The sequence below is a fragment of the Neoarius graeffei genome, chromosome 5, assembly GCF_027579695.1.
Source record: "Neoarius graeffei isolate fNeoGra1 chromosome 5, fNeoGra1.pri, whole genome shotgun sequence".
Taxonomy (NCBI): Eukaryota; Metazoa; Chordata; class Actinopteri; order Siluriformes; family Ariidae; genus Neoarius; species Neoarius graeffei.
In genome coordinates this window covers 16,237,344-16,362,093 of record NC_083573.1, presented here as the reverse complement: position 1 = coordinate 16,362,093, position 124,750 = coordinate 16,237,344, and the positions used below count along the sequence as shown (strand labels likewise).

The window sequence follows — 124,750 nt, the reverse complement described above, 5'->3', positions numbered from 1 at the left end:
ATGGACTGGTTTGAGTATTTCAGAAACTGCTGATCTCCTGGGGTTTTCACACACACCAGTCTCTAGAGTTTACACAGAATGGTGCGAAAAACAAAAAATATTCACTGAGTGAGTGACAGTTCTGTGGGTGGAAATGCCTTGTTGATAAGAGAGGTCAGAGGAAAATGGCCAGATTGGTTAGAGCTGTTTTTGCCAGGAAGGATATAGCAACTCATAGGAACTCTTTACAACCATGGTGAGCAGAAAAGCATCTCAGCATGCAACAGCAGATGATCACATTGGGTTCCACTCCTGCAGCCAAGAACAGGAATCTTCGAATCAAGAACAAGTTCCTTTTAAAGTGGCCGGTGAGTGTAGGTATGCAAGCATACATGGATGTCTTCTGTGGGCAGATGTATCATAGAAAAGTTACTATGTAAAGCACAGGGATGTTTATAATTCAGCAATTTGGCTAATTAGCTGCTAATGTTAGCAGTGCAAGACCTTAAACTCATACAGTTTTTGGATGACTCATGTCTTAGAACACCACCACTTAAAAGTATCTGATTTCATAGAAACCAGATACTTGAAACCAGATTGTGTGTGCTACAGATACTAGAATTGCTTGTTGGTATCCAGCCGTCTATTCAAAGCTACAACCCATCAACTGAACAACATGGCCCTAATTTCAAATTGGACATCCTGACATTAAACAAAGTTCTCAGTCACAGAAATACAGGCACATAGTGTATGGTTCTTCACTACCGTTTTGAATGTTTACCACCAACCTTACTGTTACATGTTCTAGGAACAACTTACTGTGCCTATGAATATTGAATATGCAGAGCAGAGGGTAATAGGACAATGAAGTCTTGTGTTCAACATCACCAACACATTTGAATTAAATTAAGGATATTAAAATTGCAATCGGTAAATAAAACATTTGAGAATCAAGATCTGGATCATCCCCCATCCCAGGTACTTAAGTCAACTTAACTGCAGATTTCAGGTACAGAACTTGTTCAGTGGATAGTGGCATAGAGATAAAGAATAGGAATCACAGGGCACTGAACAGACCGGCGGCCCAAAGGGACCCTACAGAACAAAACTTGTCAAGGATGGAGAACTAAAAATTCCCACTGGTGCAGCAGATGGGAGCCATTTCAGGCTTGCTTTTCAAAACTGGGACGAAGTAAAAGAAATTTGTACGCAGGATAAGAAAATTTTTTCTACTTTCATGTCACATTTTTTGGGGGGTTCAGTTTCATATACAGTACGTGTATAAAGACAGAAAGACAATTAAACATACTTAATTGATTTGATATGGTGAAATGACCATGTAGTGTGTAGGTGGAGTATACTATATAAACACCAGCCTAATGAAAGACGTGAATCCATTCTATTTTACTGTACGATCTTTGACTTATCTTCAAAATGTTGTGGAAGGACCTGAAGCAAGCAGTTCATGTGAGGAAAGCCACCAACATCTCAGAGTTGAAGCTGTTCTGTACGGAAGAACAGGCTAAAATTCCTCCAAGCCAGTGTGCAGGACTGATCAACAGTTACCGGAAATGTTTAGTTGCAGTTATTGCTGCACAAGGGGGTCACACCAGATACTGAAAGCAAAGGTTCACATACTTTTGCCACTCACAGATATGTAATATTGGATCATTTTCCTCAAATAAATGACCAGGTATAATATGTTTGTCTCATTTCTTTAACTGGGTTCTTTTTTATCTACTTTTAGGACTTGTGTGAAAATCTGATGATGTTTCAGGTCATATTTATGCAGAAATATAGAAAATTCTAAAGGGTTCACAAACTTTCAAGCATCACTGTATAGTTGCCATGCTAATATAACTATGTATTTCAAAGGTGCAAGTCCATGTTAACTACATTGATAATGTTTTAATTAAACAGAAAAACACTCCCTGTAGTTCTCTCTTCACCCTTAGGCTATTAAGTGTCTACTTGGAATATAGAGAAGCAGACACTTAATATATATAGAGTATATAGAGAAGTTTTCACATGGAAATCGACAGATGCATGTTAAAAACAGTACTGAATAAATGTTTGACCTTAACAGATATTATACCTTGTCTGTGTCTATTAAATGACCCTGTCACAATTTCAATATCACAATCATATTTGTTGACAACATGGTGACAGACGTACAAGCCCATTTCCAAAAAGTTTGGGACGCCGTGTAAAACATAAATAAAAGCAGAATGTGATGGTCTGCAAATCATGGAAACCCTGTATTTTGTTGAGAATAGTACAAGCACAACATATCAAATGTTGGAGCTAAGAAAGTTTATTGTATTTTGTAAATTATATGCTCATTTTTAATTTAATGCCAGAAACACGTTTCAAAATTTGGGACATGGGCAGGTTTATCACTGTGTTGTATCACCTCTACTTTTAACAACACTCTGTAAACGTTTGGGAACTGAGGAGACCAATTGCTGTAGTTTTGAAAGAGAAATGTCGTCCTGATATACAATTTCAGTTGCTCAACAGTTCAGGGTCTCTTTTGTCATATTTTACGTTTCATAATGCGCCAAATGAAACAGGTCTGGACTGCAGGCAGGCCAGTTTAGCACCTGGACTCTCTTACTACAGAACCATGCAGTTGTAATATATGCAGAATGCAGTTTGGCATTGTCTTGCTGAAAGAAGGAAGGCCTTCCCTGAAAAAGTCGTCATCTAAATGGCAGCATCTTGCTTCAAAACTTGTATACATCATTCAGCATTAATGATGCCTTCCCAGATATACAAGCTACCCATGCCATGTGCACTAATGCACCCTCATACCATCACAGATGCTGGCTTTTGAACTGTGCACTGATAAGCCGGATGGTCCCTCTCCTCTTTAGTCTGGAGGACGTGGTGTCCATGATTTCTAAAAAGAATTTCTACTTTTGATTCGTCAGACCTCGGGACAATTTTCCACTTCACCTTAGTCCATCATAAAAGAGCTCGGGCCCAGAGAAGGTGGTGTTGTTTCTGGATATTGTTTATATCTGGTTTTAACTTGCATTTGTGGATGCAGTAATGAACTGTTTTCACAGGCGATGGTTTTCTGAAGTGTTCCTGAGCCCATACAATGATTTCCACTACAGACATATGTCTGCTTTTAATGCAGTGTCGCATGAGCGCCTGAAGATCACAGGCATCCAATGTCAGTTTTCAGCCTTGTCTCTTGCATACAGAGATTTCTCCAGATTCTCTTAATATTTTAATGATACTATGTACCATAGATGATGTGATCCCCAAATTCTTTCAATTTTACATTGAGGAATGTTATTCTTAGATTGTTGCACTGTTTGCAACACTGTTTGCACTGTCTTTTACAGAGTGGTGAAACCCTCCCCATCTTTACTTCTGAGAGACTCTGCCTCTCTGGGGTGCTCTTTTTATACCCAATCATGTTACTGACCTGTTGCCTCTTAATCCATTTTTTTTTTAGCATTACACATCTTTTCCAGCCTTTCATTGTCCCTGTCCCAACGTTTTTGAAACATGTTGCTGACACCAAATGCAAAATTTTTCAAAAAACAAAAATATTTCTCCATTCACCATTTGATATGTTTTCCTTGTATTATTTTTAATTAAATATGGGGTTTCCATGATTTGCATATTATAGCATTTTGTTTTTAATTTAATGTTTTACACAACATCCAAACCTTTTTGGAAATAGGGTTGTACATATTTGATACATTTAAGCATATGACCTCAGGAAATATTTTACACAATGAAACATGTTTACACCAGATGATGTGTAAGGTATTTAATATAGCAGATAACGATGTCATTTAATATATATGTTCCTCTTAAACATTACTTCAATGTTTAAAATACAGTATATTGCTCTAAGGGATAAGCTACTTAATTAGCCAACATTCCCTTTTATCCATGTTTATATCCAGACATGTCTTGTCAGTAAAGATTTTTCTTATTTACATGATGGGGCTATAAATATACAAAATATATTCACCAATCTATTGAATCTACATTGCACTGCATGCAGAGAATATAGTAGAGAATGAAGTGGTTATTCATTTCATTTAAAATAGTTCCTTTTAAACTAATAGTGCACTCTTTATAGAGCATTTAATTCATCATCAAACAGTACAAATATCCTTCAGCATCAGACATTCACATCTTGTCTGTGGAAAAAGCTACTTACTGGGTTCGTCAACCAAACAACCATTAAAAGTTGTTTAACGTGTCAATTATTAAATGAACACAAGCTCGAATGAATAAAGGCAGGAAGTGGTGAATGAAATGAAATAACCTGCTACCTAAAAACATGTCAGAAGATATAATGGCATCAGGGTTATTCCATGTCAAATAACCTGCAGAAAAAGAGGTCTGGGTACAGCTCTCAGTCACATTATAATGGACAAAAAGTGTTGTCAACATTCTGTATAGTCCTTCGTGAAAATATTCCTTGGATGGAAATAATCTTCAAGGGTGGACATCAACTAATTTAAGTGTAGACAAAACAAGAAACAAAATCTTCAAGTAAAATCCTAGAATTTTATATATATAAAAATATAAAACACTTGCCACTTTATTAGGAACACCTATCCACCTGCTGTTTTATGCGATTCTCTAATCAGCCAGGCCCTTGACAGCAGCACAATGCATAAAATCATGCAGATACAAATCAAGAGCTTCAGTTAAAGTTCACGTCAAACATCAGAATGAGAAAAATTGTGATCTCAAAGCGTGACTTTCACTGTGGCATGGGTCTTAGTGCCAGATGGACTGGTTTGAGTATTTCAGAAACTGATGATCTCCTGGGGTGTTCCACACACACACCAGTCTCTAGAGTTTACACAGAATGGTGTGAAAAACAAAAAAATATTCATCAAGTGAGTGACAGTTCTGTGGGTGGAAACGTCTTGTTGATATGAGAGCTCAGAGGAAAATGGCCAGATTGGTTCGAGCTGCCAGGAAGGATATAGTAACTCATATCACTCTACAACCGTGGTGAGCAGAAAAGCACCTGCTGTTGTTACATCTCAGTATGCAACAACAGCAGAAGACTACATTGGGTTCCACTCCTGCAGCCAAGAACAGGAATCTTAGAATCAAGAAGAGGTTCCTATTAAAGTGGCCAGTGAGTGAGTGAATGAATGAGTGAGTGTGTGTATTGTTTGTATATATATAAAAAAAAATGCAATACTGTGGAATTGGAACATGGAAATATGGCCCTCTGAACGGTTTTCTTTAAATTATTAAAAGGGACACGTCATGACTAGAAGATGGTTAAATACATTGTCCTTCTTGCACGTTCATCCTTATGAAGACTGTGCGAGTCTATGAATATGTAATGTAAAACTGTAAATGCTCCTGTGTCTTTCTGCCATCCCAACTGCACTGTTTCTCCTCACTACCAGCACACCATTTACAGCGATTACAAAATGGCAATAGGCAACATATAACCCAACATGTTTTATACACTTTAGACTCAAGGAATAGATCAAAAGCTGTTCTCCAAAATCTGGAAACTGCTGGCAGAGAATTCACGGACTGCGTTTACTGCCATCGCTTGAAGGCCAAACGGACAAGGATAGATTGATTTTCAAAATGCCTGAAGAAAAAAAAAAAAAGGCCTCTACTTTCCTTCTAAACAATCCACAACTAAACAAGACTTAAGCTTTGAACATCATTTTTAAAATCTTAGTAATGATGCTGCATGTACATATTTTCATAGGTTGGACCAAACTAAAAATTCCAGCCAACCACATTCCAAACCTTTAGCTCATGCTGATTTTCATCATACTCAAGTGAATATGCTGATGAATGCTAAATCACCTGGAAACAGTGAAAAGCAGAAAAAAAAGTATGTTCATGACACAGATGATTGGCCTATTGGAACACACACAAGTCCTTAAAAGGCAAGGGATTTTCATGAATAACAAATGAGGCTCATTGTTTATAACAAACAAGCATTATTACAAAATATACATTTTCAACAGCTTCTTAGGTTTGTTGCTAATGCTAGTGACGTGGCTTGCCAATGACATTGAGCATACTAGCCAAGTCATGAGCTGATGCACATTATGATTCAGTAAAACAGACTTCAAATCTACAGTTTATTCCTATGACTTGATTATAATGCTAAATAATACTCCACTCCACTATAAATAAGCAATTTTTAAAATGGTGTTTTTCTAAAGAAATACGTTTCACCCCCATAACACCTTTTCCTGTGAATACACCAACATCAGCCATAACCAGCCCCACAGAGGCAAAACAAATGACCACCAGTAACAGGCAGCAGGAGGTGGCGAATTAAGCAACAAATATTGCAAGGAGACATTTACAGTGAATAAATTTACAATGTCTTAAACTGCATTTTCATACTCTAATAACTAAATACAGGTTTACACAATGTCCACTTTATTGGGAACACTGGTACAACAGCACATTCCTGTAGTTATCTAATCAGCCAATCATGTGGTAGCAGCACAGTGCATAAAATCATTCAGATACAGGTCAAGGGCTTCAGTTAAATGTTCATATCAAACACCAGAATGAAGAAAATGTGTGATCTCTGTGACTTTGATCGCGGCATGGTTGTTGGCACCAGCTGAGCTGCTTTGAGTATTTCAGAAATTGCTGAATTTCACACACAGGCTGTTTCACAATCACTGTATACTTTTCAGGGCCACAACAGTCCAAAAATCAAACCTCAGATTTGTGTGTTTCTCTTCTGCCAAAAATGACCTTTAGAGATGGAAATGAACTGTGTAGAATTTCAGAGCTTCAGCTCATACACTGGGCGTGTTACTGTGGTGTGAAGATGGCATATAGTCCATTTCTAAAACTGACCACCTTTCTTATAGTTCACAAGAGTAAGGCATACAAGCAAAGTGGAAAACTGTTCAAATGGATGTGATTTTAAGTACAAATTTTCAGGCACTGTGCAGTGATGTTTGTACACGGTGGTAACTGTAATAACAACTGAAGTGGTGATGATCCTTGTGGTTTTCCGGAGAAGACTCTTTTTGACGGATTCACATTTCAACCACATGTGAAGCTCTGCTGCAAATGTGTCTCATGCGTTTCAAGTCCTGTTTTTAACTGTGCAACAAACAACAGAGTACGTATTCTGCTTCAAAAGACACATATTTTCTTAAAAATCATTTACAGCCTCATCATATAGCGAGTATCTTCCAGAGAGGACATTTTTGACAGACAAAGGATACTGTCGGAGGCACTTAGTTTACAAACAAAGTAACTTCCACTTAATAGCTTTCTATTGTGAATGAAAGTACTTTATACATCCCAAAGTAAAACCTAGTTAGTACTAAAAAATGCAATTCTGAATTTAACCAGTACAACTTAAGTGTAATAATTAAAGTAGAAATCAATGAAATGACCACAAGGTCAAAACTGAGCCTGGATTTGACTCTTATAAACAGATTTATAAGAACTTTTACAGTAAGAGACATTAGTGCTGGAGGTAAAGCTGGCGTCTTCCTGTAAAATAAGGTATAAGAAACTCCAGCGCGCGCGCGCACACACACAGGACCTAGTTGCAGGGAGTTAGTTGGTGTTATTCAAAAAGACAACCATGATTATGAAACAGCCCACACAGTATTCTCTAGTGTTTACAAAGAATACTGCGGAAAAAGAAAAAAGAAAGGAAAAAAAAAACCTTGAGTGAGTGAGTGAGCGATAGTTCTGTGGGTGGAAACGTCTTGTTGATAAGAGAGCTAAGAGGAAAATGGCCAGATTGGTTTGAGCTGCCAGGAAGGATATAGTAACTCATATAATCACTCTTTACAACCATGGTGAGCAGAAAAGCATCTCAGCATGCACAACACATCGAACCTTGAGTTAGGTGAGCCACAACAGCAGAAGACACCACTGGTTTCCACTCTTGTCAGCCAAGAACAGGAATCTGAGGCCATCATGAACAAAGACTCCCCCAAACTGGACAGCTAAAGATTAGAAGGGGGAAGAAAAGAAAAAAAAAACACCTGGTCTGTTTCCAGTCTTCAACCGTCCAGTTTAAGTGAAGTTATGCCCATGATGAGCTCGGATGTTTTCACTTGGCTGACAGGAGTGGACTCTGATGTGGTGTTCTGCTGTTATAGCCGATCAACCTCAAGGTTTAACATGCTGTACGTTCCGAGATGCTTTTCTGTTCACCACCGTTGTAAAAAAGTGCTTATTTGAGTTACTATACAAGACTTCCTGTCAGATCAGAGCAGTCTAGTCATTCTCCTCAGATCTCTTTCATCAGCAAGTTGTTTCAGCCTGCAGATCCTCCGCTCACAGGATGTTTTTGTGCCATTCTGTATAAACTCTAGAGACTTATTGTGTGTTAAAATCCCAGGAGATCAGCAGGTTCTGAAATACTCAATCCGGCCCATCTCATACCAATATCTATGCCATAGTTAAAGTCAGAGAGATCACATTTTGCCCTTTCTGATATTTGATGTGAACATTAAAGCTAGACGGCCTTTCGATTTCATAAAATCTGTGAAATTTACACTACCGTTCAAAAGTTTGGGGTCACCCAGACAATTTTGTGTTTTCCATGAAAAGTCACACTTTTATTTACCACCATAAGTTGTAAAATGAATAGAAAATAGTCAAGACAGGTTTCTGGCCATTTTGAGCATTTAATCGACCCCACAAATGTGATGCTCCAGAAACTCAATCTGCTCAAAGGAAGGTCAGTTTTATAGCTTCTCTAAAGAGCTAAACTGTTTTCAGCTGTGCTAACATGATTGTACAAGGGTTTTCTAATCATCCATTAGCCTTCTGAGGCAATGAGCAAACACATTGTACCATTAGAACACTGGAGTGATAGTTGCTGGAAATGGGCTTCTATACACCTATGTAGATATTGCACCAAAAACCAGACATTTGCAGCTAGAATAGTCATTTACCACATTAGCAATGTATAGAGTGGATTTCTGATTAGTTTAAAGTGATCTTCATTGAAAAGAACAGTGCTTTTCTTTCAAAAATAAGGAAATTTCAAAGTGACCCCAAACTTTTGAATGGTAGTGTAGTTCCCTCTGAAATGTGGTCATTGTGATGCACGTTTATTTCTGTAATATCTAAAACCAGGCCATTCTGTGGCTGGGAAGTTATTTAATTTGAGGGGATTCCCTAGCAAATAATGTGCATGAAATCGCTCGCTTTGCGCAGTCAAGCAGACAGAGGAAGTCCGTGTGCGCATGCACAGGTTTACCTTCTTTTTCTTCTTCTTTTGGGTTTTACGGCAGCTGGCATCCAGTGTTGCATTACTGCCATCTACAGGTTTACCTGTGACCATGCACTGACAGTTACATCATTCTGTTGCTAAACGAACAGCTGATCACACCGAGGTGCTCGCTGGCTGCTGATATTTATTAGTTTGGTCCTGCATTTCCTTTCCTTCACAACACAATGTCTTTTCTTCTCGCTTTCCGTTACCATAGTCAGTTTTTCATGTTTCATTCGCACGCTACGTGATGCTTGATGTAGTATCTTGAATTGGGTCATGGTGAAGCAGGAAAAAACAGTGGAGAATTTAGGGCCACATGGTCCTAAATTCATTAATTGTTCCACTTTAAAAAAAAAAAAAAACTAATAAAACTGGAAGTCTGTGATTCGAATTCAGTAGCTTTCGATCCACTAAACAAAAATAACTAGGTGTCAGGGAAAATTCTTTTTATGACCTACACTTGAAAAATCTGAAAGGCAGTCAGTCTACCTTTAACTGAAGCTCTTGACGTGTATCTACCTGACTTTAAGCCCTGTGTTGTTGCCACATGATTGGCTGATTAGATGACTACACGAATGTGCAGGTGTACAGGTTTTCCGAAAATAATAAAAATGGACAACAACTGTCTATAATAGGTGACCATCCTACAAAAATAAAAACCCTCAACCAAGTCAAGTTTGCAAACCTGGTCCGGGACCACCTTCTGTCCAAATTTTAGCATTTGCCCTGCTCTACACACAAGCACACTTCACCTCAGAAAGAGGTGTGAATTAGCAGATTGGTGAGCAGCAAAAACACTACAATCTGCAGGACAGGGGTACTCCCGGACCAGGGTTGCGAATATGTGCTCCATCGTGGGGATTTTTATCTGGAAAAACAACTCTGACCTCTAGGCAACATCATATCCGTCACCAAAATGGATTTCTTCTCGTAAATCAATATTCCATGCTGTGCAGTGTAAACAAATTGTCCTAACGTCTACAGCCATTTAACACAGAATAACCCATTAATATCAACTGTATCATCTTTTTCTGTAATTTAATAGCATCATTTTTGCAACAGGCAAAATGTATTTTTTACATGGCACAACCTGTAATTCAAATGCACATCTTCATATAAAACCTTTATAGAAATAAACAGTATTTCTGGATAATGTACATATCTAATGCCTACGCTTCCGTCTGTGGTCTCCTGGTCTACCTCGACATGGCCTCTGGGCATTTGTCTCAGTTGCTGATTCAGGCTGGGAAGTGCCATCTAAAATATCCGGGGGTAGGGGTACAGAAGTAGCAGCTGTTGATATTTGTTCATTTGCATTTTGAGGAAGTTGTTGCTCAAGCTCTTGGGATAAAATTTGCTGGGGCAGATCTTCTTGTTGTTGTCTGTGCTGCAAATGTTCTTGAGACAATCGTTGTGGAAGCTGATGTGGAATTTGGTGCTGCGGAGGCTGCGTTTGCTGCTGCTGCATTTCAAGAAGACCCAAAAGTCTCTGCAAGAGCACATTATTTTGCTGTAAGCTGATTGTCAGAGCCTCTTGTGAAGCTACGAGTGTCCGCATGTCACGCCTGAAACCTTCGCCAAACTCCCTTAGGTTCTGCTCGAGGCGATCTCCAAGCTGCACAGCCGCTTCCCCGAGTCCCCGAAGTTCGTCCTCCAGCCAGGAAGCGCGTGAAGGCGGAGGCTCAATCGGACCCTGATGAGCACCGAGTGATGGTTCCGGACTTGGCTGAGGTGTACCATTCAGGAAGGGGGCACTATAGAGTGGTGAAGGAGGAAGCCAGCGCTCGGATGTTGGGGCTGGTACTATTCCTAACCCAAGGCCTAATCCCAGTTTGTCTTCCATGCTGTTATCTACACCTTCATAATTGGTTCCTTCTTCACCTTCCTGCTCATGAGACTCATCCTCCTTTTCAAAGCCATCTCTTTCGGAACCATCCCCTCCTGTAACTGAAACAGAAAGAAACTCTGTTACAAATTTTTTTTCCCCTCAAGATCATAAATGCTCCCTATATTAGAACACCATGCGACATGGCAATACACTTGAACAGAAACACCGGTAGTGAGTCACATTTAAAACAGAAATGCAAAATGAGGTTTTAAAGTGGCCAATTTTCAAGGAAAAAAAATGGACTAAGTCAATAGATTATAAAATTTGTTCATGTAGAAAGGGGGTGGCATGATGGCACAGTGGGTAGCATTTCCCCATCAGTTGTCGCTGCTACTGGAGATGAATAAATGAATGAAATTACTTTACAAATCAAGTGCATCAAGTGTCCATTTGTTATTCTTTGTATTAAAAAAAGGTTCTATATTAATTTTTAGTATAAATACACAGGTGATTATAGAAAATTGCTCGCGCTGATTGGTCGAGAAATTCGGACTATTTCTCGATCACCACCTCGAGCGACTCGACAAAATGTCGGCCAATTGCTTCATGTCACAGTGAAATACAGTATCACTTCTTTTAGGTCTGTCAAAGCTTTAAATATAGCAGTTGACTATTTGTGTAGTTAAGAATAATGTCACAAAATGATCATGGGCTGGAATATCTAAAACATCCAGGTTGAAATAATAGTTCAGATACAGTAGCTGTTCAAAACTGCTGTATGTTTTTGGTTTGGAAATACAGAAGACGTCCATTTTAACACGGTGGTACAGTATTAAGGTTGCTCCATACTCAGAAGTGGTTTTTATTTTGTATAATCATGTTTTGTATGAGTTTTTTTTATTTAATATATCTGTACCTTTTATACCTAAAATGTATTTTATCTGTAGTGCACGCTTTAAAAATAATCCAATAAAGCTTCATGAACGAAGGAGATAAGTAGGATTTGATTGAAATTCAGGAGGTGGAGACAATAATATACCATGTACTTTAAGGTAAATAGAAGCATTGTGTGTTTGTTTATTTAATCATCTCAGGACCTAAAATCTCCATAGATTATTAGAAACGATGAAAAGAATTCAGCTCGGCTAAAAAGTACTTGTTAAATCTTCCTCTTCAAAAGTCCAGCTGCACCGCTTGGTTAGAAAACACACCACTGATCATAAAGTCTTGGGGAACACCTTGAAACAGGATCCACAGGGAGTGTATGGCAGGGACTGACCTTTATATTTGTGTGTGTGTGTGTGTGTGAGAGATATAAGTGGCTATAGGGCTAAGTACAATTTCATTTGAAATAGCTCTCTTTAGTATAAATACGCAGGCGATTATAGGAAATCACGCGCACTGATTGTCCAGAAATAGTCCAAATTTCTCGACCAATCACCTCGAGCAACTCTGCAAAATGGCAGCCAAGTGCTTCGTCACCATAAGTGAGAAAGAATTACAAATTTAGGAATAGCGTTTTCTTTCTGAAAGCACTAAAGATGCTACGAAGTTTGGTCAAAAACTATTCAAAGGTAAAGTGGAATTGTGATTTATTTTATCTGTTTCAAAACAAAGTCTTTTATGTGACTCGGCGTAGATAAGTGACAAGTCTGCGCCGTGCCTTTATTACATTTGCATGCTGCTTTTAAAGCTCGAAATAATTGATTTTTTAATATGATTTAAAAAAAATTTTAAATAATCACCTGTGTATTTATACTAAAACAATTATGTCCGTCAGGCTCAGTGAATATCGGTGAAAAATATCTGAGATGAAGTCAAGGTTATTATTCACCTTCGGCGAATAATTGTTAAATATAACATGAATCATATATTAATGTGTCCAATAGGGAAACATTTCCAAAAGGTACACTTATATTCATATTATTACACCAGGAATAGAAAAGACACATTCAAACATACAAAATACTGTACTGGAAAAGGAAAGGCAAAAAACTGAAGAATGCAAATCTAATTTTCATGCAAGTGGTTAACCTTCCTCACCTGGATCAGTGTCAGAGAAACAGGAGAAACTGGCCTTCCCCCTTGTACTCAATTTTTGTCGGGCTTGGTGAAACCTGGGGCTCAACTGGCTAGGCCCTCCCAGAACTGCACTCCCTCTACTGGATGGAAGCCATGAACGGAACCTTGCATCTGCCAGTTTTCCACCGTTGCGTCTCTTCAGGTCGTCCCAACGTTTCTTTACTTCCCGAAGAGTGCGTGGGACTCGGGATACAGCGTTCACACGCTCCAAGATTCCAGCCCATATTCGCTCTCTCTCACGCCGCCTGAGTCTGCCAGCCGGGCCAAACAATTCCCCTTCGCACCGGGTTACTTCTGAGACCAGCACCTCCAATTCAGCACCGCTAAACCTACTCTTCCTTTTACCTGCACCCCCTGAAGCCAACGCTGCTGAAACACCTCTGTCTGATGGTGAAAGGCAAATCTATTAATCATGTTGCTGTAGACCGGAAGTATTTCTACAAAGCAGGCCATAAGTGAGCTGAGAGTTAAGTTAGCATAACAGTTGCTCAGTTTACCAGGGTGGAAAATATTCACTGATTCCTTACATGTGAAAATTTGGCATGAGTGCTGGGCTTTTACTGTTTATAAAAATAACCAAATTAGCAATGGTGATTCAGTCAAATGTTTTTATTGCCATACTAATTAGTATGGCAATAAAAATCAAGATCACAATTTAAAAAAAAATATATATATATCAATAAAGGCAAGCAATACATTTTTGCATTGGCAAATACTACATTTATAGTTAGCCAATAGGAATGAAAACCATAGAAAAATAATAATAAATATTAGTAATTAGTTATGAATTATAAAACAAACATGCACACCATTAAAGACCATGACAAATAAATGTCCATGGCAAATAAAAGACCTCGTGGTAGCCTCATCTGACCCCAGTCTTTAAAGCTGCCAGTAGTATTTTTGTCCATCAGGATAAAAATTTAACATGGTTTTATATTTTATATACAGTTGTGGTCAGAAGTTTACATACAGTGACATGAATGCCATCTTGGATATGAATGTCATGGCAATATTTGGGCTTTCAGTCATTTCTTTGAACTGTTCTTTCAAGAAGGTCCGGGTTCGAGCCCCGTGGCCGGCGAAGGCCTTTTTGTGCGGCGTTTGCATGTTCTCCCCGTGTCTGCGTGGGTTTCCTCCGGGTGCTCCGGTTTCCCCCACAGTCCAAAGACATGCAGGTTAGGTTAACTGGTGACTCTAAATTGACCGTAGGTGTGAATGTGAGTGTGAATGGTTGTCTGTGTCTATGTGTCAGCCCTGTGATGACCTGGCGACTTGTCCAGGGTATACCCCGCCTTTTGCCCGTAGTCAGCTGGGATAGGCTCCAGCTTGCCTGTGACCCTGTAGAACAGGATAAAGCGGCTAGAGATGATGAGATGAGACTCAAATTTGGTGCACAAGTTTTAATTTTCTTTGGATTTTCTGAAATCAACACAGGGTCAAAATCATTCATTCATACATACATACATGATCAAAAATTTACATAAGCTCACTTAGATTATGAATTCAGAGGTGCTGAAACTTACGAAATTTATTTTATCTTGTCAAGGCTGAGAGCTCTTAACTTCCTGTTCATGATCATGCTTGACTACAGCTGGTAGCTTCTCTGTGCCTTCATAAAAAGGGTTTGTTTACAGTACTCATTGGATTGAACATTACACAATACAATGGGAAAGTCCAAGGAGCTCAGTGCAGATCTGAGAATGAGAATCGCAGACATACACAACTCCGGAATGTCTCTTGGGGCCATTTCTAAACAAATGCAAATTCCAAGATCAGTTCAAACAGTTGTATGCAAGTTATTGTGAGGTGTAGTCACTTTGCCAAGCCACTTTGCTTCAAGAAAACCCAAACCGTCACCCTCAACTGAAAGGAAATTGGTTTGGATGGTCAGGAACAACCTGGGAACCACTATGGCACAGCCCTGCCATGAACTGGAAACTGATGGATCACTGTCTACAGTTCAGTGAGTTTTACATCACAATGGACTAAGGCGCTGCTATCCAAGGAATAACCCCCTGCTCCAAAATTGACACCTTCAAGCTTAACTAAAATTTGAAGCTGACCACACAGACAAAGAAAAAGCCTTCTGGAGGATAGCTGTATGGTCAGATGAGAAAGATTGAGTTGTCTGGCCACAATGACCACCATGTACAGAGGAAAACCATACCAGCTGGTGGTGGTGGTAGGATCATCATGCTCTGGGGCTGTTTTGCTGCCAGTGGAACTGGTTCATTGCACAAAGTGGATGGCATAATGAAGGAGGAGGACTACCTCAGAATTCTTCAGCAGAAACCATCAGAAACTTGAACACGACTTGGGAGTTACAACAGGACAATGAACCCAAACACTCATCAGAGCTGGTTGTGGAGGATAAAGCAGGCTAACAAAGCTTAAAACAAGTCCTGACTTCAACCCTATTGAAAATATATGGAATGTGTTTATAAGTCGAGTCCATGCCAAGAAAAAAAAAACAAAATTGAATTGAACTCTACCAATTCTACCATGAAGAGTTGTGAAATATCCAACCAGAATTCTGCCAGAAGCTTGTTCATGGTAAACAAAAATGTTTGGTCAATGTGAATCTTGCAAAGAGACATTTTACCCAAATATTAGGTGTGCTGTATGTATATTTTTGACCCTGTGTTGATTTCAGAAAACCCAAAGAAAATTAAAACTTGTGCACCAAATTTGTGGTGGTGTTTTTTTTTAAAGATGTATGCTGTACAATCAATCATTATGCCATAGAAAAAGAACAGTTCAAAGAAATTAATGAAAGCCCAAATATTGCCATGACATTCATATCCAAGATGACATTCATGTCACTGTACGTAAACTTCTGACCACAACTGTATATGCGCGCAACACTCACTACGTTTACATGCACATAGAGAGAATCGAATTTCTGCCGTTGCTCGACTGAAATCGAAGTTCAAAATGCCATGTATACACCTTAATTCGGCTGAAATTGAACCGAACTTGATTTCTCGGAATCGAGCTACACGACCTAGTTTATGCGATTTCTGCCGAGCTACTTTGTGCATGTATATCCTATCGAGCTAGTTGTCGAGCTACTTCCGGAAGTGACGAGTGACGAGACCACAAGCGGGAAACACAACAGCCTCGGTCGGCATGACAACAGTAGTAGCGAGCAGCAGAAGAGGTCAGGAGGAACAAACGAAGAAGAGAAAATGGCGATGTAGAGCTCTCTGAAGTGTGGGTGGAGCACAGAGGACGGCAGGACAAAGCTTCTGGTACTAATAGGCTTTTTATTGTCAGACTTTTCAGTTTAACAGCCTACTTTTATTCTTGAGAGAAAAACACACACGCGCGCTGTGTTCTAGTCCCGGGATGAGCTCTCCCCTCTGCCTCCTTAAATAGGGCGCGGTTACTGGGAAGCCACACAAACACAGGTTAATTACCGTCAGGTGTAGTTATTCTGCCACTCACCTTCCCTGGCTCCGCCCTCCTGTCACAGACCGGCGCTTGACCACGCCCCCACTGCCACAGGCAAGCAGAAACGTGCACTTCTGGAGCAATGAGGAGACAGAGTTCATGCTCATTCAGCTTAAGGAGTTGAATATATTAAAATTCATGGACGGGAAAAAAACGCGCAATGGAGAACACGGAACTGATAACTTTGTTTACACTCTTGAATAGCTCTTCTTCATGACGACAACCGGAAGTGTACCAACACGATGGGGCGTGTTGCGCCACCTGTGGCTCGAGTGCACAATGCACCTCACACAATAGCCTGATTTCATTTGTGTGCATGTAGGATTGGATTTCTCTGGCACCCTGCTGGGACCTTCAACTCGATTACCGACAGCAGCTCGATTTGGATGTGCATGTAAACGTAGTCATTGTTTAACTAAAGCAAGACCCATATACCTATGAGACAAGCCATGAAACAGCTCAGCCATCACAATGACATCACACTAATGTTTTACTGTATTCATCGTGCTGTTTCAGCTCTGTGACAAACGTTCCCCACAATCATTTGGCATTTTAGGAATTAACCAAGTAACAAGATTGATATCATGCTTGCTGAATGGACTATATCTGATATACCATGAAATAAAGACAGCCAATATTATTATTATACATACACATTCCTTTTGGGTGTTCAACATGTCTCTTTCAAAATTCTCTCTAAATCTTTCATATTTAACGAAGCAAACCTGACGACCATGTTCATTTACAAATTGTCCCTAGTGCAGAAGTTTTACGTCTCTGACGTGTGACATCATGCTGTCTTGACAACCATGCAATATTGTAAACCATATTCAATGCTCATTCTCCATTGAGTAGAGTGACAATACAAGGAGGATAAGCGATATGCTAACAATATTGCATGCTATCAAACCAAATGAAGGGAATACAACACGTGTTTTTATTCCATCGAAAAAGTGTCCTGTATATTTAATAATTCCTGATATTTCACTCCGATGACATCACTCCCAGTGTTTTCCTGCTGACTAGATGCGTGTTGTCAAAATGGCGAACCAGTTCAAAATTAAAATTCTTTTGACTAACTTGCAGAGTTTTTTTGGGATGTGTCCATATAATATAAATAACATTACATGGTGGCTCAAAGATATGAAGTTTATCTTCTTGTGTTGAAAAATATTTCACTCGTTCGCTTCGCTCACTCGTGAATATATTCATCACTCGAAGATAAACAACCGTGTAGTATCCTCTAAATATATTCTCTAAACATGATGAAAAAATGTAATTAAGTCCCTGCACCAACAGACCACAGCATGTGAGACTGAAGGACTGTGTCAAGACACCATTCTCTGCAGTACAGGGGCTCCACAGGGGACAGTCCTGGCCCCATTTCTGTTCACACTTTACACTGCGGACTTTAGATACAACTACCTGTCATCTACAGAAGTTCTCTGATGACTCTGCTATTGTGGGCTATATCTCAGATGGCGATGATAGCAAGTACAGAGAACCGACAAAGAACTTTGTGGACTGGTGCCAACAGAACTCCCTCCAGATCAATACAAGTAAAACCAAGGAACTGGTGGTGGATTTCTGCAGGATGAGGTTCTCTTCACCTACCCCAGTGAACATTCAGGGAAAGGACATTGAGATCGTTAGGAGCTACAAGTACCTGGGTGTTCATCTGAGCAATAAACTGGATTGGACTGCTCACACACACGCCCTGTACAAGAAAGGCCAGAGCAGACTCCACCTGCTGAGGAGGCTCAGGGCCTTTGGAGTACAGGGTCCACTTCTGAACTCTTTTTATGACTCTGCAGTGGCATCAGCCATATTCTATGGTGTTGTCTGTTGGGGAAGCAGTATCACAACAGCAGAGAGGGAAAAAAAATTAATAAGCTGATTAGGAAGGCAGGATCTGTCCTGGGCTGTGCACTGGACTCAGTGGACGTAGTGAGGGAGAGGAGGATGTTGGCCAAGTTGTCATCCTTAATGAACAACAGCTCCCATCCACTGCAGGAGACAGTAGCAGCACTGGGCAGCTCCTTCAGTGACCAGCTCCTCCATCTGCGGTGTGCTAAGGAGAGATATAGCAGCTCCTTCCTCCCTACTGCTGTGAGACTGTATAACTGGCACCTCACCAAGCACAGCACCAGACACTCCTCACAATAATGAACAATACTGTCCAGATCGCTTCTACATCCATAGACAGGGTTTTCATTAGTAACCGATTGCCGATCGAAATCAGTTGTAATGACGTCTGAATCGGTTGTTTTTCAGCCAAATGCAATTTTCCTGTAATTGTTGGACTTATTTGAAAAGGAACACCGTTACTTGCGCACCGTTTGGTTGCTGAGGCTGTGTACATGTGACTAGTTAAAAAGGTGGGAACCGATTGGCTAATCCTTTTTATATCATCCAATCATTTAGCGCGTATTAAATTATAGCATATCATGTGGTTCCCACATGGTAAGATGGCGACCCTATCCTGTATGGTATAGCATGATGGCAACCATGAAAAAATGAAAGCAAACGCTGTTCAATTTCGGTTTCACAGAAAAAACTGGTAAGTCTCGCAGAAAATGCCCAGCAGTGTTCTCCATGGGCACTTCACGTTATAATTCTGGCCTGCCACCCTTCCCTTGGCCAAAAAAAAGAAAAAGTAATTTCATCAGTATACAACAAATAAATCATAAAAAGTATTCGTTTTATTATAATTTTGTAACTATTTAACACGCAGGAGACCATTAAACGAATGCATACAGGGCTACCTGAAGTGCCCACATGATTGCAATAGAAAGCCAGACTGAGGTCCATCCCTGCATTACACTACACTGCACCACATTACACTATACTGACACATAATGCTGGAAGCTACAAGCTGCAGCTAGCCAGCAGCTAAATAACTTTGCAGGTGTTTGTAGCGTTATTGTGCAACGGTTACGCTTATCTATCGTCTTTTCTGACCATACACAGTTACAGTAATTATATAACAGCACACACACACACACACACACACACACTAGTTAAGTTCAGGTCTTTTATTTTATGCATCTGTGATCGTGTAGGCAAGAGCTGCATTTTCCCGTTGCTTCAGTGTTTGTTTACTGCAGGACTTCCGGGTTCCTGGGTCAAAGGACCTGAACTACGGAGGTCAGGGTGGCTTTGTAGTGCCAGTCTCGGGCACGTGCACCAGCTTGTGCACTGATTGGAGTGGTTTCACCCAATTAACATTATGTGTATTGTAAAAAATGTATGCATTTATTGTAATTGGGTATTTTGTTTATGCATGGAAGATCATTTATTTTTCACAAACAGAAAAAAATATAATTAATTCAGGGATGCGCAACAGGCGCATCAGTCTCAACTGAAATGGCAAATTAGTCTCACATTGACAGTAAAGATATGTACAGTAAGAATGTGTTAATTTTTTTGTAAAATGATTTTAACAATGATTTAGCATTTCCTATCAATTTATTGGCCAGTTTCACTGTCAAAAAAGCCCAAAGTCCGTCAGTTTCAGGGGCACTTCGTTCCCCTCACCCCCACCGGGGCTTCGCCCCCACCGGTTAGACACCGATTCAACAGACTCTGAATTCTAATCAGCAAAGGTTTGTAAGGTTAAGAAAATACTTGATGTGTAATTTGTTATATAGATTTTTCTATTAATATATTTCAGATGGACCATGGAGAGCTAATGATTGGCTGTTAGAAACTGCAAAATTCGTTTTTGGCCAGGGGGTTCCCCCCCGGTCCCCCTGCGAGGGTGCTGCCCTGGACCCACATGGGGGCCTAGGCGGCCCCCGGCCGAATCTGTTACTTTTCACATTTCATCTGTTGTTTTCCATACTAATGAAAACTCTGCATAGAGAACCCTCTGAATGTATACTGTGTTCACTGACTATCAGCATCAGTACGTTATAATGAACTGCTAGCTACACACTTAAAATGGTTCCTGTGCAATATACCTACTTAATTGTGCAATACTACCTGTGTAATACTGGTAATACTACCTGTGCAATATACTTGTTAACTGTATATCTGCAAACCTGTTAATTTATGCAAATTAGTTAATTTTCATCTTTAAATTTGTAGTTTATATATATATTTTTTTTTATATATGGGCAGCACAGTGGTGTAGTGGTTAGCACTGTCGCCTCACAGCAAGAAGGTCCGGGTTCGAGCCCTGTGGCCGACGAGGGCCTTTCTGTGCGGAGTTTGCATGTTCTCCCCGTGTCCGCGTGTGTTTCCTCCGGGTGCTCCGGTTTCCCCCACAGTCCAAAGACATGCAGGTTAGGTTAACTGGTGACTCTAAATTGACCATAGGTGTGAATGATTGTCTGTGTCTATGTATCAGCCCTGTGATGACCTGGCGACTTGTCCAGGGTGTACCCCACCTTTCGCCCGTAGTCAGCTGGGATAGGCTCCAGCTTGCCTGCGACCCTGTAGAACAGAATAAAGCGGCTAGAGATAATGGAGATTTATATATATATATATATATATATATATATATATATATATATATATATATATACACACACACACACATACATACACACACACATACATACACACACCTTTTTTTTGTATACTTAGTACTTTCCTCACTGCCTTATCTTTTTTTTCCTTTCTATATTTTGCTGCTTTTTTGGTGCTGTAACAATGTAAATTTCCCCTTGTGGGATAATAAAAGGCTATCATATCGCTCAGTCCACAGATCAAAGCCTTTGACTACTGACCGACAAACTTGTAAATCATAAGATTTAGTTAATTAGTAAAGAATGGGGAATTATTTATTTACATACAAATGGATAACAGATTTAAACCTACAGGATGCAAGATTTTGGAAGCACATAGGTTACGCTTAGATAGACAGTGCCTTGAAAAAGTATTCATACCCCTTGAACTTTTTCACATTTTTCCACCTTACAACCAAGAACTTAAAAGTTTTTTTATTGAGATTTTATGTGATAGACCAACACAGAGTAGCACATAATTGTGAAGTGAAACGAAAATGATAAATGGTCTTCAAAATTTTAAACAAATAAAAATCTGAAAAATGTGGTGTGCATTAGTATTCAGCCCCCTGTCCTCTGATACCTCTAAATACAATGCAATCAATTACCTTCAGAAGTCATCTAATTACAACCCCGATTCCAAAAAAGTTGGGACAAAGTACAAATTGTAAATAAAAATGGAATGCAATAATTTACAAATCTCAAAAACTGATATTGTATTCACAATAGAACATAGACAACATATCAAATGTCGAAAGTGAGACATTTTGAAATTTCATGCCAAATATTGGCTCATTTGAAATTTCATGACAGCAACACATCTCAAAAAAGTTGGGACAGGGGCAATAAGAGGCTGGAAAAGTTAAAGGTACAAAAAAGGAACAGCTGGAGGACCAAATTGCAACTCATTAGGTCAATTGGCAATAGGTCATTAACATGACTGGGTATAAAAAGAGCATCTTGGAGTGGCAGCGGCTCTCAGAAGTAAAGATGGGAAGAGGATCACCAATCCGCCTAATTCTGCACCGACAAATAGTGGAGCAATATCAGAAAGGAGTTCGACAGTGTAAAATTGCCAAGAGTTTGAACATATCATCATCTACAGTGCATAATATCATCAAAAGATTCAGAGAATCTGGAAGGATCTCTGTGCGTAAGGGTCAAGGCCGGAAAGCCATACTGGGTGCCCGTGATCTTCGGGCCCTTAGACGGCACTGCATCACATACAGGCATGCTTCTGTATTGGAAATCACAAAATGGGCTCAGGAATATTTCCAGAGAACATTATCTGTGAACACAGTTCACCGTGCCATCCGCCGTTGCCAGCTAAAACTCTATAGTTCAAAGAAGAAGCCGTATCTAAACATGATCCAGAAGCGCAGACGTCTTCTCTGGGCTAAGGCTCATTTAAAATGGACTGTGTCAAAGTGGAAAACTGTTCTGTGGTCAGATGAATCAAAATTTGAAGTTCTTGATGGAAATCAGGGACGCCGTGTCATTCGGACTAAAGAGGAGAAGGATGACCCAAGTTGTTATCAGCACTCAGTTCAGAAGCCTGCATCTCTGATGGTATGGGGTTGCATTAGTGTGTGGCATGGGCAGCTTACACATCTGGAAAGACACCATTGATGCTGAAAGGTATATCCAGGTTCTAGAGCAACATATGCTCCCATCCAGACGACGTCTCTTTCAGGGAAGACCTTGCATTTTCCAACATGACAATGCCAAACCACATACTGCATCAATTACAGCATCATGGCTGCGTAGAAGAAGGGTCCGGGTACTGAACTGGCCAGCCTGCAGTCCAGATCTTTCACCCACAGAAAACATTTGGCGCATCATAAAACGGAAGATACGACAAAAAAAGACCTAAGACAGTTGAGCAACTAGAATCTTACATTAGACAAGAATGGGTTAACATTCCTATCCCTAAACTTGAGCAACTCGTCTCCTCAGTCCCCAGACGTTTACAGACTGTTGTAAAGAGAAAAGGGGATGTCTCACAGTGGTAAACATGGCCTTGTCCCAACTTTTTTGAGATGTGTTGTCATGAAATTTAAAATCACCTAATTTTTCTCTTTAAATGATACATTTTCTCAGCTTAAACAGTTGATATGTCATCTATGTTCTATTCTGAATAAAATATGGAATTTTGAAACTTCCACATCATTGCATTCCGTTTTTATTTACAATTTGTACTTTGTCCCAACTTTTTTGGAATCGGGGTTGTAGTTAATAGAGTCCTACTGTGTGTAATTTACTCTCAGCATAAATGCACTTGTTCTGTGAAGGCCTCAGTGGTTTGTTAGAGAACGCTGAAGAACAAACAGCATCATGAAGACCAAAGAACTCACCAGACAGGTCACGGATAAAGTTCTGGAGAAGTTTAAAGCAGGGTTAGGTTATAAAAAAAATATCCCAAGCTCTGAACATCTCAAGAAGCACTGTTCAATCCATCATTCAAAAATGGAAAACGTATGTTACAACTGCAAACCTACCAAGACATGGTCATCCACCTAAACTGACAGAGCGAGCAAGGAGAGCACTGGTCAGAGAAGCAGCCAAGAGGCCCATGATCACTCTGGAGGAGCTGCAGAAATCCACAGCTCAGGTGGGAGAATCTGTGCACAGGACAACTATAAGTCGTACACTCCACAAATCTGGCCTTTTTGGAAGAGTGGCAAGAAGAAAGCCATTGTTGAAAGACAGGCATAAGAAGTCCCGTTTGCAGTTTGCCAGAAGCCATGTAGGGGACACAGCAAACATGTGGAAGAAGGTGCTTTGGTCAGATGAGACCAAAGTTGAACTTTTTGGCTTAAATGCAAAGCGCTATGTGTGGCGGAAAACTAACACTGCTCATCACCCTGCACACACCATCCCCACTGTGAAACATGGTGGTGGCAGCATCATGCTATGGGGATGCTTTTCTTCAGCAGGGACAGGGAAGCTGGTCAGAGTTGATGGGAAGATGGATGGAGCTAAATACAGGGCAATCCTGGAAGAAAACCTGTTGGAGGCTGCGAAAGACTTGAGACTGGGAAGGAGATTCACCTTCCAGCAAGACAATGACCCTAAACATACAGCTAGAGCTACAATGGAATGGTTTAGACCAAAGAATATTCATGTGTTAGAATTGCCCAGTCAAAGTCCAGACCTAAATCCCATTGAGCATCTGTGGCAAGACTTGAAAATTGCTGTTCACAGACGCTCTCCATCCAATCTGGCTGAGCTTGCGCTATTTTGCAAAGAAGAATGATCAAAAATTTCAGTGTCTAGATGTGCAAAGCTGGTAGAGACATACCACAAAAGACTTGCAGCTGTAATTGCAGCAAAAGGTGGTTCTACAAAGTATTGATGCAGGGGGGCTGAATACTAATGCACATCACATTTTTCAGATTTTTATTTATTTAAAATTTTGAAGACCATTTATCATTTTCGTTTCACTTCACAATTATGTGCTACTCTGTGTTGGTCCATCACATAAAATCTCAATAAAAAACTTTTAAGTTCGTGGTTGTAAGGTGGAAAAATGTGAAAAAGTTCAAGGGGTATGAATACTTTTTCAAGGCACTGTATGTTTCCGTCTTTTGAAGGAGTCACTAAAGTGAACGAATCAGTGTTGTTTATGCACTTTTTGTCATCATTCGGGGCATTCATTGACTGACGACTAACTGAGTCATGTATGAGTAACTTAGCAAAATCCCTGATATAGCAGGATTATCAAACAGATTTTACATAGGATTATATAGGTGTCCCAGTGTCTTTTTAAACCTTCAAGAATTGTTGCTTACCCTATGTTTGCTTCTTGAGACAATAAATCTTTTGGTCATAACAGAGATTCAGTCCTCTGTTGTTCAGCATCTAAGTTGAGTCCATGAGTCTCTAATGAGTCTCTTTTGGGTTAATTTGGTCCTGGTGGACATTTCCAGCAATTCAATACATGAAATTATAGTTTATATTGGGTTGGGTGTGAAAATGAGTCTTTTTCCAAGCACATACATAGAATTTTATAACACAACCCAAAATAGCAACAATCAGTAACCATTTTTACATTGTTCAATCTGGTTTTGTCTGCTTTATTCTTAGCATGATCCGGGTCTACAGCTGGGCAAACAAACACATTGAACAAATCTGAACTAATGACGTAACAGAATGGACTCAAATGACTCCAGTTGTAATTTGCTCTCTTTTTCCACAAGTGCCAATTCAACAGACATTTTTTTTTAACCTCTTTTCCACCAACAGGGAACGGGTTCCGTTTTGGTTTGCGCACCATATTTTGAAATGATCAGAGCATTTTGACCAAAAATAAATTGGTTCAGAACCTGAAAAGTTGGTTCTAACTGGAACTGAAACATAGCAGATTTTTCCAACGCAAACCCTGATGACATCAGTGGGTGTGTCATGAGTTTGGAGAGGAAACGGAGCCCAGCAATGGACAACACAACAGAAAAGGATACATCTTCAGAAAAAAATGCAAGAGGACTAACTTTCTAAACTGGCTAATAAAAGGTACATTCCACAGTCTGACCTACTGACCCTCGTAACACAGAGCCTGGCACAAAGATAACCGTAGCCACAGAAACAGAAATCCTAACACATTCTGAAGCTCTGAACAGCAATTCTGAGGTAAAAAAAAAAAAAAATCCTACACATGCTGCTAAGGTGGAGTCTGAGGACTCTGGGGGAAGCTTCACCCATATCTCTGTCAGAGGTCACTGAGGCGGTCAAGAAGCTCCTTGGTGGCAAGGTGCCAGGGGTGGATGAGATTCGCCTTGAGATGCTGAAGGCTCTGGACATTGTTGGACTGTCTTGGCTGACACACCTCTTCAGTGTTGCATGAAGGCCAGGTACAGTGCCTGTGGAGTGGCAGACTGAGGTGGTGGTTCCTCTTTTCAAAAAGGGAGCCTGGAGGGTGTGCTCCAATTATAGGGGTATCAAACTGCTCAGCCTTCCCGCGAATGTTTATCCCAGGGTGCTGGAAAGGAGGCTCCAACCGATTGTCGAACCTCAGATCCAGGAGGAACAATGCAGATTCCATCCTGGCCATGGAACGGTGGACCAGCTCTGGCAGGGTTTGGGGGGGGGGGGGGGGGGCTTGTTCATGGGAGTATGACCAGCCAGTCTATGTGTTTTGTAAATTTGGAAAAGGCTTACAACCATATCCCCTGGGGGCTCTTGTGGGAGGCACTGTGGGAGTATGGGGTATCAGGGTTGTTGCTACGAGCCATCGGGTCCTTGTACAACCAAAGTGAGAGTTGTGTCCATATTCTCAGCACAAAGTCAAACTCGTTTCCAGTGGACGTTGGACTCCGCCAAGGCTGCCCCTTGTCGCTGATCCTATTTGTGATATTCATGGATGGGATCTCAAGGCGCAGCTGGGTGAGGAGGGTGTCCAGTTTGGGAAACTCAGAATTGCATCTCTGCTCTTTGCAGATGAAAATGGTGGAGTGCTCCCTCCAGGATGGGAGTGAGTTGCTGCCTCAAGTGAAGGAGTTCAAGTATCTCATGGTCTTGTTCACGAGTGATGGTAAAATGGAGCATGAGATGGACAGGCGGATTGGGGTGGCATCAGCAGTAATGTGGGCATTACTGTCATGGTGAAGAGGGAGCTGAGCCGGAAGGCAAAGCTTTCAATTTACCAGTCAATCTATGGTCCAACCATCACCTATGGTCATGAGCTTTGGGTAGTGACCGAAAAGATGAGATCATGGATGCAAGTGGCTGAAATGACCTTTCTCTGTAGGGTGGCTGGGCTCACCCTTAGAGATAGGGTGAGGAGCTCAGACATCCGGAGGGATCTAGGAGTAGAGCCGCTGCTCCTTCATGTCGAAAGGAGTCAGCTGAGGTGGTTTCAGGCATCTGATTCGGATGCCTCCTGGGCGCCTTCCTTTGGAGGTTTTCTGAGTATGTCCAACTAGGAGGAGACCTCAGGGTAGACCCAGAACACGCTGGAGAGATTATATACCTCATCTAGCCTGGGAGCACCTTGGGATCCCCCAAGAGGAACTGGAAAGCGTTGCTGGGGAAAGGGATGCCTGGAAACCCTGCTGCCACTGCGACCCGACTTTGGATAAGTGGATAAAAATGGATGGATGCATCTTTTCTAGAAATTCCTCCACAAATCCCTCCATTTGCCAAAACCCAACCTCAGTGAAGAGATGGCGGGAAACCAGAGCGTGAACAATGAGCATGTGCTTCTGACAAATAAAAATCCACTCCACATAATGACCAAATGACCGCCAAGCTTTTGAACAATTGCAGTGCATCTTAACAAAAACAAAAACAACCCCCCCCCCACACACACCAAGGTGAAAGTGCTGTCAGCCGGCAAGCGGCTGGAGGGAGCTCCGTTTCGGACAGCGTGGCATGTTGAGCCCCTGTGGTGAACGCTGTGGCGTTGTTAGGCCCCATCACTCAGGCTATGGACCCATCCCACGTGACGTCACGACAAATGCGGCTGCCATTTTGGACACGAACTACCAGTAGTCTACCACAGCCAACAACGAGGAACGATGGCGAAGCATCGAAAGGAACATAGCCATCAAAGAAAGTTTTTACTTTCAGCAAGACTTCCATCATGCCATTATATTGTTGTGCACCTAGATGTAGTAACCATCAACACACAAGGCAAGCTTTATCATTTTATCGGATCCCGACAAATGCTGACCGACGGAGAAGATGGATGGTCTCTAAAATATTGGCAAAATGATGTTTATTGACATAGCAATCGTGTGTAATGGGAAGCATCTGCATATCTGAAGTGTTGTGTTTACATCAAAGATAAAATAAACCGATATGACAACGACTGCTGCTGCCAGGTTGGGGACACAAACTAGTAGAAAGGAAGTGTGCCAACAGTGCCAACACAATTCCTTTGTGGTCGATTCTGCTTTAAGGTAAGATGCATTTAATTATTCGTCTGCTGTGGGTTTGGAATCGGTAGCCTGACCAATTCGTTCATGTTTGTGGTGCCATTTGTTTGTTGACGCATGTTGAAATGGAAGATTGGTTGTTGATATGATTTCCAGTGATGCTTTGGTGCTGCTGTGGATCAGATCTGTTGAGTAGCCTGACTGTTTTTTTTTTCTTGCGTGTGGTATCATTGTTGACGCGAGGTTGTTTTTTGAACATGCCAATGCGGACACGATTTCCCCTGATGAGTTATGACTTCAGACACGATGCGTGTGTGGAGGTGTGGAGTCCGCGTGATATGTGCGTAAGATAGGCTTCTCATGTGTTTGGAGAGCCGCGCTCTGAGACAAGCGCAAGCACCCCCCCCAAGGAACCCCCCGAAAATATCGGCATAGTTCGAACACTGGGTTGGAGAAAGTAATGGCAAATAGTGAGTGCACAAACCATAGAAGGTAAACTGTACACAGCGCCAGGGCAGTGTGATGGTATGTCTACTTTTAGATTGTGTTAGCTTATCAATGAACACACTCGTCACTCGACGAGTTTCACGTCTTTACGACGGATACTTAAATGTGTGTTAGGTATTATTGTTGCAGTCTAAGCAGTCATTGTAGCAGCTAGATGAGCGAGAACCGAAAGGGTCTGTGCCATAAACTGTTATTTCTTCATGTCCAAAATGGCGGTCGCGTTTACAAAGGTCACGTGAGTGGGAAGGGTCCATAGCTCCCGGGTATTTTCACCCTCAAAATAAGTAAGAGATGAATAGAAAATAACTGACTTGGATGTCATTTGGGATTTTGAATGTTGTAATATAATTTAGCTTAGAATTGGTATCTTTACGGTCCTAAAGGAGAAATACGAGAGTGAGAAATGATATTTTTATTAAACTGATGATTAATTTTACTAATGATAATGCAAGTCAATTGATACAAGCCTCTGTTTCACATTATGGGTGTTAGTAATAATAATAATAAAAAATGAGACAGAAACTGAAGTACATAAATTTAAAAAGAGCAGTGCAAAAATCACTAATTCGCCTCTTTCACATATCCCACAATCCACTACACGGTTGGGAACTTCTGGTGGCCAGGCCCTGGCTGCTGAGAACAGTACAAAAACCAATATTGGGCTATATAATCAGTTTTGATGTTGAAATATTGGATGTTCAAACATTGTTACAGGTTTACATGGTCTCTCAGATTTTTTTTCAAGATTAAAACTGCTCGAAATGATTGCATATTTACAATGTCAATGTAAAAAGCACTACCTGAGAAACCATCATGCTGCTCTGACAAATGTAGTCACATGGGCTCAGGAGTACTTTGGAAAACTGTCGTCACTTAACAGAGTCCGCCGCTGCATCCAGAAATGCAACCTGAAACTGTATTACGCAAGGAGGAAGCCATTCATCAATTCTATGCAGAAATGCCGCTGATTTCTCTGGGCCCATACTCATCTCATATGGACTGAAAGACAATAGAAGTGTGTGCTGTGGTCAGATGAGTCCACATTTCAGCTTGTTTTTGGTAAAACCGGACATCAAGTTCTCAGTGCCAAAGGTGAACACGAGCATCCAGTGTGTTATCAGAGAAAAAAGGTGCAAAAGCCAGCATCTGTGATGGTATGGGGTGCGTCAGTGCCCACAGGGCGAGTTACGTGTGTGAAGGTACCATTGATGCAGAGGTGTATATTGGGATTTTAGAGACATATTTTGTCATCAAGGCGACGTCTCTTCCTGGAAAGTCCATGCTTATTTAAGCAGGACAATGCCAGGCCTCATTCTGCACAGGCTACAACAGCATGGCTTTGTAGACACAGAGCACATGTGCTTGACTGGCCTGCTGCCAGTCCAGATCTGCCTCCTACAGAGAATGCATCACGCATCATGAAGAGGAGAATCAGACAGCAGCGACCATGGACTTTTGAGCAGCTGAAGTCTTGTTTCAAGCAAGAATGGACAAAAAGTCCAATTGCAAAACTATGACAATTAGTATCCTCAGATCCCACATGATTAGATAGTGTTATTAAAAGGAAAGGTGATGTAACACAATGGTAATAATACCTCTGTCCCAACTTTTTTTTTTTGAGTGTGTTGCAAGCATCAAATTCTAACTTCATTTATACTTACAAAATACAATTAAGTTGGTCAGTAAAACTATTGAAAATTTTTTTTGTACTTTTGTCAGTTAAATAAAGGTTCACACAAATTAACAAATCACAGATTTTTGTTTTTATTGCATTTTGGAAAATATCCCAACTATTCTGGAAATGGGGTTTGTACATCAATTCAGCAACATTATTATTATTATTATTATTATTATTATTATTATTATTATACCCCCGCTCCGAAAGGGGGGTGGGGTAATACTGGTTTACCAATGCCCGTCCGTATCTCTGTATTTCCGTCCGTCCGAAACACCCTTTTTCTCAGCAACCACAAATCAAAGCCACTTGGTACCACACTTCAGCTTGGGGTTCTATACCGTGTATACCATTTTCAGGTCTGTCGCACATCAATTTCCTGTTTACTCACTAGTGGTGTGCGGTATTATCGGTATACAGATATATCGCAGTGCAGCTTGAAAAAGATGCGTATCGTGGTACGATTTTGACATATCGGTTCAGTTGGGTTCACTCGGGAATCTTCATAAGTTTCTGTAAATAGCTCGTCTAATCATGGAAATGTTGAAAATATTTGATCAACTGCTTTCTTTTTTTTATTTCAATGTATAAATCTCGAATAATATAATAATTCACTAGCGTATTTATTGTTTTTGAGACGATAAATAAATAGAAGGTTCCAGAATCCCTTGCTCGAATGCGAAAAATAGTTGCTTGGTCACGCTTTCAAAATGACGGCCTCCGTCGGCGCCAATGACTACAAGTTCAACATTGTGAAAAATCCTAAGGGAAAGACTGCTGTTTGGCAGCACTTCGGCTTAATTATTTGGAAGGGGGAAAGCAGGAGCGGAGAAAACGTTGCTGAGTGCAAAATTTCTAAAGCTATAGTTAAGTGTAGTGGGGGAACAACTAATCTAACAACACATTTGAGATGCCATCATCCAAGTGTTTCGGCTGTTTCGTCATGCAGCGCTGTTAATAGCAAAACCCCCATGGAATTACAACAGACCGTGCAACAGACGAGCACTCTACATATTTCACATTCTGCACCAAAACAACAAACTATAAATAATGCATTTTCTAGTACCAAGAAATACCAGAGTACATCTGAAAAAAGCGCAACGAATCACTTCTAAAATAGCAAGATTCATCGTGAAAGACATGAGGCCATACAGCATGGTGGAATCCAAGGAGTTCAGGGAAATGCTGGCTGAATGTGAGCCCCGGTATCAAGTGCCATCTAGAAAAACTTTCTCAGAGGTCGTCATTCCCAAAACGTATTCCCAAGTTTATGAAGTTAAAAGCAGCTTACAACATGCTGAATTGGTAAGGAATTTGTTTTACTGCAAGCACAATCTGTTAATCACAGTAACACATGTATGCATAAATTACTTATTTTATTTGATTCTGATTTATTTTCTTGAATTAATTTGACCGTCAACAGGTAACTGGAATAAAACTTAAAACAAGTTGTTTTAAACAGCACAACATTGCATTATGTGGTAGAATATCTCATCTCATCATCTCTAGCCGCTTTATCCTGTTCTACAGGGTCGCAGGTAAGCTGGAGCCTATCCCAGCTGACTACGGGCGAAAGGCGGGGTACACCCTGGATAAGTCGCCAGGTCATCACAGGGCTGACACATAGACAACCATTCACACTCACATTCACACCTACGGTCAATTTAGAGTCACCAGTTAACCTAACCTGCATGTCTTTGGACTGTGGGGGAAACCGGAGCACCCGGAGGAAACCCACATGGACACGAAGAGAACATGCAAACTCCGCACAGAAAGGCCACGGGGCTCGAACCCGGACCTTCTTGCTGTGAGGCGACAGCGCTAACCACTACACCACCGTGCCACCCGTGGTAGAATATATAAATCATAATAAAATCAGTAACTTAATTATGCTGAAGCCCAGTATGAAGTTGACTTTATCTAGGGTAGGACATTATTGATGTTAGACAATCTTATATCTGGCTGGAAGTGACAGCCTTTTATTCATGTTTTTCCATTCTTTACAAAAAGCTGCCAGATGTGTTGTGATTTTTTTCCCCCTCTATGCTCAAACATTACAGTGTTTGTCTAACATTATTTTGTATTATTCAAATTTGTGTAGATTGACTACATTGCAATTTCTTTTACACACAGGCTATTTAGCAAACTACTAGTTCATGTAACTAGTTAAATAGTTAATAAATCACATTAGTTTAATAATGATTACATTTGTTTCCTTACATAATTGTTTTGCTCAAAGAAATGCCATTCTTACACTAAAATATCATGATATGTATCACGATACGCTGATCATTCTCGTGATACCCATCCCTATAACCAACTTAATGTATTTACGAAACATATAGCATGGATTTACAAATTTTTGTAACATTTTTCTCAGCAACTACAAATCACACCTGCTTGATATTTGGTACAGAGCTTCAGCTTGGGGTTCTATACCGTGTATACTGTTTTCAGGTCTGTCGCACATCAACTTCCTGTTTACAGACTGAATGTATTTATGAAACATATAGGGTGGATTTTGACGCTATTTCAAGAAGCAAAATGCTATTTCAAAATGACAGTTTACCAGGATGCTATTTGAAATACCTGGGGAGAACACTGCTCTTTACTTACTTGTTTCAGGGTTAATTATTTGTTGAAGTCAACATTCATAATAAAGTGTCCTATTCCTTCGGTTGCTTGCATTCTGATATAAGCAAGAGTGGGGGTATACGTAAGTGAGCAGTAGCATACAGTTGATCTTATCAAAGGTTACTTTTTATTAAAAAAAAAAACTAACAGCAGCTTTATGGAGGAAAAACAACAACATAAAATGTATTATGAAGGTGCTGGGTCACAATGAGTCAATAACTTCAATGTGCCTTAGCACAGAGTCTCCAAGTGTCTGGAACTGGACTGGAGGTACGGAAGACCATTCTTCCACAGGATATTATCTCAGCTGTCATCATCGTATGATGAAAGTGATGAGTCAGAGTACCTTTGCATACTCTTTCCTCTAAGGGTACAAATGGACCCAAGCCATGCCATCACACTGTCTCCCATAGCACAACACAACATTTTGACCTTTAATTTGTCAACCATCTCTACTTACTACTACAGTAAATCTAGTAACAATTTGTGGTGCCTCAGTAAAATGTTTTCAGTTATACAACGGTCAGTTCTCGTCCACTAATTTGATTGGATAAGCAGAGTTCCAAGAGTGCTGATATTTAGTACAACAGTGCTGGGACATTTCACTGTTTGTATTACTCTTCTTGTCCATTTTAAAACTCCAATTCTACCAATAGTTTATTACACTGAAACTGTTACAACATGTATGGGCCGTCAGTCTTTGTGTTGCATGGTAGCACAGAGCACTCTATCCAGCTGTGACTTCTTTAGGAACTATTCGGCCAGACGGTGTCTAAAATGTCAGTTCCTCTTAATTTCTTGTTCATAGAACTGCTGCATAAAAACATCATCACACTCACAATTGTGCTGCTGCATGGACAATTCACAGCAGTGCTGATATTCAGTACAACAGCAGTATTGCTTTGGCAATATTGCTTAATTATTTCAGTTATTATTTGAATTATGTTTTAAGATGATCGCAATTAAAACTTGGCTAAATTCTAATAGAAACTGTGTGATCATGTGTTTTCTGTGTCTCCAAGCACTGTTATACCTATACAGGTACAGTGGGGCAAAAATGTATTTAGTCAGCCACCAATTGTGCAAGTTCTCCTGCTTAAAAAGATGAGAGAGGCCTGTAATTTTCATCATAGGTATACCTCAACTATGAGAGACAGAATGGGGGGAAAGAATCCAGGAAATCACACTGTAGGATTTTTAGTGAATTAATTGGTAAATTCCTCGGTAAAATAAGTATTTGGTCACCTACAAACAAGCAAGATTTCTGGCTCTCACAGACCTGTAACAACTGCTTTAAGAGGCTCCTCTGTCCTCCACTCATTGCCTGTACTAATGGCACCTGTTTGAACTTGTTATCAGTATAAAAGACACCTGTCCACAACCTCAAACAGTCACACTCCAAACTCCACTATGGCCAAGACCAAAGAGCTGTCAAAGGACACCAGAAACAAAATTGTAGACCTGCACCAGGCTGGGAAGACTGAATCTGCAATAGGTAAGCAGCTTGGTGTGAAGAAATCAACTGTGGGAGCAATTATTAGAAAGTGGAAGACATACAAGACCACTGATAATCTCCCTCGATCTGGGGCTCCACGCAAGATCTCACCCCGTGGGGTCAAAATGATCACAAGAACGGTGAGCAAAAATCCCAGAACCACACGGGGGGACCTAGTGAATGACCTGCAGAGAGCTGGGACCAAAGTAACAAAGGCTACCATCAGTAACACACTACGCCACCAGGGACTCAAATCCTGCAGTGCCAGACGTATCTCCCTGCTTAAGCCAGTACATGTCCAGGCCCGTCTGAAGTTTGCTAGAGAGCATTTGGATGATCCAGAAGAGGATTGGGAGAATGTCATATGGTCAGATGAAACCAAAATAGAACTTTTTGGTAAAAACTCAACTTGTTGTGTTTGGAGGAGAAAGAATGCGGAGTTGCATCCAAAGAACACCATACCATACCTACTGTGAAGCATGGGGTTGGAAACATCATGCTTTGGGGCTGTTTTTCTGCAAAGGGACCAGGACGACTGATCCGTGTAAAGGAAAGAATGAATGGGGGCATGTATCGTGAGATTTTGAGTGAAAACCTCCTTCCATCAGCAAGGGCATTGAAGATGAAATGTGGCTGGGTCTTTCAGCATGACAATGATCCCAAACACACCGCCCGGGCAACGAAGGAGTGGCTTCGTAAGAAGCATTTCAAGGTCCTGGAGTGGCCTAGCCAGTCTCCAGATCTCAACCCCATAGAAAATCTTTGGAGGGAGTTGAAAGTCCGTGTTGCCCAGCGACAGCCCCAAAACATCACTGCTCTAGAGGAGATCTGCATGGAGGAATGGGCCAAAATACCAGCAAGTGTGTGAAAACCTTGTGAAGACTTACAGAAAATGTTTGACCTCTGTCATTGCCAAAAAAGGGTATATAACAAAGTATTGAGATGAACTTTTGTTATTGACCAAATACTTATTTTCCACCATAATTTGCAAATAAATTCTTTAAAAATCAGACAATGTGATTTTCTGGATTTTTTTTCTCATTTTGTCTCTCATAGTTGAGGTATACCTATGATGAAAATTACAGGCCTCTCATCTTTTTAAGTGGGAGAACTTGCACAATTGGTGACTGACTAAATACTTTTTTTCCCCGCTGTATATAGGCAAAGTAAAAACAGAACGTGAGGATTTGAAAATCATGCAAACCCTACATTTCATCGAAAATAGTACAAGGACAACATATCAAATGTTCAAATTGATAAATTTCATTGTTTGAAAAATATATGCTCATTTTGAATTTGATGCCAGCAACACGTTTCAAAAAAGTTGGGACAGGGGCATGTTTACCACTGTGTTGCATCACCTCTACTTTCAACACCACACTGTCAATGATAGACCAACTGCTGTAGTTTTGAAAGAGAAATGTCCCATTCTTGCCTGATATACAATTTCAGTTGCTCAAGAATTCAGGGTCTCCTTTGTCATGTTTTACGCTTCATAATGCGCCAAATGTTTTAAATGGGAGATAGGTCTGGACTGGGCAGCACGGTGGTGTAGTGGTTAGCGCTGTCGCCTCACAGCAAGAAGGTCCTGGGTTCGAGCCCCGGGGCCGGCGAGGGCCTTTCTGTGTGGAGTTTGCATGTTCTCCCCGTGTCCGTGTGGGTTTCCTCCGGGTGCTCCGGTTTCCCCCACAGTCCAAAGACATGCAGGTTAGGTTAACTGGTGACTCTAAATTGACCGTAGGTGTGAATGTGAGTGTGAATGGTTGTCTGTGTCTATGTGTCAGCCCTGTGATGACCTGGCGACTTGTCCAGGGTGTACCCCGCCTTTCACCCGTAGTCAGCTGGGATAGGCTCCAGCTTGCCTGCGACCCTGTAGAAGGATAAAGCGGCTAGAGATAATGAGATGAGATGAGGTCTGGACTGCAGGCAGGCCAGTTTAGCACCTGGACTCTTTTAGTATAGTCATATGTACCATAGATGCTGTGATCCCCAAATTCTTTGCAATTTTACACTGAGGAATGTTATTCTTAAATCACTGCACTATTTTCTCACAGTCTTTCACAGACCGGTGAACCCCTTCCCATCTTTACTTCTGAAAGACTCAGCCTCTCTGGGGTGCTCTTTTTATACCCAATCATGTGACTGACCTGTTGCAAATTAACCCAATTAGTTGCAAGATGTTCGACCAGGTGTTTGCTTGTTTTTAACATTACAGAACTTTTTCCAGTCTTTTGTTGCCCCTGTCCCAACATTTTTAAAACATGTTGCTGGCATTAAATGGGCAGCACAGTGGTGTAGTGGTTAGCACTGTTGCCTCACAGCAAGAAGGTTCCGGGTTCGAGCCCAGTGGCTGACGGGGGCCTTTCTGTGTGGAGTTTGCATGTTCTCCCTGTGTCTGGGTGGGTTTCCCCCACTGTCTAAAGATATGCAGGTTAGGTTAATTGGTGGTTCTAAATTGACTGGAGGTGTGAGTGTGATTTGTTGTTTGTCTCTATGTGTCAGCCTTGTGATGATCTGGTGACTTGTCCAGGGTGTACCTCACCTCTCGCCTGTGACCCCGCACAGGATAAGTGGTTACGGATATACGCATATACTTCTCAAAAACACTATACAATTTCTCAGTTTGAACATTTGAGATGTTATTTTCAATTAAATATAGCATTTCCAATGATTTGCAAATCACTGTTTTTATTGAAATTTTACACAGCATCCAAACTTTTTTTCTGAAACAGGGTTATATTAATATTAGCAATTCCTTTAAATTACCTTTTGCTCAGACATGAACATTTCATTTCATGTTTCAAGTCTTCCTGTGGTGTTCTCCTATGGCAGTGTCGGGAATAAAGTAATTTCTTTGTAAACTTTGTTGTCGATTTGGTGCCCTTGGTTACAGTGGCACTAAATCGACTGCTGGTAATCACATTATGCACTGTAATACCAATCAATATCAAGTCATGACCAAAGAAGTCTTTTACGGTGTGCCGTAAGTCTTTTTGTCAGTGACCGCAAAATCAGGCCAAAAATTGAGTCAGACCAATGTATTCTTTATTACAATACGATTATGGTTCTAGGGTCAATCCATGTGAAATCACCAGAGGCCTCGCCACTGACCATCTCAGATTTGCTTCATACTTTCTGGAAATATTGCCAGTGTGCATAATAAATAGTGTACAAAATGTTAGGCTTGTACCTTCATTAGTTTCTGAGATATAGGGGCTTAAAAAAAGGGGCGTGGCCCCAATTTCACTTAAAACGCGTGCTACAGAAAACGGACCCAACTTCCATAAGTCATTACTTTTAAACTATTCATGCAAGATACAGTACATGAAATTTTCAAGGATTGTTCTTCAATGCCAAACGCCCTTAAATACTATAATAGAAAGTTCACAGTTCAATATTTGCCAAGTTATGGCTTGCTGAAAATCATAAAAAAAATGTTTTCTATCGTGCTTTGAAGCAACTTTGACCCCCCCCATATCTCCACATTAAAGCACACCAGATCTTTCAAATTTTCTTATTTATTACTCATGTTATAGTACTCTTTAGGCAACTAGGTATGTGTTCAAAAGAAATCAAACTTTCTGATTTATTAGGCTTTAAAAATTAAAAAAAAAATTTTGCACCTATAATTCAAATGCATATTGCAAATGTATGACACGGTCTACCATAAAAACAATTATAGCACTGGAAAGAGCTTGTTCTGATTAGCAAATACACTAAATATTTACCTAAACCAAACTATAAATATTAAGGTATCAAGTACAGCATGTTTTACGATAGACGGAAATGCTGTTTTAAGGCATATTACAATACAATTACAAATCTACAGTGTAGGAAAAATAACAACCTTAAAAATACTTTATTTGAAGAGCTTAAACAGTGGATTGATTTGCTTTTCCACATCAGATGGAAGTTTATACTGCCTGCCAGTTGATGCAAGTATGGCATCAATGATTTTCATGACATGCACCAGAGGGACCCAACAGTTATCCTCTCTCCTGGGCCAGCTGCAAGTCTGAGAGGGACCATGAGGATGCATAAATGTTACTTGTACATCTTGTTCCTCCTCTGAAAATGCACGAATGTTGCCTATCCACCACTGTCTGTCATATAAACATACAACATATTTACCAGGAATTGTATCTGACTGCTGATTTAACAGGGGTATTATGCATTACTTGTGGCCGATTCCCACTTATATCCACAATGAAGCTAGGACCACCTGACACCCTGCTGACCTGCAGTTGATTGGACATGATTGGAACGAATGAGTGGTTGTCTCTTGTTCCAGGAATAGTAGCTGACCTTGAAAATCTTGTCTCCAATGCTTTTCCACTCTCCATAACTTCCCCTGTACCAACCCAGATGAAATGGATGTTCTTGATATGTTTTTCTGCCCACAAATACAGATCAGATGGGGTTAGTATGTGATCACTTGTGACTGCCTGGAAGCTAGCTCGAGCTGCTGACCGCTTTACAGTGCCTCCAATACCATCACAGGGTGATTTACCATGAGAAGTGGCAAAGGAATGCCATTCTGCCAAAAGTCCAAAATCGTCTGCATGCTTTATTAGATTTGTGAAATTTGTATAGTTTTTGTATTGGGCTGCTGATCCGTCACTGAAGTAAATGACCTTTTTCAGCTGGGGATGTATCTGGCTGGCAAATGGAAGCTCAAATGTGTGCTTCGAAGGGATAGTGATAAAAATCCTCATGAATTTTGTGGTTTTTCAGTTTTTATGCATCTCTGGATGCATCCAAGTAGATTATATGCCTTAAAACAGCATTTCCATCTATCGTAAAACATGCTGTACTTGATACCTTAATATTTATAGTTTGTTTTAGGATACCAACTTCATATTTTGTGCATTTGCTAATCAAAACAAGCTCTTTCCAGTAGTATAATTGTTTTTATGGTAGACCTTGTCATACATTTGTAATATGCATTTGAATTATAGGCGCAAAATGTTTTTTTAATTTTTAAAGCCTAATAAATCAGAAAGTTTGATTTCTTTTGAACACATACCTAGTTGCCTAAAGAGTACTATAACATGAGTAATAAATAAGAAAATTTGAAAGATCTGGTGTGCTTTAATGTGGAGATATGGGGCGTCAAAGTTGCTCCAAAGCATGATAGAAGACAGTTTATGATTTTCAGCAAGTCTTAACTTGGCAAATATTGAACTATGAACTTTCTATTTTAGTATTTAAAGGCGTCTGGCATTGAAGAACAATCCTTGAAAATTTCATGTATCTTACATGAATAGTTTAAAAGTAATGACTTATGGAAGTTAGGTCCATTTTCTGTAGCACGCATTTCAACAGTGAAATTGGGGCCACGCCCCTTTTTTTAAAGCCCCTACGTCTCAGAAACTAATGAAGGTACAAGCCTAAAATTTTGTACACTATTTATTGGGCACACTGGCAATATTTCCAGAAAGTATGAAGCAAATCTGAGATGGTCAGTGGCGAACATTTTTCTAAATCTGGTGATTTGGGGTGGAATTACCCTCTATTATAAAGGTAGTATGAAGTTAACAGAAAAGACTTCAAAAACTCATCAATTGTCAAATAGGTGAAAGATCGATTATGCTTGCCTGTCTTAAAAGTATCACTGTGTAGATGTGTGTATTTTATTGTAACTGTCTTGTGTTGACTAGCTTTAAACAAATAACACTTTTTCAAGTATCCAGTAAACATTTCGTGCATGAATCATTGTGAATGACCTCTGCTTGAATTTGAAATACTTGCATGCCTTCGACTCGTCACCTATCTGATGGAGAAAACCTACTGGCAGCCTCAAAGTGCTTACATTACTGGATAGGTGCAGCTTACTTTGTTGAATGGGTATCAGTTCATCAGAAGCCACTCCAGGAGCGACAATGTTGGGATGTACGACCACGACGTTGAAGGGCAGGCCAGCGTGATCGCAGCTGCCTTCGGAGTCATCGTCTTCACGGGGGAAGCCGTCTTCCGAGACACGACCTCCGAAGGCACCTTCAGGCGACTCCACTTTAATGTGCATGGGAGGCGAGCGCTCATACAGCAACCCGCCCTCTTCATAATATTCACTCATGGGTCACAGCCAATGCAGTGCCATTCACAAAGGTGCCATCACACTCAGCCATGACTAGTGTTCACCGAGTGTGCACATTGCATGATGTGCCTCAACTGAAGTCATATTCCAGCTCCAAAATGATACCTAAAGGTGACTGAAGAATGAAGCTAGGAAAGTGCAAATGAAAGGAAAACCATTTCCTGATACAAAAGGACAAAGACTGTCTTTCAACAGAAGTGGCTTTGGACCAATTTGAGAAAAATAAATGGACTAAAATTCAATGTGAGACAGTGTCTCAGTACTCACAAATTTAAATGTATCATTTAAATGTGAAGAAAAGAAATTATGCTTAAAAATAGACATATAAAAGGGTGTTTTTGAGCAGGAGGCAGAGCCAATACTGAGCAATCGAGTTCATCTCATGGAAGTCGGATCTGAAAACAAGGGGTAAAATCTGAGCCAATAAAACCGAATAACTATATTAAAACAATTCAAAATCATTAAGCACCACAAAGAAACCAGAGTAACACACCCAAAAAGGTGAACTGAACCAGTGTCTGTATTTAATCTGTCGCATCAGTGCTCTTTTATTCTGCACCACATCCGCAATGGATAGCATCCGGCATAAATTAGCTAAACAACTGCTAGCTAGCCACCGTAGCCACAGCCTGGAACTGGCAAATGAACACTGCTGACTGACTAAAACCGTGTTCACCGAAACTGTCACAAACAGTGTTGTTGAACAAACGAGGTCGTTTCTCACCTTTGCGCCGATGCTTTATAACTCACAAGAAAGAATTTTTAAAAATCTGCCTTAAAAGCGTAAAATCTATGTTGAAAATCTTTTGTGGCTACATGTAGACAGTCGGAGAGCTGTCGCAGAAATGTGACGTCATGTCGGCCCTGACATCTGTTCATCACAATGAGCTTGATACATTTTTTTTTTAAAAGTCGACAACAGCAAGAACGATTAGTGTTCTGTCATTAATTTAATTATTATTATGGTAAAAATATTTTATTCGTAAATGTGAATAGCCCTGTCTAGGCATGCTTTGAAACTGAAGCCAAACAATATACTCTATTCAAACTTCTACAAAAAAAAAAAAATAGTAGTTTAGATTTACTCTATCTTTTTTCAGTATTAGTGCTGGGTTAAACTTTTAATAATGAATTTCTTTAATGAATGTTTCTATGTTATATAGTCTTGGTTTTTTTTTTGCGAATAAAAAAATTTCAAAGAATCTGTTAACTACAAGGGCGGCATGGTGGTGTCCCCGATAGCAGAGGGTCGTTGAAACGACGTAGAGTTTTGGTCAGAATGGTCGGTTTCCGTCGTACGTCAGAAAATCAACGTTGAAACGGCGCCGTGAAAAGTCGATTTCTCCGCCGTCTGAGAGGGTCGATTTATCACCGTTGAATCAACGTGGGTAAAGGTTGATCTGTCGACCGTCAGAGAAGGTTGAATATACGACGTTGAACCATCGTCACTTTTGCCGGCCAGTTTTCAACATTGGCTACCATGTCGACCGTCAGAGAAGGTTGAATATACGACGCTGAACCATCGTCACTTTTGCCGGCCAGTTTTCAACATTGGCTACCAATGTTGAAAACTGGCCGGCAAAAGTGACGATGGTTCAACGTCGTATATTCAACCTTCTCTGACGGTCGACAGATCAACCTTTACCCACGTTGATTCAACGGTGATAAATTGACCCTCTCAGACGGCGGAGAAATCGACGTTTCACGGCGCCGTTTCAACGTTGATTTTCTGACGTACGACGGAAACTGACCATTCTGACCAAAACTCTACGTCGTTTCAACGACCCTCTGCTATGCATTCCCCACAACTGAATGAATAAAGTAGTGGTAGCGCTGTTGCCTCACAGCAAGAAGGTCCGGGTTCGAGCCCCGTGGCCGGCGAGGGCCTTTGTGTGTGGAGTTTGCGTGTTGTCCACGTGGGTTTCCTCCGGGTGCTCCGGTTTCCCCCACAGTCCAAAGACATGCAGGTTAGGTTAACTGGTGACTCTAAATTGACCATAGGTGTGAATGGTTGTCTGTGTCTATGTGTCAGCCCAGTGATGACCTGGCGACTTGTCCAGGGTGTACCCCGCCTTTCACTCGTAGTCAGCTGGGATAGGCTCCAGCTTGCCTGCGACCCTGTAGAACAGGATAAAGCAGCTAGAGATAATGAGATGTTAACTACAAATGGGTGGTATGGTGGTGTAGTAGTTAGCACTGTTGCCTCACAGCAAGAAGGTTCTGGGTTTGAGCCTAGTGGCTGACAGGGGCCTTTCTATGTGGTATTTGTGTGGGTGCTCTGGTTTCCCCCACAGTCCAAAGACATGCAGGTTAGGTTAATTGTTGGCTCTAAATTGACCGTAGGTGTGAATGGTTGTTTGTCTCTATGTGTCAGCCCTGTGATGATCTGGCGACTTGTCCAAGGTGTACCAGAGAGTCAGTTGGGATAGGCTCCAGCTTGCCCATGACCCTGCACAGGATAAGAGGTGATGGATGTTAACAAATCTCTTTAATAAACTAGAATAAGAATTCATTTTATATAGATCTACTACACCATAGAAAGCAATAATTTAACTACTTATATAAATCACAAGTACATTTTTCATAAGAATGGACTTGTAGATAACCAATCCTAAAAATTTCTTGTTCCATATCGACAGGTGTTGGTTCCCACAGAGTCCACGTTTCAGAGGAATTTTCAGTATGAGAATGTGATAAGCCTTGGTTGTTTGACCTTGCAACTAAATAGTAAATAGATAAGTAAATCTATTTAAAAAAAGGAAAATAAAAAATATTTACTCATATGGAGAAGCTATTGCCTAATGGTTAGAGAAGCATCGTTGGGACCAAAAGGTTGTTGATTCGAATCCCTGGATTTACATTTTCAGAACCCCAATTCCAAAAAACCTGGAACACTGTAAAACAAAAAAACAATGTGAAGCTTTGCAAATCACGGAAACCCTATATTACATGGAAAAATAGTACAAAGCCAACATATCACATACTGAAACTGAGAAATGTTATTGTTTTATGAAAAACATATGCTCTTTTGAATTTGATGCCAGCAACACTTTTCAAAATGATGCAGTCTTTCACAGAGCAGTGAACCCCTCCCCATCTTTACTTCTGAGAGATTCAGCCTCTCTGGGATGCTCTTTTTATACCCAATCATGTTACTGACCTGTTGCCAATTAATCTAAATTAGATTTTTTTTTTTAACATTACACAAATTTTCCAGTCTTTTGTTGCCCCTGTCGCAGCTTTTTTGCAACATGTTGCTGGCACTAAATTCAAAATGAACATATATTTAAAAACAAGCAAAAAAAAAAAAAAAACCCAAAACAATACAATTTCTCAGTTTCAATGTTGTCTTTGTACTATTTTCAACAAAATATAAGGTTTCAGGGCAGCATGGTGGTGTAGTGGTTAGCGGTGTCGCCTCACAGCAAGAAGGTTCTGGGTTCGAGCCCAGTGGCTGACTGGGGCTTTTCTGTGTGGAGTTTGCATGTTCTCCCTGTGTCTGCATGGGTTTCCAGGATGGTCTGGTTTCCCCCACAGTCCAAAGACATACAGGTTAGGCTGATTGGTGGGTCTAAATTGACCGTAGGTGTAAGTGTGAATAGTTGTTTGCCTCTATTATCAGCCCTATGATGATCTGGTGACTTGTCCAGGGTGTACCCTGCCTCTCACCCATAGTTAGCTGGGATAGGCGCCAGTGTGCCCACGACACTGCACAGGATAAGTGGTTACAGATAATGGATGGATATAGGGTTTCCATGATTTTCTAATTACTGCATTCTGTTTTTATTTACATTTTACACACCGTCCCAACTTTTTTGAAATATATATATTTTTTTAATTCATAAAAATAAAGAAAAACCATTGAATTAGAAAGTGTGTCCAAACTTCTGACTGGTCCTGTATTATTACGTTATTACATTAAGAACTATGGTTTTCCATCCAAACTTCACAGAATTAAAATGTAGTATTGTCCACTAAACTACTTAATTGAAATTATTCATAAGCCCACAACCACACCCTTGAGGAAATAAAATCAGGTGTGTTAAAGCAAGTAATATCTTATTCAAATCTAATATAGATTAACTGACTGCTTTAGAGCAGGGAACCCTTTAAATTAAGACTTACTATACCAAAAACACTTGCAGAAGAGCTACTTCATGGGCCCAACACATATTTTACGCACACACACACATATGATGTTGTTTCTCTTTACTTAGTTGAGCAGTTCTTGACATAAAATGGATTACGACAGTTGTGGAATAAGGCTATTTACTATATTATTATTGTTATTATTTACTATTTGATTTCAAACACATGAAGGCAAGAAATTGCACTAATTAACTTTTGACGAGGCATAGCTGTGAATTGAAAAGCATTCCAGGTGACCACCTCATGAAGCTGGTTAAGATAATGCCAATAGTGTGCAAAGTGTCATCAAGGTAAACGCTGGCTACTTTGAGGAATCTAAAACATGAAGCATATTTTGGGGTTTTTTTTAAACACTTTTTTTGTTTACCACATCATTCCATATGTTATTTCATAGTTTTGATGTCTTCAGCATTGTTCTATGATGTAGAAAATAGTCAACCTACAGAACAAATTATGAGTAGAGGTGCACAAACATTTGATGGTACTCTATGTTTTGCAGTGGTTGTATTAGACTATGCTTCATTAAAAATAAAAGATTGAGTTAAAATGAAAAGAATAATGATTTCATGAAATAGTTGATATCAACTAAATATAGCTGTAAATTTGTTATCTTTGCATGGCAATAGTTGACCATCTGTGTACTCCCAAGCAGGCTAATCATTAATTTGTGGATTTAAATAACTCTGAGTTAAGAGAAAAATATAAAGGCTAAGTTTTCCACACAACTTCCTGCTGCTCATCACTGACTCAAATTATGAAGTGGATCATTTTAAATCTCTCTGTTTGCAGTGGCATGTACGTTCCCATTTCTGTATATTTCTGTTTTGCTTATTAATAGAATTTGTTGATATTTATTCTGTTCCATATTCTGGTTTATATACACCGCATTATCCTGCTGAAAGAGGCCATTGCCTTTTGGGAATACTGTTGCCATGAAAGGGTGTATTTAGTCTGCAGCAATGTTTAGGTAGGTGGTACATGTCAAAGTAACATCCATATGAATGCCAAGACCCAAGGTTTTCCAGTAGAGCATTGCACAGAGCATCACACTGCCTCCACCAGCTTGCCTTTTTTCCCCCCAGAGTCCATCCTGGTGCCATTTCATCCCCAAGTAAATGACGCGGATACACTCAGCCATCCACATGATGTAAAAGAAAATGCGATTCATCAGACCAGGCCAACTTCTTCCATTGCTCCATGGTCCAGTTGTGATGCTCACATGTCCATTGTAGGCGCTTTCTGCAATGGACAGGGGTTAGTATGGGTACTCTGACCGATCTGCAGCTACATATGCAATGAGCTGTGATGCATTGTGTGTTCTGACACCCTTCTATCATCGACAGCATTAAGTTTTTCAGCAATTTGTACTACAGTAGCTCTTTTGTGGAATCGAACCAGACAAGCTAACCTTCACTCCCTATGTGTATCAGTGGACCTTGGGTGCCCATGACCCTGTTGCTGGTTCACCAGTTATCCTTCCTTGGACCACTTTTGGTAGGTACTAACCACTGCGTACTGGGAACACCCCACAAGATGTGCCATTTTGGAGATGCTCTGAACCAGACATCTAGCCATCACAATTTGGCCCTTGTCAAAGTTGCTCAGCTCCTTATACTTGCCCATTTTTCCTGCTTCCAACATATCAACTTCAAGAACTGACTGTTCTCTTGCTACCCAATACTGTATATCCCATCCCTTGAGAGGTGTCATTGTAATGAGATAATCAATGTTATTCACTTCACTTGTCAGTGGTTTTAAGGATTTGGCAAACCAGTGTACATATTTAAGGCATATGTGTATGTTGTAATGATATTTCTAATATATAATCTGCAATTATTATCTATCTTTCTTCCCTCCACTAAAAAGTCACTTTCCCTGTTGATGATAAGATTGTTGGAGGGTATGAGTGCAGACAGAATGGCGTACCATATCAGGTGTCTCTGAATGTCAGAGGCTCTCTGATTAGCAATCTGTGACTCCTGTCAGCCGCTCATTGCTATAATTCATAAGTAAAGTCTTTTTCGATCTCTCTCACTCACTCTCTGTAACCTGGTCAGGGATGCAGTGGATCCTAAGCCTATCCCGGGAACTCGTTCTCATGCTCAGGTATCCTGCTGATGTCTGATGTATGTACATGTGTAAGTACAAATGACAGATAGGAGAAATGTGAAGGTGACTGTGGCAGCGGGGGCATGGCCAAGCATCGGTCTGTGAATGGAAGGTGGAGTCAGGGAAGGTAAGTGGTGGAATCATTGCACCTGATGGGAATTAACCTGTGTTTGTATGTCTTGCCCAGTGACGGCGCCCTTTAAAAGGAGAGGAGAGCAGAGAAAGGGAGCTCTCCCCAACTAGAACACTTGTGTGTGTGTGTGTGTGTGTGTGTGTGTGTGTGTGTGCGCGCGCGCGCGCGTGCGTGGCTGGGAATTGGAGAAAGGCTGAAAAGCTAAAAAAAATAGAGAGTTCGTTGAGAACTCAGTTCTGGCCTGCCGTGCTTCTGTGCCCAACCCACCTGGTCGAATACTACAGTGGTGCCGAAACCCAGGAAAGTGCAGAAGGGAATGGCCACATGGAGTCCTTCCCCTTCAAGGAACTGGTCCATGCCCTCGCCACGGCCCAACAGAGCCAGCACCAGGTGCTGATCGCCCTCTGGAAGGAGCAAGAACAACGCTTCGAAGCCCTGGTGCTGGCACAACAGGAAGATCGCCAGGCGTTCCGGCACCTGCTCGCGTCAGCGGGGGCCCCGATCACCACCGCCGTGGACCCTCCCCACCTCACTCTAACAAAGACAGGTCCACAGGACGACCCCGAAGCCTTCCTCGCTCTTTTTGAGCAGGCAGCCGAAGCGTGGGGTTGGCTGGTGGAACAGCGTGCGGCGTGCCTTCTCCCCCTGCTAACGGGCGAGGTGCAGCTGGCCGCGCTACAGCTCCTCACCGACAGCTGGCTGGCCTACGCGGACCTCTACAGGGCTGTCCTCCAGTGCGTGGGTCGTACCCCGGAGCAACAGCGGCAGCGCTTCCATGCGTGCTGCACCTGGAGGAGGTCAGCTGGCTGTTTGCGTTTGGCCAGCAACTCCGGGACACCTGCCGGCAGTGGCTGAGGGCCAACAACCGTGATGCCGAGGGAATCGTCGATCTGGTGGCGCTGGAGCAATTCGTCGCCCGACTTCCAGAAGGAACCGTGGAGTGGGTCCAGTGCCATCGCCCAGCGTCGCTGGATCAGGTCATCGAGCTGGCGGAGGACTATATGGCGGCTGTTCTGACGGCAGGACAGCGTGTCTCCCCTCCTCCCCTCTCTCTCCCCCCCTTCTGTTCCTCATCCTCGCTCCATTCCCCCACCGCGGAGGCGGGTGCCGGCTCCACCCCAGCCGGCCCGCCGCACCCGCGGTGTCCTACCATTTCCTACTTCCATGTCTGTGTCTTTCTCCCCTCAGTTGAGTGATCTCCGGAACACTGGTGCAGAGACAGAGCCTGGGCCGGTATGCTGGCGCTGCGGGGAACCGGGGCACCTCCAGCATCAGTGCTCGGCGATAGAGGTGGGCGTGGTGGTCCGGATCCCCGACGCGCTGGAGACCACCCTCAATCGGGCCGGAGCGTATCGCATACCGGTGAGTATCCAAGGGGATACGTATCAGGCTTTGGTGGACTCCGGCTGTAATCAGACCTCAATCCACCAAAGCCTGGTGCAAGATGAGGCATTGGGAAGAGCACAGTTGAAGGTGTTGTGCGCGTGCACAAGGATGTTCACAACTACCCTTTAGTGTCAGTCCACATTCTATTTCGAGGGGAGAAATTTAGAGTAAAGGCAGCGGTTCATCCTCGCCTTACCCACTCGATAATTTTGGGGACTAATTGGCCAGGATTTCGGGAATTAATGACGCACTTAGTGAAGAGTGGGGCCTGCCATAGTTCAGCGGGGGGAGGTCCTGGAGTGGCATTGGCGGGAGCAGCTGTCACAGAGCCATCTATGTCATCACCGCGTCAGAATGAGGAGCAGCGGGCTCCTCCTCCCTCTCTCAGGGATTCCCTCGTGGATTTCCCGTTAGAGCAGTCGTGAGATGAGACTCTGCGGCACGCATTTGACCAAGTGAGAGTAATCGATGGTCAAACGCTCCAGCCAAACGCCACCCCATCCTTCCTCCATTTTTCCATTATTAAGGATAGATTATACAGAGTGACGCAGGACACTCAGACTAAGGAACAAATAACCCAGCTTTTAATCCCAAAGAGCCACTGGGAATTTATATTCCAGGCAGCTCACTTTAATCCCATGGCCGGACACTTGGGGCAGGACAAGACACTAGCCCGAATAATGGCTCGGTTCTATTGGCCAGGGATTCGCAGCGATGTCCGTAGGTGATGTACGGCGTGCCGCAAATGCCAGTTAGTAAATCCCACGGCCATCCCAAAAGCGCCTTTGCGCCCTCTGCCATTAATTGAGACCTCATTCGAAAGAATTGGGATGGATCTCATTGGGCCATTAGATCGGTCAACATGAGGATATTGCTTTATTTTAGTTCTGCTGGACTATGCAACGCGATATCCGGAAGCAGTGCCTCTTCGCAATATCTCAGCACGTAGTATTGCTGAAGCACTCTTCCGCGTCATCTCCCGAGTTGGAATCCCCAAAGAGATTCTGACTGATCAAGGCACTACGTTTGTCACGTACACTGCGCGAACTGTATGGGTTACTGGGAATTAAGCCTACCTGCACCAGCGTTTATCACCCACAAATGGATGGCTTTGTCGAACGGTTTAATCACACCCTCAAAAACATAATTAGAAAATTTGTAAGCGAGGACGCACACAACTGAGATAAATGGCTCGAGCCCCTGTTATTCGCAGTGCGAGAGGTCTCACAAACCTCCAGAGGGTTCTCCCTGTTCGAATTACTATACGGACGTAAGCCACGTGGCATTCTGGATGTGCTATGGGAAAATTGGGAGGAGGGACCTTCAACCAGTAAAAACGAAATTCAATACATTATTGACCTGCGCGCCAAACTCCACACACTCATGCACCTAACCCTGGAGAATTTGCGGCAAGCCCAAGAACGCCAAGTCCGTCTGTACGACAGGGGCACGCGCCTTAGGGAATTCACACCGGGAGATAAAGTACTTGTGTTGTTGCCCACGTCGAGCTCTAAATTGATCGCCAAGTGGCAAGGACCCTTTGAGGTCACACAGCGAGTCGGGGACGTCGACTATGAGGTGAGGCAAACGGACAGGGGTGGGGCGTTACAGATATACCACCTCAACCTACTAAAACTTTGGAATGAGGAGGTCCCCGTGGCGTTGGTGTCAGTGGTTCCAGAGAAGGCGGAGCTGGGGCCGGAGGTTCAAAAAGGGAAATTGACGTCGCCCACCACTCCGATCCCCTGTGGAGACCACCTCTCCCCGACCCAGCTCACGGAGGTCACCCAGTTGCAAACAGAATTTTCTGATGCGTTCTCGCCCTTGCCCGGCCGCACCCACCTCATAGAACACCACATTAAGATGCCCCTGGGGGTAGTAGTGCACAGCCACCCTTACAGACTGCCCAAACACAAAAAAAGGTGGTTCGGGAAGAGCTCAAGGCCATGCTCGAAATGGGCATCGTCGAGGAGTCCCACAGTGACTGGAGCAGCCCGGTGGTCTTGGTTCCCAAGGCCAACGGGTCGGTCCGGTTCTGCGTGGACTATAGGAAAGTTAACACGGTGTCCAAGTTTGACGCATATCCAATGCCTCGTATTGACGAGTTGCTCGATCAACTATGCACGGCTCGTTTTTATTCGACACTAGATTTGACAAAGGGATATTGGCAGATCCCCTTGACTCTGCTATCCCGAGAGAAAACAGCCTTTTCCACACCGTTTGGCTTACACCAGTTTGTCACACTTCCTTTTGGGCTGTTTGGGGTGCCCACTACATTCCAGCGGCTTATGGATAGGGTCCTCTGCCCCCATGCCACCTACGCGGCCGCCTACTTGGACAATATTATTATTTATAGTAATGACTGGCCGTGGCATGTGGAACACCTGAGGGCCGTCCTTAGGTCGCTGAGGCGAGCGCGTCTCACAGCCAACCTGAAGAAGTGTGCGATTGGGTGGGTGGAAGCATGGTATCTGGGTTTCCACTTGAGCAATGGGCAGGTGCGTCCCCAAATTAATAAGACAGCAGCGATTGTTGCCTGCCCGAGGCCCAAGACCAAAAAAGGGGGTGAGACAGTTCCTAGGGCTGGCTGGCTACTATCGTAGGTTTATACGTAATTATTCAGACGTCACCAGCCCGCTGACTGATCTCACTAAAAAGGGAGCACCAGATCCGGTCCAGTGGACGGAGCAATACCAGTGGGCTTTCTCGGAGGTAAAGGCTGCACTGTGTGGGGGGGCCACTGTTACACTCCCCTGACTTTTCTCTCCCCTTTATTTTGCAGACAGACGCGTCGGACAGAGGGCTGGGGGCTGTTCTGTTCCAGGAGGTGGGGGGTGGAGGACCACCCAGTGCTGTACATCAGCCGGACGCTGTCGGTCCGTGAGGGCAGGTACAGCACGATCAAAAAGGAGTGCCTCGCCATCAAATGGGCGGTCCTCGCCCTCCGCTACTACCTGCTGGGGCGCCCTTTCACCCTCTGTTCAGACCACACACCCCTGCAGTGGCTCCACCGCATGAAGGATGCCAATGCGCGGATCACCCGTTGGTATCTGGCACTCCAGCCGTTTAAGTTCAAGGTGGTCCACAGGCCGGGGGCGCAGATGGTCATGGCGGATTTACTCGCCCGTCGGGGGGGGGGGGGGGGGGGGGTCGGCTACAGGCCGGACGGCTCCCCGGCCTGAGTCGGGCGGTGGGGGTATGTGGCAGCGGGGGCGAGGCCAAGCGTTGGTTTGTGAATGGAGGGCGGAGTCAGGGGAGGTAAGTGGTGGAATCATTGCACCTGACGGGAATTAACCTGCGTTTGTGTCTCTTCCCCAGTGACCACGCCCTTTAAAAGGAGAGGAGAGCAAAGAAAGGGAGCTCTCCCCAACCAGAACATGTGTGTGCGCGCGCGCGTGTGTGCGCGTGGCTGGGAATTGGAGAAAGGCTGAAAAGCTAAAAAATAAAGAGTTTGTTGAGAACTCAGTTCTGGCCTGCCGTGCTTCTGTGCTCCACCCACCTGGTCGAATACTACAGTGACAATCACAATTTTTTATATTTATACAATGTATGTGATGTACATATCATTAAAAAATGTTCAATAGAGAAACTGAATCCAGTGCATGAGGCTCAATCTGCCAGTAGGTGGAAAATAGTCCAATTTAATAATTTGCAGCCGTTGTAGTATTGTTCCACCTACAACAATTTGGAACTAAAACAGCAGGTTAATGCTTTTTCTGCTGAAGTATAAAGCATTTTCATCCTATTCCCAACAGAGACAGTACGTACAGGATTACTAAAACTCGTGTCTTTTTAATTAGGTGTGTTGAGGTACGGTTGGGTGAGCACAACATTGAGGTCAATGAAGGAACAGAGCAGTTCATTAGGTCAGCGAAAGTCATCAGGCACCGCAGTTACAATGACAACACTCTCGACAATAATATCCTGCTCATCAAGCTTAGCCGAGCCGCCAGCCTAAATAGCTACCGTACGTGTCAATTGTGGCTTTGCCCTCTGGCTGAGCTTCTTGGGGTACAAAGTGTACAAGCAGTGGCAGTAAGTGCTCACTTATATATTCCTTAGGATGACACAGCACTTCTTATATAATAATAATAATGATAAATCTGAACACATGATACAGAAAGCAATGCAGTTGTAATAACTGTAACTACAACAGGCTTCCATGTTTCTCTTAAGCAAGCTACCCTTCCTGTCAGAGGTGCTTGGATGCCCCAGTCCTGAGTGACACCACTTGCAGAAATTCTTACCCTGGTCAGATCACTTCCAACATGTTCTGCGCTGGCGTCATTGATGGAGGCAAAGATTCTTGCCAGGTAATGAATCTATTCAATGATCGACATATTCTATCAGTGAAAGTCATTTTCACTTAAAAATACAAAAGACAAACAAATATACATTGTGTTAAAGTCGACATAATTGTAAATTACATTACGATAAATGATCATCATCATTCTCTACATTCACAAGTGAAAACCCAAGGGAAAAAAAAATTGTGCAACTTCCTTTAAGCTCTCATTAATCAATTCTCCATTCCTTTCCTACCCTACCCTCTCCCCCTCTCTCCATTTTCAGGGAGATTCTGGTGGCCCAGTTGTGTGTAACAATCAGCTGCAGGATATTGTGTCTTGGGGTTATGGCTGCACTCTTAAGAATAAACCTAGTGTCTACACCAAAGTCTGCAATTACAATGCCTGGATTAGGGACACCATGAGCTGCTATTAGTTCCTTCAGTTGTTGCATTTTGTGACATTATAGAGACTCAATACATCATCAATAGCTAATACATCTGAATAAATGAACCGAATAACCTTTACCTGCACATGGGTGATTTATTTGAATCTCAGCCAAGTGCTCCATGGGAGATCAAATGAAAATATGATCATATGATCAACACATGGCAGAGTAGAGGTTAAGCCTAATCCATCCCAACACAAGTAAATTTAAACACTTTTAAAAAAACTAAACATAATTTCTTGCCTTCTTTCTCTAGCCATACTAAAATGGTGCTTTCAACTGTGAAAAACAAACAGCTCATCAAAACAATCAATTCCCAGTGATGGAACATGGATTTAAAAGGTTTTAGCGAGCACTGCATAGTTTCATATAATAAAATAGTTTGTCATCACTTCAGTGTTATTTCATATTGTGGAAAAGAACACAAAAGAAAACCAGATTTTAAGCATCTAAAAGAAAACACATAGGCTCACAGCAGAGGCCTTACATTTTTTTTTAAAAATAACTGATGGAGTTCTTTGAGAAACTTGTCCTGCTTATTTATTTATTTTTAAACATTATTCCATTAGTAGGTGGCACGGTGGTGTAGTGGTTAGCACTGTCGCCCCACAGCAAGAAGGTTCTGGGTTTGAGCCCAGTGGCCGATGGGGGCCTTTCTGTGTGGAGTTTGCATGCTCTCCTATACCCCTTTTCCACCAAATCAGTTCCAGGGCTGGTTCGGGGCCAGTGCTGGTGCACAACTCGTTCAACTTGCGAGCCAGCTGAGAACCAGTTTGTTTTTCCATAGCTCGTGGTGCTAAGAGGAGCCACGTCATTACATCGCTGTATACGTCAGTTATGTCGCTGCGTTTGCATAAACCTTGGCGCGAATATCGAAGCAACAACAACACGGAGAAGAAGAAGCAACAACAACAATAATGGATGACTTCGCGTTTGTACAGCTGCTGCTTCTCGGCGCTTAAAGATGGCGACCTTTCGTGGTCTTGCGATTGTTGTTGGTCTTAACAACTCCCCCCCCCCGCTGACGTAAGCAGTTCTTTCCTCTGGCCCAGCAAAGAGCTGGTGCTAGCCTGGAACCGTTTTTTCTGGCCCCAGAGCCAGTTCTTTGTCAGTGGAAACAGAAAACCTGGTTCCAAACTAAGCACTGGCCCCGAACCAGCCCTAGAACTGCTTTGGTGGAAAAGGGGCACCAGTGTCTGTGTGGGTTTCCTCTGGGTGCTCTGGTTTCCCCCACAGTCCAAAGACATGCAGATTAGGCTCATTAGTAGCTCTAAATTGACTGTAGGTGTGAATGTGAATGGCTGTTTGTCTCTATGGGTCAGCCCTGCAATGACCTGGTAACTTGTCCAGGGTGTACCCCGCCTCTCGCCCATAGTCAGCTGGAATAGGCTCCAGGTTGCCAACCCTGCACAGGATAAGTGGTTACGGATAATAGATGGATAGATGTTCTATTAGTTGACATTATGCATCAAATATATCATACCGATTTAAAGAGGAGGATGCAAGCTTGGTGTAGGGGCAGAATCCAAATAAAATTTATATATATATATATATATATATATATATATATATATATATATATATATATATACACACACACACATACACACACACATTTTATATTATATATATATATATATATATATATATATATATATATATATATATATATATACACACACACAAAACCCGGATTCCAAAAAAGTTGAGACAAAGTACAAATTGTAAATAAAAACGGAATGCAATGATGTGGAAGTTTCAAAATTCCACATTTTATTCAGAATAGAACATAAATGACATATCAAATGTTTAAACTGAGAAAATGTATCATTTAAAGAGAAAAATTAGGTGATTTTAAATTTCATGACAGCAACACATCTCAAAAAAGTTGGGACAAGGCCATGTTTACCACTGTGAGACATCCCCTTTTCTCTTTACAACAGCCTGTAAACGTCTGGGGACTGAGGAGACAAGTTGCTCAAGTTTAGGGATAGGAATGTTCACCCATTCTTATCTAATGTAGGATTCTAGTTGCTCAACTGTCTTAGGTCTTTTTTGTCGTATCTTCCGTTTTATGATGCGCCAAATGTTTTCTATGGGTGAAAGATCTGGACTGCAGCTGGCCAGTTCAGTACCCGGACCCTTCTTCTACGCAGCCATGATGCTGTAATTGATGCAGTATGTGGTTTGGCATTGTCATGTTGGAAAATGCAAGGTCTTCCCTGAAAGAGACGTCGTCTGGATGGGAGCATATGTTGCTCTAGAACCTGGATATACCTTTCAGCATCGATGGTGTCTTTCCAGATGTGTAAGCTGCCCATGCCACACACACTAATACAACCCAATACCATCAGAGATGCAGGCTTCTGAACTGAGCGCCGATAACAACTTGGGTCGTCCTTCTCCTCTTTAGTCCGAATGACATGGCGTCCCTGATTTCCATAAAGAACTTTAAATTTTGATTCATCTGACCACAGAACAGTTTTCCACTTTACCACAGTCCATTTTAAATGAGCCTTGGCCCAGAGAAGACGTCTGCGCTTCTGGATCATGTTTAGATACGGCTTCTTCTTTGAACTATAGAGTTTTAGCTGGCAACAGCGGATGGCACGGTGAATTGTGTTCACAGATAATGTTCTCTGGAAATATTCCTATGAGCCCATTTTGTGATTTCCAATACAGAAGCATGCCTGTATGTGATGCAGTGCCGTTTAATGGCCCGAAGATCACGGGCACCCAGTATGGCTTTCCGGCCTTGACCCTTACACACAGAGATTCTTCCAGATTCTCTGAATCTTTTGATGATATTATGCACTGTAGATGATGATATGTTCAAACTCTTTGCAATTTTACACTGTCGAACTCCTTTCTGATATTGCTCCACTATTTGTCGGTGCAGAATTGGGGGATTGGTGATCCTCTTCCCATCTTTACTTCTGAGAGCCGCTGCCACTCCAAGATGCTCTTTTTATACCCAGTCATGTTAATGACCTATTGCCAACTGACCTAATGAGTTGCAATTTGGTCCTCCAGCTGTTCCTTTTTTGTACCTTTAACTTTTCCAGCCTCTTATTGCCCCTGTCCCAACTTTTTTGAGATGTGTTGCTGTCATGAAATTTCAAATGAGCCAATATTTGGCATGAAATTTCAAAATGTCTCGCTTTCGACATTTGATATGTTGTCTATGTTCTATTGTGAATACAATATCAGTTTTTGAGATTTGTAAATTATTGCATTCCGTTTTTATTTACAATTTGTACTTTGTCCCAACTTTTTTGGAATCGTATATATATATATATATATTTCTAAACTGTCTTAAAATGTTTGGATAATGTGGGTGGTGGTAGGTTTTTTTTTTGGCAAGTATAATTCCTTTGCATGTTCACATTAACAAGAATAGTTCAGGGTACTTGCCATTCCAACTGCCATCAAAATTCCACTGGCTATAAAACATGGCTATGTGGGGAAACTACCAAAACATGATGAACTGGACAGGAAAAGGCACACCTATCAATTATTTTTGTACTGATATACACATTTAGTCAGGACAAATAGATAGATAGACTGAGTAATGGTGAACAAGGACTGAAGCCAATAAAGGGAAAAACTAATGAATGTTAGATTCAGTTCTGTAATAACAGATATGCCCTAGTTCAAAAGTGATGTGACAAATGCATGCATGTAGCATTGTTATCTGTCTAACAAGTTAGTTAGCATAGTTATAATATCCAGTACATTACATGAGTCCTTTTCAAGCCAGCCATAATCATTACGGTTGTGTTTTAAAGTGGGGTCCCATGTTCAAAATGTTGCATGGATAGCGTGTGACATTAAAAGAATGGAACTAGACTACATTTATATTTAGTAAAAATACGTGATTTTTTTTTTAATTTAAAAAAAATCGTATTAAAAATCATTTATTTTAAACTTCAAAAGTCGCATGCAACTGGAATAAAAGCACGATCCAGTAGTACTTTTAGGAACAGCATTTTCTTTCTGAATTTGTAATTCTTTCTCACTTATGCTGACAAAGCGATTGGCCGCCGTTTTGCCAAGTCACTCGAGGCGATTATCGAGAAATAGTCAGAATTTCTTGACCAATCAGCCTGCGTGATTTCCTATAATCATCTCTGTATTTAATGTATACGAAAGAGAGTTATTGCAAATGAAATTGTCCTTAGCCCTATAGCCACAGAGACACACTTACACTGGTGCTTGAAAGTTTGTGAACCCTTTAGAGTTTTCTACATTTCTGCATAAATGACCTAAAACATCATCAGATTTTCACACAAGTCCTAAAGTTAGATAAAGACAACCCAGTTAAACAAATGAGACAAAAATATTATACTTGGTCATTTATTTATTGAGGAAAATGATCCAATATTACATATCTGTGAGTGGCAAAAGTATGTGAACCTTTGCTTTCAGTATCTGGTGTGACCCCCTTGTGCAGCAATAACTGCAACTAAACGTTTCCGGTAACTGTTGATCAGTCCTGCACACCGACTTGGAGGAATTTTAGCCCATTCCTCCATACAGAACAGCTTCAACTCTGGGACGTTGGTGGGTTTCCTCACATGAACTGCTCGCTTCAGGTCCTTCCACAACATTTCGAATGGATTAAGGTCAGGACTTTGACCTGGCCATTCTAAAACATTATTCTTCTTTAACCATTCTTTGGTAGAACGACTTGTGTGCTTAGGGTTGTTGTCTTGCTGCATGACCCACTTTCTCTTGAGATTCAGTTCATGGACAGATGTCCTGACATTTTCCTTTAGAAATCGCTGGTATAATTCAGAATTCATTGCTCCATCAATGATGGTAAGCCGTCCTGGCCCAGATGCAGCAAAACAGGCCCAAACCATGATACTACCACCATGTTTCACAGATGGGATAAGGTTCTTATGCTGAAATGCAGGGTTTTCCTTTCTCCAAACATAATGCTTCTCATTTAAACCAAAAAGTTCTATTTTGGTCTCATCTGCCCACAAAACATTTTTCCAATAGCCTTCTGGCTTGTCCACGTGATCTTTAGCAAACTGCAGACGAGCAACAATGTTCTTTTTGGAGAGCAGTGACTTTCTTCTTGCAACAGGGTTGCACACCATTGTTGTTCAGTGTTCTCCTGATGGTGGACTCATGAACATTAGCCAATGTCAGAGAGGCCTTCAGTTGCTTAGAAGTTACTCTGGGGTCCTTTATGACCTTGCCGACTGTTACACGCCTTGCTTTTGGAGTGATCTTTGTTGGTCGACCACTCCTGGGGAGGGTAACAATGGTCTTGAATTTCCTCCATTTGTACACAATCTGTTTGACTGTGGATTGATGGAGTCCAACCTCTTTAGAGATGGTTTTGTAACCTTTTCCAGCCTGATGAGCATCAACAATGCTTTTTCTGAGGTCCTCAGAAATCTCCTTTGTTAGTGCCGTGATACACTTCCACAAACGTGTTGTGAAGAGCAGACTTTGATAGATCCCTGTTCTTTAAATAAAACAGGATGCCCACTCACACCTGATTGTCATCCCATTGATTGAAAACACCTGACTAATTTCACCTTCAAATTAACTGCTAATCCGAGAGGTTCACGTACTTTTGCCACTCACGGATATGTAATATTGGATCATTTCTCAATAATGACCAAGTATAATATTTTTGTCTCATTTGTTTAACTGGGTTCTCTTTATCTACTTTTAGGACTTGTGTGAAAATCTGATGTTTTAGGTCATATTTATGCAGAAATATAGAAAATTCTAAAGGCTTCACAAACTTTCAAGCACCACTGTGTGCTTGAAAAGGTCAGTCCCTGCCATACACACCCTGTGGATCCTGTTTCAAGGTGTTCCCCAAGACTTTATGATCAGTGGTGTTTTTTCTAACCAAGTGGTGCAGCTGAACTTTTGATGAGAAAGACTTAAGTACTTTTTTAGCCGAGTCTAAATCTTTTCATCATTTCTAATAACCTATGGAGACTTTAGGTCCTGAGAATTTTAAATAAACAAACAATGCTTCTATTTACCTTAAAATACATGGTATATTGGCTCCAGTTCCTGAATTTCAATCAAATCCTACTTATCTCCTTCATTCATGAAGCTTTATTGGATTATTTTTAAAGCATGCACTACAGAGAAAATACATTTTAGGTATAAAAAGGTACAGATATATTAAATAAAAAACTAATACAAAACATGATATACAAAATAAAAAAACACTTCTGAGTATGGAGCACTCTTAATACTGTACCACCATGTTAAAATGGACGTCTTCTGTATTTCTAAACCAAAAACATACAGCAGTTTTGAACAGCTACTGTATCTGAACTATTATTTCAGCTTGGATGTTTTAGATATTCCAGACCATGATCATGTTGAGACATTATTCTTAACTACACAAGTAGTTAACCGCTATATTTAAAGCTTCGACAGACCTAAAAGAAGTGATACTGTATTTCACTGTTAACATCCAACTGCAGGCAATACTTCCTACAATCATTTCACCTTTCTTGTAGGAAGGAGCACACGATTCACATTAAAACCATGACAAACTGTGCACTTCTACATCTAGTAGAAACTGTTTTCAGAGTTTAGTGTCGTAAGTGGAAAAATCTCCCATGCAGCACTTGTGGACAATACTTTAAAATGGCCCCTAAAAAGTACAATGAGTTTTTATTTATAATGGCATCATATTTATATCTCTCCTCTGGCATGTTTCAAGTAATGTTCATGCAAAGCTGGAAGAAAAGCAAAACTAGCACCACAGTCTGTGCACACTAGATGCCCAGCTTTGCGCAGTGTTCCACTGTGAATTTCTGTAGCTGTTTTCACAGAGCTCATGTAAGTACACATAGAGCTTATTTCTTTTGTTCCTAAACGTGTGGGCTTAGAACCTGATGAAGCAAGTGGAAAAGTCATCATATTTTGTGCAATACTGACATCCACTCCATGCTGGGTTTGTGTTTGAATTGAATCCAGAGGGATGGAAGTGAAGTGATGGCCATGAATGAGATCTTGACAAGATTCTGAATTATTTTGATGAGATGTAGAAATGCTAAAGAGGAAGTTGTTTTTGTCAGGTGGAGAGTGTTGCTCTTTCTTCAGGTATTCGTATCCATGATTGTTTTGATAGCTCAGGCCTTTCGGTGAATGGCAGAGCTGATGACTGAAAAGCAAGTCCAAAGTTTTAAAACTAGCAGCGCACTTCCCACATTCATAAGGTTTCATCATCGGCTGTACATCAACTACGTAAGGCATATCCACCTGCGAGTTTTTAAAACAATGCATGACTCGATGACGCTTTAGGACTATGGAAGTGGAAAAACCTTTCCCGCAAATGTCACATAAATGAGGCATGCTTGACTGATGCCATTCCTGTTGGTGGTACTTCAAACTTGTAGCATTGGAAAAGGTGTGAGGACAAATGGGGCAAAAATATGCATTAAGCTCTGGATGTTGCTGCAGGTGCTCCATGTAGATACTGGCAAAACGAAAACCCTGACCACATTTTGGACAAAAGAAGCGGCCTTGTCTTTGTTTGTGCACGCGCTGGTGATGCCAAAAGTTGCTCCAGTTTTCTGAGATTTTTCCACAGTGGCCACAAGTGAAGCTCTTACCCCGAGTATGACTTAGCATGTGAGCTCTCAGTCTTCCTACGTGCCTGAAAAGCCGTCCACAGCGTGGACACAAATACTTCCTTGGGTCAGATTTCTGGTCCAGACTGTTTAACAGGGCTACAATGTAACTGGCTTTAAAAGGCTGACAATGACTGAGGTTGTTTTGAGGATCATAAGCAGAGGTGGCTATCACTTGAGTGGGGCACGCTAGCAGTGAAGGGAATTTTTTACGTTTCTGAGGTTGGAAAAAATCAGACTGCAGTGCTTTACACTGCGTACTCGGGTATTCCTGTTTACAAGGTTCAACCAAGTTGGGCTTCTGCACTTTTATGGCTGTGAATTCTGTCTTTGCAGCCTGTGAGCCTTGATCTGTTTTCGACGCTGTGGTTTTGGTTTCTACCTTGACTGAAGCATGACTCTGTGGCTTTGTCTTTGCAAGCCACATTGATAAACAATGTTTTGTATGTGTGTCAAGCTCAGAGCGAAGACTGTATTTCTGACCACACCTATCGCAGCTGTAACGGTGACTATCAGTGTGTGCTTGCACATGAACGTCATACTCGTCTCTTGTGCTGAAGCACTTTCTGCAAAGATGACACCTGAAGGTTACAACACCAGCAATTTCCATTTCTTTTAAAGTAGCATGGGTCTGCCTTTTCCCGTCGCAGGTATGACCTTTCAGCGTCCCAATCTGCGAAAATCCTTTTCCACATTTGGAACACAGAAAAGGTTTGATGGACCAGTGTACTCTTTCATGGACACGAACAGTGCATGCCTGCGTAAATGCTTTGCCGCACACTCTGCAAGAGTATGGTTTTTCTCCGCTGTGAGTCCGAAGATGTATTTTAAGCACCGATTTGTAGGGAAAGACTTTTCCACAAATAGGACAAGCTACAGGTTTCCTGCTTCTATTGAGAGGCTCGTTGCTTTTGTCTGGGCAGTCGTTTCTAAAAATACTCACTTGGTTTTCTTTTGGTGATGTTGCACTCTTGGGAACAATGGCTTTGTTTTGATAAATGCTAGAATTTTGCAAGGTTAAACTTTTCGGTGCATTATGGATCTTTGTGTGCGATCTGAGGTTGGAGAGTTGAGCAAAGGCTTTACCACAAACCTGGCAACTGAAAGGCTTCTCACCCGTGTGGACACGCCGGTGGATTATGTAAGCTGATTCATGATTGAATGGGCGTCCACAGAACTCGCATTTTATAATTCGCTTTTCCTTGCGTGGGCGGCCACGATACGAGAAACCATCTCTTTCAAGATCTGTATTCACTGGCTTACTTTCTTCAGAACCACATTCACCTACAGTCAAAGGTTCCTGATTGTGCTGCTGATCACTGTCCATCTGCTCAACATCTGGAAGTGATGCATGTATACCAGATAAGCTATCTGAGGCATTACTGGCATTCTCCTCACTTGTTTGTTTGGACTGTTCGATAAGTAAAGAGGATCTCTGAAGTTCAACCTGTAAACCGTCATGTTTGTGATTAGCGTCAGACATTTTCCCATCAGAATCATCTTTCGATATAGACATTTCATCATACGAAATACCAGACAGAGGCTTGTCATTAGGTGCTTGCATTTCCGTAGGGTCGTGTACAGATTTTGTTGGTGCAGTAGATTTATTTTCATGATTATCAGAAGAGTCCTTGTTAGTAATGTTCACTGGATCATCATGCTGTCTGTTGTCTTCTACAGGAGACCTATTCGGCATACAGGTGTTCTCAGTGATTGTGCAGGACTCCTTCGTTGTGGGATTTTGGTCTGGTTCATCCATTGTATCCTCATGTGAACTTTTCATTAGTTCAGCACCTGACATTCTCCTCTGCAGTATTAGAAGAGAATCAAATTCCATGTGCCCTTAGACTAGGCAGAACAATACGACTAGCAAATGAAGTAATCATTATAAATAAGGTGCTGTTGAGTAAGAGTTGTAAAGCTGTTCAAAAAGCCACTGTGCTTTTAACACTGTTTGTTCAGATGTAGAGATATAGCAACAAAAATGGAAGGTTGTCATTGTGCGTGAGTGCAGTTTATTTTATTTTTTTTTAAATATCTATGTTCCGTTATTGGCCAAGCTCTCCAATTCCATCATCCTTTGCTTGCTGTCCTGTTTTGTCCTTCCATACAAGCAGCCCCAGCAGGAACCTGAAGTAAGATCAGACATAAAATTTTATTTTAAAACAAAAAGTACAATAGAAACTTTACAAGCAAGCTTGAATAAGATTTTAAACCAGATATGAAATAAATGCAAAGAATAAATTAACCAAAAGAAAACGTTAAGAAGGGATAGGTTTAGAAGTTAACATACATAAATGTAACAAAATACTATTACACATCTTTTTGCACTTAAACACAACATTTAGTTTTTGCTTTGAATATCACTTTTTTTCAAAATTTTAATCCAGAACTACTGTATGCCTACCCTGGTTGAGTATCTCTATCCTTTTCCCCACTGCATACTGATACCAAATAAAACTTGCTGAAGGTTATGGAGACTAGCAGCAGGTAAATTTGCTATGGAACCACCTAATTGTTTATTACAGTACAATAGAGACGACGGTTTTCCGCGATCACGGTAAACGGACGGAAAACACGGAATCCAGTATTTGAAACGGAAAATGTCCAAAAAGTTTATTTGCACAAATTAAAACTAAATATTTTGTGTCAAATAAGCCATTATGGTGTCGGACTTCGCCTTTAACTTCATTGGGGGATTTCTAAGGCTTGCCCGTAGTGTGCATAAGTTGCGTGTGCTTATTGGTTGTTTGGTATCCGAGTTGGGTGTCCTAGCCAACAGCCTCGCTGCTCTCATACAGAGACCGGTATTTATGTTGCCGTGCCAACATGAACAAAAATGGCGACCAGACCAGCATTTAAAACACGTGAAATGATAAGCGCCTTATCAAATGCATTATCAAGAGTGAATCAATTTCCCGATGAACTATATGAAGACAACGGTATTTTATTTGCCAAATACTGCCAACATTCTATAGATTATGGTGCGCCTTGACAGGATAAAAGACCACTTGAGCCACTTGGAGTCAGATTCTCTTTACTATTCTAACATGCAAGTGTGAATAAACAGGACAGAAAAACAACTGTACTACTAAGTAGTGACTACTTAAACTTAGTATAAGTGTTATAAATCAGAAACACCAACGATTCAAAGAATCCAAGTTCAAGACAAGGCCCAACACTAGCAGTGGTACAGATGCCGGTGATGGACCAAGACAGGCGACGCTTAAAACATCACATGTTCAGGGAACTGAATCGAAAGACCTATGGGAACAATTTGTGCTTGATTTTGTAAAAAGGTGTACAGTTGCAGATATTCTTCTGCAGAAGACCGGTAAGCTGAACCTGTTTATTGTGAAACACTGTAAACAGGTTTTTTTTTTTTTAATTTTATGAATTCAGCATTTATTAAACTTTACAACTATAAATCAAAATGTAATTTACAAGTGTATTTCTGTGTTTTATATCTACCACACATACAGTGTTTTAAAGCAGTCCTAAGTCCTTAAAATTTGTGTCATACAGGAAAACCTGAAACCGGTGTTGAAATGGAATTTAGTAAAACTGAAACGGAAAGATCCTGAACTACAAAGCAGAAAATCATCGTCTCTACAGTACAAGAAAGCCTCAACGAATTCAACAACTCAATTCTAAAAAAGTTGGGATGCCGTGAACAAACGATACGATGACAAGATATTTAAATGTTTAAACTGATGAACTTTTTTTTTTTTGTAAAAATATACCCACTCTCTACGTTGATGCCTGCAACACATTCAAAAGAATTTGGGACAGGGGCAACAAAAGACTGGGAAAGTTGTGTAATGCTCAAACAAACAACACCTGTTTGGAACAGACGACAGGTGATAGTATCATGAATAGGTATGAAAGGGGTATCCTCAAAAAGCTGTTATTCATAAACCAGGATGGGGCGAGGTTCAGCACTTTAAAGGAATACTCCGGAGTGAAATGCTTTCTAGGTCTATTTTCGCATTATTGGGAGTGCATACGTTGAGTTGCTACCACAATCACATCAATCGGATGCATTTTAAGAAAATTTGATTTTTGCGATTTCAACCGGAAAGCGCTAACACGGCAGTGCGCGGGGCATGTCTTTTTGCCGATACAAAACGCTAGTTTTAAAACCATTGCAAAACTCAAAACAACATGACAGTTCTGTGGAAGTGAGTAGAGGGTTCCTACAAACCAAACAAAGTGCCCCTAGCTCTGCAAGTGCACGGACAGAGTGTGTAGAAGAGTAAATACAAAGCCAGTGACCTTACCGTAAGTAAGGTCAAAACGTAATTTGGATTTTTCCCCCTGGTGGCCTAGTGGGGGTTTGCTGGATTATCACACCAGCGACCCGGGTTCGAATCCCAGCAAAACCCTAACAGTCTTAAGCTGCACTCGATCTGTGAGCACTCTTTAGTTCTGCAAATTTTCCAGCAGCTGATGCAATATGCTGCTGAACAAATTTTTGGGGATCAAGAGAGAGGAAAATATTACACAAAGGTACTTGAACTCAGTGGTGTTGGTGATCTTGTAGTTATCGAGCTTAACCAGAATTTTGGCTATGTCATCGCTGTTACCATTAAAGACCATCATCTCAGTTTTCTTTTGGCTAAGCGCGAGTCCATATCTCTTGTAGACCTTCTCCGTTATTACCAGCCCATGCTGTAGAGCCTCCTTAGCTCAACAAAATGAGGACTTTGTCATCGGCATAGAGAATGTCATAACATGCCGATGTTCCAGATGCTAGGGGTTTTGACCGTTGTTCTCGGTCAGTCGCCCCAGTTGGAATGTGGCTTTGTAGTAAAAAAAAGTGCAGGTGCTAAACTGGCCTGCCTGCCTCCTATTGAAAACGTGTGATGCATTATTAAGCGTAAAATAACAGTGGAGACCCTGGATTGTTGAGCAAATGAAGTCGCACATCGAGCAAGAAGGCAAAGAATTTCTTGTTCAAAACTTCAACAATTAGTGTCCTCAGTTCCCAAATGCTTACTGAGTATTGTTAAAGGAAAAGGTGATGCAACACAGTGGTAAACATGCCCATTTCAACTTTTTTTGGAACATCAAATTTATAGGAATCAAATTCTGAATGTATATTTACAGTTTTTGTTTGTATTGATGTTCATTTGAATATAGGTCTGAATCCAGGATTATCTGTATACTGGCTGAATGTTTGCCTGTCATCATGACATGACACCTGCGAAGTAGGAGTGTTGCTGTTATGGGCCCATCCTATGAGATGAACAGAAAACACCCTGATGCCCATCAGTTGTCTGAAGGTTTGACTTTCCCTGCCTAAAGCTTATGCAAACTAGGTCTGGTTCTTCTGGGTGCTGGAACACAGAACCGGATTGTGATGAGCTAAAAGTGCTGTGCAGATGGTCTGTTTGACGGTCCTGGTTGTGTCATTTTAAAGCCAGCACACTCACTCATCCATCCATCCATCTAGTACTGTGCAAGTCTTAGGCCCCCTATTTTTTTTTCATACAACCCCGATTCCAAAAAAGTTGGGACAAAGTACAAATTGTAAATAAAAACGGAATGCAATGATGTGGAAGTTTCAAAATTCCATATTTTATTCAGAACAGAACATAGATGACATATCAAATGTTTAAACTGAGAAAATGTATCATTTAAAGAGAAAAATTAGGTGACTAAATTTCATGACAACACCATATCTCAAAAAAGTTGGGACAAGGCCATGTTTACCACTGTGAGACATCCCCTTTTCTCTTTACAACAGTCTGTAAACGTCTGGGGACTGAGGGGACAAGTTGCTCAAGTTTAGGGATAGGAATGTTAACCCATTCTTGTCTAATGTAGGATTCTAGTTGCTCAACTGTCTTGGGTCTTTTTTGTCGTATCATCCGTTTTATGATGCGCCAAGTGTTTTCTATGGGTGAAAGATCTGGACTGCAGGCTGGTCAGTTCAGTACCCGGACCCTTCTTCTACACAGCCATGATGCTGTAATTGATGCAGTATGTGGTTTGGCATTGTCATGTTGGAAAATGCAAGGTCTTCCCTGAAAGAGACGTTGTCTGGATGGGAGCATATGTTGCTCTAGAACCTGGATATACCTTTCAGCATTGATGGTGTCTTTCCAGATGTGTAAGCTGCCCATGCCACACGCACTAATGCAACCCCATACCATCAGAGATGCAGGCTTCTGAACTGAGCGCTGATAACAACTTGGGTCGTCCTTCTCCTCTTTAGTCTGAATGACATGGCGTCCCTGATTTCCATAAAGAACTTCAAATTTTGATTCGTCTGACCACAGAACAGTTTTCCACTTTGCCACAGTCCATTTTAAATGAGCCTTGGCCCAGAGAAGACGTCTGCACTTCTGGATCATGTTTAGATACGGCTTCTTTGAACTATAGAGTTTTAGCTGGCAACGGCGGATGGCACGGTGAATTGTGTTCACAGATAATGTTCTCTGGAAATATTCCTGAGCCCATTTTGTGATTTCCAATACAGACGCATGCCTGTATGTGATGCAGTGCCGTCTAAGGGCCCGAAGATCACGGGCACCCAGTATGGTTTCTCTGATTCTCTGAATCTTTTGATGATATTATGCACTGTAGATGATATGTTCAAACTCTTTGCAATTTTACACTGTCGAACTCCTTTCTGATATTGCTCCACTATTTGTCGGCGGGGGATTGGTGATCCTCTTCCCATCTTTACTTCTGAGAGCCGCTGCCACTCCAAGATGCTCTTTTTATACCCAGTCATGTTAATGACCTATTGCCAATTGACCTAATGAGTTGCAATTTGGTCTTCCAGCTGTTCCTTTTTTGTACCTTTGCAGTGGTCAAAATACTTTTTTCCAGTGTTCTGCAATATTGCAGAATGTCAATTTTGTTCTGCAATTTGAAGATATTTTCTGCAAATACACAAGCCTCCATACTACACCCTTCTCAACCTAATAATGCCTATATTTATATCATATCTAGCTTTACAACTCGTAGGATTACTGTAATTCTTTATTCTCTCACTATTTTTAATTTCAGTCTTCACAGATACTTCTCTGCAGCAAAGTTATCATTCCATGATACCTCCCACAGGTCTTTGATCCCCCTCGCCCTGACACTACGGGCTACTACAACTTGAAGTATACCAACTAATTCATAAATGTACCAAGTTATCACACCCACACATTATCCTTCCACACAACATACAAATAAAGGTATCACCACAATAAAAAAAAAACACAACTGTTCAAGAAACAAAACATTCATTTTCATGCTACACGTCATGTTACATTTTGTCAAGATTAAGTTTCTAGCTTGAATAGATTGTTACCCAAAATGTACTTCATTTGCAGTGTTTGCATCTGCAACCTGTAGTTTTAAATTGAAAGCAAGGTTTCAATTCTACACTTGTTACATCTTACGATGATGCAAAGAATTGATGTCATTAAGGAATAAAACCAGACTGGCAAATGGAAAGACATTTGGGTTCATTGTGTTTGCCTGGCTTCTAAAGTGCAAAGTCATGAACTGAACTGAGAACTACTGCAGGGGCTTCACTGCTCTAAACCAACAGCAGAGAACTGGGTACAAACTAATCATGGCAGAACTGAGAGCTACAGAACTGAACCTATGAACTTTGTCTTACAGGGCAACTGTTTTACTTTGTGCTAGTCTGCACCACAGGCAAGACAGCACTAGTTTAAAAAAAAAAAATAGAACATGTACACAAAACATGTATTAGTGTAGCTTGGTATGAGAAAACAAAGTATCTATGAATAAAGGTAAAATACTGTTGCTGTCTTCAAAAGGCAGCGACCGTCATTTTTGTCACCCTCGCAGACGCGCAATCTGTCACTGTTGTTGGAGTTACGCTGGCTGCCGGTTTTGCTGAGATACGACAAAATCGTCCTTGTTTTCTTGGCGTTTTTGTCGGACTCTTGCCCCGAAGAAACAATCCTCTTCTTGGGAGTCATGTTTGTTGTGCCGCAGTGAATTCTGGGAGATGCATGGCGGAAACTGCCAAATACTGCCGAGGTAGTTGTCGGGTCCTCCCGGCGGGTATTAAAAGTGACGAAATCTTACATCGGAAAATGGCAACTGCCCTTATTTGGTTGTCGTCGCCTTTCGTCGGTATTACGTAGATATTGCTCAACTTTGACCTGGAAAACACCGTCAGGTTCGCGCGGCGCAGGTTTCAGTTTATTTACAGCGCCGCTAGTTTGCTAAATTAAGAACCATTGTATCCCGAGCCTGATTTTTTAATTCTGCAAAATTGCAGGTTGTTTAATTTTTCTACTGCAATCTTGAAAATCATTCTGCAAAATGCAGACGGGTATTTCGAACGCTGCTTTAACTTTTCCAGCCTCTTATTGCCCCTGTCCCAACTTTTTTGAGATGTGTTGCCGTCATGAAATTTCAAATGAGCCAATATTTGGCATGAAATTTCAAAACGTCTCACTTTCGACATCTGATATGTTGTCTATGTTCTATTGTGAACACAATATCAGTTTTTGAGATTTGTAAATTATTGCATTGTTTTTAATTTACAATTTGTACTTTGTCCCAACTTTTTTGGAATCGGGGTTGTACAAACTTTGTTATAGATATCCATTTTATGACTTCTACATTATTGAGTCAGTACAAAAACATTTTAGAGTTCCAAATGTTCGTTTTCCAGCACAAAATTAAATATTACAGAAAAAAAAGTTTGTATCTGAGCAGCATGTTACATAAGAGACCACTTTTCAGATTTAAAAAAGAAAACATCATGAAGGCTACTGGATTTTGGTGCAAAATGAAGAAGCAAGTGAGACAGTCAAAGTGTCCAGAAGAACTGTGGCTGGTTTTGCAAGATGCTCAGGAAAATCTACAGCTCATTTCCTTATAAAACTGCACTCATTGTACTATTTATTTATTTTACGCAAAGGGTCATCTCACACCAAATACTGATTTTCTTTCATTTATTATGGCTTACTGCTGTTTATGGTACTTTTCAAAAATTGAAACATTTCATTTCATTATTGTTAAGCCATTTTTGGTCTACAGCATTTCTTTACATGTGCCTAAGAATTTTGAACAGAATTGTGTACAGGTTGACTGTATAAATGAGAAATATTGATTGACATCAACTGGCCTGTTGTTCCTTGGAAACACTTCATTTAGCTCATGCAAACATACTCCGCTATGATCGTCAGTCATCTCCGCCAGTGAAAATAAAATCAGTAGGTGCAGATGAATGATAATCACAGCTGTGGCATTTCTCAGTGCAACAATGATTCTCAGGTGATACTCATGTGTTGCTCAAGTAACTGCAGATATTTTAGGGATATCACTTAGACCTTATACACAAGTTTAATTCAAAACATTGCTCTAAAACATTAAAACTATTTTTGTTTTAGTAACGTATAAAAAAATAGCAATGTCAAGATGGGTACGGACTATTGGGGGGGGGGGGGGGGGCAGCTGAACTTTTTCCGATAATCAAGTTTCCACTTTTGGTAAGCCTGTGTCCACTGTAGCTACACATGCCCGATATAGAACATGATGTGGCCTTCTGCCGTTTTTGCTTTTCCATCACTTGATCTCAGATTTTGTTGATATTTTTCTTCACCATTTGTTAGTACGTGCAAGATAACAAAGCCCGAAAAAATTAAATATAAAATAGGAAAAAATAAATAAAGGGGGGGGGGGGGGGGGGGCGCTTGGCAATTTTTTTTGTTTGTTTTTTTTAAACATGGCTGCCATTTTGTGATGAGTGAGAGTTGACTTAGTGATACTGACATGAACAGGTCTCCTTAGAGTCAGGCCATCCTTAAAAAAAATCCGTTTCCTGTCCACCGGGTGAGCAAAAAAATTCAGTCGGGAGGGAGGGATTTTTTTTTTTTAATATATGGATGGATAAGAAATCGCAATGCTGTGTTTGCTTTTTCTTTCAGTACTTTTTTATTACAAAAGCAGACACATTTAATAAAATATGACAGTTTAATCAACTGAAACTTGTACAAAAACTTTAAGTTAGCATTTTAAATGCTGACTGCAACATTTGCAAAACTTTTACAAAGGTACTTAAAATGTCCGACACACGGACTTTTTGTAGTTCTAAATCGACCGTTAGGCCTAGTTCGGATGAAATTACACTATTAAAATGATCACTGAATGATTTGTTTTTCTGAATCTTTACTATTTTGTTGTTCTCTATAATACCATTTTGCGATTTCACACTTAAGCAAATGTTTGAAAACTCCGGATCTCCTTCCTTCATGGTGGCTGCCATTTTTGTGTGCCGCACGGCGCATGCGCAGAGCTGATTCAATTCTAAATTCTGCGCGGAATGCAGGGCTTTCCACAAGCGCCGGCTGCCGGCCATACAGCCGACTACACAATTAAGTCCAGCCGGCTACTTTAATGACTATTATTTTTGTAGTCCACAGGCTCTAAATATTAATTTTCGATTTTAATAAAATTAAATGTTTATCTAACGGACTGATAATGTCAAACTGAACCGCACTCATTTAAGTTGTGAGTCGCGCTGTTTGTACCGATAATAACCACAAATTCCCCGCCGACTTCGTTGATCAAGGGAGAGTAACTCATCCGCGGCCCCGACATGCGGTGTGTGCGCACACACACTCAGCGGAGGCAGTAGTGTGTCAGGGCCGTCAGAGGGAACAGAAGCAGAGATAACGCTTATTTTGTCTCTGGTAAACCAGTCTTCTCTCGTTCAATTACGTGCTGGCATCAAAAGACACCGTTGGTTGTAAATGAAACCAAACTGAGTTATTGGAGTGTATTTTCATACACAAATGGAGAAATGTTCGCTGAGTGTTTAATTGTGTAGCCACCACTGCAGACCGTTGTCGTTGTTAATTCACAGCATGCTCAGTTGCGTGAATGTGTCATGCACCGAAAGTAAGAGATTTACAAGCCAGGAACGCCTCATGATGCAATACGCAAGAAAAGAAAGAAGATTTACTGCCATTTTAGTTTGTATTTGAGTAAAGTGAATAAATAAATGGTCTGTGGAAAATACATTTAATCCTGGGAACTGCGTGCACAGGAGTTTATTTTGTGTTTACTCCCCCCCCCCCGGCTGACTACTTATTTGTAATGGCTGGCTAGTATGAGCCTTAGTGGAAAGCCCTGGGAATGCGTAAACGTCAAGTTCGATTTTAGATTTATGAACCCGAAAAAAATGTCGAAAAACCGGCGTTAAAAAAAAAAAAATTTCAACCGCACAAACGGCACTCACCCGGCCGGTGGACCGGAAACAGAACATTTTTTAATAATGGCCTCATTTTATAGATTTTAACACAAACTTTCAATTTTCGATGTAATCACAAGTAGGGCTGAAACGATTCCTTGAGTAACTCGAATAATTCGATTACTAAAAATGATTGATGCATTGTTTTTTCTTCGTTTAATTCCTATCAGTTTACTGGGTTTCACACGGATTATTACTACTGTGGCGCAACGAGCTGCTGTGGATACGTGACGTGAAGGAGACGTTGGACATGATTTGATGGCAAAGTTTGCAAAATGGAGGAAGAGGAGTATGGGCAGAGAAAACGACAGAAAATGTCAAAAGTTTCAGATCGTTTCAAGATAAAAACAGAGCCAAGACTGTGTGGAGTGCATCTACTGCAAAAGCCAAATTAGCCTACCAAAACAGCACAGTCAATGTTACAGCACCTCAACAGAAAGCATCCAGTCTACGCATCCAGTCCACAGAGCGGATCCGAGACAAGGTAACGTAAATCAGTATGATGTTAAGTAATTATGGACACATGCAATGGATAGTTAATTAATATAGTGGCTTGTGGAAAAGTGTTTTGTCAAGTTAAAAAAAATCAGATCATAACAACATGACATTAGCTTAGCGGGTGCTAGCCGAGCAACGAGCTGATCTGCACTTCTAGCAGACAAAACAGTGCCGTGCAACAAGCAAAGCCTTACCAGATATGCCCAATACATGTCCGGTATAATCCATACTGCTGTTATGTTAGTTGTTTCACCAGCAGCACTTACACTTATTCCATATTTGTTGTTTCATCCCTCTCTCACACGCACGCATAGACCTCACAGTGACGCATGAAATACACAAGAGAGCAGAATATCAGGTGGTGGAAGTAGCAATTGGAGCCTAAAAAATGTACCAATCCAATACAGCAGGCATATTCATTATAGTCTGATTGGAGTGATCAGGGTCAGCAGGTGTAGGGTGTAGACCGTATCTTACAGTTTGATATTTAAGCCGAGTAAGAGATATCCATCATAATTATTTCATCTCTTTCAGTAAATCACAGCGTCGCATAGACAGCTTTGTTCAGACAGCTGCATCACATTCAACTGAGCAAGCAGCCGAGTTCACAGACAGCATTTTGAACATGATTGTCACAGTCATGCGCCCTGGCATTATGCTACATTAAGCTTAGGCATGATGTAACGCAGACTAGCTTACATTATGCCCAAGCTTAGTTGACTTAGGTTGAAACTTCTTGTTCTGAAAGCAAAGTTGCACAAATTAAAGGCATTTTATGCAAATGTATTTTTATTTTAATTTACTTTTGTTTGTATAATGTTTCAGGTAGCTTGAAAGCAAGTTACTTATTTTTTACTGTCAGAAAACATTTTCTTTAAAACCTCTGATGTAATGTGCAATAAGGAATTAAAATGTTAATTTTTCTAAGAAGAAAACCAGTTGTTTATTTAAGATTACCATCTTTTCTCTTGTATATTTGCTATTACTCTTTAATAAATCAAAAAGTATTTCTTATCCGATTACTCGATGGAATAATCGATAGAATACTCGATTACTAAAATAATTGATAGCTGCAGCTCTAATTGCAACATGTAGGGATGAAAACTCAACAACATTTAAATCTCTAGTCATGAGGCGATACCTGGAATTCCCTTCCCTTCCACCAAGAATGGCCCAAACCAGAAGTGACGTAGATTGGTGGACCCCTGCCTGGAAGGCGCACCAACAGAACTTGGCTGAAAACATGTGGACGGTCTTGTATGATGGGGATGAAGCGAAGGAGAGGGAGAATGTCGGGCTCGGGATAGAGCCCTACCAGTTTGAACCGTACTAGGACTGTAACATTGATGACCACAATGAGGCAAGTAACTGCCACTCAGATCTCGGCAAGCTGACAAGTGGACATGGTGGAGGGATGATTGTAACGGACCACCTCTTTGTGTTTACATTAATAATTACCAATACCAGCTGAAGGTAGAATTTTTTTTACTGATGTAATTGTTAGTATAATAGTAATTCCTGTCAATAAGTTATAACTCAGGCCAAGATAAAATAATTGTTTTTGTTCCAATTCGGCAATTGCCTACCGAATACCAACCTCCCAAAAGCATAGAGATATGTCGCTTAGTATAGACAACTGAAATACTGAAAACCCGTGTACAACTGTGCAGATGTGTCTTACAGATTTGCGTAATACAACTATTATAAAGTGTTATCAGGTGATTATGTTTATTATTCCACTTGAACTTTCTTTGGCATGCACGGCTCACTTGTTTGTTGACCGTATACAGCGGTATATGTTACATTTGCAATCCAATGTAAAGAAGCTTGAGGCAATTCTATATTTGGAAACTCTCAGGTTTCGAGTACACAAGTCCAGGACTCGGATTCAAGTCCATCTTGTGCCCTAATTTTAAGGATTTGTGACTTGACTTGGACTCATGCATTAACTGCACCCGGACTCATAAATCGGAGACGAGGACTCTGATTTTTTTTTTTCTTTTTTTTTTTTTTATATATAAAAACATGCCATAAAAATTTCAGTGTTTCCCACAGACCAGGTAGCAATTTGTGGTGCTCCACTGTGCCGATGAGGGAATCATGCGCGGTGGTGTCGTGGCGGTCGGTGGAGTCGGTCACTGGGGTGTATGCAAAGTGTTTACAGCAGGCGGTGTTCAAACACACAGTATTTTTCTTCAGAGTCACCTGCTGGGACTATTTTAAAGCTACAAGAAGCATTTGAGATTATTCCGTTCAATCTAAATTCTTTTAAGCTCTTTAAGAGAAGACAGCTAAAACAATTTTTCCCAGAACCCTGCCTGGTTTCATTCCTCAACCCAACTTTACATTACAGGGCAGGCCATTAGTTTGCTGGGCTTGATGTTGGTGTAAAACCTGTCTTTTAAATTTATGAAAATTACTCACCAAAATTGAAGTTAAAGTTTAGTTTTTACTAGAGATGCACCGATTGCAATTTTTTGGGCCGATTCCGATTTTCCATGGAGTGTGACCTGCCGATACTGATTTTGGCCGATTCCGATTTCATTTTTTCAAACCACTTCACAGCACACACAAAGACTCTTTTCTTTTTATCTTTTCTTTAATAAAACATTCTGCCAGATTTTCAGTAATAAATTCAGTATATAATTCAGTAATACAAACACCTCAAAGGTTGAAAACAAACAAAAAGGCATTGTTCTTTGTAAAATCTTTCTTCATGTTTGGTATTAACAATTCCTGAAATAGGAAATTCACACAAACATTTCTTCTTTTCCCATCCAATATCTGGCACAAAAACAACTTCCCCCTCATATATTATTTGCCTACTGCTATGGAACACACTTTCATAAGCCTATTTAGATCTGAAAGCTTATGCCTTATAGAACAACCCATTTCTTCATTCAGTATCAAAATACAAAAATAATTTCCAGTCATACTTATACCATAGCCATTCTATCATCTTTGTCAAATGTGTATTTGTAGAGTAATTTCCAATGGAATCAAGCGCAACCAAGGTTGTAAAACAAACAAAAAGACATTTTTTCTCTCTCTTTGTACAAATCTAATTAGATGTTTGGTAATAGGCTAACATATTAATTCCTGAAATGGGAAATTCACACAACCACAAACATTTTCTTCTTTTCACATCCAATATCTGGCACAAAAAAATAACTATATTTGGATATATAATATATCCAAATATAGTGAATTTTTTTTTTTGTTAACGACGCGCGCGCCGGAGCTCGTTAGGTGCGCAGGACTGACACTGTTCTGCGCAAGCGCAACACAATCACACTAGAAAGCATGTTCAAGCTGCCAGTGTAGCTGCAGTCTTTTTAGTTGCGAAGTACGAGTATTTCCACTTTCATCTCTATGTGATACACAAGTTTTGATCGGCAGAAAATCGGCATATTTTAATTTTGACCGGCCGGTCGCCGGTCATGGCCGATCCTGATCAGCAGCCGGTCAATCGGTGCATCTCTGGTTTTTACCTTAGTTTTTTGCCTTTTTGGTGGCAATCTTTCAATCATTCTTTAGTTGACATTCAAGGAATAAATTGCAAAAAACAAGCTGGAGGTTTTTATTTTAAATATTGAACTCAACACTTATCTCAACCAATACTAAAATGAAATAAATAGTATAATGTAACAACAAAATAATAAAATATCATAATTAGATGTAAGAAACCACTTAAGGTAACACCAAGGCAACTAACTGTAATGAAAAAGCATTACCCTAATTGGTGCAAAGCCTGCATGCCCTATCAGAACATTTAATTCTGCGTGGCTTCCTGAAAAAAAAAAACTCCAGTGCTGTATGCATCAAAATTGGTTTGTAGCCTGACTCAGGGATGTCCGTTTCCTGTAAGCCAAGAAGGCTATGATAAAGCTCATCACGAGCATGACGTAGGCTACCTTTTTAAAATAAGGGGTCGGAAGGCGAATCGGGAAAGCTGCGTTATTTTTAATTAGCGCAACGGATTTTTTTTTTTTCCAAAATCGCGAGTCTGATTGTGTGGCGCTAGGAATCCATTGTGTGGCGCTGCGCCACACAATGGTCTATGTATGGGAAACCCTGAATTTGGCATAAGATATTTATATCTACATTAATTTTTATGCTAATTTCATGCAAGAGAATGCACATTCACCTGTACATACGTCATTTTCAGGAACAAAATAACGTTAATGGCGCTAAAATGCCTGGAAAGATTGTCCGATTTGCTTATACAGACTTCTCGTGGAGTGGGAAAATAAATAAATAAATAAATAAATAAATAAACTGCTGTGTATTCCATATGTAGAAGAACTATCAAGGAGACGACGGGGACAACCTCAAACTTCAATAGTCATTTGGCAAGACTCCACCCAGAGAAGGAAGTGACACGCTATGTTCATTGCTCTGTTGATAGCGGGCTTGCTTGCTGACCGATGAACTAGCTAGTGTTAACCCTCTCTCATGTTATTTGCCCTGTTGATAGCAGGGCTTGTGTCAGACTCAAATCAGATCAGTAGTGGACTCGACTCGAAATTTTCTTTAAATGACTTGAACACTGAAGACTCAAGACTGGACTCGGGCTCGAGGTTTAGTGACTCGACTACAACACTGCAATCTCTGGAGTAATGGAGTGCAACATCTGTCTACCAGATTGCTTTATTTTTCACAGAGAAGAGTTCATTTATACTTTAAAACATTTTCAGTATTGTAAAGTACCACAAAGGAATACTACATTAATAACCTAACATTTCTAAATAAACTGCCATGTTATTATGTGACTGGGCTTGTCTCTATTCGAGCAATTCCAGCGTTATGGACGTGACACTTGCACTCAAAATGGCAACAAATGACCCAGTGCATGTTTTATTGTCCCCCAGTATTTAAACAGGTGTTGCATATTTTAAGGCTGTACCATACTGGAGAAGTGATAGAACAAGAACAATTCCCATAGTACATCTAGGGCATGCCAGAAAATGCCAATAAAAGATGCGTTATGGATGTGACAGAAAAAGTATCACTTTTCTTGGGTGACTACATTTTTATCAAACTCTGTGAAATTGTAAACCTAATGTCGAAATGGAGATATCTATTTGATAGAGGGGTCCAAGGTGAATATTAAAAAAATCTTTGTTTAAAATATTTTGTATTTCATGCAGAGTTTCGGAAGGAAAAGTCAGCGTTATGGATGTGACGAAATTCCGTTATGGATGTGACGCGTCTGAAATAGACATGGCATATGTTTAGAAAATCAGCAATTTAACCACCATAACCCTTTGAAAAACTCTCTAAATATCAGCTAAAACTATCAAAGTTCTTAAATAATATTTAGGATGGCTATTGTTTTGCTGTTTTGTGGATTTTAGTATACATTTCTGTGGCTTGTGGCAATAATATAGAATTGTACATGATCAAAGTTGATTTTAGCTTGGGTTTTACATTATAAGAAAGAAAGACTGACATATTAAGGCGAAGGGAACAATTCTTGTGACAAATTGGTTCAACTTATTCACATCTGTAAAATACAGGCCAAGGTGATATCTCTGGGAGTGGTTTTGATGTATTACATGTTGCTTTATTTTTGCATGGTGAGGTTGACATTTACATGGAATTGCCCATTCCTTTGGTAGTGATGGAAAATGATGTTTAACAGTCCTGGCTTCAGACGCTGTGCACGCACTTCCAGTTTCTGGGGCTTCCCTGATCTACATCACAACAAGGTGCCGCAGTTCCCATCTGCTCGATCGTGTCACTTTGTTTTTTTCACTTTTTTATTATTATTCGCAATCGCATTGTGGGTGAAAATTATAACTATATTTTCACAGAGTCATAGGAAAGAGTGAATTTATTTTGGTATATATAGGGGGTGGGGTGGTTTGGTTGGTTCTCACACCAGATAGGTTTACAAAACTGAAGTCCAGACTTTGAATAAACCAACCCTGTTATTAGCTTTAACTGTTCATTATATAATTCAAATTAAATACACATGTATGTGCACTGTGTTGAATAGCTACACAGATACTTTTTGAATGTATGTATAGTGAAGTACAAGCTCTTAATTTAAATCCCCCATCCATGTTTTGTAAGCGAAGACATTCACAGCTTTATCTGGTTGGCAGCACAGACAACGGAAGCTAAGATGCACCACTGAAAGATGTTTTGTTGCCCTGCTCCGAAGTTAGGCTACATCCACGTTAATACGTTTTAGTTTTAAAACACATCACTCTTGTTACGTTTATGCCCGGCATCCACGCTACTCCGGAATTTTCAAGCCCCTAAAACTGAGACTTTTGGAAATGCTGCTGGCCCCATTTTAATTTGAAAACTCCAAAGTTGTTTTTTAGTCTGGACAGACAGAAATGAAGACTTTTGGAAACTGACACAAACGCATTCGTTTCCTGATTGGATCTCATCAGTCACGACGTATCAAGCTCGATTCATCACGCTCTTATCATATGACTCTTTTGTGGAAGAAAAACTGGTGCATGTTATACTGGCATGCATGTGCTCATAGTGCGTGAATGGTCATGTGATGTATGTTTTCAAGCGTGTTAGTATAGATGGAGATTATTTCTGATACAGAGCTAAAATGCTCATCTGGATGGAGACCGTTTTCGTTTTTAAAGCACGGTTTTAAAACAAACATCTTAATGTGGACACAGTCTTAGACAGCATTATTAAGGATATTAAAGCTCATATAATACTAGAAAACAGAAGTAAAACATATTACAAAGTTGCAGACACCACGTTTTCTGAAAGACATTTAAAATTCTCCAACTTGACAGATTCTAATTCCATCACAATGGCCATCAATGATTCCTGATATGAACATCAATCATCCCAAACCTAATACTCACTGGATTTTTTTTTTTTTGCACCAGCAACCAGTGTTGTACTTGATTCATTAACCTCAAGTCCAGTCTCGAGTCCCCAGTGTTCAAGTCCGAGTCACTAAAAAAAAAATTGAGTCGAGTCCACTATTGATCCGAGTCGAGTCCGAGAACAAGACTCCAGCCGCACCATTTGACGGTGGCTGTTTCAGCGCCATTAACACTAGTTTGTTCCTGAACATAACGTACGAACAGGTGAATGTACATTCTTTTTGTCAGGGAGTGTGAAGGATTCTGTCAGAGATGGTTGGGAAAGGGATGTGAGTGCAGAAGGTGTGTATTAATACAAGGCCATCCTTTAAAAAAAATCCGTTTCCTGTCCACCGGGTGAGCAAAAAAATTTTCAGTCGGGAGGGAGGGATTTTTTTTTTTAATATATGGATGGATAAGAAATCGCAATGCTGTTTGCTTTTTCTTTCAGTACTTTTTTATTACAAAAGCAGACACATTTAATAAAATATGACAGTTTAATCAACTGAAACTTGTACAAAAACTTTAAGCAGGGATGTGATTTGGGGCTGGTGAAATTATCTGAAAATTTTAGCCGGGGGTCCAGGGCAGCGGCCTGGTGGGGGGACAAGGGGGGAAGCCCCCTGAAGCTCCTGGGTTCTGGGGTTTTCTGACTTAAAAATTGTACTAAAATGGCAAGCAAACACACAAGAAAAAACTTGTCATGATTAACAAATTCAAGCCAATTTAATGGTCAACATGCAACTCTGACACATACACTCTCGCTCACTCTCACACACACACTCTCGCTCACTCTCTCACACACACACTCTCGCTCACTCACACACTCTCTCACACACACACACACACACACACACACACTCTCTCTCTCACACACACCCCAAAGAACCAGCGCGAGCAGGGCCCGCTAGCCCCGCGCCTTGTGACGTAATTCGCCCCGAGGAGAACCGCGGTTTTTCTCCAACCATTCCCAGCGGAACTTTTTTTTTTTTCACTATTCTGTCGATTTCTTTAACTCGATTTGCATCTTTAAGCTCGATCACGGAGGCTGCCATCTTTCAACTCTTTGTTTGAAGCGAGCTTACATACAGCTATCTAACAAGCACGTTCATTGGTTGCTACAGAGTGATGAGCCAATCACGTACCTCGTTTCATCTCATTGACGTAATTACGTCATTTACGCAATTACATCGAGATGAAACGAGGTACGTAATTGGCTCATCGCTCTGTAACAACCAATGAACGCGCTTGTTAGATAGCTGTATGTAAGCTCGCTTCAAACAAAGAGTTGAAAGATGGCAGTCTCCGTGATCGAGGCGTAAAGATGCAAATCCGAGGCTGCCATCTTTCAAACAAAGTCGGAACGAATAGGATACGAATGTGGATGAGGGAAAAATCGGAAAAAAATGTTTCTTCAAGTTTTGAGGTGAAAAAAAGCGGAATTCCGCGAATTCGCGGAAAAATCACATCCCTGCTTTAAGTTAGCATTTTAAATGCTGACTGCAACATTTGCAAAACTTTTACAAAGGTACTTAAAATGTCTGACACACAGACTTTTTGTAGTTATAAATCGACCGTTAGGCCTAGTTCGGATGAAATTACACTATTAAAATGATCACTGAATGATTTGTTTTTCTGAATCTTTACTATTTTGTTGTTCGCTAGAATACCATTTTGCGATTTCACACGTAAGCAAATGTTTGAAAAATCCGGATCTCCTTCCTTCATGGTGGCTGCCATTTTTTTGTGCCGCACGGCGCATGCGCAGAGCTGATTCAGTTCTATATTCTGCGTGGAATGCAGGGCTTTCCACAAGCGCCGGCTGCCGGCCGTACAGCCGACTATACAATTAAGTCCAGCCAGCTACTTTAATGACTATTATTTTTGTAGCCCACAGGCTCTAAATATTAATTTTCGATTTTAATAAAATTAAATGTTTATCTAACGGACTGACAATAATGTCAAACTGAAGCGCACTCATTTAAGTTGTGATTCGCGCTGTTTGTACCGATAATAACCACAAATTCCCCGCCGACTTCGTTGATCAAGGGAGAGTAACTCATCCACGGCCCCGACATGCGGTGTGCGCGCGCACTCGGCGGAGGCAGTAGTGTGTCGGAGGGAACAGAAGCAGAGATAACGCTTATTTTGTCTCCAGTAAACCAGTCTTCTCTCGTTCAATTACGTGCTGGCATCAAAAGACACCGTTGGTTGTAAATGAAACCAAACTGAGTCGTTGGAGGGCATTTTCATACACAAATGGAGAAATGTTCGCTGAGTGTTTGTGTAGCCACCACTTCAGACCGTTGTCGTCGTTAATTCATAGCATGCTCAGTTGCGTGAATGTGTCATGCACCGAAAATAAGAGATTTACAAGCCAGGAACGCCTCATGATGCAATACGCAAGAAAAGAAAGAAGATTTACTGCCATTTTAGTTTGTATTTGAGTAAAGTGAATAAATAAATGGTCTGTGGAAAATACATTTAATCCTGGGAGCTGCGTGCACAGGAGTTTATTTTGTGTTTCCTCCCCCCCGGCTACTTATTTGTCATGGCTGGCTAGTATGAGCCTTAGTGGAAAGCCCTGGGAATGCGTAAATGTCAAGTTCGATTTTAGATTTACGAACCCGAAAAAAATGTCGAAAAACCGGCGTTAAAAAAAAAAATTTCAACCGCACAAACGGCACTCACCCGGCCGGTGGACCGGAAACAGAACATTTTTTAATAATGACCAGAAGGTGTGTATTAATACAAGTGAAAACAGGTAAACAATCCCCAACAGCAGGCAAAATCATAAAATAGTAAAACAGGCAATAGGTCGAGCGAGGCACAAACAGGGTATCGTAGACGAGGCAGAATCAAAGACTAGAAACAGGAAATCAGGGGTCAGGAAACCAAACAAGGAAATAAGGCTCAGTAACAACTCAATACTTCGCAAAGTAAGTGTGTTTTCACAGTTTTTATGCTGATTGCACCTGAATCCTGTGCAGGTGCAAGTTGTTTACAGCGAGCGTGCGAGTCTCCGCTTGGCGTGCGCACTGTCCGGAGCACACCTGAGTCTCGATCTGATGCATGCGCCAAAGCACGCAGGGGTGACACTCTTGCATGAAATTAGTACAAAAATTAATTTATATATAAAATATCTTGTACCAAATTATGGCATGTTACAAAAAATTAAAGGAAAAAAAATCAGAGTCCGAATGCAGTTAATAGGGAGGGAAAGTAATCTCATCGCCCCCTACTGGATGCGTTCCAACCTCTATGTCAAAATGAATGGGAATATCTTTTCAAAAAATTACATTTCGGGTTACACTTCAAAGTTAAGACAATGACTTCCATATGTTGTGCATGTCGGGCAGCTCTATCGATCCTGGTGATCATACTTTATTTTTTACACCGATTTGAATTGTTTTGAACGTTTTTTTTAATAAGCTGATCAAAGACTACACGGACCCGACGTCGCGTATGTGACGTCACCGCAAGTCTAGCCCCTTTCCAAATCTGTAGCAGGTAGCGGCCAGCGAGCAGCTTACATCGACCTGCCGATTTGTATAGCGTGGTTGGCGGAGTATTTCTGTACCAATAAGAAATGCATCCCTCGTGGGGATAACCATTACAGATCAGGGCATGTAGTCAACTGCCGCTATTCACAGGGAGAGCTGTCAGCACTTGTAAGGGCTAGTATGAAGAACAAAACTTATCAAGCCCAGGGTTTCCGCTATGTACGATTGGCTGCGGCGGGCCGCCGCACCTTCATTTTTGCCACCGCACCTTCAGGAATTCCGTAGCACCCCTAGGTAGTCCTATTTTAAAAAATAGGCTAAACCAATATTTTTTGACATTGAGCGGACTCGAGCCTGGCATGAACCGCTCCGACGCGCTATAATGACACCAATCTATCACCAGCCAATCAGGAGACTTAATCAAACGCATCCCCCGCCCACCAATCTATCACCAGCAAATCAGAAGACTTAATCAAACGCATCCCCCGCCCACTTGTGTCCGCGTCCGAGACGTTGAATTTTCACAGAAGGAGGTAAGAAGTTGACTGAGGTAAGACTGTGTGATAAATTAACGAACGAATAAGAGAGGAATTTCAACATGTAGGGCTTAAGTTTGTTACCGTTAAATAAGCATTGCTTGTACAGTAGCGTTATGTCGTTACAACTTTGACCCACTTTTAACGTGCCGAGTACCGACTGTAGCCGCTAACATGCTAATTAGCTTGCTGTCAAAAGTGCAAAGACCTTAAATTGCTCTGTATAAATTAGAAAATGGCGCAACTTCCTCTGGAGCCGTCAACTCAACTTGTCTTGAGTTTTGAGCCAAATCACAACAGGGCGGCACTGTGGCCTGAGGTAAAACATGATAGTTTTAGTTTGTTTAAATTACAAAAATGAGTACACCCAATGACTGTCTCATATGAAGAGTTCAGATGCAAACCCCCCTAAACGCCATCTCTGTGAAAAATGAGTTAATGATGTTGTGTGAATCCTGTCTACATCTAGTATATGTAACTGAAATTTTTGTAAAAAAAAAAATTACATAAAAACCACTCCCCGTCTTGTCTAAAATATCGGTTTAGTATCAAAAACCTCTAAACGCCACTTCACTTTAGCAGCAAAAGCCTCTACTTTCAACAACCAATCAGAACGTGACCTGGACTCGCGTGCCATAACGTTTGTAAACAAAGTTTCGTCAGGAAAACTTTATTCACAGGAAGATTTTTGCGAAATGGCAGCTAATACCGACATGAATTACGATGGCATGAATGAACCTGTCCTCCAGACAGTGAATGGGCGGAGGAAACGTCGTGTTGTGGAAAATCATGGTCGCTATTTAGCGAAAATGAAGCGATATAGCGGCGAAAATGTTGAAAATGGAATAGTCTGCCATCACAACAGCTTGATGTGCGCCGCGGTAAGCTTAACTCAGATCGACCTGGCTTACTTCAAAAAACAGTTATACACGTCCAAAGATAAGGTTGAACAGGACGCTATACTTCTGTCTCACTTGAATATTATGCCGGTTAAGCGGAGGAGAGAACAAGTTGACGACGAGGGGAAGAGACGACAAAGAGACATGACCATCAAATTAATTATTATTATTTTAATAATAATTTAAATATTAATAATAATATTATTAATATATAATAATATAAATAATATTATTTACCATCAAATCAAATAATAATAATAATAATTATTATTATTATTATTATCACAGTTATTGTGTCAATGTTGTTAATGTTACTAACTTAAACTTGCCCTTCTTGGCAGAATATTGCTTGTTGCATTTACTGTACATATATTTGTGTTAAGATTTTCATGTTGTTTACACCAGGTTTTTATTGCACTTCAGTATTATTCCAATGTATTTTATTTGGTTTCGTACTTTGTATCATTTGCTTGGAAAGCAAAAGTCTGCTGATGTGAAGAAAATAAACCTACTGGCGTTGTTTAAACTGTGTGGATTTCGAATTTCTTAAATGTTGACATGACGGGCCTTTTGCCTTCATTTATGAAGAGTGTTGGTATTTATTTAGGTATTGCTTAAAAACATGACACGATTATCTCATGATCATAGGTCCATTAACTTAGCTATGAATGTGCCAACCACACCACCATGACTATTACAACCACCCTATATGTGTGGCAGACTAATTTTCAATGTTTCCAGTTGTATCTCTGGTGATTTTGTAACACTTACCCATGTCTGTAAGGAAAAAATGGATTTAGAGGTTTTTGCACACAAAGAACCTATGGATTTAGCTGGTTTTGACGCAAAAGAAAGGAAATATTTGTTAAAAACAGTAATTTTGCTGAAGTAACATTTGTGAGATTAACACAGTGTTTTCCCTAATTAATAACCTTGTGATTTCAAATTAATCTAGGTTTCTATACTTAAATACAAAGGCCTGATAAAAAATGGCCTTTTTCTCAAAAAGTGGTCAAGTGGAGTTAGAGGGTTTTGCATCTGAACTCTTCATATACTCTTCATATACTCATACTGTTTAAGTAATGCAATAAAACTCATCTTTAAAAGTGGAATTTACTCAAACTGTTTGCATAGAATGAACTTTCGGGTTAACAGTGTAATAGTGTTGCAGTGTTCTGCAAATTTGCAATTTAATATTTCAGATCTTGAGACATGAAAGTGCTATTTTAAAAAAATAAAAGGTCAGAAATGTTTTCTTTGTCGTCTATTTAGTTCATTTTATTTCCTCAATAATTTTCCTTGATTGAGAAATCGGTCTGGGCTCTTATGGGTTAATCAGTAGCCTGCATGCTAGTATATGTTCCGTTTACAGTCAAACATTTTGATGTACTCCAGGCTCAATTTTGATGAATCAAAAATCTGCGTAGTAGTACAGTCTGAAGATGCTCTTGCACATTTGGTGTCAATTGAACAAAAATTATGGGAGGATATAGGTTTAATAAGTTTTACAATTTTTGAAGTGAGTGATGGATTGATAAGTTTAGATGTGTTCAATATTTTCTTATCTTCAGACATAATATTGTAGATGTTTCTTTACCTGCTTGATAGTTTTGACCGGGACTCCAATCTTCCTCAGAAGAGTCATTAGTCCTTAAATTAAATTCATTATAGACATGAATTTAAAATCATTGTTTTATTTTATGGCCTCGGTGCCCTGGCTTTTGGCCTTCGTGCCCTCGGCATCAGCAGAACGTCCGTTTTCCACACTTCGTTGACTGAAATCATACCTCCGATCCACAGTGACACAAAAGAGACTGAATGACTTGATGAACTGCCATATTCACCGTGACATTCTGGAACAAACTGACATGACCGCCATCGCAAAGGAGTTCGTGCAGGCCAATGACAGACGCAGGCAGGCCTTTGGGAAGTTTAAAAGGCAAGTCACTGGTTACTTCTATTAGCACCGCCGACTGCACTGCTTCCTCTGTTTTCAATGTTTCAATACTGCATTGGTACTGATACAAGCAAGTTGTTTAAGTTGAGTTAGCCTACTACCGAGGTGCTTTTGTTGTGTACTGTTGGCTGTTTTAGCATTTTATTCTGCGCAGTTATGTGCTGGCATGTTGTGGGCCAAAGTCATGACCGATGGATTAATCTATGTATAGCCTTCTGTGCTGTTAGCTGTTTTTATCCTCGTACTGGGGTGGGACGTCTGAGCGCAGGTCTTGCCACCGCACCTTCAAACATTTTCTAGGGGAAACACTGAAGCCTACCGCTGACGTAATATGAGCGACTCTGACTAGACAGTTTGGTTGTAGTCCGTTTCTGACAGGTTAGGCGCAATTTTGATCTTTTAAAAGACAGCAAAATTTCACCTGATACTTTCACAGCTAGTAGATGATCCCAATATATACAACATATTTTTTGGGGGTGTACAAGTTCCACGTCACAACTTCGTGGTTTTTTTTAAAAAATCATGTCTATGGGATTTTCAATAGTACGGCTCTCGGCTTAGGAACGCTACCACTAGGATCGCTGTGTTTCACTTTCCCTCCCTATGTATGAGTCCAAGTGCGAGTCATCAGTGTTCGAGTACAGGTCAAATCACGAGTCCTTAAAATTAGGGCAAGTCCTGGACTTGAGTACTACAAGCCTGCCAGCAACTATACCACAGTCAAAATAACCAGTCACTTTTTCCTCATTCTGAAGCTTGATGTAAACATTAACTGAAGCTCTCAACATGCATTGTGTTACTGCCATATGATTGGAATTATCTGATGAGCTACTAATATCCCTAATAACATTGTTGGTGAGCAAATATTCTTATCTTAACTCTCTATCACAGATGGGCAAACATTGCCAGATCTACCATGGAGAACAATGAGAGCACTGTTAGCTGCATACAACAGTTTTTATCACATTTTGGCTTCTTACAAGGCCTGCAGGCCCTGTACCCATTTATTTTTAAAAACTGTATACGAGTGTCTTAAAATGTCTTAAATGAACAGATTAGACACTCAAGGCACACTCCAAGTATAAAAAGATGTCTGAAAATGTAGCTCATATATAGATGATATTACACAGTTGCACGAAGATAATAACTTTATCTTTGAGTGGTGAATGGATACATCACGAGTGAGCGAAGTGAATGAATGAAAATGTTTTTCAACATAAGATAAACTTCACATCTTCACACAACCATGTAATGTTCTTTATGTTATATGGACATATCCATTAAAAAAAAGCACAAGTTAATCAAACGAATTTTAATTTTTAACTGGTTCGCCTTTTTGACAACGCGTGTCTAGTCAGTGGGAAAACACTGGGCGTGACATCATCGGAGTGAAATATCAGGAATCATTATACATACAGGACACTTTTTCTATGGAATAAAAACATTCTATTCCCTTCTAGCAGGTTTCATTTGGTTTGAAAGCATATCGCTTATCCTACATGTATTATGTCACTCTACCCAATGGAGAACGAATGTTGAATATGGTTTACGATACTGCAAGACAATGTGACGTCACACGTCGGAGCTGATGCGAATATTCAAAGAGAAAGTTTTCTGCTGTGCATGCACAGAAGCATTTCTTTGCTTGCCAGGAAAGAGAAAGACTACCGGTAGGTAATCCACTGCTAGGATTAGCTATACTATAATTAAGCACTAAATAAATAAACTGAACACCTGAAAGGCTACCAAAACTTCATTAGATATTCTTCACGCATATTTACAAGCAGTGGCGAACCGTTACAATCAGCTCAGTCAAAGCTTAGCCAGATACACCAAAAGAGCAACAGGATTTTGCAAAGGATTAGCGGCAGGCTGCCAGGTCACTCCGTTGTGTGTAGTTGTTGATGTTGACTTTAAAAGTAACCAAGTAAATTACATAGGGAAATAAATACTTAAATCTGAGTGAAAAATACTGTGGCAAGCGTGCATGGAAGAAGAGTCTGGAGACAGAAATCTTAGTTTCTCGCTCGTTAGCCTGTGCTACTGGCTCTCAATAGATAGTTTTCACATGACGTCACAGAGTTGGGGATTCCCTAGTGGCGGCCATCTTGCGGGTCAAGCTTACCGTATGGGTGACTGAGCACACATTGTAACGCACGAGTACAAAGTCTTCAAAAGAACCCAAGCAGGCTATTTAAAGCTAGCAATGGTGCACACCTGTTGTATTCACGGCTGTCATAATAGGTCAAATGATGAAGTCAAGCGGAGCTTTTAGGGAATTCCCACTGTACGGGAGCACGAAGGCGAGCAAACAAAGAAACTCAGCATACAAAGGAGAAATCTATGGCTTGCGAGAATCAACCGCAAGGATTATCAGCCTTCCAAACACAGCAAAGTCTGCTCCGATCATTTTATGTGGTAAGTTGTTTAAATAAACAATCAATTGTGTTTAAGTTTGTTTTTGGAAACCAAAACATCATGTAAACAATCTCTGGAGAACGCCTAACTGGAACCGCTGAGTGTACGTTTACATTGTAATGTACAGTTAATATCACTCGTTTGTCACGTTTCTATTTGAAACTTGTCACTTCATTCATGCAAGGGTCATTTTTGAAAAACATTTTAGGTCTATCCTGTATGATTTGATTTGTGTTTGGGATGCAAACAGCACGCCTTTTGGCGGATGCCGCCTGAATCACACAGATCCGATTTTTTTTTTAGGGGGGCGTTGGAGTGTCTGATTATAATTTCAAAGTAAATTCTGTATTAAAATTACTAAATAAGCAAATCCGTTACAGTCCATGAAACAGGAAGTATAAGGATGAGAAAAAAACAGTTTAAATCGCAAAGCTGCGCACATTTGCGCAGCCCGAGCGGTGTGCAGGACTGCGCAAATGTGCGCAGCTTTGCGATTTAAACTGTTTTTTTCTCATCCTTATACTTCCTGTTTCATGGACTGTAACGGATTTGCTTATTTAGTAATTTTAATACAGAATTTACTTTGAAATTATAATCAGACACTCCAACGCCCCCCCCCAAAAAAAAATCGGACCTGCGCGATTCAGCTGTGAAAAAGGCGGCATCCGACAAAAGGCGCTCTGTGAATATATAAAGTTGTATATATCAGACAGCCTTTAAAGTTTGATGAAGTCAGTTTCAGGCTTTGGAGCAGGCTTTGGTAGTTTCAGGCTTTGGCAGCCCTGCAAAGTCACTTGAAAATGCATCTTTGTCCACTTCGTAGGGGTCAATTCCCCCAATCAAGGCCAGTTTGGCTGCATACCGTTGTCGTGAGATGTCGTCTAATGTATCTATATACTTCTGTTTGCTTGATTTTGCTGACATTGACCTTTATTTTAGAAAACTGACTATATAACTTCATAAATTCGTCCGAGATAACGTAGCCGGTAATGGCGATGGTCCGTTTTGTTTGCCCCACAAGATGGCGGCTGGAGGGCGTTCCCCGGAATGCCGTGACGTCAGTGAAAACTATCTATAGCACTGGCTTGACTGCTTTATTAGCATTTGCTAACACTACTGATGAATGCTACACCGGCTGGAAGGTGACTTCACTGCTGTGCTGATGGCGTCAACTCGCAGGTAAGCTAGCGTTGGCCTTTGAAAACGCAGAGGGCGATACATTTTTTGTCCCTCCCACTATAAATGAAAATCTGATCGGTTAATTCATCTGTCACTTCCTACATAAACACAAACTGCCATGGTCTTCTGTCCCAGCAATGAAGTCCTAACCAATGAGCGAGCCAGCTCTAAACTCTTCCCAGCCTAGAGACAACAAACAAACAAACAAACAAAAATCCTCATTGGACAACTCGATTTTAATGTTTTCAGGACAGTATCCCTTTCATTTTTGAAGCAAATTTGATAGAAAATGAGGTCAAATTAAAAGAGAATAATTATAAATACAGCCACTAGCGGTGCTAAAGGGCCCTCACATATGAGAACATGCCAAAAACAATAGGGCATTGCACCCGGGGCCAAACCTCTATCCCGGAGTAGCAGTGACCAGGACTGATGTGTGTACCAAATTTCATGAGTCAGAGTTTTTCAGCAATGGAATCAATACTATCCCAGTCCAAATGGTGGTGCTACACAAGGAGGCTCACTTTGGTCATAGGGATATCGTCAGAACTCTGATGTCTTATAACCTGTGAGATTTTTGCTCCATCAGGCAACGCATGGTGAATTTATGACACTTCCTGTTTGCATGGCGAAACAGAAATTTATTGGTTCGCCATTTCAACATCATGCAAGATATCACAAATCCTGTCACAAGTCAATTGACTAAAACAATGTGCATTTCCATTTTGTTCATCTTGGAGCACCCCACACACCCACCAATTTTGACACTGGTAGGAGAAATTATATACTGTGCAGAAGTCTCAATGACATGTGGCGGCGCTATGGAGTCCAATGAACACACCCAGCATCAAGCCTCCATCCCTGAGTAGCGGTGGCCAGGACTGATGCGAGTACCAAATTTCATGAGTCAAAGTTTTTAGGCAATGGAATCATTACTGTCCAGTTCCATATGGTGGTGCTATACCAGAGGGTCAAATTGGGCATATGGATATCAGAATCATCGTATCCTATAACCTGTGAATTTTTAGCCATATCAGGCAATACATGGTGACTATGACATGCTTCCTGTTTGTGTGGCATAAATTTATTAGTTCTCCATTTCAACATCTTGCAAGATATCGCAAATCCCTTTGCAACTTAAAATCAGCAACATCTTGACATGACACATACCAAATATGGCATGAATCCAACAAACCGCCTAGGAAGAGTACATCAAAACGTAACACGTGTTTTGGCAATGGAGTCATTACTGTCCATGTCCAAATGGTGGCACTCAGGGCCGGCTCTAGGTCTTTGGCTGCCCTAGGCGAGATTGAGTTTTGGCACCCCCCCCCAAGAAAAAACCCCTCTAATAACATCTAAATAACACTTTAATCTAATCACTCTTTTCTATTACTATTAAACAATGTACGGTGGATGGACAATAAACAAGAAGTCATTTTTATCTTTTTCATTATTGTTATTATTGTTATCATTATTAACAAAGTGTCACAAAGTAAAATGACCACACAAATTCAATACATATCTCCATATAATGGGCAAAAACTCTTCCGCACCCTGTTCAAAGTGTAGTGCATGGACAATAAACAAGAAATTATTTTTAGTTTCTTTTTTGCTATTAAAAGTTAAGTCATCTCTGAAGAATTAACAAATTAAATGAATAAAAAATTCTACAATTCTAAATTGTGCAAACTTAAGCATCCTGTTAAGACATCAATGGGCTGTATTTTCAAACAAAAGTGCTATTATGGGTACTTTGTTATTGAAGTCTATTGCTGTTTGCATCTAGTTAGCTAGGCAGACATTGATTCAGGCGTCTAAAATATTAATTTGCCACTATAATGGTTGATATGAGAGATTAGATCAGACTTACCTCTATACTTGGCTCTATTTGTTTCTTCCTGTACCCTTCGTTTGCGCCCTTGCGCACCCGAGAGTTTGGATTTCTTCATTTAAGCACTTGTAGTCTGGGCTACTTTTTGCAGTGGATAGCCACTCTCATTCCCCGATGAACACCGCTTCCCCCGCCCCCCCTTATAACCTATCATTGTGCATTTTTAGTAGGCATAAGGAAATCACCGACCACTACTGTATAGGCTACACTTGTTTTTCAACCTTTTTGAGCCAGGGCGCACTTTTTTCAATGAAAAAATCTCAAGGCACATCACCAATAGAAAATGTTGACTGAAACTAAAACACTGTTGCCAATATTTACAATATACAGTCATTCTATAATTTTCCACGGTACACTTGGTGATCTCTCACGGCACACTAGTGTTCCGCGGTACTAGAGTTCGGCAGCACAGTGGTTGAAAACACTGTACACCACTGATGCACTTGGTAACATCTCCATTCAATAACTCCATCCCTCCTTTTTGGTGGGGTTTTGGTCGCCCTTGGCGCCCCTGGGCACACTTTGCTCTCTAGGCAATTGCCTAGGTCAGCTGTAGCAATCACCGGCTATGATTACATGGCCAAAACAGAGAATAGCCGCGGATGCGCACTTGCGCGCCCGAAGACACACTATAGACCCCTTTCACTGACGTCACCCGAAACCGGAAGTAAACAGACCCTGCGCCATTTTGGAAGACCAACAAACTCGTGATTAGGGGGAAATAACGGCAGCAGTATGTGAACTCACGAGAATAAAGTGGAGTGGCAAACGACTTAAACAAACAAATCTGAGCTGTTTTATTTATGATTTATTGGCCCAACAGTAGACTTGAAAGAAACCTGTGTGAGACTTGGCAAAAAACTGTGGATATAATGGATAAGTCTGTGCATGATCTGCAGCCACTTTGAGGTAAGCAAACGCAAGAAATTCAGATTTAAAACATGCTAAATTGGCCCCAAGTTGATAACTGTATGAGGAGCAAGCCTCCCAGACTTCTACAATTTAATAATAATAATAATAATAATAATAATTTAGGATGGTTTGGGGCTTGCTCACTGCTGCCAGGTTGGTTGTTGAGTAGCCTGACTGTTTTTTTTTTTCTTGCGTGTGGTATCATTGTTGATGCGAGGTTGTTTTTTGAACATGCCAATGTGGACACGATTTCCCCTGATGAGTTATGACTTCAGACGCGATGCGTGTGTGGAGTCCGCGTGATATGTGCATAAGACAGGCTGCTCATGTGTTTGGAGATCCGCGCTCCGAGACAAGCGCAAGCACCCCCCCAAGGGAAAAAAGGGACCCCCCGAAAATATCGGCATAGTTCGAACACTGAGTGTAGGCACTGGGTGTAAACAACAAATAGTTTACAATGTCTGGGTAGCAAACAGATGGCAGAATTGGTGTCAGGTCCTCCTTATGTTTCCATTCTCCCTTGCCGCGAGTCTTATCATATGGGTCAAACCCATCAATCACAGCTAGTTTCTCCACATACCGTGCCCTTTCTGCAGCTAGTAATGTACTCACAACCAGAATTATCATCCATCGTGTCACTTTACTCTCGCTCGTACTTTGTTTTATATTGTGAGTGCATGTACTTGGTCTTCCAATATGGCGCTTAACAAAATCTCGCGGCGTGGTGACGTCATGTGAAAGGGGTCTATAGACAGGGCGAACCACTGTTGAGCGCTTATTGTTTCATGATTAACAACCACCACCCCACCCCGCTTTTTTTGACAAATCGCACCCTGACTACATGCTTAGCTGTACAATTAAATTCGGCTAAGACATTATAATGCTGACTCATTTTCAGAATAGTGGAAGTCATAATTTTTCTCCCCCCGTTTCTGCGCCCCTGGATGGACGCAGCGCCCTTAGCATTTGCCTATATTGCCTATGCCACGGGCCGGCTCTGGTGGCACTATACCAGAGGGTGTCTTTGGGCATGTGGATATCTTCCGAACCATGATAGACCATGATAGACCCCTTTCACATGACGTCACCGCGCCGCGAGATTTTGTTAGGCGCCATGATGTGAAGTTTGAGCCATATCAGGCAATGCATGGTGAATTTATGACTCACTTCCTGTTTGCGTGGCGTAACGTATAAATTTATTGGCTTGCCATTTCAACATCTTGCGACATATCACAAATCCTTCACAATTTAACATCAGCAACATCTTGACACAATGCATACCAAATATGGCATGGATCCAACAAACCACCTAGGAGTTTGTTAAAATGCAACATGTGTCAAAACGCACAAAACCAAAAATCTCACTTCCTGTTGAATATGGCTGATGCAATGTATAGGCAATTTTGTTCATCTTCGGGCACTCCACACACCTACCAAATTTGACATGGATAAGTGAAACTATATACTGGACAGAAGTCTCCATGACATATGGGGGCGCTATGGAGTCCCCTGGACACACCTGGGGTCAAGCGCCTACGGCTCAGTTTCAGTGCACCTGACTGATGTGTGTACCAAATTTCATGAGCGTCGTGGCTCAGGTGGATAAGGCGCCATACCATAAATCCGGGGACCCGGGTTCGATTCCGACCCGAGGTCATTTCCCGATCCCTCCCCATCTCTCTCTCCTGCTCATTTCCTGTCTCTACACTGTCCTATCCAATAAAGGTGAAAAAGCCAAAAAAAAAATCTTAAAAAAAATAAAATAAAATTATATCATAGGACAAATGTATGTGCAAAATTTCATGAGTGTTTTTAGCAATCGTAAGCCCTCCAAAACAGCGCGGGAAAATTTCAAAATCCCACATTCCATCCAACATGGCTGACTTCCTGTGGGGCGGAGTCAAATACAACTAAGTGAACTTTGTCCTGTATCACAAGTGTATCGATCACACCAAATCTCGTGCTGATCCAAGCAACTTCATCTCAACTACAGCTTGTTCTTGGGGGCGCTATGGACCCTTTTCACTTGACGTCACAACAAACGCGGCCGCCATTTTGGACATGTACTACCAGTAGTCTACCACAGCCAACAACGAGGAACGACGGCAAAGCATCGAAAGGAATATAGCAATCAAAGAAAGTTTTTACTTTCAGCAAGACTTCCATCATGCCATTATATTGTTGTGCACCTGGATGTAGTAACCATCAACACACAAGGCAAGATTTATCATTTTATCGGATCCCGACAGATGCTGACCGACGGAGAAGATGGATGGTCTCTAAAATATTGGCAAAATGATGTTTATTGACATAGCAATTGTGTGTAATGGGAAGCATTTGCATATCCGAAGTGTTGTGTTTACATTAAAGATAAAATAAACTGATATGACAACGACTGCTGCTGCCAGGTTGGGGACACAAACTAGTAGAAAGGAAGTGTACCAACAGTGCCAACACACTTCCTTTGTGGTCGATTCTGCTTTAAGGCAAGATGCATTTAATTATTCGTCTGCTGTGGGTTTGGAATCGGTAGCCTGACCGATTCGTTCATGTTTGTGGTGCCATTTGTTTGTTGACGCATGTTGAAATGGAAGATTGGTTGTTGACATGATTTCCAGTGATGCTTTGGTGCTGCTGTGGATCAGATGTGTTGAGTAGCCTGACTGACTTTTTTTTTTCTTGCGTGTGGCATCATTGTTGACGCGAGGTTGTTTTTTGAACATGCCAATGCGGACACGATTTCCCCTGATGAGTTATGACTTCAGACACGATGCGTGTGTGGAGCCCGCGTGATATGTGCGCAAGATAGGCTTCTCATGTGCTTGGAGATCCGTGCTCTGAGACAAGCGCAAGCACCCCCCCAAGGGAAAAAAGGGACCCCCCCGAAAATATCGGCATAGTTCGAACACTGGGTTGGAGAAAGTAATGGCAAATAGTGAGTGCACAAACCATAGAAGGTAAACTGTACACAGCGCCAGGGCAGTGTGATGGTATGTCTACTTTTAGATTGTGTTAGCTTATCAATGAACACACTCGTCACTCGACGAGTTTCACGTCTTTACGACGGATACGTAAATGTGTGTTAGGTATTATTGTTGCAGTCTAAGCAGTCATCGTAGCAGCTAGATGAGCAAGAACCGAAAGGGTCTGTGCCATAAACCGTTATTTCTTCATGTCCAAAATGGCGGTCGCGTTTACGAAGGTCACGTGAGTGAAAAGGGTCTATAGAGCTCCAGGACCACGCCCAGTCCCTTGCTCAGTGAAAATTTGTGATTTTACGCACATTTGATCAGTGTGCCAAAATTCATGAGTTTGAGCATCACAAGCATATCTTTATTAAAACAAACAAAAAATAAAAATCCACACTAAATTGAAACGTCAAGTTTATTTGTATAGCGTTTTAACAACAGACATTGTCACAAAGCATCTTTATAGAAAAATAAGATTTTTATATATGAACTAAGAACTTTATCCCTAATGAGAAAGCCTGAAGTGATGATGGCAAGGAAAAACTCCCAGAGACCTCATGAGGAAGAAACCAGACTCAAAAGGGAACCCATCTTCATTTGGGTGACAACAGATAGCATGATTATAAATAACTCATTTCTATAACTGTGTCACCAGGAAAATCATAGTTTTGAGATGAAGTCTGTTTTGTTGAAGTTATAAACTGTTCACTGATGGAAACTTGAGTGCAAAACTGTTGACAACTGCAGTCCTATAGTTAGCAAGCCAACTGTAGTCCTCAGCCATAAATGCATTACTGTAAGTATCCAGAACCATCTAAGTGTATCTTTCGACTGTCCATATGGGGCCATACAGGATTGATCAGGCACGTCCAATATAAAAATAATTGACTCATTCTTATTAGTCACAGACTGTGATAATTCCACTAATTTAACAATCATAATTAGCCTTCTGGCTGGATGTGAAATCTTTCCGAATGACTGATAAATTATTAGGTTTTTGATTGCTGTCCAATTTTAAGATACTGACACATAGTAAGGCTTGATCCACCCTCATGTCCTACTTCTAGCTGGAGTTCTCATCACATTGTTCCTATGCAGGACGGCCCCATATGGACAGTCGAAAGATACACTGAGAAGATGGATCTAGATGACGACTTAGGACTACACTTGCCATGAACAATCTTGCACTCATGTCTCCATCAATAAACAGTTGATAACTTCAACAAAATAGACTTCATGTTACAACTATAATAAATTTCCTGGTTACACAGTTGTACTTTGTAACTACATAAGAGACAGTTATAAAAGCGAGTTATTTATCAATCATGCTATCTGTTATCACCCAAATGAGGATGGGTTCCCTTTTGAGTCTGGTTCCTCTCAAGGTTTCTTCCTCATGAGGTCTGAGGGAGTTTTTCCTTGTTTATTAGGGATAAATAAATGTATTAGGGATATGATTTTTCTGTAAAGCTGCTTTGAGACAATGTATTGCAAAAAGTGCTATACAAAAACAGATTATTGCTTTTATCTCTGCCATTTAGGTTTGTATTCTCAGTAGTAGACTCCACCGAAGGCTACAGAATCTACTGAATATTTTCTAATGGGTTTACTGTAATGAAAATCCTGTAACTACGACGACTTGAGCCCATTTTTTAAACCTCTTAAAGCAGGAGAGGATAAGGAATGAAAACCATAGAACAGGGCTGCATCACATACGTACAGCACTGTGCAAAAAAGTCTTGTAAAGGAGAAATGCTGTTGACCTAAAAATAGCTTAAAAAATAATGGAATGTTTCAACATTTAAAAAATTTTTAAAAAATAAATAAACAAACTGCAGTAAGCTAGTCTGGCTAACGCGACTCCAAAGCTCTACAAGCTATTGGTCTGGCCAAGATATTCAGCCCAACCGTTTCCCAGAGCCCGTGGTTGACCCGCCTCCCTGAAATGCCTCAGTTTGCTACTGGTCGAAGCCAGAAAAGGCTGTGACGAAGCTTAAACCAATCACATCACTCTTTCCTCTGACGTATGTGACGCGACGATAGGATTCTCGCTGAGCCCCATTGATTTGGCTACTAGCGGGGCTAACTGGTAGATTAAACTCTTACCGAAGCCGGTCGGGAGCAAGGTGAAAACGTCCTTCCTTTCAATAAATGCCTCCAGGGCTGCTCTTTGCTTGGTTTTCAATGAGAACTTCCCATTGAATGCTTTCAATACAGCATGATTCTGTAAACAATCTATGGCTTCCGGTCGCAGTTCTACTACGTCACTGCCTTGAACACGCCTCTACCCAGGGCTGTTGGAGATGCTCAAAATTGATTGGCTCCCGATTTTTCCGGAGCTTGGAAGAGCTGGAGATAGCTTGCCTGGCCAGACTAAGCTCGTAACAGGCCCTCGTGTTGCGTCACGCTTAGGATGGGCGGGCCCAGGCTAGCAGTAAGCCATAATAAATGAAACCAGAACTATGAGTAAACTCACTATAGAATCCCCCCCGGCAACAAAATTTGTCAACTGGAACTGTGTGAGAACTTTTAAAAAGAAAAAAAAAAAAACCTGCAACACCAAGATTCAAATTCTTATTCGTCATTCATCTCAATAATATATGGGGTCTAAATCCATTTGGTACAACGCATCATTTCCACGGTATCAACAGGCCTAGGAGGAGCTACATCACCAGATAATGGCCCATGTAAGAAAATAAGTAAGACCTTGGTTCGGGATTATTTTTCTTCATGCACATCTTCAGGTAGTATACTGCAACTGTGTAAAGTTTCATCCAAAGACATGCGGTTAGGTTAATATGGGACGGCCTTGGGCTGAGGCGCCGAACTCCCAACTGCTCCCCGGGCGCTGTTAGCATGACTGCCCACTACTCTGGGTATGTGTGCGCGCTCATTGTTCACGTGTGTGTTCACTGCTTCAGATGGGTTAAATGCACAGAGGAATTTCACAAGTGTGTGATGAATAAAGTTGTGCTTTCTTCCTTTAAAAAAAAAAAAAATCCATCAAACCATTTAGGAGGAGTTGCACTTACAAGACACACGGACGGACTAATGCCGCTTTTCCACTACAAACGCGGCTGAGTCGAGCTGAGTGGGGCTGTTGGAGTTGCATTTCGACTACAACCGCGCTGAACCGTGCTGGCTGGAAGTGGGTGGACACATTGGGTGGAGTTAGCGAAAGTGGGTGGATGTCACGTGATGTCGTTTAGCAGCGCAAACAGTGACATCAGTGAGCTTTTAAGCGGTAGTCTCACGACCCGAATAGTAAACAATAAACATGGACATGAGCCCTGTTCACACGGCACATATTTGCATCGATGCTGCACCGATGTATTTTGTTGCGATATATCTTACACCGGTGTAAATTTTGTGGAGCGTTCACACGTCACAACCCTGCTTACTAGAGAGAAGCGTGTTAGCACCGGTGCAGCCCCACTTGCGGTCACACGGCAGTTTCTGCGACCGTGCTATAGTAGCAAAAACTTTATTACTATCATTTCCTTTGATAGTAATAAAGTTTTGATATCATTTCCTATCATTATTACTATCATTTCCGATAGTAATAATGCGGAAATGAAATATGCACATGCATGAAAATGTACTTCCTTTTCCCGGTTGTCATGGCATCATCAAGCGCCGGGAAAACAACGTGGATGAAGACACCAGTGTTGCCAGATATTGCTGACTTTTTCCATCCCAAAATATGTTCAAATCCACCAAAATGCACTTAAAACTGACAATCTGGCAACACTGGAAGACACGCAGTTCTGTTGTTGTTGATATTCGCCATTTTGGAAGTGCAAAATACCAGGATGCAAAATTATGCAATGCCCGTATGTAATCAACTCTCCTCACGCGTAGCGAGTCTACCCCTGTAGCGTTCAGACGTCCCATTTTATATCGGTGCTGCCCCGCAAACTAGCATTTACTCCGGAGTAAATTTCTTAAACCACCTCCCGAGCAGGGTTAGATTTGCACCGGTTTAAGCAGCTTTCAGGGGCTACACCGGTATAACTTTGTACCGTGTGAACGCTGTACCGGGGCAGCCCCGGTGCTACACCGGAGTAAAAGTTGCCATGTGAACACCCCTATGGAGTCGTTAGTGTTGCTGGTCTTGGTGCTGTGGCTTGTTGTCATCGACAACGCCAACAGATACTGGCAAGAGCGTATAGATGAGGCGAGGCGCATAAGGCTTCAGAAATTTTCGTAATTCTTCTTCTTCCGGGTTTACGGTGTTTACAGATCCCAGCGTGCTCGCGGGGCGTGTGTGGGCATGTGAGGACACTCCTCCTCACCAATCAGTGCACAGGGGAGTGTCTGCTCACGCCCCCAGCCTCACTCGGCTCGCTTTGGCTCACTTCAGCCCCACTCCAAAACCGTGCGAGTTTTAGGGGCCAAGCAGGGCTGAAGCGAGCCGAGTCGTGCTGTTTTTTGGTAGTCGAAACGCGAGCCGTGTCGGGCTGAAGTGAGCTGAAGCGAGCTGAAAAAGGGTAGTGGAAAAGGGCCATTTGTCACACTCGCTTCTTCATTTTGCCCCAAAACCCAGTAGCCTTCATTATGTTTTCTTTTTTAATCTAAAAAGTGCTGCTCAGATACAAACTTTTTCCCCCCCTAACATTTCATTTTGTGCTGGAAAACGAACGTTTGGAACTCCAACGTGTTTTTTGTACTGACTTGATAATGTAGAAGTCATAAAATAGAAACCTAGAACAAAGTTTATGTGGGGAAAAAAAAAATAAAGTGCCTAAGACTTTTGCAGGAGTACTGTCTGGTCTCACATATCAATAGTTGAGCATGTTTTCAAAGTGAAAGCCATTCTAATACAGTTTTAAGGATTTATATACTTTAAGACTGACCTCCAACAACCAAAAAACTTTATTATGAGGGAAATTCAAGGGAGCCAAATGAAACTTTCAGTCACACATGATCTGCTACATCAGGTCAGAGAGTCAGGCTGGATGGAAAGTCAGTCAGACTTCAAGCGGTTGATGCAACTGTAGCGTTTAATTTCCTCAACAAATCGCTTACAAACATTAGGAACATAATAATGATTTTAAAAAAAAACCGTGTTATTTATCCGTGCAGCTTTGCAACAGCGGAATGTTTTATCGAAGAATCAGTTTTTATAAACTGAAGGCTTTTAGAGCTCTGCATGTGTGTAGTTTTATAAACGACGCTGTTCACGCGTTCATCGATTAGCCCCTGGATGCACACTCAGTTCACACATACGCACTAGTAGTGTATTAAAGTGGCTTCCCCCCTCTTTTTTTTTTTTTGTTTTGTTTACAGGACATGACAAACCGCGACTTACTGGAGGCGCTCTTGTATCCGGAACGTCGCACAATCAGCGACGGTCCTCGGGGAGCATTTAATTACAATACACCAAAGTCCTCGACTCCAGTACTCTTCATGGAGTAACCGGTTTTAACGCACATACACATTTACTCTCACTCTTCTGCAATGTTGGCAAAGTACGTACTGGTCAACAACACTGCATTTTTTTTTTTCTTTTTCAATGTATTACCAATTTTCAAGTATCCAGTGCACCTCTGAAGACAACACTAGCTAGTTTTACACACGACGGCCACCGGAAGTCAGTTTTTTTTTTTTTTTTTAGAATAAAAGACTCAACGTGGGGGTGGGGGGCACTGAGCTCTATATAAAATCTGGAGAGCTCATAGCCTATTCCCCACTGTAGTGACGAGGGAAGCCATTTGGCCGCCATATTTCCACTCCCATCGCATGTCTTTGACTTGTGTGTTAAACCGCCGTATCCGATCAAATCTGCCCCAAGAAAAGTATCTCCTGACACCCCCCCCCCCCTTCATGACCTCCTCTTATTTTCTCAACTTTACCCACATTCCTTACATATCTTTATAGCGCTCCCCTTCACTGTTATTGTTTCTTTCTTTTCCAGTCCAGTCTCTGATCATTTTGTGAACAGCTCTTTTACTACTATAATTATTTCAGCGGAGATTATTTCAGTTTTTCTCTTTCATATACTACCGTTCAAAAGTTTGGGGTCACCCAGACAATTTTGTGTTTTCCATGAAAAGTCACACTTTTATTTACCACCATAAGTTGTAAAATGAATAGAAAATATAGTCAAGACATTTTTCTGGCCATTTTGCGCATTTATCATTTATTCATCTCATCTCATTATCTGTAGCCGCTTTATCCTGTTCTGCAGGCAAGCTGGAGCCTATCCCAGCTGACTACGGGCGAAAGGCGGGGTACACCCTGGACAAGTCGCCAGGTTATCACAGGGCTGACACATAGACGCAGACAGTCATTCACACTCACATTCACACCTACGGTCAATTTAGAGTCACCAGTTAACCTAACCTGCATGTCTTTGGACTGTGGGGGAAACCGGAGCACCCGGAGGAAACCCACGCGGACACGGGGAGAACATGCAAACTCCGCACAGAAAGGCCCTCGTCGGCCACGGGGCTCGAACCCGGACCTTCTTGCTGTGAGACGACAGTACTAACCACTACACCACTGTGCCGCCCCGTGCATTTAATCAACCCCACATGCTCCAGAAACTCAATCTGCTCAAAGGAAGGTCAGTTTTATAGCTTCTCTAAAGAGCTAAACTGTTTTCAGCTGTGCTAACATGATTGTACAAGGGTTTTCTAATCATCCATTAGCCTTCTGAGGCAATGAGCAAACACATTGTACCATTAGAACACTGGAGTGATAGTTGCTGGAAATGGGCCTCTATACACCTATGTAGATATTGCACCAAAAACCAGACATTTAGTAGAATTTAGCTAGAATAGTCATTTACCACATTAGCAATGTATAGAGTGTATTTCTGATTAGTTTAAAGTGATCTTCATTGAAAAGAACAGTGCTTTTCTTTCAAAAATAAGGAAATTTCAAAGTGACCCCAAACTTTTGAACAGTAGTGTATATTTTTTCTTCCTTTCTATCTATAGGGAGGGAAAGTGAAACACAGCAATCCTAGTGGTAGCGTTCCTAAGCCGAGAGCCGTACGTACTATTGAAAATCCCATAGACCCGATTTAAAAAAAAAATCCTACAAAGTTATGATGTGGAACTTGTACACCCCAAAAAAATATGTTGGGATTATCTACTAACTGTGAAAGTATCAGGTGAGATTTCGCTGTCTTTTAAAAGATCGAAATTGCACCCAACCTGTCTAGTCGCTCCTGTGGAGGACGACCCCATGAGGACAGTTGAAAGTCACACTTGGAGGACGCTCTGGACTCTTACAGTAATGCTTTTATGGCTGAGAACTACAGTTGATTTGCTAACTTTAGGACTGCAGTTGTCATGAACAGTTTTGCACTCAAGTTCCCATCAATGAAGAGTTTATAACCTCAACGAAACTGACTTCTTGTTAAAACTGTTAATATCATGTTAAGTCATGCTCTCTGTTGTTGGCCAAATGAGGATGGGTTCCCTTTTGAGTCTGGTTCCTCTCGAGATTTCTTCCTCATGTCGTCTGAGGGAGTTTTTCCTTGCCACCGTCGCCACAGGCTTGCTCATTGGAGATAGATTAGGGATAAAATTAGCTCATGTTTTAAGTCGTTCAAATTGTGTAAAGCTGCTTTGCGACAATGTTTATTGTTAAAAGCGTTATACAAATAAACTTGACTTGACTAGTCAGAGTCGCTCATATTACGTCAGCAGTAGGCTTGATAAGTTTTGTTCTTCATACTAGCCCTGACGAGTTCTGACAGCTCTCCCTGTGAATAGCGGCAGTTGACTACATGCCCTGATCTGTAATGGTTATCCTCACGAGGGATGCATTTCTTATTGGTACAGAAATACTCCGCCAACCACGCTATACAAATCGGCATGTTGATGTAGGCTACTCGCCAGCCGCTACCTACTACAGATTTTTTTTTTGGATAGGACAGTGTAGAGACAGGACAGGAAGCGAGCGGGAGAGAGAGACGGGGAGGGATCGGGAAATTACCTCAGGCCGGAATCGAACCCGGGTCCCCGGATTTATGGTATGGCGCCTTAGCTACCTGAGCCATGACGCCCCTAACTGCTACAGATTTGGAAAGGCACTAGACTTGCAGTGATGTCACATACGTGACATCGGGTCCGTGGAGTCTTTGATCAGCTTATTAAAAAACATTCAAAACAATTCAAATCGGTGAAAAAATAAAGTATGATCACCAGGATCGATAGAGCTGCCCGACATGCACAACATATGGAAGCCATTGTCTTAACTTTGAAGTGTAACCCGAAATGTAATTTTTTGAAAAGATATTCCCATTCATTTTGCCATAGAGGTTGGAACGCATCCAGTAGGGGGCGATGAGATGACTTTCCCTCCCTGTTTATTTATTATACCAACACAAAGGCTGGACAATACTTCCTTTCTATTTAGGACAGTTATTGAAATAGGATTATTTTCTCATGTTACTTGCGATTTTCACTTCATTCTCACAATCATGTCTTAATACTGATTTATTGGTCACATAATTCACTCTCACAATATTCATGCAGCTTGCTACCAATATGACCAATAAATACTGTTCAGACATGACTGTGAGAATGAAGTGAAAATGGCAAATAACATGAGAAAATAATACTGCTTCAACAACTGTCCTAAATAGGAAGGAAGTATTGTACAGTCTTTGTGTTGGAACAATAGACAGATAGAAAGAAAAGGGAGAACTATATGAAAGAGAAAGATACAGTGTATAAGAGAAAAACTGAAATAATCTCCGTTGAAATAATTATAGCAGTAAAAGAGCTGTTCAAAAATTATCAGAGACTGAACTGGGAAAGGGGGGGGGGAAGCAATAACAGTGAAAGGGAGCGCTATAAAAATATGTAAGGAATGGAGGTAAAGTTGAGAAATTAAGAGGAGATAATGAAAAGGAAAAAATGTCAGGAGATACTTTTCTTGGGGCAAGTTTGATTGGATACAACGATTTAACACAAGCCAAATACACGCGATGGGAGTGGTAAGATGGCGGCCAGATGGCTTCACTCATCTCTACAGTGGGGAATAAGCTATGAGCTCTCCAGATTTTATATAGAGCTCAGTGAGGGGACTATCAAATTGACCAGATTTATCTGTAGGTTCACAATTACTACCTGTACGAGGGTACTTCAAAAAGTTCTCGGCCTCACCCAGAAACAAGGGGTGTAACTCCCATTTTGGGGCATAACTGTATACTATAAAGTTTTATATCACTGTCCACAAAAACTCAGATAGATAGATTTACCATAATGATCCCAAGCTGGGAAATTGTTACGTTACAGCTGCAAGTTATCAGACATTTGAAAAGAAAAAGGCACACTGTACAACATAAAATAGAATTTAGAAAAAAAAATCCCAATAACAAGCTGACTATACAATATACAGATAACAATGTAATGATAAAAATATATATCTATATATGTGCTTTGCAAGTAGGGCAGTGTAGTGGTTAGCACTGTCGCCTCACAGCAAGAAGGTTCTGGGTTCAAACCCCATGGCTAACGGGGCCTTTCTGTGTGGAGTTTGCATGTTCTCCCTGTGTCTGTGCGAGTTTCCTCCGGGTGCTCCAGTTTCCCCCACAGTCCAATGACATGCAGATTTAGTAAAATAACCAGCCACTTGTGTTGTACAAGACAGTGCATACTTTGTGCCGGTCCCAAGCCTGGATAGATTGGGGAGGGTTGCATCAGGAAGGGCATCCAGTGTAAAACCTATGCCAGATCAAATATGCAAAACAGGTCCACTGTGGCGACCCTGAACGTATGGAAGCAGCCTAAAGAAGAAGTGCTTTCTAAGTAATTTGTAAATGAAAAAATAAAATCAAAGAAAAAGTAGAGGACAATATGCCTATCCACACAGCACAGGTGGCAAAAGCAGCTAAATGTGGCTTTGAACTGTTGCCCCATGCACATTATTCACTTGACCTGGCACTGTCTGACTTCTATCTGTTTCCCAAACTGAAATCCCACTCATGTGGCTGCCATTTTCAGAGTAATGATGAAGTCATCCATGCTGCTGAAGAGTATCTGGAGGTTCAGTATATGACCCTCTTCCACAAAGGGATAGTGAAGCTTGAACATCAGTGGACCAAGTGCATTGAAGTTAAAGGAGACTATGTAGAAAAATAATGCAAGAACAATCTTTCTCCTGTGACGTTTTCTGGGTGGGGCCAAGAACTTTTTGAAGTAGCCTTGTAGGCCATTTGCTACCATATATAATTTTTCATCTCCACTGCCTTAGCAATCAGTGTGAAAGAACCAACACTGATCACATACCATTTTTCATATAATGTGGAGTTTGCATGTTCTTCATGTGTCTGCATGAGTTTCCTCCCACAGTTCAAAGACATGCAGATTAGGTAAAAATACCCAGCCACTGGAGTTGTACAAGCCGGTGCATACTTAGTGCTGATCCCAAGTCCAGATAGATTGGGGAGGGTTGTATCAGAAAGGGCATCCGGTGTAAAAACCTATGCCAAATCAAATATGTGCATACTTGCCAACCCCCAGAGAATGAAAAGCAGGAGATCAGGTTGCACAGCACAATTGCGCCCTTCTAGGGAGGTCCGGGGGCATGCTTCCCCCTGAAAATTTTTGGAAAAAAAAGAGGTATAAAATGGTGCAATCTCCTGCCATATTTGAAGAAAACTGATCAAGAAATCAGACTGATGTACTTCACAAAATGCATGCTTCTCACGTCTCAATGCTTTGATGCTGGCTGATCCGAAGACCAAGTCACCTTGAATTTATCATCGTAAATCTTTTTTGTTCTTCAGAGTTTTCATTGTTTGTGATCACCAGACTGTGTTTGGTTTTTAAAAATACTGGCGTGATTTGTTTTAACATGTGAGCTCATTGCTGATTAGCTAGAACCAATGGAATGGCACTAGAACTAATGGAATGGCGCGATAGAGCGATACAATTTAGACTCAGCATCATCACATCATTCCACTGGCCCTTGGCTTCAGGTAATATGACTATTTGACATGATATACACTTGTATCTCCTGTGCCATTAAACAGCTGAAGCAAGGTCAGAAGAGCAAATCCAACAGTGTTGGCTGATTTATTTTGTAATGCAGTAGTTTTTGAACTAAAAGTGGTCGATGTTATTCACCTGTCTAAAGCACTCGGCTACCGCATGAATTGGTAGAGTTGCCAAGTATTTGTGTGGATCATAAATTGTGAAGGATGATCCACTGGGGTGACCCCTAATAGGAGCAGCTGGAGGAGGAGGAAGAAGAAGAACTGACATGGCAGTGCCATGATGGTGCCTGATAGCATTGGCACAAGTATAGCAGTGCTGGGATTTTATAACAATATCACTGCCTATTTCAGAAATCCCCAGCAAAGTATTCTGAGTTGTGATCAGAAAGTGAGTAGTAGTGCCAGACCCTACACTGTAAAAAATAATTTGTTGAGTTAACTTAAAAAAAAAGTGATTAACCTGGTTGCCTTAAATTTTCAAGTTTGTTGAAACTCACATAGTAAGTTAGCACAATGCAACTTGATTGCCTCATTATGCTAACTTACTATAGGAGTTTTAATTAACTCAAAATTTTAAGGCAACCAGGTTACTCACTTGTCAGCCCTGGCGACTTGTCCAGGGTGTACCCTGCCTCCTGCCCATAGTCAGCTGGGATAGGCTCCAGCTTGCCTGCAACCCTGCACAGGATAAGAGGTAATGGATGGATGGATGGATGGATGGAGGTGAATCAGGTTGAAAAGGCAGAAGTCTAAACTCTGCAGTCTTATGGTCTTCCAGGACTGGAGTTGGAGACCAGATGATTAACAAAGTTGTTATCATGTATTAAAAAATGAGCTAGAGTCTCATATAAGGTGCACCAACAAGTTAGTTGTGTTAAATAATGTGGCTAGAAAATGTGAAACACAATACCTGATACACTCATACCACGCTATCATGCTGTTGTCATGTAAGTTGGTCCTGTGCTGAGAATAGTCCACCATCCAAAAAATATCTGCTCAGTGTTGGTCCTATGGTGGTTCAGTTACACTGATGGATGGATGGATGGATGGATGGATGGAAACTGAAGAAGAAGAAAAAAATGCTTGCAGTTTAAAAAAAAATCAGTAATTGTATACCTACAAAGTACACGTATATGTAGATCAGATGGACAATGAGTGCAGCTATAGGTGTATCTAATAAACTGTAAAATCAATATACTGTATTATCTAGTGGAAAGGATGCAAATGTTCTCATACAGATGGTTTTAGAAATCCTACCTCAAGGTTACAGGCTTACATTGTAAGTCATTTGTGCAACTGGACTATGGACAATGTGACATAGTTCAGTTGACATTCTGATATTATGGACATAAGCTGAACTAGGAAAGTCAAGAGGTATAAATCATTAGGTAAATATTAATTTACCATTAAGTTGGAAAATGCATTTGGTCTGCTGAGGGTCAGTGATCTAGGAAGCCATCAACAAGCTTCCATGAATTCTCTTGGGTAATTATAGCACACCAGAGGGACCCAAACCCTCAGCTGATGGCTGGGTACACATACACACCTATGGGCAATTTAGAGTAGCTAATCAGCCTAATACACGTCTTTGGGCTGCGAGAGGAAACCCATGCAGGCATGAGGAGAACATGCAAAGGGCCCAGTCAAGCACATGACTCAAACCCAGAACCTTCTTGCTGTGAGGCAATAATGCTCACTACTGCACTACCCCTTAGCTTGTAGTTGTTAGTTTTCTTTGTAGCATCATATGAACTATACATGAGAGAAACATGTATGAAATACTGCAGAGTTCACTACAATTACTTTTTAAAGCAGGTATTTGTCTTTGTGTGTCTATATTTTTCTTGTTCAGCCTACTGTGAGTTGGAGCTTACATTTAATTTTTGTTTATTTGCTGCTAAATTTGGTCTTCATTCATAGGTTCTTTTCTCTCTCTTTGTGTGTTGTTTTGTTTCTGCAGCCCAGAGTTAAAAGTTAAGAGTTTGTGCACTTTGAAAATACTAGGGGATATAATTATTAAAGAGAAAATAGCACTTAATATGCTCCTTATTTATCTTTGTAATTATTATATAAGCTATACATATTAACTTCATTTCTAAAAGTGACTTTTACTTTGGAATTAAACGGAAGTTAAAATAAAAGCCGGACTTTCGGTCATAATCGACGTTGACTTGGAAAAGATGGAACCTTCTGCAATATTTCTAATTTGTAGTTTCTTTTGTACATTAATATTTTGTTCCTTACGATAAATGTTTTATACGAGTTATTGGGTTTTATTACACGGCATTGTTGAATCCTCGATTCTGATTGGTCAGTTACGGCATTCTACTGTCTGTTATTTCTGAAGAGCAGACCGCTGTTATGAATAACAGACCGTTGCTATGGACACGGTTCTGATAATAAACTCTGGAGGAGGACATCCAATCATATCAATCCGCAGAAAGAAGTCCGGTCAATGTTGTTGCTTTCGTAATCAAATGAACATCATCAGCTCATTCGCGACACCCTGTGGGGAAAAAAAGCAATAACTTTACTCCATAAGAAAACACCATAGAATATTTTTCTGGTATTAATTTTAATGTTCGGTTTCATGTGAATTAAATAGGCTAATCATAATAAAGGGACAGAGTTTATGTTGCAGTTCCAACAATAGAAGCTAACGGACTACTTTCTTTAGTGGAAGCAATAAAGTATTTTTTAAATCAATAAGAGAATTTTTAAATCAATAGTTTGTGTCAAATTATTGATTTCTTTAGTAAGTAGCCATATAATAAGTGGGACAATGTACAGTGAACTGGCCATTATTGAAAATAAACCCATTTAAAGCAATTCAAGGCCCTCCGCTTTGGGTCATTACATTCTATTATATTACATTACAGGCTTTTAGCAGACACTGTTATCCAGAGTGACATACAATGAGTGCAAAAGTCAGGTACAAGAAGTGCTGAGCTTCTAGACAAGAAAGTTCTAGTGCCAAATGGACAAGTGACAAAATAATATTTAGTGTAATGTTCTGTTGAAGTACCAATACTCAGCAAACAGCCAAAGAAAACAATTCAACCACACAAACAAGCTGATGAAATACAACTAAATAGAGAAAAATACAACTCCAATGGCTAATCCCAGTCTGGACAATACACAGTCTGGGTTGGTCCAGATTGATACGCAGTTACACAGTAGGCAGGAAAGGTGAATTTTCAGTCTGTGCTTGAAGGTGGTCAGGGAGTCAGCAGTTCTGACCTCAATGGGAAGATCATTCTACCAACGGGGAGCCAGGACAGACAGCAGACTGAGCAGGAGAGGCCAAGTGACCAGTAGCAACGGAAGTAGGTCATAGTCCTGCATCACCCTGTCAGGGTTTATTTCTCATTAATGACCGGCTCACTGTACGTTATCTCTTATTAGTGTGTAGCTGTGAGGTGATTGACCGGTATGGGTTGTGTTGATTGACGGTTCTACACTTGCCTTATGCATGTTGTGGTCTGGTGTAAAATGCTTTCAAAAGAAGTTCCAAGTCAAATAATAAATAAACCACAAAGTTAAGGTTTTATTCAAGCAAAAATGCAAAAGTCAAGCTACTCCAGCTGCATCTCAAGTCATCACTCACTCACACAGATTAATCCTGGTCATGGTTAAGCTGGAGCTGAGTTTACACTAAGATTTTCAGCCCTCTTATATATGAAAATCACATATTGTAAAAGAATGATCTGGTCATGAATTGAGATCGGTAGTCTTAGAATACGTAACGTGACAAGCTCACCCACAGTTGATTTAGTGCCACTATAACCAAAGACAGGATCGTTTTTTTGGCAATTATAGCAAAGCTTCTCAAAGCGTGCATGGAGCAGAGCCCCATACTTAAATGTATCAACCTGATATTTGATGGCTTGACTGTACAACATCCGTATGCACTAGTATGTATGAACGGCGTACATGTACCACCACAGGGAACCTGATCTTAAGTGCAAGGCAATGTATCTCAAACACTTGACCACTGGACAATGAAATTTATATATTTATTTCCATAAGATGTGGTTTTTAATCCAGTGCTTATTTTTAATTTGCTTTTTAAAAAATAATGTGGGATTATGATTATGAATGTGGGATTTTACATAAAATATTCACAACAGTTTCATATAAAGCTACTTAAACAGTTTTATTAGTCCACTAACTTGTTGGACAATTGACAGTTTCTGTCATGTGAGGGCAATAGACAGACGTAAATGCAGGAAGAGTTTTATTGAAAACACGCTAGCAAACAGATCCAAAATGGAGACAAAGGCAGAGTTGAAAAACAGGCAGTGGTCGAGTGAGGCGCAGACAGAATATCAAAGGTAATACAATACTCACAGTCCAAAAACACAAACAGGGTTAAAACCGGAAAAGCGATACAAAATACTGAGAGTCCTTATAGTGGGGCGGTTTAGCTCGAATATTCAAAAGGATTGTGCATTTTGTGGTACAAGCATCAAATTTGGCACAAATGTACATTGATATATGGCGAACATTTTCAGATATTGAGCCACTCGGAATTCTCCCTTCATGTCCGCCATATTGGAATTCCAAATGGCCGCCATCTGAAATCTACATTTTTGATTATCTTTGGGTCTAATGCTGCTATTGACTCGATTCTGGTGTCTAAATGTATGTTTTGGGGGGCAAGGAATCCAATGGTAACAATCTGCATCGCATATTTTGTACCAATGAGCCGCCATATTGGATTTCAAAATGGCCGTTGTTTGAAATCTACATTTTCGATTATCTTTGGGTCTAATACTGCTATTGACTCGATTCTGGTGTCCAAATGTATGTTTTGGGAGGAAAGGAATCCGATGGTTACAATCTGCATTGTGTATCTTTATAAATTAGCCAACATATTGGATTTCAAAATGGCCGCCACTTGAATTCTACATGTGCGATTACCTCTGGGTCATATATTTTTATAGTACATGACAATATTTGCTGGTATCCATTTTTCAAAATGACATACTTTATTACAGTACTCCACTTAATTCATGAGAGATGAATATTCATCATCATGTATTTTTGACAAGACAACATTTTACTCAAAGTCTGTGAAGTAAAAATTGTTTTGACAAGTTTGAGTTATTGATTAGATTCTGTGTTGTTCTAGGTTTGATATGGAACCCGAAGGAGTTCCAACAGTTAAGCAATAGGCTAATTATCCTAAAGTAGGTGAAGGTGACGGGCAGCACGGTAGTGTAGTGGTTAGCACTGTCGCCTCACAGCAAGAAGGTCCTGGGTTCGAGCCCAGCGGCCGACGAGGGCCTTTCTGTGTGGAGTTTGCATGTTCTCCTCATGTCTACATGGGTTTCCTCCGGGTGCTCCAGTTTCCCCCACAGTCCAAAGGCATGCAGGTTAGGCTAACTGGTGACTCTAAATTGACCGTAGGTGTGAATGTGAGTGTGAATGGTTGTCTGTGTCTATGTGTCAGCCCTGTGATGACCTGGCAACTTGTCCAGGGTGTACCCCGCCTTTCGCCCGTAGTCAGCTGGGATAGGCTCCAGCTTGCCTGTGACCCTGTTGGAGAGGATAAGTGGCTACAGATAATGGATGGATGGATGGATGGATGGGTGAAGGTGACTGCATTGTCAAGCAGGAGAAGGTGTGTGTTCCTGAAAGTTTAACTGGAACAACTAGATAATGCTGATGAACAAGAATGTGCATCTATTCCGTCCTCTGCCTCTTGGTTACTTACTCAGTCACTGACTTTTGGTGGATGACTTCCTCATGATTGTACCAAATTCTTTCCTTTTTTTAAAATGATGGATTTAATATTGCTCTGTGGGTGCTCCAAGTTTGGGATATTTTTTTAATAACCAAACCCTAATTGACACTTTTTCAGAACCTTGTCCTGCATGTGTTTTCATAGGTTATTGGTTTTCATGATGCTGTTTGCTTAAGTATGCTCTCTAATAAACCCTGGAGCTTTCTACAATCAAATCACTGTCTTTAGAATGGAAATCACCTCATAGTTTCTGGAAACTTTCAGCTGATTTAACCATAACTAATTTAGGGGTTTTACATCAATGGAGGGTGAATAGTTGACAAATTAATTTTTTTATTTGTAAATAATTTTGCAAACTATACTGATCAATCCATTTCTCAATAATATTACGGGCTATTTTGTGTAGAGACATGACATACAGCTCTGGAAAAAAAAAGAAATAAGAGACCACTTAAATCTTTTCTTAAATCAGCATCTCTGTGTACGGCAGCCATTTCATTCCAGTGTCTGTGCTGGGATTCCAACACATCTCATTTTACTTAATGAGGTATTGATTAGGTCATCACCTGCACCAAATATTATTTAATGAGGAAAAGTATCTCGTCTCGTCTTCTTCCGCTTATCCGGGACCGGGTCGTGGAGGCAGCAGTCTAAGCATGGAAGCCCAAACTTCCCTTTCCCCAGACACCTCGGCCAGCTCCTCGGGAAGAACACCGAGGCATTCCCAGGCCAGCCGAGAGACATAGTCTCTCCAGCATGTTCTGGGTCTTCCCCGGGGCCTCCTCCCAGGGGGACATGCCTGGAACACCTCCCCAGGGAGGCGTCCAGGAGGCATCCGAAAAAGATGCCCGAGCCACCTCAGCTGGTTCCTCTCGATGTGGAGGAGCAGCGGCTCTACTCCGAGCTCCTCCCGAGTGATTGTGCTTCTCACCCTATCTCTAAGGGAGCGCCCAGCCACCCTGCGAAGGAAACTCATTTCAGCCACTTGTATCCGCGATCTTGTTCTTTCTGTCATTACCCAAAGCTCATGACCATAGGAAAAGTATAAAATCCACTGATGTGGTTATCACTATCCTCTTGCAATAGGACCAGTCTGGATGGCAAACACAGTGCTAGTATTACCTTAAATTTAATTGGAATATAAAAATATCTATTCTTCATGTAACAGTCCACAGAATGGAAACAACAGGGAAGTGAAGTTTAGGTCAGATAAGCGCAAATGTAGATTTCAAATGGCGGCCATTTTGAATTCCAATATGGCGGACATGAAGAGAGAATTCCGAGTGGCTCAATATCTGAAAATGTTCGCCATATGTCAATGTACATTTGTGCCAAATTTGGTGCTTGCAAAATGCACAATAGGTTAGCTATGCTGCCCCACTATTATATGTATGCACTGTGATTGTACTTTAATTAGGAACAGGTGCATAGTAATTAGTTCTAATGGTGCTGAGCGCACTTTGCAATTTGTGGCCACATGCCCCAAGCTCCAGTGCATGTGGACATGAAAGATGTAACCATACAACTGTTTTACATATCAAGTTTGATATTGGATTGTAACTCTACAGTAATGTTGTAAAGTGAAAGCGCTGGTTCACTGTGGTCCACCAGGCACCCAGCAGAGCCACACCATAATACAGTGGTGCTTGAAAGTTTGTGAACCCTTTAGAATTTTCTATATTTCTGTATAAATAAGACCTAAAACATCATCAGATTTTCACACAAGTCCTAAAAGTAGATAAAGAGAACCCAGTTAAACAAATGAGACAAAAATATTATACTTGGTCATTTATTTATTGAGGAAAAGGATCCAATATTACATATCTGTGAGTGGCAAAAGTATGTGAACCTTTGCTTTCAGTATCTGGTGTGACCCCCTTGTGCAGCAATAACTGCAACTAAACGTTTGTGGTAACTGTTGATCAGTCTTGCACACCGGCTTGGAGGAATTTTAGCCCATTCCTCTGTACAGAACAGCTTCAACTCTGGGATGTTGGTGGGTTTCCTCACATGAACTGCTCGCTTCAGGTCCTTCCACAATATTCGGATTGGATTAAGGTCAGGACTTTGACTTGGCCATTCCAAAACATTAACTTTATTCTTCTTTAACCATTCTTTGGTAGAACGACTTGTGTGCTTAGGGTCGTTGTCTTGCTGCATGACCCACCTTCTCTTGAGATTCAGTTCATGGACAGATGTCCTGACATTTTCCTTTAGAATTCTCTGGTATAATTCAGAATTCATTGTTCCATCAATGATGGCAAGCCGTCCTGGCCCAGATGCAGCAAAACAGGCCCAAACCATGATACTACCACCATCATATTTCACAGATGGGATAAGGTTCTTATGCTGGAATGCAGCATTTTCCTTTCTCCAAACATAATGCTTCTCATTTAAACCAAAAAGTTCTATTTTGGTCTCATCCGTCCACGAAACATTTTTCCAATAGCCTTCTGGCTTGTCCACGTGATCTTTAGCAAACTGCAGATGAGCAGCAATGTTCTTTTTGGAGAGCAGTGGCTTTCTCCTTGCAGCCCTGCCATGCACACCATTGTTGTTCAGTGTTCTCCTGATGGTGGACTCATGAACATTAACATTAGCCAATGTGAGAGAGGCCTTCAGTTGCTTAGAAGTTACCCTGGCATCCTTTGTGACCTCGCTGACTATTACACGCCTTGCTCTTGGAGTGATCTTTGTTGGTCGACCACTCCTGGGGAGGGTAACAATGGTCTTGAATTTCCTCCATTTGTACACAATCTGTCTGACTGTGGATTGGTGGAGTCCAAACTCTTTAGAGATGGTTTTGTAACCTTTCCCAGCCTGATGAGCATCAACAACGCTTTTTCTGAGGTCCTCAGAAATCTCCTTTGTTCGTGCTATGATACACTTCCACAAACATGTGTTGTGAAGATCAGACTTTGATAGAGCCCTGTTCTTTAAATAAAACAGCATGCCCACTCACACCTGATTGTCACCCAATTGATTGAAAACACCTGAGTCTAATTTCACCTTCAAATTAACTGCTAATCCTAGAGGTTCACATACTTTTGCCACTCACAGATATGTAATATTGGATCATTTTCCTCAATAAATAAATGTCCAAGTATAATATTTTTGTCTCATTTGTTTAACTGGGTTCTCTTTATCTACTTTTAGGACTTGTGTGAAAATCTGATGATGTTTTAGGTCATGTTTATGCAGAAATATAGAAAATTCTAAAGGGTTCACAAACTTTCAAGCACCACTGTAAATAACATGGTGGTGTTTCTGGCACAGGCATGTGCTGTCAAAGAAAGGAATAAATATTTATTCATATCTCATTATTGGTATCACTGTCACAAGACAGTGCAGCAATTTACTGACACAAAATAGACTACAGAATTCAATGGTTCATATGCTTTAATATTATTATTCTATTCAGGTTGATTTTATGCCCTTGCAAATCTTCTTCTTTCAGCTGCTCCTGTTAGGGGTCACCACAGCAGATCATCCAATCCCCATTTGTCAAAGGTTTTTACAACAGATGCCCTTCCTGACACAACCCTCCCCAGTTGATCCAGGCTTGGGACCAGCACTATGTATGCACTGGCTTGTTCAAGCCCAGTGGCAGGGTATTTTTTTTTTTACCCAGTCTTCATGCCTTTGAACTGTGGGTGGAAACCAGAGCACACAGGAAGAACTTGCAAATTCCACACAGAAAGGCCAAACCTTCTTACTGCAAGGTGACAGTGCTAACCACTACACCACCATGCCACGCTATCCCTTTGCTACAGAGCCCCAAAGTCCCAAGAGGTGTTTTTTTTAAATTAAATACTGTATGCACAAGTTATTTATATTAGATAGATAGATAGATAGATAGATAACTTGTTAAATTACTTTAATTGCTTGGAACAAGTTATTTATCATAGATAGATAAAGAACTTGTTAAATTAATTACTTGGAACAAGTTATTTAGGATAAAGCGGCTAGAGATAATGAGATGAGTTATTTATCATAGATAGATAGATAGATAGATAGATAGATTGTTAAATTACTTAAACAACTTGTTCCAAGTAATTAAAGTAATTTAACAAGCTATCTATCTATCTATCTATCTATCTATCGTTCCAAGCAATTAAAGTAATTTAACAAGTTCTCTCTCTATTCCAAGTAATTAAAGTAATTTAACAATCTATCTATCTATCTATCTATCTATCTATGATAAACAACTTGTTCCAAGTAATTAATCATAGATAGATAGATAGATAGATAGATAGATTACTTTAATTACTTGGAATAGAGAGAAAACTTGTTAAATTACTTTAATTGCTTGGAACAAGATAGATAGATAGATAGATAGATTACTTTAATTACTTGGAATAGATAGATACTTGTTAAATTACTTTAATTACTTGGAACAAGTTTATCATAGATAAAGAACTTGTTAAATTACTTTAATTACTTGGAATAAGTTAATCATAGATAAAGAACCTGTTAAATTAATTACTTGGAACAAGTTATTTAGGATAAAGCGGCTAGAGATAATGAAGAGTTATTTAGCATAGATAGATAGATAGATAGATAGATAGATAGCTTGTTAAATTACTTAAACAACTTGTTCCAAGTAATTAAAGTAATCTATCTATCTATCGTTCCAAGCAATTAAAGTAATTTAACAAGTTCTCTCTCTATTCCAAGTAATTAAAGTAATCTATCTATCTATCTATCGTTCCAAGCAATTAAAGTAATTTAACAAGTTCTCTCTCTATTCCAAGTAATTAAAGTAATCTATCTATCTATCTATCTATCTATCTATCTATCTATCTATGATAAACAACTTGTTCCAAGTAATTAATCATAGATAGATTACTTACTTGGAATAGAGAGAAAACTTGTTAAATTACTTTAATTGCTTGGAACAAGATAGATAGATAGATAGCTTGTTAAATTACTTTAATTACTTGGAATAGATAGATACTTGTTAAATTACTTTAATTACTTGGAATAAGTTATTTATCATAGATAGACAGATTGTTTAATTACTTGGAACAAGTTATTTATCAGATAGATAGATAGATAGCTTGTTAAATTACTTTAATTGCTTGGAATGAGAGATAGATAGCTTATTAAATTACTTAAATTACTTTGAATAGATAGATACTCATTAAATTACTTTAATTACTTGGAACAAGTTATTTATCAGAGATAGATAGATTGTTAATTTACTTTAATTACTTGGAATAGACAGAGAACTTGTTAAATTACTTTAATTGCTTGGAACAAGAGATAGATAGCTTGTTAAATTACTTTAATTGCTTGGAATAGATAGATACTCATTAAATTACTTTAATTACTTGGAACAAGTTATTTATCAGATAGATATTACTTTAATTATTTGGAATAGAGAGAGAACATGTTAAATTATTTTAATTGCTTGGAACAAGAGATAGATGGCTTGTTAAATTACTTTAATTACTTGGAATAGATAGGTACTTGTTAAATTACTTTAATTACGTGGAACAAGTTGTTTATCATAGATAGATAATGAACTTTTTAAATTACTTTAATTACTTGGAATAAGTTATTCATCATAGATAGATTGTTTAATTACTTGGAACAAGTTATTTATCAGATAGATAGATAGATAGATAGATAGATATGAACTTGTTAAATTACTTTAATTACTTAGAACAAGTTATTTATCAGAGATAGATAGATAGATAGATAGATAGATAGATAGATAGATAGATATGAACTTGTTAAATTACTTTAATTACTTGGAACAAGTTGTTTATCGTAGATAGATATATAACTTGTTCCCACAAGATTTTTAAAAATCACCTTTCGGTACTGTTGGGTTTTTTCCTGATTAATTAGGCTTACTCTTAAATGACTTGAAAAAGTGGAAAGGCGTGAAGATGCGAGTGAGCCGATCGCTGTAGCTTTACCCCTGTACACTGGAGGCAGTGACGCACTTGCTTTCCAGGTTCTACACAATTTCTTCGTGGATGATAGACCGTGGTGTCGTGAATCAGATCATTTAGCTCAGTACCGATTCTTTCGGCTCCCAAATGGCTCAGTGCCCCCCCTTAATTTTCTATCCCTCACAAAACACTTTAAACTGTTTATCCTTTGCCTATCGCTACGTTCACACTGCAAGGCTTAATGCTCAATTCCGATTTTTTTGTGAAATCCGATTTTTTTGTGAGGTCGTTCACATTAACAAATATATGCGACTTGTATGTGATCCTCAGTATGAACGAAAAGCGACCTAAAAGTGTTCCGCATGCGCATTGCAGGATACGAGACGACGTCACACGCAGTGAGCATGGCCAGTGTTTACGGAAGTAAAACTGCCCGGTTGCGGTATGACCCATCCAATCTAGCTTGAATAGCTGTATCCCCCCAAATGGAAATCAGCTCCCTAACCTCTGCGTCCTTCCATTGAGAAGATTCAGAACCTTCACAGCCCGAAGCGTCCCTCGCATTGATGTCATATGCGCCATGTTGTTGTAACTTTTTTTGAGAGACGCGCCGCCTACTTCAGCGCAGAATAGTGACGTTTGTGGCTTGTTGATGACGTATAAGTCGGATGAATGCGACCTGGCGGTTCAGACTGAAGTCGCATATGAAAAGAGCGGATAGGAATCGGAATTAGGACCACATATCCAAACGGCCTGGGTCGGATTTGAAAAAATCGGATCTGTGTCGTTCATATTGTCAATAAAAGATCGGATACAGGTCACATATGGGCGAAAAGATCGGATTTAAGTCACTTCAGCCTGCAGTGTGAACGCTTTTCGTTCATACTGAGGATCACATACAAGTCGCATATATTTGTTAATGTGAACGACCTCACAAAAAAATCGGATTTCACAAAAAAATCGGAATTGAGCATTAAGCCTTGCAGTGTGAACGTAGCGTAAGTGTGGCAGGAATTGGTTTATGCACCTTATTGCTTCTCCTAATGAAGAAAACATGATTATTTTGCGTTGCATTATATTTTTTAAAATAGGTGTTAAATTACGAAGACACTGCGGATGACTGTTGATGGATATAATATGCATTGTTGTATCAATGTTATTGTGGTGCCGTGTCTGTGCTTCATTAAAAAGATTATTTTTATGCGGACATCTTTGAGCCTCCCCTGGTACACTGGATCAGCACATGTTCATCAGTGCAGCCGTGGAACCTCCCTCCCTCATTCATTCATTCATTCATTCATTCATTCTCTCTCACTCTCAAACTTAGAGGGACCTCTAAACGCCATACCAACGGCAGCTCATATGTTAAAAGGTTTCTGTGCTTAATGTTTGGTTAACGAACAACGTAAAATAAGGTAATAAATCCGGGCGGCACGGTGGTGTAGTAGTTAGCACTGTCGCTTGACAGGACGAAGGTTCTGTGTTCGAGCCCAGGGGCCTTTCTGTGTGGAGTTTGCATGTTCTCCCCATGTCTGTGTGGGTTTCCTCTGGTTTTCCCCACAGTCCAAAGACATGCAAGTTAAGCTAAATTTGGTGGCTCTAAATTGACAGTAGGTGAGAATGGTTGTTTGTCTCTGTGTCAGCCCTGCGATGACCTGGTGACTTGTCCAGGGTGTACCCCGCCTCTCGCCCACAGTCAGCTGGGATAGGCTCCAGCTTTCCCGCGACCCTGCACCAGTGAGCTCTATATAAAATCTGGAGAGCTCATGGGTTCGTCAGAGTGAAGCTATCTGGCCACTCACATCAGCTTATGTGTTAAAACGATCGTATCCTATCAAATTTGCCCCAAGAAAAGTATCTCCTGACATTTTCCCCCTTTCATTACCTCATCTTATTTTCTCAACTTTAAACACATTCCTTACATATCTTTATAGCGCTCACCTTCACTGTTATACTCCCCCTCTCCTTCCAGTTCAGTCTCTGATAATTTTTCTTTTTGAACAGCTCTTTTACTACTATAATTATTTTTACGGAGATTATTTCAGTTTTTCTCTTATACAGTGTATCTTTCTTTCTCATTTAAATAGTTATTTTTCCAATCAATCAATCAATCAATTATACCAACACAAAGGCTGTATAGTACTTCCTTTCTATTTAGGACAGTTGTTGAAACAGAATTATTTTCTCATGTTATTTGCCATTTTCACTTCGTTCTCACAGTCATGTCTTAACATGTCTTAGTCATGTCTTAACATTACTGGGGTGGCATGGTAGTGTAAGTGGTGAGCACGGTTGCCTCACAGCAAGAAGGTTCTGGGTTCAAGCCCAGTGGCTGGCAGGGGCCTTTCTGTGTGGAGTTTGCATGTTCTCCTCATGTGTGCGTGGGTTTCCTCCGGGTGCTCCGGTTTCCCCCACAGTTCAAAGACATGTGGTTAGGTTAATATGGCCTTGGGCTGAGGTGCCCTTGAGCAAGGCATCTAACTCCCAACTGTTCCCCGGGCGCTGTTAGCATGGCTGCCCACTGCTCTGGGTATGTGTGTGTTTACTGCTTCAGATGGGTTAAATGCAGAGAGGAATTTCACAAGTGTGTGATGAATAAAGTTGTGTTTTCTTTCTTAACAGTATTTATTGGTCACATAATTCACTGTCATTTTAGACACAAATGAATCAATTTTGATGCTTTTTCTTTTTAAGCCCATGCAGTGTTTAGCAAATGGGGTAACCTTTAATGAGGTAAACAAATGCAATGGGAAATACAACTTGGCAAACAATGTGACAAACAAATGCAACTTTTATTTGAATTATGAATGATGTATGCATTGGAAAATGAAATCATTCATGCCTATGCAAGATGAGTTTTGTTAACTGCTTGTGGAGTGTGGGTCCAGTCATCTTCTCACTGAAGGGTTTGGCAAGATGGTGCATCCGACATTCATACTGTTGGACGCTGTATTTCACATTGCATTTGTTTACCACGTTAAAGGTTACCCTGTTTGCTAAAAACTGTGTGGGCTTAAAAAGAAAAAAGCATCAAAATTGAATTGTTTGTGTCTAAAATGACAGTGAATTATGTGACCAATACTGTTAAGACATCCATCCATCCATTCTCTGTAGCCGCTTATCCTGTTCTACAGGGTCGCAGGCAAGCTGGAGCCTATCCCAGCTGACTATGGGCGAGAGGTGGGGTACACCCTGGACAAGTCGTCAGGTTATCACAGGGCTGACACAAAGACAATCATTCACACTCACGCCTATGGTAAATTTAGAGCCACCAATTAACCTAACCTGCATGTCTTTTGGACTGTGAGGGAAACCGGAGCACCCGGAGGAAACCTACGCAGATATGGGGAGAACATGCAAACTCCACACAGAAAGGCCCTCGCCAGCCGCTGGACTCGAATCCAGGACTTTCTTGCTGTGAGGCGACAGTGCTAATCACTACACCACTGTGCCACCCTGTTAAGACATGAGTGTGAGAGTGAAGTGAAAATGACAAATAACACGAGAAAATAATCCTGTTTTGACAACTGTCCGAAATAGAAAGGAAATATTGTACAAGTTGGTATAATATGAATGAAAGGAAGAAGAAACATATGAAAGAGAAAGATATACTGTATAAGAGAAAAACTGAAATAATCTCCATAAAAATAATTATAGTAGTAAAAGAGCCATAAAAATAAAAAAGATCAGAGACTGGACTAGAAAAGGAAAAAAACCAATAACAGTGAAGTAGAGTGCTATAAAATTATAGGTGTGTGGGTAAAGTTGAGAAAATAAGAGAAGGTAATGAAAGAAAAAAAAGTCAGGTGATACAGTGGTGCTTGAAAGTTTGTGAACCCTTTAGAATTTTCTATATTTCTCCATAAATATGACCTAAAACAACATCAGATTTTCACACAAGTCCTAAAAGTAGATAAAGAGAACCTAGTTAAACAAATGAGACAAAAATTATACTTGGTCATTTATTTATTGAGGAAAATGATCCAATATTACATATCTGTGAGTGGCAAAGGTATGTGAACCTCTAGGATTAGCAGTTAATTTGAAGGTGAAATTAGAGTCAGGTGTTTTCAATCAATGGGATGACAATCAGGTGTGAGCGGGCACCTTGTTTTATTTAAAGAACAGGGATCTAACAAAGTCTGATCTTCACAACACATGTTTGTGGAAGTGTATCATGGCACAAACAAAGGAGATTTCTGAGAACCTCAGAAAAAGTGTTGTTGATGCTCATCAGGCTGGAAAAGGTTACAAAACCATCTTTAAAGAGTTTGGACTCCACCAATCCACAGTCAGACAGATTGTGTACAAATGGAGGAAATTCAAGATCATTGTTACCCTCCCCAGGAGTGGTCGACCAACAAAGATCACTCCAAGAGCAAGGCGTGTAATAGTCGGCGAGATCACAAAGGACCCCAGGGTAACTTCTAAGCAACTAAAGGCCTCTCTGACATTGGCTAATGTTAATGTTCATGAGTCCACCATCAGGAGAACACTGAACAACAATGGTGTGCATGGCAGGGCTGCAAGGAGAAAGTCACTGCTCTCCAAAAAGAACATCCCATCTGTGAAACATGGCGGCGGTAATATCATGGTTTGGGCCCGTTTTGCTGCATCTGGGCCAGGATGGCTTGCCATCATTGATGGAGCAATGAATTCTGAATGATACCAGTGAATTCTAAAGGAAAATGTCAGGACATCTGTCCATGAACTGAATCTCAAGAGAAGGTGGGTCATGCAGCAAGACAACGACCCTAAGCACACAAGTCATTCTACCAAAGAATGGTTAAAGAAGAATAAAGTTAATGTTTTGGAATGGCCAAGTCAAAGTCCTGACCTTTAATCCATTTGAAATGTTGTGGAAGGACCTGAAGTGAGCAGTTCATGTGAGGAAACCCACCAACATCCCAGAGTTGAAGCTGTTCTGTACGGAGGAACGGGCTAAAATTTCTCCAAGCCGGTGTGCAGGACTGATCAACAGTTACCGGAAACGTTTAGTTGCAGTTATTGCTGCACAAGAGGGTCACACCAGATACTGAAAGCAAAGGTTCACATACTTTTACCGCTCACAGATATGTAATATTGGATCATTTTCTTCAATAAATAAATGACCAAGTATAATATTTTTCTCATTTGTTTAACTGGGTTCTCTTTATCTACTTTTAGGACTTGTGTGAAAATCTGATGTTGTTTTAGGTCATATTTATGCAGAAATATAGAAAGTTCTAAAGGGTTCACAAACTTTCAAGCACGACTGTACTTTTCTTGGGGCAAGTTGGTCGGAGACGACGGTTTAACGCACAAGCCAAATACACGCGATGGGAGTGGTAAGATGGCGGCCAGATGGCTTCACTCTTCTCTACAGCGGGGAATAGGCTATGAGCTCTCCAGATTTTATACAGAGCTCAGTGCCCTGCACAGGATAAGCGGTTACGGATAATGGATGGATGGGAATAAATCCAAACGACTCAGTTATGCGAATTGGTTCACCAAAAAGAGTCGACTCATTAGCGAACAACACAGTAAAAGTTGAGACTCATCTCAGTGTCAACCTTAGGTCAATATCCTATACAGAAAATATGTTTTATAACGAAACAGCTATGGTTTGTTTGAAAACAGCCCTGTATTAACGCTGCTGATGTTTGTCACGGATTTGTTCAGCGCCTCTAACCGGCACGTGTTGGATACACAAGGTAAAAACAAACAAACAAACAAAAAAGTTTTTTTAGTTTTTTAATTTTTTAGTTTTTTTTCTCTTTTTTTTCTCTTTTTTGGCTGTGAAACAAAAAAAAAAATAGTCAGGATTACATGGCTATACTATCACTAATTAACACCCATGTCAGTGCCACTGTAAAAATAGTTTTTTCCTAATAAGCTTAAGCATCTTTGCACATATTTTGTCGGTCAAAAATACACCTTTACGTCGACATAAAGCTGTATTAGGTAGATTTAGGATGTTTTTCAAAGCTAATAGCACAATGTAATCCTGATTACTTCTGTTCTCTGGGTACAGGAGGCTGATTCCTGAGATCACTTTAACTGTGAAATAAATCATACGCACTCCTTCAGTAGCTACAGAGTTGTTTCATGAACAGCCTACTTCTTTTGAGTTCTTGAGTTTTGGATTAAATTCAATCATTCAGTTCAAGGGACCAATTAAATTACTATAGACTAAGAGACAAGACTAATAATGTTAAGAAATCAATAATTAATAGAACATCTGTGATAATGACATTGTGATTTACATCTCTGTAGGGGAGAGCAGCAGAGATGTATAAAGTACTGGAGTGGAGTAGAAGTACAAGTACTATATCAAAAAAAGTGACTTGAGTAGAAGTTGAAGTGTTCTTTAAACACCATACTTAAGTGGAGGTAGTAAAGTATTCAAAATGTTTTGTACTTAAGTATTGCAAGTAGAAGTATTTTAAAAATTACTACTCAGGTACTGAAAGTAAAAGTACAAGTATTGTGTATATTAAAGAAAGCAGTCAAAAGTTTGAATATCATATTGTTTATATTATTTCAAACATTTAAAGTTAAGGGCACAATTTCTTTGGTTGAAGCAGCAGTACAAGGACATAAAAGGCCATACAAGTGTTTATGGAAAAAAAAACCCCACTGTTAAAATGTCTCAAAGGCTAGAGGGGTATTCCAAGAATACGGCTAAGTGACAAACCTGGGTAAGTTAAGCCTAATGGTAAACCTTATAATGGAACAGCCTGGAAGCATCCTTCTCACCAAGCCAAAGGGCTCTTCCATCATCA

General features: G+C 40.8%; 3 protein-coding genes across 8 annotated transcripts; 1 reads left to right on the top strand and 2 right to left on the bottom strand.

The window, feature by feature from the left end:
• Nucleotides 1–5,896: 5,896 nt before the first annotated feature.
• Nucleotides 5,897–41,226, bottom strand: si:ch211-261d7.3 (uncharacterized). Of its 3 annotated transcripts, XM_060921293.1 has the most exons (4): nt 41,105–41,226; nt 40,119–40,775; nt 13,092–13,514; nt 5,897–11,167 (listed from the first exon to the last, which is right to left on the bottom strand). In XM_060921293.1, the coding sequence occupies exons 2-4, from the start codon at nt 40,357–40,359 to the stop codon at nt 10,383–10,385; spliced, it is 1,449 nt and encodes a 482-aa protein (XP_060777276.1). In that variant the 5' UTR covers nt 40,360–40,775; nt 41,105–41,226; the 3' UTR covers nt 5,897–10,382. The 3 variants fall into 3 exon arrangements, with proteins under 3 accessions (XP_060777276.1, XP_060777275.1, XP_060777277.1); XM_060921292.1 differs by having other exon boundaries at nt 40,119–41,226; XM_060921294.1 differs by having other exon boundaries at nt 5,897–11,161; nt 40,119–41,226.
• Nucleotides 41,227–45,283: 4,057 nt separating this feature from the next.
• On the top strand, nt 45,284–52,879 carry prss1 (serine protease 1). The gene is given in 7 exon segments (XM_060920432.1): nt 45,284–45,301; nt 45,303–45,324; nt 46,396–46,543; nt 51,958–52,123; nt 52,126–52,192; nt 52,334–52,470; nt 52,730–52,879. Coding segments are annotated over 7 exon segments (708 nt in total).
• Nucleotides 52,880–57,489: 4,610 nt separating this feature from the next.
• si:dkeyp-84f3.9 (zinc finger protein 184) lies at nt 57,490–107,277 on the bottom strand. 4 transcript variants are annotated; one of them, XM_060921290.1, is made up of 2 exons: nt 107,245–107,277; nt 57,490–62,646 (listed from the first exon to the last, which is right to left on the bottom strand). In XM_060921290.1, exon 2 carries the CDS (start codon nt 62,351–62,353, stop codon nt 59,576–59,578), a length of 2,778 nt encoding a protein of 925 aa, XP_060777273.1. In that variant the 5' UTR covers nt 62,354–62,646; nt 107,245–107,277; the 3' UTR covers nt 57,490–59,575. The 4 variants fall into 4 exon arrangements, with proteins under 4 accessions (XP_060777273.1, XP_060777271.1, XP_060777270.1 ...); XM_060921288.1 differs by lacking the exon at nt 107,245–107,277 and adding an exon at nt 100,899–100,957; XM_060921287.1 differs by lacking the exon at nt 107,245–107,277 and adding an exon at nt 100,686–100,952.
• Nucleotides 107,278–124,750: the final 17,473 nt, after the last annotated feature.

Coding starts and splice junctions, on each gene's coding strand:
- si:ch211-261d7.3 (XM_060921292.1), bottom strand. CDS start 40,359: ATGAGTGAATATTATGAAGAGGGCGGGTTGCTGTATGAGCGCTCGCCT. Junction 13,515..40,118: donor ACTGATACCCATTCAACAAA/GTAAGCTGCACC, acceptor TTTCACCATCAG/ACAGAGGTGTTTCAGCAGCG. Junction 11,168..13,091: donor TTTCTCTGACACTGATCCAG/GTGAGGAAGGTT, acceptor TTTCTGTTTCAG/TTACAGGAGGGGATGGTTCC.
- si:dkeyp-84f3.9 (XM_060921290.1), bottom strand. CDS start 62,353: ATGGAATTTGATTCTCTTCTAATACTGCAGAGGAGAATGTCAGGTGCT.